Source organism: Amborella trichopoda, chromosome 6, assembly GCF_054954075.1.
Source record: "Amborella trichopoda isolate Santa Cruz 75 chromosome 6, AtrichopodaSantaCruz75HAP2 v2.0, whole genome shotgun sequence".
In the NCBI taxonomy this organism is placed as follows: Eukaryota; Viridiplantae; Streptophyta; class Magnoliopsida; order Amborellales; family Amborellaceae; genus Amborella; species Amborella trichopoda.
The window spans coordinates 11,154,418-11,297,853 of record NC_142341.1 but is presented as its reverse complement, the minus strand read 5'-3'; the positions used below and the strand labels follow the sequence as shown (position 1 = coordinate 11,297,853).

Here is a 143,436-nt window from a genome sequence, read left to right as displayed (position 1 = left end):
CGCCCTTTGGAGAAGAACCAACTGTTGTGGTTAATCATCCAACGGTTTCCTGTGCTATTAGCAAGATCCAACGGTCAGTTGGAATGGAAAGTGGGGCTTCAGTCTCTTCGCCTGCAGGGACGAGTACGGAGAGCCATCATAATGAGGAGATGGCTTGGAAGATAGACTTGAATCCAAATCCCATCGGACGACATGAGACTGCTTATATCCTGCAAAGATTGCCATCTGTTGAGGATCTGAGGGCAGTGGGATTGCCTGATGAAAATGTGCCCAGTCTCAGAAAGCTACCTTCTATTCCTTCCTCTCTAGATTTAAGCAAGAACCTGCAACTCGTTCCTTATCTTCATCCCTCATCATCTTTCCTCTTCCCTGCCCTTTGGCCCTTATTGCTTCTGTAGGCTCTTTTTTCTCACACTTTTCTTTATTAGAAGAAGCATATCCTTTACCTCGGCTATTTTTATAGCCTCCTGGGTTCCTATTATGGATATTATCCAAGAGAGAGACATCATCTTCTCTGGCCCTACCAATGCCCCAGATAATGCTCTAGCCATGACCTTATCAAACTGGGAATAGGGCAGGGCGTGGGGGAGATTGACCTTTAAGGAACCTTCTATGAGGCCCACCCATAAACACATGAAGAAAGGCTTGATCATGGATACGATCCCTGATGTTCTTAGGGTTCCCTCTCTCCTGGTCAAGGAGTCTTCTGACTCTTCTGAAGAGGATTTGCCTGTGGATGCTAGCAACTGGTCCATTAAGGTGTACAAGAGAGGTATTGCTAGGCATGATGTAGCTAAGCTTTTGGAGGGGATAAAGGTCACGTTCAAAGGAGAGCTATGGCTTGTGGAGGAGATCATTGCACCAGAGGACATTCCTGCCCCGTGCCCTAGACGGTGGAGGAGTCGTCTTCAAAAAGAAGTTGCGGAATTGCCTGCTGATCTGAGATTCAACCCTCTCACTTCTGGTGCCACCGGTGCCACAAGGAGGGGGAAGGGTTTCCGTCCTCATTGATCATCATATCCTAGAACGTGTGTGGGCTTGAAAGTGCTACAAGAAGGAGGGCACTACGTCGACTTGTTTGTAGATGTAGTTGTAGATTTAGGCCTAACATTTTGGTTTTGCAAGAAACCAATCTCACTTCCTTTAACTTGTCTCTTCTTAGATCTTTCTAGGGCTCTGGCCTCTTATACGGCTTCTGCTTCTTGTGGCCTTTCTGGAGGCCATTTGACTATCTAGGACCCCTCTGTTTTAACAGGGCTTGTGCTTCATTTATCTTTTTGTCATATTACGATATCTTTGTTTTTATTTTGATGGTTTTGGATGGTGCTTGTCTAATGTTTATGGGCCAAATGTAATTGGGGAAAAGGAGTTTTTAAACTCATTATCGAGTATTATCACTTCGTGTAGGACCCCCCTAGTGTGGAGCCAGTGATTTCAACGTGGTTAGAGGTCCACCTAAAGTTTCTACTCGTTCTGTTATCAACCCTTAAATGCTCATGTATGATGTGTCATGACTTCTCATGGTCTCTTTGACTATGAGATAGTGAGCACCAAGTTTACTTTGTCTAATAATTCTACCTCTAATCCAAAGTTATCCAAGTTAGACCGGTTCCTGGTCTCGGAAGGTTGGGACAACCATTTCCCCAAATCCTTGAGGTTGATTCCCACCTTGCTTCGGATCACGTCCCTATCCTCTTGGAGACTCTGGTGTAGTATTTGGACCGTCCCTGTTTTGTTTTGAATTAATGTGGTTGGCGGATAACTCCTCGAAGTGGTGAAGAACACTTAGGAGTCTATCCGGGTCTCAGGGTGGCCTGGATTTGTGCTCTCTATCAAGCTGAAGGGTCTTAAACTTAAGCTTAAGGAGTGGGGGAAAATTGACTTCGATAATATTGCTGATAAGATCGACATACTTGAAAAGGAAGAAAGACAAAAAAAGTAAGAGAGAAAGAAAAAAGCTGATTTGGATAACCTTCTCAGTATGGAAGAGATCTTCTAGTTACAAAGATCTAGATCCAAATGGGTCAAACAAGGCGATATGAATACGAAGTACTTTCATGCCATTGCTAATTCCAGACATTGAACCAACCGCATCGATGGTTTGTCGATTCCGGCCACTATCATGGAAAACCCGAATGAAGTGGAGAATGTTATAGTTAGCCACTTTCGCTTAGCCGTCTCATCGGAGCATCAACTGCCTTTCGATATTCAAGATGTGCGTTTTCAAACCCTCTCCTTTAATTCTGCTGAAAACCTTTAACGCTGCTTTACTTTCGAAGAAGTAAAGAAAATTGTTTTTGATCTCCCGAAGGATAAAGCATTGGACCTTGATGGGTTCCCTTTGGCTTTTTTCAAGAATTTTGGGACATAGTAAAAATGGTCATTATGGCTTGGCTACAACAGTTCTACTGGGATGGCTTTGTCGACATTGTATAAAATCCTTCCTAACGTGTTAGAAAACAGATTGTGTTTGGTTCTAAATGAGGTTGTGGAAAGGTCCACAAACTGCCTTTATAAAAGACAAGTTTATCATGGACGGTATTCTGCTGGCCCAAGAAACCATCCAGTTCTACTCAGTCCATGCGCATGAAAGGCTTGCTCCTAAAACTTGATTTTGAAAAAGCCATGGGATTTTCTTGATAGAATCATGGAATTGATGGGCTTTGGGACTGTTTGGCACAAATGGATTTTTGGGTGCCTCTCAAATGCCCACATATATATCCTCGTCGATGGGAAAGTCAATTGTTATTTTCAAGCAATTAGAGGCTTACATCAAGGTGACCTTCTCTCCCCCTTTCTCTTCGCCCTTGTGACTGAAGGCTTTAGCAAAATGCTACAAAGCATAGTTGACTGCAGAATTATCCAGGGCTTACCTGCCTTGCCTGATGGAATTATTCTCAGCCATCTGCAGTATGCTGACAATACTTTGATGCTGCTCAAAGGTCTTAATGGCAACAATCATAACATTTGGTTGTTTTTAAAGCTTTACGAACTTATTTTCGGAGCTAGAATTAGTACGGACAAAGTAAAAAATCATTGGCATTAACTGCCAATCTTCTGAGTTATCTGCGTGGGCCTCGTGCCTGAGATGTGATGTTGAATCTTTCCCTACCAAATACCTGGGCATGCCTCTCATCAGTGGCACTTCCCCCAGATCTCTTTGGGACCCCCTCATTTAGAGAGCTCAAGTCAAGCTTGACAAGTGGAAAGCGAGATTCTTGTCATTTGCGTGCAGGTCAGTTCTCATCAAAGCTACTCCTTTTAACCAACATATTTATTATTTTTCTCTTCTTCAAGCTCCTTCCTCGACGATCCACAAGGTCGAATCTTTAATGAGGAATTTTCTTTGAAGTGGCTCACAACATAAAAAGAAATTCTACCTTGTCAAATGGACTTCTGTCTGCCTCCCTAAGAAAGATGGAGGTTTAGGTATTCGAAGATTGAGGGCAGTCAACGAGTCGTTGTTGACTAAGTGGTGGTTGAGGCTTTCGACCAATAGCGATCAGCTGCGGGCCAGAGTTATCTTTGACAAGTGTGGCATGGATCTCAATGGCTTCATTACTAAATAATGTACCAAACTGTCTCTTCTCTCTCCTATTTGGAAGGGGATTCAAGGAGCTAGGATGCTATTCCTTGTTTACTCAAGGTTTCTTTTGTGTGATGATTACCAAACTCGTTTTTGGCATGTCAATGGTTGGGTGACTATACCCTTAAGCTGTTGTACCTTGAAATGTATAGAAGATCCACTCAAAAGCAAGAAATTGTTGCCAATATGGTATCATTTTCAAGTGATCAACTGATCTGGAATGTTAACCTTAATATTAGAAGAGTTCACCTGATTGACACAGAACAATCACTAGGCTTTATGCCTTTTGCTTTCACCCTAGGAAGCCAGATAGGATTATTTGGAGTTTGGATGCTCGTGGAGTTTTCTCCATGCGGTAATTCTACCAAAAAGTCAGCAGGGACTGATATATTGAAGAGTGGCCTTCAATGGCCAAACTTTGGAATCGTGAAGTGCCACATAGAGTTAAGACATTTCTCTGGCTTCTAGGCTTGGGGAGATTCCTCAAGATAGACCGATGTCGAAGAAGGGGTATGATTCTCACCAGCATATGTCTTCTTTGCAAAAGTGAGGAAGGATCCACTGATCATCTCTTCATCCACTGTCCCTTCGTTGTAGCCTTGTGGGACTAGTTGGTGGTCACTGCTAACTTGATTACCCCCAGGCAAAATAATATTCATTCTTTACTACAATAGATATGGGCTCCTCCTTTCTCGTCCATGGGTACCAAATTATGCAGGATCTCTGTTGTAGCCTTGCTATGGAACCTATGGAGGGAACTGAACTTGAGAACCTTTAAGAGCCGAAGCCGTGATCCACCAACTTTCCTCTTGGAGGTTCATGGTCCATTATGGCTTGGGCTTATAGCTTCCTTCCCCTTAAATCTATATCTAATGAGTTCTTTTTTACGCACTTCAAAAATATGATGCTATTCAAACCTAGGCATTTATCCTTGTGATTTATATGGAAGCCACCCCCGGAAGGATGGGTCAAACTTAATTTTGACGACAGTGTGAAGGGACAGGTTGTTGGCTATGGGGGTATACTTCGAGATCACCGTGAGGCCACGATCTGGACCGTTTCGAGAAGACTTCATCCTTGTGAAGTAAATGAGGTGGAATTATGGGCCTTGAAGATGGGAGTTTTAAAATTAGATACTCCTTCCCTTGAGTTCTCATAGAAGGCGACTTTGCTAACGTGATTAGCTGGTGTCTGCTCCCAGATTCTACCCCATGGTGCCTCAGTAGTGTTATGGAAGAAATCTTGATCCACTTGAGGGATTTTGATGTTTCTTTCGAGCATGTCGTTCGAGGTTTCAATTTGGACGCCGACTTACTAGCTAACATAGCCACATCCTAAGTTTGTGCTCTGGTGTCTCTCTTGCCCCTCTCTCCCTCCCCACGGCCCCTTCAGGGGTTTTTTCATTTTTCTGTTTTACTTTTATTCATTATCTTAATGAAGCTCACACTTTCTCAAAAAAATATAATTTGATCTTAATTTTTAGAGAATATATAATCTTAATCATGGAGATCATGAATATGAAAAAATAAAATAAAAACTACAAATAATAATTATATTAAGATAACATTTGGACAATTAGTTACAATTTTTTTTAGATGAACGACCTATTTGCATCCATCTTTAAGATGGATGCTATATACCTCTTGGCCACATCTTGTAGAAATACGGTCCAATCCGCATGAAACAATTTTCCCATGATATTTATATGTGGGTGCAGTTTGAATAGAGCCGAGGCTCTCAACAATCAAAGTACAACGGTCATTTAAATAGTATTGAGAAATGTGTTTCAATACTTAAAATCTTTGTGACTGCCTTAAAATATATTTTCATCCTTAATTATAAAATTTAAAGCTTAAAAAATGGTCTAGATAGAGCAGATCTATGAAAACTTGGAAATCTTGAAAATTGAAGTCAAAAACTGCGTTACAAGATGCACTATACTTAAAATATTTGTACTAGCCTTAAAATATATTTTCATATTTAATTATAAATTTAAAGCTTAAAAAATAGTGTAGATAAAGCAGATCTATGAAAACTTGAAAATCTTCAAAATTGACAATCCAAAAATGCGTTACAAGAAGCACTATTTCCAAAACTTGAAATCCATTACTTTATTGTGTCCATGCATCTTGATATCGAGATGATCAATTTGAGGATATTTGGGCATCAAAACAACCTCGTTTAGTGAAATTTTTGAGGTTGGCTCTAATTTGATTGTTTAGAGCTTCGACTATATATAAACTTTTTTCTTTATATATTTGCCTAGTATTTTTTTATCTTTATGATTGTTGAATTGTTGCAGTTCTCTAAAGATCCCAATCTATGTGAATCTTAACTTTTTTGTTTTTTAAATTTTTTTATTTTAGAATTTAGACTCTAGAAACAACATATCCAACTAGATCACCCATGCTTTATGCTACGGAATGTTTAATAAATGATAGAATTTGGAATGTTCTAAGAGGATAAGGAGAAGACCCAAAAGTACATGGATAGAATTAGTGAGAAGAAGCGTGGTGACTTATATTCTTAGTTAGAGTATGACCCTTGATAAAGCAGAATGGTGGGGTATGATTCCTATGGCTGACCCAAAATAGTTGGGATAAGACTCGAATAATGATGATGAATATTTTAGATCCTAAAAATCATTAATCCAAATCGAGAATTGCAGATTTTAATTGGTATAGTGGAGGGCTAATCAAGCATTGGATCTTTAAGCCCTGATCAATTCTATGATATAATTAACAATACATGCTCTAGTGGGAGGTAAGCTGAAGGATTTTTTTCCATCTTTAATTTAGGGATCCTCTTCATAATAATTTAACAAGTACTTTTTTTTTTTTTGGCTGAATAAGAATTGGATGAGCATTTAAAAAGAAAAAAAAAAAATTAGACTATATATTCCTATGATCCGGCTATAAAAAATAGGATAGTCTCTAATCAACCTTAAGATGTTTCTTTGAGGAATATATAATCTTAAGATTTTATTATTGAAGGAATATATGTAATGCATGTTGATATTTTATTTTATTATTGGGTTGGTCTCTAGTTTGACTATTTGAAGCAATCATTTAAAAAACGCTGGGTCGGCCTGGAATCGTCCGGTCTAATCTAGGAATCGGTCACCCTATGCCAATTATGTCAAGAAATCGTTCAAGATAACCGACGATTTGCTACAGTACAATGGCGTTCTGCTATGGTAAAAACGTCGTTTTGTTAGTAAAAATGCTAATTCATCAATCTGGACTAGTTTTTCCGGGTTTACTGTTTTTGCAAATGTTTTTATACCGGTTCACTATTTTTTTTGTTAAGTAAAACGTCAATCCAGACTGCCGATTCACCAATCCATATCGGTTTTTGTGATGCTCGATCCTAGTGACCAATCCGTTTTTTATTTCACATATTTGAACAGGCAGCCTCCTAAAAAATAATCAGCCTTAAAAACACCAGTGAGTACTGTTTTAACATTGGATGGGGAATATGAATCCTTGGGAGCATATAATCCAATGGTATAATAGAAAGTTGGAGTTCTGGATGTTTCATTTTGCAAGCTGGCCTTGCTTTGCTTAGGATTTTTCTACTTCATGATTTATTCCCCTCGAGAAATGGCTATCTGCTCCCCATCTTGAAGGTTTATATCTTGGAGGAATCAACTTTTTGGCATTGCATTCAATGTGAATATGATACTCTCACCTTTCCGCTCTCTAACGTATCGAATTCACTTGGAACCTTCTTTGATGATAAGCATGATATTAAGGGCGGATTTATATATATAAGAACCGGCAAAGATTTATTAACCACTGTCAACCGCCCCACCACATCGAATGTTATCGAATAATCAAAGAACAAACACGGTTGCTCTCTCTCTCTCTCTCTCTCTATCTCTTGGGTATCTCTTCAGTTCATGCTTCGGGGAGGGGAAACCAGCTCTAGAAACTTGTAACTGAAAAAATGGTCGAGGTCCGGTAGAACTCTGAACAGCTAGAAATAAATGGTCTAGATAATTTGTTATAATATACACCATTTTTAAGTATTGAAATCCTAGTTTCTTCTCATAATCATAATGATTAAGGCCGAGATGATTGATTTGAAGATTTTCTGATGCCATATTTATAATTTTCAATTGGTATTGACTAGGACATTACTTTTTGGTGTTATTTCAACATTTTCTCTAAAGGAGATGGCTTTTTATGAGTCCATGTAGAAATGAGTCACCTCTTAAAAATCTATTTTTGAAATGGATTTTTTAACCTAATTTTTAAGGATATGCAATCTCTAACATTAGAGATCATGAATATGAAAAATAAAAATAATAATTATATTAAAAAAATATTTAGACTGTTAGTTTCAAATGTTTTTAGATGGACCACCTATTTGCATCCATTTTTAAGATGGATGATTTATACCTTGCGACCGCATATTGTAGAAATGTGGCCCAGCCCCGCATGAAACAATTTTCCTATTTATTAGTTGGATATGAGTACATGATTAAGTAGGCATTGGTAAATATTACATGTTATTTTTCCACACTTTCACAACGAAATGTCGCATAATTTTTGTCCTAACTTTTTTTTGCCATTAAACTCGTCGACGCCTCGGTTGGTTGTCATCTAAAGGACCATTCAATAAGCAATAAAATAGGGTACGGTTTGTATAGAGCCTAGGCTCTAAACAGTCAAATTAGAGCCTACCTTCAAATAGTGTTGAGAAATATAGTTTCAATATCGGAAATCTTTTTGATAGCCTTAAAGTATATTTTCATCTTTATTTATAAAGTTTATAGCTTCAAAAATAATCTAGATCGAGAGATCTATGAAAACTTGAAAATCTTGAAATTTGACGGTCCAAAAGTGCGTTACGAAATACACTATTTCCAAAACTTGAAATCCATTATTTTATCATGTCCATACATCTTGATATCGAGATGATGAATTTGAGGATATTTGGGCATCAAAACAATATCTTCTAGTGAAATTTTTGAGGTAGGCTCGACTTTAATTGTTTAGAGGCTCGGCTCTCTATAAACTTTTCCCAATAAAATAACTCTAATTTTAAAAACAACATTGAATGAAAAATTTCAGCCCTTTTCTAATTATTTAGAAATAGGCCCTACTTTTGGGAAGAAACAATAAATGAAAAACTTTAGCTTTCAATGAAATGACAACCGACTAACAATAAAACTAATATTGGAAGAATGCAAAAATAAACTCTGGCCTTTTACCAAAATAAAACCGTAATTAATTATTTTAATTGAAAGATATGGGAGTGCCACCAAGCATGGGATTCATTTCTAAATAAAAACTAAGGATTTATTTGGATAGATTTCAAGGGATTTGATAAGGTACGCATGCTACATGGCCTGCAAATTACCATTTACTCATTGTATTAACCTCATTGCTAAATAATCCAAACCGTAAGGTTCGCAACGGGCTTGGGCGGGTCAGCCTTGACGTGGCCCGACCCTTGTCCCTATAGATGGAGGCTACTCTGGTAATTTTGATGAGAGGGCAAAATGGTATAATGATCATTACGAAATTAGTTTAGGGTAGTCACGATAACAGCCCAAAGAAGCAGGTCTCTTGGTGTGGGGTACCTGCAATTTAACACACGCCCTTGGTTAATGGGAAACCCAAAGTCTTTTCTTTTTTTCTTTTTTTTAATAAGTAATGGGAACCCCAAATTACCAAATTGTAACCCCAATTGCCAACATGATGTAATTTCTATAAGGTCTAGATTATATATATAAAAAAAAGAAAGTAAACCTTACTTAAAACCTTATCGGAGAAACCCTTCAGATATTGAAAAATATCTAGTATTGATCTTGTCGATATGTGAATACTCGAAAATTGAGGGCATAGATAATGTGTCTTGAAATCTTTTTTTATTTTCGCAACTATAGTCGAGATGATCAAATTTGAAACTGAAATTGAAATAATCTATAAGGTTTAGATAAAGTTTACTTTTTTCCGGATAAAGCCTATAACTTTTAAAATTTCTTTCCATCCTAAAGAAATTAACAAAAACACCGAAATCTAAAAAAGAAAAAAAAATTCAAATATATTTTTGGAAAGGAAAAAACAAAAAGAAAACAAAGTTAACCACAAAACGCAAATGCCGAACCCGAAGGCCATCATCGTTGACGGCATGCGGTTAGGTTAGGTTCGAAGACGGTGGCCGAGAATGGCTGTTTCCCGCTAACGATAACAGCAACTGAATTTAGTTTCTTAAACCAGAAATTTAACCACTTTCTAGATAGGAGAGAGAAACAACTGTAGAGAGAGAAAGAACAATTTTTTAAAATAGAAAGGTGTGAGAGAAAGAGACGTTAGAGAAATAGAAGGTTGGAGAGTCAGCCAAAGGGGGAACAAAAGAGAGCGAGTCAGGGGTAGAGAGAGAAACAGTACAGAGTTAGAGAGAGAAAGAGGAGAGATGTAAAGAGACAGACGTGCAGACAGGGAGAAGGATTTCTAGTATTAAACGCAACCGTGAGGGGGTGGAACGGATCTGGTCAATGCCGTTTGACCGGAGAGTTAGCGCTAAAATTAACCGATGAGAGATAGAGAAAGAGTAAAGAGGGTAAAGTTTTATCGGGGTTTGAAGAGAGAGAAAGAGAGGTTTAATTATTTTGCCTTTGCCTGCGGGCCTACTGTCAAGGACCTGCATCAATAAGCGAAGGGAGTCGTTATTTATTCGGCTTGAACGATGCATTGTATGTTGGGTGGTGGCGTTGTGCCCTACAACTCCTAATCTCCCTTTCTCTCTCTAAAGTATTGTACTGTTGTTTCTCTCTCTATCTTTCTCTTATATTTCACTGTGTAGCTATCTTTTACATCTTTCAGGACGAACCACTATCTTCTCTCTCTAAAACCTCTCTCAATCGTATTACAGGACAAACCACTATCTTCTCTCTCTAAAACCTCTCTTTCACTACTTGTTCTCTTTATCTATATCTGTTTTCCTGTTTCTCTCTCTCTCTTATCCTGGGTTGGGTTTACAGGGATCTCTTTCTCTCTCTACTAAACCTCTCTCTATACCTCTATTTCTCTCTAAGTGGGTTTTGCTAACAGAGCATCCGCTTCTCTCTATTTGCCTTCTCTCTCTATTCTGTTCTCTTAATACTTCTCTACCTCTTTCTGACTGGTTGGAGAAACATGAGAACCAGGAGAGGATTGTGTTACCCTCGAGTTCATGTAAAAGCAGAGACGCAAAAAGCGGAGAAGAGGGGAAGGCCGGCAAGTGCAAGTGTTGAGAAAAATTGCGGGAAAAAGGTCAAGATATCGACCGACTCAGGTGTAAAAGTGGATTTTTTCAAAAGGTTTCCTGATGATTTAGTGATCTGTATCCTTAGAAAGAAATCGGAGAAGAGGAGAAGGGCGGAAAGTGATGAAGATAGTGGCCGGAAAAAGGCCAGGGTTTTACCGGAATCCGGTGGAAAAGTCGATTTTTTTGATGTGTTACCTGATGATCTCTTAATTTCCATTCTCTGCAAGCTTAGTTCTCAGGCTCGTTCCCCTGCTGATTTCATGGGCGTCTTGTTAACGTATGTCTGCTTCTCCTTTTGGATCTAGATTAAGAGATCTGTATTCGTATTTTGTTTCTCTCTCATCATCTGCATTCCCATATTTTGATGATTCTATTGCGTTTTCGAAGGCCTTGGGCATATGGGTTTTGTTTCTTTTTTTTTAGTAGTTTTCTGGTTTTTAATGTTTCACTTTCATGTGAAAATCTCTTTTATTGGTTTTTTTTTTTTTGGGTCTATTAGGTCTCCATTATTTTACCTCAAAGCATGTTTGATTGAATTTCATCAAGTGATATTTAAACAACTCATAATTTCTGGTTTATTTTGTTCTTTAGGCTTGGTTCTTCCTATAAAAGATGAACTAAAGTGCTCATAATCGTTTGGTGGGTTTTTGCTTGCAGTTGCAGAAGACTAAATAGCTTGGCGATGCATTCTCTGGTGTTGTCAAAAGCGGCTCCTGGAGCCTTCTCTGTGAAATCTTCGAAGTGGTGTGAATCCGCCAATCGTTTCATGAAACGGTGTGCAGACTCCGGCAACGTCGAGGCTTGCTTCACTCTTGGCATGGTATGCAACCCCAATTTACTTAGAGAGAAAGAGGAAATTTACACAGGAAAGGGGATGAAGAGAAGGGAAGTTCAAAACATGGAGTTAGAGAGAGAAAGTGTGTGGGGGAGAGTGCAATTTATTTTTAATTTTTAGGCATATATTTGGTTTAGAGTCCCAAGGAAAGTTAGAGAGAGATAAGGGAGAGTTAGAGAGAGGGAGCACAATTTAAGGCATTTCCCTATTTTTTACGCGGGTTTTTAGAGAGAGAAAATTGGGATAACTGAGTTGTAGAGAGAGAGAATTTGGTGATAGCTTTGGACTTTCATTTTTTTCGACACTTTTTGCTATTTTTGCAGATTTGTAAAATTTGATCGTTAAAGATGGGGGAGAGCATTTGATTTAGGTTTAGGCATGTGGGCAAAATTGTTTAAAAATTTAGTGAGAGAGAGAGAGAGAGAGAATCGGTGTTTACGAATCTTTTTATTATTTTTATGATTTACAAATTTATATTAAGGAGGTCGAGAACGCATTCATTAGAGAGACAGCATCTAGTTGGGTTTTGGCATGTCTGCCAAATTTTCAGGAAAATGGGAATCCGAGAGAGAGAGAGCGCCATTCCAGGAGAGAGGGAGATCTAGAGAGAGAAGAGTCTCGTGGGTTATGGTATTTTGGCTTTTTTTTTTTTATATATATATATATAGGGAGATGTGAATTTTTTGGAATTTTGGCTTATTTTTTTCGTGGTTATGCTAGAGGGTAGAGAGAGAAAGCAGACCACACTCTAACCAGCACTCGTTTTTCCACAGATTCGCTTCTACTGCCTCCAAAACCGCGGCAGCGGCGCCTCCCTCATGGCGAAAGCGGCCATGGTGTCCCACGCCCCTGCGCTCTACTCCCTGGCCGTCATCCAATTCAATGGGAGCGGGGGCTCCAAGTCTGACAAGGACCTCCGTGCTGGGGTTGCACTGTGTGCTCGTGCGGCCTCCCTCGGCCATGTTGACGCCCTCCGTGAGCTGGGCCACTGCCTGCAGGATGGCTATGGTGTCCCCAAAAACATCCCGGAGGGACGACGGTTCCTTGTCCAAGCCAATGCTAGAGAATTAGCGTCTGTGTTGTCCATGGACCCTCACTCGGTGGATCCACGCATCCGTGGGAGGGCTCATCCGTGGCTGGCGCAACTGTTGGAGCACAGAGTGGCGGGTTGCCCATTGTTGAGCGATTTCGGGTGCAATGTGCCTTTGCCGGAGGCGAGCTTGGCGTCAAAGTTTCTGGGGGAGTGGTTCAGGGAGAGGGGGCTGGAGGGGGGTTTGAGAATGTGCTCGCACGCCAGTTGCGGTAGGGCGGAGACTAGGCGCCATGAGTTTAGGAGGTGCTCTGTGTGCGGGGCGGTGAATTATTGCTCCAGGGCGTGCCAGGCATTGGATTGGAAAGTGAGGCACAAACGGGAGTGCAAGCCGGTGGAGGCGAGGTGGTTGGATGAGCTCGCCGAGGAGGAGGAGGAGGAGGAAGAGGCGGAGGCGGAGGAGGAGGAGCAAGGGGATGAGTCATTGGAAGAGTAGGATTCATGGGCTTCTTGGACTGTACAGTTCCTCTCTCCTCCCTCTTTGTCTCTCTGCTTCCTACTCCAGTCACTTTCCCTCTCCTTATTCTCTCTCTTCTTTCTCTCTCCTACCTCCACTCTCTTTCTCTCTCCTATGCTATGCTTTGCTTTGATTTTGTTTAAATGTAGGAATTTTGATGTTTGAGGGGCTTCTCAGGAATGAGAAGCGAGGAGGGATGTTTTTGAGGAAATTAAAAGAGTTATCGAATTTTTTTCGCTTATTGTCAATATGTGTGTTATTTCTGTGTGAGTTGTGACTGACGTTCCACTTTGCTTGTTCGCGCTTCCAAACGCCTCTTTCTCTCTCTCTGTCGTGTTTGTCTCCCATGACTTGTTATGATTTTGGGTCTTTTCCTGCGTTTATTTGGAATTTCCTTACCCCCATTAGTGTTCTCTCTCTCTCTCTCTCTCTCTAGAAATGTTGAAGAAGCCCGTTGTTTCTCCCAAATTGGATGCTGGCCTTTGAAAATAGGGTGGCGTTTGTATAGAGCCTAGGCGGTAAACAATTAGAGTCTACCTTCGAATAGTGTCGAGAATTATGGTTAAATCTTTGTTATAGCCTTAGAATATATTTTTATTTTTAAAGCTTCAAAAATAATGTAGATGGGCATATCCATGAGAATTTGGAAATTTTGAAAATTAAAGGTCCAAAAAAGTATTGCAAAATACATTTTTTTCAAAAGTTGAAATCTATCTTTTTTTATGCCATGCATCTTGATGTTGAAATGATCAATTTGAGGATATTTGGAAATCAAAACAATATCTTCTAGTGAAATTTTTGAGATACGTTTTAATTTGATTGTTTAGAGCCTCGGTTCTATATAAACTTTTTCTTTAAACATTTTTCAATTTTTGTGAAGGTGATAAAAAACATAAAAGAAAAATTACAAATAAATTTTTAATCTTTTGAATTTTTATTTTTTTAAATTTTTTTTTAAAATGCAAATTTGAGTAACTCGAGTAATTCTGGGTTGGTTCGCGTGAACACTAGTCGAGGCCTCTCCCATGTCGGGTCCGCATGGGCCACTCTCTCTATATCTCTTTCAGTCCTAGGACTTTCAATACCAGATCCCTCGTCTTCCCTGCATTTTGGTTAGCTGGATTTTTCTTTTCTTTTCTTTGTGTATTGTTTGATGTAGCTTTGCGTTGGGGTTAAGTTCATTGGAAGGAAAGATTCTATTAGATGCCGGACCTTGTATTGATTATTGACTCATTATGTTCAGAGGGGGGTTAGGGTTTTGCAGAGAGAGAGAGAGAGGAATCCGAGGTTTTACTTGACCCATTCCTTGGTCAAAAAGGTAAGTCATGTGAGTATGGTGAATAGGACCTGTCCTCCAACGAAGAGAGAGAAAGAGAGGAGAGAGAGAGAGAGAGGGGAATGCCCTACCCACCTGTCTCAACAAAGAAGCAATAATGAGTCCATAACTCACAAAGCCGAAGCGGACGGCTGAGATGCGTTCCTTCAACTTAGCTGAAAACCTGACCGTCTGTTCGATTGGCTAAACCCTCATCCTTTGTATTTATAAAGCATGAGCTTTGGGGATGCATATTTGCTTGCTTGCGTTTCCTTTCATAAACATGGAGTGGTATTTTGGTCATTCCGTACATAAGATATTATTTTATGGAAGTATGGCATGCATCAATGTGGTGTGTTTGCTACACTAAACGAGGAGCGTATGCTCTCCATCCATTCTCAAAACCGACGGTGGCTATGGACCAATACATGATGTGGGTGATGGGGATATTCTTTAACAAGCCACGGTGAATATTAACCATACGTTCTTAATGATGGGCTATAGAGATTAATCTTTTTTTTTACTAAAGTGAACAACTATTTTTTTTTTTACATTGGGAATTTAATGGCGGACAAGCTTTTTATTTTTTCCCTACAACATAAAACTTATATATTTCTCTTTATCCAACCCTCCATTTTCAATGGAGGGTTAAGATTGCCCCAATCATAATGTCACGTCTCTACACTATTTTATTTTTAATTTTTTTTCTATAAACTATTTTCATGTCAAATTTTGTACGTCCAATCCTCTATTAAACTCACACTAGTGAAAATATAAAAATATTTTCAAAAAAATAAAATGACCAAAATACCTCTAAAAGTTTCAATGGGTATTTTGATCATTATATTTTATCGAAAACTTATTTTTAATATTTTTATAGGTACGCCCCAATGAGAGGAAGACACGTACCAAATTTCATATTCATACAATTTGTATATAAAAAAAAACTAAAAATAAATTACTTTGAGATGTCGGATCTAAGATCAAACAGCGAGTGACTCTCTCGAACATAATTGGACGGCTGGATGGTAAGGGAAGCATAGATCTTCTATGTTGTAGGTAAAGTATAGAAAGGGAAGCATAGATCTTCTATGTTGTAGATAAAGTATAGAAACATTTCCCTTTAATGGGCAGATGAACTTTGTCAATCAATCCAGAGAGAGAATCACTTATCTAGATTGAGAATTGGTGGGAACCAACCCAGTTCTTAGTTCCGTGGTGGTTCCCACAAAATTGTCATGCTCATTTAGGGAACTGGTCAATTCTATAAGGGAGTTGGGCGATCTTGATTGTCCAGTTCACACAATTTATAATTTTATTATTTTTCTTATTTTAAAATTTTCGTTTATTTTCATTAATTGATTCTAGATCACTGATCTGTAACTATTTCCAAAATGGATCAATGATTTGGAACCATTTCTCAAAGGGAAAAGTTTACACATAGTCGATGATCTAAACAATCAAATTAGAGTCTACCTCGAAATTTTCACTAGAAGAAGTTATTTTGATGCCCAAATATCTTCAAATTGATCATCTCAACATCAAGATGCAAGGACATGAAAAAAAAATAGACTTCAAGTTTTGAAAATAGTGCATCTTGTAACACATTTTTGGACCATCAATTGTCAAGATTTTCAAGTTTTCATAGATCTGCTCGACCTATACTATTTTTTAAGCTTTAAATTTTATTATTAAATATAAAAATACATTTTAAGGCTATCACAAAGATTTCCAGCATTGAAACCACATTTCTCGACACTATTTGTAGGTACATTTTACTTGGATTGTTTAGAGCCTCCGCTCTGTACAAACCGCACCCTTATTTTTATCAACGACTATTTTTCAGAACCTATGCCAAAGCCTTCAGTCTTTACTAACTCAAAAAACTTGACAAATTTCAACTCAAGTAATTTGTTTTTCAATACGTCACGTAGCATATAACGTATTAGCATTTTTCTTGTATAAAAAACAATGAGTAGGTTGATCTGTAGCGTACATCAACCATTTCAAGTCTTAACTAATGCAATTAATAAACCATAGTTATCTTAAGAAAGACAAATATACTAATTAATTATCTCTGTCTAATAGTAATTTGATGTATTAGTGGACGCATGTGCTTGCAACATGTCGCTACCTAAAAGAAGGTGGGAGAGCGTCCTTTGATGTTGGACCGGTGGCACGCAACGATGAAAGACAAAAGGGATATGTCCAAAAGATATGAGTGAGAGACGGAGAGTAAAATGTCCAAAAGATATGAGTGAGACACAGTGCGGCGTGTCGTGGGAAACAAAGCCACAATGGTAGTATCGGTCGGGTCCGGCTGGACGTAGACCCGAATGTATTCGGATTCAAGTTTTGGACTTGGACCTGATCTGATTTGTTGGGTTTAAAAATTAGACTCATACCCGTACCTATCGAGTTGACACTAGACCTAGTCCGCCCTTCATGCCATAGTTTGTTGCCCAAGCCTTACTTTTCTAAGATCGAGCAAACCTGCCTTGCCCATTGCCTACTTCGAAAGACACCAAAACCAAGCATACTGAAGATTGCAAGAGCACGCATGCGTGTAGAGGGAGAATGGGTAATTTAGTGAAAAAAGACAGGCACTATCCGTTTTTCAATTAGATTGGGAGTTAGCTTTTTTAAAGTGTTAGTGGGTTGGTGTTAGTGATAGGATTGGAAACTACAATGTGATGACTAGGGTGTGCCGGGTACTACCACCGTAACCCTAGCCCCTTTTCTTGTGGATTAAGATATGTACTTTTTTTCTATTATTATTTAATGAAAAATGGGTAGAAGCCATCTCCCCCCATTAACTTACCCCCCACCCCAAAAAAATAAAAAAAGAGATAGGAAGTTTTTTTTTTTTTTAATGTCTATGAGAGAGATTAATAGAACCTCCCTACGCATAAAATTGGGTCACTCATGCTAGAGAAAGCATAATACAACTAAGTCTTGATTTATGAAAATGAAAAAAAAGAAAACAAAGACATTCTGTAAGATAACTACCAGGAGAGGCATGAATATCTTAGAGAGTTACCCAAGTTATTTAAGAGATGCCCAAGGAAATTTGGACTAGGGGATTTCAGAGGATGGGAGTTCAATTGAATATTCCGCGGAAAGTTGATGTTTTTCTCAAGTATATAGGTCTTTGCCCTATTATCCAAAGTATGTAAGATTACTAGTATATCTTTCCGTATTGCAATACTGTGGGAAATATGGAAAGAGACGAATAGAAGAGTCTTTGATAGGAAAGAAGATCATTTAAGGAAAGTAAATATGACCTACTCATGGGGCATTGATACAGAAAATGAGGCAGAGTTGCGAGCAGTAGTGTGTGGTTCAAAAATTGAAAAAAAAAGAATTTCTAGTGTGATCGAAACTGATAGGGACTCTCTGAATGTGATTGGTGTAACGCAGGACAACAGTTGCCATGGAATTTAAAACCTTTATGGTTTCAAGAGAGATTTTTGTGAGACTTACTATCTCTTTCAGACGTGTACAGCTCAATGGCGAGGCAGCTATGAAAGCGAAGCAAGGGGCGGAGCTACAGGAGATGGTGTTACATCTCAGTTAGTTTTGTTGCTGTTTTTTGTTCCTTTGGTTTTCCTTATGCACTGCTTTAGTTGAAGGAAAAATTTTATATGGGGGCAGCCGGCACGGTAACTCCCGATCACCACTATCCAACTTGTTGGAGGTTGTTGTTGGACGGTGGGATGGGGAGTTACCGTGCAGACTGCCCGCATGCTAACTGCTTCTTTTGTTGAATTATGAATTACAAATTTGACACTTCTAAAAAAAATAAATAAAATAATAACAATAATAATAATAACAATAATATTTACGATGATGTTAGAGAGAATACAACTAGAAGTCTAAAACCTTGCTATTAGTATGCTACATATAAAACACGGCCACTCATGCTTTAATCCTGCCGATTTGCATGGGATTTTGAGGTCTTAAGTCTAACGTCTATGGAAAGTGTTTGGAGTTGAAAACGTTGGGTTAATGGTAGAAGTCTAGAATGTATTTCTTTTATGGTGGTCAAAATCTCAATTTTAGTGGATGAATTGGGGACATGAGTTTTCCTTAGCACCTCATTCTGGGGCCAAGAAAATTTTGGAAAAATTAGATGCCCACAAATTAGACTTTCTAAGCATCTCCCATATCCTAATATTTTTGACACCGCATTATTAACCCAAGTCTGTTAATTTTTACATCTAACCCCCCACCCCCAAATAAAAAAGTTGGCTTTCTTTTGTACCAAAATATCCGCATTTTAACCTATGATTCCCACCTCTCTAAGCTGGTCCATTATCAAATGCGTTGGACGGGCACAACTTGAACATAAAAGCCAATATGGCACAAAAATGTAAAGGACTTGCACAATTTCAATATATGTCGGTCTGACATATTTTACTTCAAACCGGTAGAATTTGAAAATCAAAAGCCAATTTACCACATTTCGTGTTGGACCAGCACATTTCTTAGAAGTCGGTCTGACACATTTTTTTTTTTTTGTTGAACCAACACATGTTCAGTGTCAAATTTCAGAAGTGATTTTGGTCCAAAAAATTTAATTTTTTTTTGGTTCGAGGGGATGGCCGTAAAAAAAATAAATTGTGTATAGTTATGCAGCAAAAGTACTTAAGGCAAGGGAGAGGAGCACACCCACTTCTCTTATAAAGTGGTCACTCCACAAACCTGTAATGAGAGAGATCAGATCCCCCACTTGTGTACTAACCAAAAAAGCACCACTTGTCCAAAATGAGTGGTCTAAAATTCTGAAATAATGAAGAAGTTTTCCTTTTTCAAAAAAACTTTTTGCCTCTTGGAGATTCCAGCACTGGCCTAAGCGGTGACTCAAAGAAATGACATCATTACATACTCTCTCTCTCTCTCTCTCTCTCTCTGGAACTTGAAAGGATAAGATGAGGCTAAAAAGGGGTGTCCGTGCTTTCTTGGTTTTAAAAAAAGTGAAAAATAAAGGGACTTTTTTCTCCTCCTAACTCAATTGCAAGTGTGGAACTTAATTAACATTTAGACCTACCTTTAAAAATTATCAGCCCAAAAAGAGGAAAATGTCACTAAAATGTTCAAATGTTCAGTTGCTTTGGTGGTTTATTTATCTTTGTCCAGCAGCTGAAATCCTCAGGGCCAACAGTTAAAAGAATGAAAAGCTATTTTATTTAAGCATTAACATATTGCTTCTCGTTTCTAGAGCATCATCTCTAGAACATTGATTGGTTTAAGATGAATTTTTGCATCAGGCTGTTAGGATTTGGAAGAGGAACCGATTGAAGTTTATCTCAGGGTGGTACACACAAGCCATGGGGTGCTTTTTAAAATTTTTATTGAGACACATTATTTGTTTGATTTTTCATTAGAAGTTCAGAATTTGTCTTAAACTAACAATTGAGAGAACCTAATTATAGCAAGATTTGATGGGCCACAAGAAAATGAACACCAAGAAAGACTTAGGTCCATAAACAACACAAAAGGTCGATTGGAGCATGTATTTTGAGTCTCTTGACATTGGCTAATTATCAAGGATTGTATACAAAGAGACTATCTTCTGCACATGGAGGTCATAATCATTCCTACTTATTATATGTCAAATTGGATGGCTTGGGGTGAATCATGAAGTCTGAGAACTTTTCTTTTTTTTAAGTCTATTGAATGCCACTCTTACAACCACTCATTTTGAAATTTAAAAGACAATAATGATTGTAACATCCATATACAAAAGATAAAAGAAAAAGTTTATATAAGTCTACAACCTTATAATGTAGAGCTACTTATGCACATCAAAAATCCATCCCTTTGATTGATCATCTCGACATCAAGAAGTATGACCATTAAAATAAAAAGATTTTAAGTCTCAGAAATAGTGCATTTTACAACATATTATCTACGCCGTCCATTTTCAAGATTTTCATATATTTATAGATCTACTTGATTTTAACCATTTTTTAAATTTAAAATTTTATAATTAGATATAAAAATAGATTTTGAGATAATCCTAAGAATATTTTATATCAAAATTATATACCATGATAAAATTTGAAGGCGCACCTTACCTCTACAGCTAAGGATGCATCTGAATGCCAACTGCACCCAAAGATAAATGGTCTCTTTGTAGACAATCCCTTATGTTAAATACTAGGGCAGCAGTTGAGGTCCTATTCTCTTTACAATCAAGATAATAGGGCTGGGGTGCATGAATACACATGAGCTTATTAACAGTGATTGAAAACCCAAAATTACAAACTGATTTAAATACACTTGATTCTAAATTTCGACAAATAGTATAATGTTATTTTTCAAATGGTAGTAGACCATGTGGCAATTGGGTTTATCATTAGTTTCTATCAGGGGGTATTTGATATTTCCATTTGAATTGTAGCTTCTTATCATGTGGGTGGAGCAATTTCATGGGTCAAAATGCCTATACCAGCACCAAACACAAGTTTTGAGATAAAAAGGGTTGTAAACCATAAAATCTGTGCAATATAAGAAGTGTACCTTCCTATAGGAGGTGGTAGAATCATCGGATTCGACATGGGAAGGGTGACTGTGGTCGGATCTGTGCGTAAACTATGATAAATGTGAGCTTAACAATAAAAGGGAAGAGGGTGATGTAACTCAAAATTCATTAGTTGCTTGTAAGAGTGATCGCTGGCTGCTTAGCAGTTGAGGCTTTAAGTGCCCCCTTGGAAGGGCCAGAGCTCATTGTTTTAGTCACATAAGCTTGCACTATCTCTATGGCCATGAATACGGCAAGAGCTGGAGTGGAGGTTGTGCTCTCTACAGTGGTCTCAGGCGCAGGGTTTGCATGAACAATGAGTTAGTGTCAAGAAAAGGTGGAAGGGACTGAGGATTAATGAACTACTATATCCTCACAATTAGCAGGTAACATTGTTGTCATAACCTCATGAATAATAGATTCGCCTGACCTTTCTTCATAAGTGGGTACTGTGCTACGAGAAGGGGTTGAAGTGCCGGTGTCATCGGCCATATCATTATCATCTCTTCTCTTGTCATGTTCGTATCAACTGCAGGAGTTGGTAGTTCATCGCTTGCTGAAATACCAGGCTCCTCACTCTGTTGAACTTGAAATGGCGATGGTGGTATTTCTTTCTCCAGGACACTAATATCTCGGAGAGTGTCGATACTATCGATGGGTCTCAAATTCTGAATGATCTGATTCTTTTCCCAGGACTACAGGAAGCATCAAAGCTACCGATAGTATTGACACTCATCATAATTATCAAGGCTCTGTTAACCTGAGGGTAAAAATTTGCCAACGGTATGGGAATATAAGGTTAAGAAGTTAGTTGATAGGATTGGAAAGTTCAAAGGCATGTCAAATAACCCCAAGTGACATACAACTATTTTTGAAACATGTACAGCAAAATGTCTGGTTTACGATTCTCCAAGTGACATATAAGTATTTTTAAAACATATACAGCAAAATGTCTTGTTTAGGATTCAAGGAAGCTTACCAAGCCAAGTAACTCAAGACATAGCCCTTTCATCCTTTTGGGCTCGCTCTTTTAAACGACCTAATGATACATGGGGATTTTCTTGTAGATAATTATGTACCATTATTGATGAAAAAGGAGTCCGGGAAATTAGATCTGGCATTCTTTCGATCTTAAACAAGCAAAAATAAATAAATAAAATAAATAAACGTCTCGTATGCGATTTGCATCACCATTTGCATCTATCCTCCTCCAACCAAGACCTGTAGAGTAGGTGTTGCTTTAACACCTTCCTCCCCATTTCTGCAAAACTCATATGCTGACATGTTCCCTTTGAAGCTCGCCTGCATAAAGAGGTCCCCCCTTCATCTTATCAATGGGCCTGTAGGGAACAAATGTTGTGGCATCTTGAGTAAGCCCGAATTGCATTCAAACGTGTTCAAGGTGATAAGCTTGCTAAGAATATTCAAATATAAGATCGATTTGGGCACACCAATTCACACATGTGGTCTTCACTAGATCATCATCTTCCTCATCGGCATAAGGATACCAAATAAACTGAAAACAGAAAAAAAAATATATCCAAGTCAAAGAAACTAAGCGCATCATTCAAGATGAATGAATTAATAAATAAATAGAGAAACACAAGTCACACTACATTTACAGATAGGATGCAATTTGAAATCGCGCCTTGCTACACCCTGTGGCCTGTCATTAAGGCGCTATGTCAATCTGCGCCCTTCTGTCTTGTGCATGGGGTGCTGTTTCAAGTTGCGCCCTAATGTGACTTGCTCTCTGCAATCAAGGTGCTACTTGCTTTTAACCTGCGATTGAGTTGCTACTCAAAGTTGCACCCTGTGAGATGTGACTGAGGTGCTACTAAAAGTTGCGCCCTCTCTAAGATTGAGTTACTATTCTTAGTCGCACCCTCCGAGAATCGATTGCATCCATTTTCATGTGCTTCCATCATGTAACTGACCCTGAACCTTATGATGTTTATCCAACCAAAATGAGGATCTCCAGAGTTCTGGTCCAAGGCGTATTTGTCTCGATGCTGGTCTACCACTTTCGTATTTTCGGAAGTTTTTTGACATATATGATACCGAATACCTGTAGAGGTTGGCAGCCTAGTGTATTTACAATTTGTGGGTCGTCTTTGACCCGACACTAACATCCACCCTACTTTTCAAGACTTTTGGGGGTATGATGGGCCTGGATACCCTTCCTCCGATTTTAAATGGGCCATTCAGTATGGATATACTTTTATATGATCCAGTGACATTGTGATGTAAAAATACTTGTTAACACATAAAATATAAAGCTTTTGAAAAGGTTCAAGAAAACAACCTTGATAAGAAAATCGTAATTCTAATAAGTGTTAGAGGTTAAGAATATTTTTATAAAGTGGAAAACATTTCTGTAGGGCAAATTATTTTGAGGCAAATGTTCATTTTCTGTAGTGTAAGAGCCGAGTTTTAATTACTCGGCTAAGGCTCAACACTAGGGCACTGCCCGAGCTGAGTAACTCGAGTGGACTCATCTGAGTAGTGTATCAGCCCCAAAAAGGACTAAAACTAACAAAATAAAAAATTTGTTCAAAGCAAAAAAATGGTAAAAAGAAACAAAACGGTGTACAACATTAGAGCTCCAAATAAGCTAGAAAAACTTTATCAAAGATGGAGTTTGGAAAGACTTACTTTATAACTGGAAATAGTTCAGAAAGACTCAAAAAAAGGCAAAAATGAAAACATAGCACATGATAAGAAAGACACACGAATCATCATAAAAGCATCAAAGTTATATAATATTTATACATTGATTTAATGAAACAATATATTTTTTATATTTTTTTTTATAAAATTTCATATCATTAAGTTTGTAGCTAAGAACAAAGCTTAGAAAATAGCGAGTCCACATCAACTAGGCCGAGTTTTAGAACTTCGATTTGAGCTCTAGGTGAGCTAGCGCAGTAGGAATCATGGGATTAAACTCAGCTAATCGCTTTTGCCCCACCTACTCTGATACACCTATTGCAGTTGTCATTAATTGATGCAATTCGTCCATATAATTTGGGAAAGGAATCACTACGTTGATTCAGTGGAATAGGGACTTTCAGTTGGTTTTGGGGTATTGTGAGATCAGTGAGTATAGGTGGCCCAATGAGTTAACAATCAGGAGAGGTTATCAGGGCGTCGGAGTTGAAACAAAAGACTCGGGCCAGGATCTGCTGTACTTCCTATTGGACTTTAATGGCATTTTTCTTGCTCCTTCTCCCTTCTCTTCCCTATTGCTCCGGCCAGTCCTCCCCTTACTGGTGCCACATCTAAACTCTCTTGAATGTATTCATTTTGAATTCTATCCTTTATTGTCTTGCCACTCATCTATCTCAACATCTTCATCTCAATCTTATCCTATGGAGCATTCTACTTCATAAAGCAAAACTTATATTGTAGTTGTCCCGTAGAACTTGCCCTCCAGTTTCATCGGTATACAGTGATCATATCTTCATTTCACCCACCTAGCTTTACTTCCATGTGCGACATCCATTATTAGAAAAACAAGGCGATCTCACTGATAACTACCCGGTTAGATCGGAACCGGTCCGGTTTCGGTGATCAACCGACATTTAAAAATACTCCAAAAATATTTATAGATTCCCAAAAATAAGGAATTTGGTTTGTAATGTTCTTTACATTATGGAAAAGATTAAAAAAAATTTTCATCATTAATACTCACTTTAATTAAAAAATCGATTATTTAAAATCTATTTTTTTCATTAAATTTTAAACTTAATTTAAATGTGTTTTTTTTTAATCATTATTTATATGCTTTTCATATTTTAGTAGATTTCTTTTTGTATTTTTTATTTTATTTTTTAACACTGTTTTGACTGCTAAAGACTTGCTCAGTTAGAATAGTTGAATCGGCCGATTTACCAATTAGGCCAATTAAACTGCTTCTAGGGTCAAGTCCGGTTAACCATTCAAGTTCGATTTTACGAATACTGGCGACATCTTTCTCAATCTCTCAATTTTCCTATATTGACCCAAGATATCGAAAATGAGCTTTTTTAAAAAAAAAATTTTGGCCATCAAATTTAACTACATTTTCATTTTTATTATTACTAAATTTGTATTTCATATACTTTATCTTGATTATTACTTAATTTATATTCCATATTATATGTCTGACATAATATATAATATAATATATATATATATATATATATATTTGTAAAATACAACTATAGCCGTAGCCAGCCAAAACGCGGATCGCACGTGCCGCGATGCTGAGGTAAGTATCTGGAGCGTTTCCGAGCACTCGCAGAGCAATTTACAGAGGGATTGAATTTGTGTCATTGAGATTCTCTCGCTCTTGGGCTAGCTGAAAGCCGTTTTCCCCAACGAAGTGTAGAGATAGAAAGATAGAGCGAGGGAGAGGGGAGAGCAAAGCACAGAAATGGAGGAGGAATTGAAAGCCCTGTTGCAAGAGATCAAAGCCCTGGACCACCTGTCACAAGGTCCCAAGTGTCAGGATGCCATAGCCAATGTATTCCACTCTCTCTTTCTTACTTCTTATTCTTTAGAAATTTAGGTTTCGTATGCCTTGCTTTCATATCTCTGATCTTCATGTATCTTGTATTTCTTTTGTATTTCCTTTCTTTTCTTGTGAATATGCAGATCGTATGGCTCTTTGGGTTATTGACTTGAAATTGAGTAAATTAGTCGATATTTTTCTTTAAATGTTGAGTTTTTGTGATTTTAGGTCAAAGTTTAGAGCTTCATATGAGATCTTTTGCTTATGTTGAACTTAGGGGTTTTAGGTCAAAGTAGAGAACTGTCTATCGGTGCATGTGTTTGTTTATTTTCATGTCTGAGAAATTGTAAATTTTCATTTTCTTTTTTTTTATATTCAGGAGCAATTGTTCAGATGTAACAATGCTGTTGGTCTTCTTTTGGATATTGCAAATATGCTGTATGTTTAGAGAGAGTGAGAGAGAGAGGTTATGAATAGAAATACCAATTCCCATTTTAGAACCATGCCTACATCATCAATTACTTTTGAAAGCAACCAAGGATACATTAATGCTAAACTATGAGTAACTCTTGGGGAAATTGTGTATGACATATGCATCACAAAATCCGAATTAAAGGGAAATTAGGAGCTTTGTGGATAGGTTGATCATGATATGTATTATTTTAAGTAAAAGTATTGATTGATCAATCGTCATATAACATAAGCCATGTTGCAATAACATTTATATTCAGTAACTTATTGATACTTTGGGACATGATAATTTACAACTGATTCTGATCAGTAGCTTGGGGTGAAAGCTTTCACACTGTTATCAAAATTAGAACTGCTTTAAGCTCCATAAGCCTTGGAGTTTACTACTCCTTATATTTTAAGCAATTTGAATTGAGTCATCAGAAAAGTGGATAGATTTCTGATTTCATGTGTAATCCATTTCGCGATGATTTCACTCTAGACATGAACCTGGCCTCTTAAATTATTTTGTATTTTTTGACAAAACTTTGGATTGTGGATTGTTAGGTTTTTGAATTTGAGTCATTCTTTAGGTATCGCCTTTCACTGACCAATGGCTTTAGCTTTACCAACTTTTTTTTCTCCTCTTTGATGATTTGTGCAGCTTCAAAAGCGTGCAGAGTCTGTCGCTAGTTATATAAACTGTGCAAAGATGGGACGTTCAAATATCAAGGTTTTTATACCAGGACACTGAAATCTTCTAGTTCATGTCTAGTGTGCTTCTATTTTTCAGTTGTTTTGTGCTTCTCGCTGACACATGGACATGCACTCATAGTTTTGTTTTTTCTTTAGTTTCATATATGCGCTAACATATGCACTTATAGTTTTCTTTTTTTTTGGTTAATTTCATATGTGCATCAATTAAAAAGAGCAGGATATGAGTTCTGAGGTGGTAGATACCAACCCTTACAGCAGACTGATGGCGCTTCAAAGGATGGGTATTGTGGACAATTATCAACGCATAAGAGATTATTCAATTGCTATTGTTGTGTGTATTTATCTCTCTCTTATCTTTATTGATGCTCTCTTTTTTGACAATTGCAATTAACATCTTTAGTTATGTTATCTGAATTTTCTCTTTTATGGCAAGCTCTTTTGCTCCAATAAGATTGACCAGAATAAGATTCTTTGAAATGAAACTCATCATACGCAAATTCTTGTTGTCCACAGATTTTTTATTTTTATTTTTTTTAAGCATGGATCTTGCACTTTTGAAGGATTGGAATTGACTGTTGACATAGTTATTTGTCTGCATGGGCATGTGATTTTTTGAAGTATTGAATGCATTTTCCATTATTAACATGTAGAATAACTTCCGATAATGGTTTTTTTTAGCAATAATTTTTGTCTTCAGGAAACAATCTTTCTTGTGAGGATAAATACATTTTATGACATTTCATCTATCTTTTTAATAAACAAAAAAGATACGTAATTGAACTTTTCTAATTTAATGAATTAATCAAATAGTTCTTGATAAGTCATAACATGCCATATATTCTTAACTTGGTTGTGTCGGTAATGCTACAGGGAATTGGCGGCGTTGGTAGCGTTGCAGCAGAAATGCTGACAAGATGTGGCATAGGTCGATTGTTGTTGTATGACTATGACACTGTGGAGTTAGCTAATATGAACCGGCTGTTCTTTCGCCCAGAACAGGCACGCTACCTAGTTATTATCCATGGGATTGATTTTGGAATATTGATAATAATGCAAAATAATTTGCATGCTTGAGAACCTGTTAATTTTGACAGGATAATGCAACTGGTGATCTTTTGAGTTATGAAAAAAAAAGGAAAATGTGAAATTCACTGCTTTCTTTTCTTCTTGTTTTACCCCTTTTACTTTTTTCTTTTGTACTCCTTGACCACAAACTAAATTGGTGTCTTAAAGATTTCAAAACCTATATTGAGGAGTAACTTTCTTTCTTTCTTTTGTCTTAGTCAAGTAGATGGATACATTACTTCCCTGAACAAGTGAGATGGTTACAGTGCCATACTAGACGGTTTTATATGTATTTTCAATTCACTTGCATGTGTATTTATGTAATGCACTTATATGAGAAATACTTTATTTGTTAATAGAACGATAAATAAATGAGGATCCATAGTGACAAAGAATTCTATGGAGAAGCTCATGGATTAAGAAGAATTTTCATACTGTTAGTGAATGGGACGTGGCTGCTACCTGGTTACATCTAAATTAGTCAACCCTAGGTACTCTAGATAGGGAATGAGAGGATACCCAAAACAACGGAATGGCATGCATTTGTATCCGGGATACTAGGAAATATCAGTAATCATCATCATTTTAGCCTTTTCCCAATTAATTGGGGTCGGCTACATGAATCCTGGTTCTCCATTCCACTATATTAAAGGCCATATCCTCAGTGAGACCATAAGCACCCATATATTTTCGGACTACTTCCAACCACCTTTTTTGGGCCTACCCCTTGCGCTTTTCAGTCCTTCCACTTGAACTAACTCACACCTCCCAACAAGTATTGTACTTGGTCGGCACCACATATGGCCAGCCCACCTAAGTCTACTCTCTATCATTTTATCGCCTGTTGGTGCCATGTCTAAATTCTCCCGAATGGATTTTTTGTTAATTCTATCCCTTCTTATCTTGCTACTCATCCATCTCAACATCCTCATCTCTGCTACACTCATTCTATGGGTAATGTTGGTTTTTGTCCGCCCAATATTCGACCCCATAGAGCATAGTTGGTCTCACCGCTGTCCTATAGAACTTGCCTTTCAGCCTCATTGGCATCCGGCGATCACATAAAATTTAGTTGCACATCTCCACTTTGCCCGCCCGACTCTAATTCTGTGTGCGACATCGTCCTCGATTTCTCCATTTTCATAGATTATCGACCCAAGATATCGAAAGTGCGGTCTTTTTTGTACATACTATGAGCATTAAATCTAACATAATTATATAACTTTAACTGCAAATCACTATATTTTCCTTATCTATTGTGCACCATTTCTTTGTTTGAGCTTAGCTATTTGCAACTTCTTAGCAAGGCTATAATTTAACTTATTGGGCAGTGGTGATGACCTTAGTTATAAGTAATATTTATTCTATTGTCGTGATGGTTGTCTAACAGAGGAATGGAGTTTAGGCATCGAGGTTGTCGATTTTCTGAACACCTATAAGCCCTGTGGCAGTTTTTGAGCTATGGGATAGATTGTTTGTGGAGGAAAGTATTATTGGAGAAACACATGGCTCAATGCATGCGTCAGATGGGAGACGGAAAGGAAAGGACGGGATAGTAATACGTTAGGGAGCTTGGGGAGTAATTTGTAGGAATATTAGATCAGAGGAATGTCTGTTCTATCTGTGGATGTCTTTTTTTTTTTTGTCGATATATGGTTTGGGGGATCCATGAAATGGACTTTCCTACGGAATGTACAGTTTTTACTTTTTATATTTTTAGATTGTTGAGTATTACAATGTTGTTCATAATACCTTGTGGATGTGAGCTGTATGCCTCCCCTTAGAAGAGATCTAGTTGTGAGTGAATTTGAGGGACTGCATGATGTCCTTGTTGAGATATGTTCATACGATCTTTGTGTTACCTATCTTCTGCTATATATTATACTTGTTGTTGCCACTCAAAAAAAACAAGAAAAAAGAAAGAAAGAAAGAATATGCTTGTTGTTGCCACTTTAAATTAAAAAAAAAAAAAAAAAAAATGAAGAAGAAAAAAACTAAATGACAGTCATATGCTTTCCATTTTCTTGTACTTCATCTGTCCATTTGATTCTCATATCATGTGACATTCTCATCCATTTAAAGTTTTTATTTTCTTGCTTCTTTTTGGTCCTTCAAATGTTCTATGTGGGAGCCCAATTGAAAAAGGCATCTGCCTGTATCAAGGAAACTGAATTATTTTCATTCACTTCACAATTTCAGGTTGGCCTTACAAAAACAGATGCTGCTGTTCAGACTCTTTGGGATATTAACCCTGATGTTGTGCTTGAGGTAAACACCTAGGGCCTGTTTAGATCACAGTTAATTTTATCATGAATAATTTTTTTATTTAAAACTTATATATTCTTCATAACATTACTTTGTTACTTCTTTACTGGGTACTCTATATTCTGTATGAATATTATTTATTACTTGTTTGGTACCCTGATCCAAAACTTCACAAATCAAAAATCAGCCTCACCCTAAGCTTCAAAAGTCCATTATCTCCATTCCAAATCCTACTCACTCTAGTTCTCTTTCTCACTTTAAAACGACATTATCTTCATTTTCTCTCTTGCCCCTTTTCCTCCTTTCTCTCTCTAAAACGCCAGTAAAGTACCACAAATTTCTCCCACAAACTTCTCGCCCCTCTCTCTCTCTCTCTCTCTCTCTCTCTCTCTCTCGCTTTCTCGAGACTTAAAACTTTTTCCTTTGGGGCATGGTGAAAATGTTTGCTTTGAAGAAATAAGAATTGCAGAGAGGGAAACAAAACTTTTTGAAGGTCAGCATAAAAATTTAATAGATCATGAAAAGTAGAAGTTATAAGAAATTAAAAACCCTATTGTAAACTAATTTCATGAAAGGCCCTACTCTATTGGAATCCTGTTCCATACTGAGCCCCTATTCCATTCTTTTAAATAAGCGATGCTCACTTTCCTGCGCTCTTCGTGAACACTAAAAAACAAATCTGAACTGAATCCAAAGCTTAAGCTTTTTGGAGCTGGCTTCCCATTTTCTCTATCTTAAATGCACAATGCAAGATTGCCTCCTCTTTCTCTCTAACAGCTACTCCTTTTCCTCACCCATATACCTTGTTATCTCTCATCCTTGTCCCTGAAAAACAATTTAGCTCGGGTCTTAACTCTCTTCTCCTGAGCTTTCCTTCTCATGCCATGTATGTATCTTGTTGATTACTCATTACAGTCATTCTTGACCTCAATGGTCCCATTTCTGGCGTCAATTGTTTCTACACTAATATAATTTATAGAAGAAAATGGAGGATTCCTATTGTGAGGTTTTCCTTGCATTTGAGGTATGGACACTGGTTTTTGGGGAGAGTTGGTTTGGGGATTTAATGGTGATATTTTGAGGTTCAGGAAAGCGTTTTTAAGACAGCTTGATAAATTATAAGGTGCCAAATGAACCTCCATTTGCAGAGGGTCTTTAGATGGACCAGAATTAGGGCTTTGAAGGGGAGTTGGCCAGCCCTTGATCTGGAGCTTCAGAGGTCTCCATTAGTGGGAAAAATGAACCTGGATTTGCCGAGGTTCCTCCTGTGGACAGGAATTAGGGCTTTGAAGGGGAGCTAAGGACGCTTCTACATAATGAATTAGGGTTTTGTGAAGTTTGAAACTGTGAATAATGGATCTTGATGCTGCAGACCCCTCTCTTTCCAGCTTGTAGATTTTTCTTCATGGATTTTGATGCCCAAGACCGGAAACCCAATTCATAAATAACCATTATCAAGGCCTCTGTAAGGGTCATTCTGTAATTGCAAAGATCATTTGTAGCCGTAATCTTTGGATTTTGGGAAATTGTAGGGTTGATTTATCTCCCATCTCTAAAATTTTGCAGCTCTTCATTTGGAGCAACACCTAATTCTATGGCGAAGTTTACTCGATGGATGCCTAAATTCCAGTTTGAGTCCATTAGTTCTGTAACTGCTTTTTGTCTGGAGAGGTTTTCCAGGGAGTTCTGGTGTTTTCTGGGGAGATTATGGCTCATGGTTGGGGGGATGGAAGGGAGCTCCTTTCCTTGCTCCCCACACAAAAGGATGATGATAAGATATATTACACTCTTTTCTAAAGCAATTAAGTTATATGAAAACAAGCCATGAGCTTCATCATCATCATATGCCTTATCCCAACTATTTGAGGTTGGCTGCACGAATTAATTAATTTCTTGTCAATTTATTCTGAAATCTGGTAACTATTGAACCTTTCAATTTTCTTTCTCTTGTAAAGTTTCTCATCCTTCTAATGCATCAAAAACCTATTTTTGCAATATTTATGTTACTTTAGTTTGAAGAATGCCTTGATATTTTCTTTATTATTACTGATAATAGTAGACAGATAAGCTTTTGCTGTGGGTCAAAGTTCAAATCCTTGAGGAGCTCTTGTTATATACAAGTGTTAGACGACGTTAAACTGAGCTCCCAAATAGCAACTCTTACTTTTACTTGTCATTGCTAAAGTTTCCCAATACAGTATTTATAGCAGAGGTATATGTTAACATACTTTTATGTTCTATAGATGTTGTAAAGCTCATTGTTCTCAACTTATTGCATGTGTTCTACTTTCCCTCACGCAATTCATTTTGGAAGGTGATTGGATGTTGCATGAAACATTTTCTGATGTGCACCCTTGGTTTCATTCAATCAAGTGCCTCATGGAATACTTCATCATCATCATCATCATTAGAGCCGTTTCCCAACTATTTGGGATTGGCTACATGAATCTTGGTCTGTCATTCTACTCTATAAAGGATCGTACCTTTAGTGAGGTCATAAGTCCCCATATCTTTTCTCACTGCTTTCAATTATGTCCTTCCAGGCCTACCCCTTACCCCTTTTGAGCCTTCTACTTGAACCAACTCGCACCTCGTAACAAGTGTTGTGTTGTGTCTACATTACACATGGCGCTCTAACTAAGTCTACTTTCTCTCATCTTATCACTTATTGGAACCACACCTAAGTTCTCCCGAATTTATTCATTTTAAATTTTATCCTTTCTTGTCTTGCCACTCGTCCATCTCAACATCCTCATCTCAGCTACGCATCCTATGGGCCTCATAGAATGCTTAACTTGTGTAAAATCTTTGATGTAGACTTCATTTAAACCATGCTTTATGAATAAAACTTTGGAATTGTACATTCTAGTAATCTTGTTAACTTGGAAATTGTTGCAAATAAAAATCTCTTTGTTAAGTTTATTCTCGATATAGTTCGATCCTCATCAACAGCAGGCAGTGGATCTTGCAGCTCCTTAACGTGATTAAAGTAAGGTTAAATATGCATACTTTTTTGTGTGAAAGAACTGAGTTTATTTTCCAACAAAGATAACGTACTTTCTACCATCTGATTAAAGAGACTAGGACAATCTTTAACGTGTCAAATCATAACTTGGTTACCGTCATATTTGACAAATAAGGTGCCTTCTTCTCTTTTCTGTCCAAAACTTGAAGTCGAAATTTGTGCATTCATTGCACCACTTTCTGGAAATCCAATAACACGTATGTGCTTCCATTTACTACCCCCCTGTAAGTCATGTGTTTTGAAATAGGCTTGCCTAGACTAGTACTCGTGGTTATTGATTTTCAACTAAACAATTACCATACTTTCATCTGGGTTTTGTAGGTAGAAACGAATGGCAATCAAAGCAAATAGGATGTGGAATCAAATTGACTTTTGACATTGTTGTTGTAACCTTAATTGCTTTGCTCATATCAAACCTACTTCCTCATTTAATGGTCTTTTTCTAATAATGTTAGGTTCCCTAGCCATATAATCATTCAATGGGGATTCTGATTCTTCATGTTGTTGGCATGTATAGGCAATTCATAAGTAGTTCGATATATTATATTATTTTTTATAGAAGTTTAATTTGTTCCTCATCAATATCTATTCTTTGTGGTTCATAGACAAATGAGCTTTGCGGATAACATAGTAAAGGGATTGTCTTAATCTATATCCTAAGGAGCTATGTTCATAATGCCCCAACTTGTTCGAATTATGGTTAACACTTTTGCAGATTCAACTTCTTGTTTTTTGAGAAGAGTTTTCTTTATGCACATTTAGCTCAAGTTCAATAAATGAAGCAAGGAATTTAATACTCTTGATTGGAAATTCTTGAATTCATTAGCCATCCTTATTGTTGCTCTTTTAAGTAGTTTCTTTGTCTCATTTACATGCTGTGAGAGGTTCTTATTCTTTATTGACTCAGAAAATTAAGAAGGAATTGATCCACACTCCCCCCCCCCCACACACACACACACACCCGTACCTGCCATGACATTGTGCCTTTTTTGATAAATTCATCCATCCTTACAGTTGCTTTTCTTGTATGCATAGAGCTATACATTGAATATCACAACTGTGAAAGGTTTTGAGACCTTCATGGAGAGCTTAACGAAGAAAGATTTTGGATTAAGCGATAATGGTAGTGGAGTTGACTTAGTGTTGAGCTGTGTGGATAATTATGAAGCTCGCATGGTCGTAAATCAGGTAACTTTTACTGTTCTATGAGAATATAAACTATTGAATTCCTTATCTTTTTCCATGAAAATTTTATGAAAATAAAATATTTAGTAGCGGCTACTAAACATGACCCATCAAGGCCCTCACAAGCATTTAATGCTGAGATTTAGAGGAATTTAATCTTATAATTGACTTTATTATGCCAATGCAGGCTTGCAACGAGCTCAATCAGATATGGATGGAGTCCGGTAAGAGACCCATGTCGCTTAATTATTTCAGTTTGTCATAAGATACATGTTATTCTTTATGTGTCAAGGTTGCTTGTCTCCATTTATGACTGTGAAAATTGGTTTTAAGCTTTTGTACCTTGTATCTGTATAAATTCAAATAATTACAGGAGTGAGTCACAGGTATGGAGGCACAAAGCCGCCATTTGTATTCATTATTTCCTATCTATTTCACTGAGTTCATTCCTAAGCAATATGCGTGAAATCCATAAATACCTTTGGTGTTGAGAGTTCCCATTCCTCCACCGTGTTACATCTAAAGAGTTTCCCCTCAAGAATCCCGAGCCCTTCAAAACTTGCTGAGGAAATCTGATCCACAAATAATTTGTGTGCTTCAACCCTTGGGAAATCTGGAATTCCCAGTGGACTCATGTAACACTCTTAAGAGTGTCGAATAGTAGTAGAGCACCATGTCTCAATTCTTGAACCTTAGGTTGTTCAAATCCTGTGATTATTACCATAATAATAATAATAAAAGAATCTATGACATAATTAGTGTATATTCCATGTTAATGATGCTAGGACCGCTGCACTTCACTTATTCTTTATCTTTTTATTCAATGGTTTGGAAAAATGATCTTTCAAACTGTATGTTTTTTGGCAGGTGTGTCTGAAGATGCTGTTTCAGGTCATATTCAATTATTGATTCCTGGTGAAACAGCTTGTTTTGCATGTGCTCCTCCTTTGGTAGGTCCATGATATCGTCTCACGAAAGCTGCCAGAGTCACAATTTCTTCTTTTTCCAGCCATTTAATTTCATATGCTTGGCTTGACATTGGTCTAACCATAACCATGTGGACATAGGGCTTTCTACACTGCTTAGTGTTTGATATCATTAAATTCCATTTCCTCTCTTTTACGCATCTTTACTTAGAATACCAAGTGCATGGATCTGGTCTTCTATGCGAAATGTGTTCTTAGTGAGCAAAAATGGTATCAGTGTGACTTACCCACTGGTTCCAATACAGTTATATGGAACGGAACTACATTTTTCGTATGGAAAGTTTAAAATCAAAGCACAAAACTTCAACATCTATGCCCTATGGCTTTTCCTAGTTACGCACTTCCCTATAGGATAGAAGAATGTAATCAATAGGTGGCTAGCCCAGCAGCTTCACTCTGCTGCGAGCCACCCACAAGGTTCATTCCCCTTTGTTATCTACTGTGTCAAGCTTAATTGTGTGCTAGTTTGATTGTTCTGTTTGCAGTCAATGCTCTGAGGGAACACTAGGAGACAAGCAATGAACCATAATATTTTTCAAAAACTGAGAAACTCGTTAGTCTTCCTAAATAGCATCCCTTGTATGGTGGTCTCTGTAGTTAAAGTCCTAGCTCCTAACTCCTAAACACAGTAAATTCACTGCACTGCAAGTTATGCAAGCAAATAGCACATATCCTGTTGTCGGGAAAACACCATCCCATGTCTATAACCAGCATATATCTGAATAATTCAGTAGAAATAACTATTGTATGGTGTTTACTGTGCTTTCTATATTTGAGGATATTAAAATATGTTATCTGCATTCAAGTATGGTAAATTTTCTTAGTTTCTGTTTCTTATCTTTAGAAAGGTGTCAAGGGCTGGATCGAATAGCCTACATGTTAGGAATTCACTCATTTTGGTTGAGACGGAGGAATTTTGTGCAGCTCACCATTTTTAAAATCTAGTATCTTTCTTTTCAATATTCAATATCTGCTGCTGGCTTAATGGAGATGTTTTGACAACAATGTTCAGGCTCATCACCTTGAGAAGTTCACTTTGAACAATTGGTTATTATTACTAGAGTGGAACAAATTTATGTGGATAAAATAAAATGACATTGTATGGAGCCAATCAAATGTGTGTTTTGGAAGTTAGTTAAGTAACTTCATAGGGCTTTCTCCTGTGATGTAATCTCTTGCCTCCTAATAATGCACAGCACTTGATCCAACTTCTTTTGATGGGGATCAGTCAATCATCCAGCCATTCTTCCAAGGGCTTTCCTATGCTTGCCCTTTTTAGCAATGGATACACATCTTAAAACTATTTTCCTTTTCTTTAACCACTGGTGTGATATATACATTCATGAATTGCATTTATCTCTTACTGTTCAGACAGCATCGACGATGCTGATAAAGCAATAAAAAAAATGCTGCACCATGTCCCAAGTTCAAATCCTACTTCTGAACTAACCCACAAAAAGATACACTGATGTGAACTGTAGAATTGACTTGTAGATTATGTGAGAGAACAATACTAGTATCTTATCAGTTTGGAACGATACTGTGGAAAATTTGATAACTCTTTCTATCCAGGTTGTTGCTTCAGGAGTGGATGAACGTACGCTGAAACGTGAAGGCGTTTGTGCTGCATCTTTACCAACCACCATGGTGAGGACTATATCTCATTTGTCACGATTCATTATTCTGCATAAATATCTTTGATGCCTCATTTTCACCATTTCATCCAAATGGGCCGTTAGTTTAGTTCCACATCAGCCTGATAAAATGTAATTTAGTTCGTGCATTATAAAATCCAATGTGGAAGAACTCTTCCTCAGGAAGATATTAATCAAGTTCATGCATTATACATTGCTTAGATGCGGGCTGTTAGATTTATAGACGTTAGTATTTTGCAGGTTTTCCACAAATAGCCATTACTTTCTGTGTATTTCTAAATCTCTCGTATATGACTGTGTTTCTATTGTAATATTTGACTTGCATAGCTCCTGATGAATGGTTTTTACTGCTTCAATTATTTTATGCATCAAATATCTTTTCAGACTGGTGTTTTGCCTCTCTTGTAGGGTATCGTGGCAGGACTTTTAGTTCAAAATGCGCTCAAATTCCTTCTTAATTTTGGACAAGCATCCAAGTACTTGGTAAATTGTTTGTCCTCCCATTTCTTTTTACCACCTTTTCAAATGTTTTCTGTTGCTATTGCAATAAAACTTCCAATATATTTATTTATTTTTTGAAGGGATGTGGAAGAGATGAAGCTTTCCAGTTCGATTGGCTGATAGTATCATTCGTTCATTCTTTATCTTCACTAGTTCCGTAGGAAAAATTATTTATAGCTTGTCTAGCCTGCATCAGATGTCCTTGACTGGCATCAGCCGTAAGGTTAAAGATCAAGTTATTAGAACTGACCTTATCTCTGGCATCAACTAGCTGGGTGAGCACATTGCTTTTTTGGAGGCTGAGCAGTACAAAGGGCCCCTCCTCTTGGTGCAGTCCGAGAACAAGCATTATTGCCTTTTGTAGTGTGTAGCCAGGAAACTTTGACTTGTTCATTCCATTCTTTTGTTGGATAGCTCTGACTACAGCTTTGGCTGCTATCCTTATAGTCAATACTTAGCTACCAGTCTGACAGCTAAGCTTTTGTCGTAATGCATGATAGTAAATTGTATTCAACTGAGCTTTTGTAAATGATTAGAATTTAGAATATTTTACTAATTGTTTCGTAGTATGCAACGTTACAAGGATACAGAGATGAAAATACATTTCTGACTCTGATTTAAAGAATCTTCATAGCAAAATTTTGGCAAGATCAGTAGAACACATCCCATACACACACGTGTGTGTGTGATTTTTTAATAATAAAGTGTAACATTGAAAAATTATGGCTGCCATTCAAAGGTACATGTGTAAATCATAAGGCACATGCGCCCCGCCCATGCATGTGTTACAAAATGGACATGTGTGTCTTGTTCATTGAATCCGTGGACTCATGTACCCACATACCAAGCACATGTCTGAAAATCCAAAAGAAGAATTTTCAAGACGTGCATGTCGATACAGATTTGCTGGTCTATATGTGCATCTTACGTATCGACATGTAGCAGATTCTCCTCAGTGCAAGCAATTGTTGCCGTTACTTAGGCAGGTTCATAAATTTTCCTCGATTATGTACCTGTTGTGTGGACTATAATGGTATTTCAACTACCAAAGCTTATCAGCTAAATTGTGATCCATGCCACTTGCTTTTCACTCTTTCTATTATTCACACTGAATCATGACCATGTTTGGAAATTTCGTCTAGCTCAAAAGTTTCTTTATTATGTTTCTTCTTGTGAACTGTAATAACATTTCAACTGGTAATATCTTATCAGCTATTTGCTGATCTATGCCACTTTTTGTATTCTTTATAGAACTGAATAATAACTTTGAATTATTCATAAAGATTGTGAAACATGTTATTCTCCTTAGTGACAGAAAAGAGAAAACATTTGTTATCCTGCTTTAGGGGCTGAACTTAACTTTTTTATTTTGGAGATATAGAACAACATATAAGTTATCATGCTTGCATGTCCTTCATTTGAGTCTCCAACAATTATTCCAATAATTACATATCCGATTTGACCCATGGACGAATATGCAAGCATACATTTCATGCTTGTTTGAGTAATAGCAACAGCTAGGATTTCTAGAAGAAGATGCCATTCGTTCGATGAGAAATAGAAAGGAATATCGAAAATTCGAGTGCCTAACGCTGAAGCAGCTACTTTCGAAGTAACAGAAAGAATAGCAACGACTGGAGTGGGAGAATAGCAACGACTGGAGTGGGAGAGTCAGAGTCGAAAAGAGAATTCCTCACTTCTTTCTCTCATTCAAAACCGTGCATGAAACTTTCATCTTTCATGGCTCCTAAGTGATAAAAGAAAGAAGATGAGAAACATGTTATTCTCCTCAATGAGCAGAAAAGAGAAAACCTTTGTTATCCTGCTTTAGGGGCTGAACTTAACTTTTTTATTTTATTTTTCCAAGTAACTTTTATGTTCAGTTCAGTTAATGAACGAGTCTGTGATAGAATACCTGATTGACAGGGATATAATGCTCTTAAGGACTACTTCCCAACCATGGATTTGCGCCCAAACCCACAATGCTCTAACTCAGTCTGCCTAGAGCGCCAGGTACATGCATCAGTTCTATTGATTTTCTTACCAAGATGTTAAATATTCTGCTTTGTACAGGTGTGCTTTAAATCTGATATATGATTTTGGAGCTGATTACCATTCTGCAGAAAGAGTATATCAAAATGAAACCAGTTAGAGATGTTGCAGCTAAAGCAAAGATGGAAGCTGAAGCTTCAAATAGTGAAGAAGCTTCACTTCATGCCGATAACGAATGGAGCATCAGGTATTTCAGTTTGGATAAGGTTCAAATGTTATATTATCTTGCAAAAAGGAGGTTTCCATCGTGGCGACTCCAAAATAAGGCACAGGGCTGATATGTCCATACATGTTTTTAGAACAAAAATATAAAAAAATAAAGGACGAAAAGCAAATGTTGAGAGGGAAAATATGAAGATTTGCAGCATTGCTAAAACTAAATGATTGTCTGATGTCCTTCTTCTTTTTTTGGTTTGTGTTGCAAAATGCCAAGAATCTTCTCATCTTGGTTTAAGATGAGTTCGATAAGAATCATGACATAGTTCTACCAAGATCACCGAGAAAACGTTGGTAACTTTTCCTGATGTAAGCAAAGGGATTTGAAATGGATTTAGCATATTACCTTACATCAACTAAAAATGTTAGAAAGGATGAGCCTTGTGGTGTGATGCCTAGATTGGACAGATTTTGACTTTGTCGCAATCATGCTGGCATTCTCTTGGTATAAACTTTGTGTTCTGGTCAATTGGGCAACTTTGGATAATAATGAACCTTGACCCTATGATGGGTTTGTCATCATGGATTTAAATAAGATAAACATGGTGCTGTGTTCTCTTCCAGCTGTTGGCAGAGGATGTCCCATAAAGGTTTAGGTGTTTATATTTTAGAACTAACTTTGTGGTGTTTTGTTTACAGTGTCATTGATGATTGCAATTTGGACAACACAATTACTGGAAGAGATTCAGGTCACCTTTCTTTCTTCTTTGATCACTTAGTTTTGATTATTAAGCTCTGTTTTATTGTCTCATAATGCTAAAGCATACCATAGGGGTCAATTGCTTCATATAGTAGGCTTAAACAGACTGTTAGCATGATTTCCTACTCTGGTTCCATATGTACATAGACATGCCTGAATGCATCTACATCTTTATATAATTTTATTTCCTAATCTTATTGCATATGTTGAAGCATCTTATTTTTATAGATTTGGTAGTTTCTCTGTTTAACCGTGACATCACAACACTGAGACTGCATCATCTGAATTCACTGCTTCTATGATTTTGGGCAAAATCTCTGAATCGAGTGACCAGCTTATATCCTAGAAAAATTGGTTACAGCCGCATATTGCGGCCAAACAGTAAAGCAAATCAACAACCCTTATTTTGAGGAATTGAATGGCAATTTGAACATTAGCCATCAAAGGCAGTTCATGAACATATTCCTTTAGCACATATTGCACTACCGTTTTCGTATAAATCTACACAAAGCTGTATGTAAGAGTAGCATTCTACTTAGTATCTAGAAGGGTGCCTTGTTGTCATATAAATCTACACAGCTGTATGTAAGAGTAGCATTCTACTTAATATCTAGAATGGTGCCTTGCTGTCATTATGGATGCTTCCTAAAAGAATCTGCATATATTTACTTGGAGTCCACTTTTGTCGATAGTACACAGGAACATTAGGGCCGTGTTTGGATGGTACTTGTTATCACCGATAATTCATTGTTTCAACCCTTGAGAACGAGTTATCTATTGTTTTGTTTTGTCCATCATAAAGTTATTTGAGATAAACTTATACATAGTCTTCTACATAAGTTTACCTATTTGAAAAGCTGTTTTTACTCTATTCAAATTTGCCGAACATCACATGTTTTTGGCTAGAAATAGCTAAAAATAGCTGGAAGTTATTGAAAAATTAAATATTTTAAATAAGGTTATACATAACACACGATATGTACTATCAGCTAACAAAATAACTTTATCCAAAGTTTATTAATTTTTTATAAGATAATATATTCCAGACATAGTTAAGGGAACCTTGTGGGTAAAGTGATGATCCCGCTCCGGAACCTCAATCCCATGGTTCTTGCAAGGGATCTTGTAGGGCCCCCGTTTGTTAAATTTTGGGATCTCGCTCCCAAAGAAAGGGTACCATGTTCCATCCATCAGTGGAATCCAATTTCATTTCGAAATAGATCCCCGCTCTCATCAACTATGGTCCAATGTTTTGGTATATTAAAATCTTTTGTTCCATGTTTGTGGGTTCTACTTTCATTGACGGATGATACTAGGTTAGAGATTGCCATTGTCCGAAGTTCCCATAATTTAGGAATCTCAAGTTCTATGATGTTAAAATCCAGCCCCTTTTTCGCATAGCACGAAGTTCGATTATTTTAGATTCTTAATTTAAACTAGGCATAGTCTAGAGTGACCCATTGTTTTATTAAATCCTATTGTGTAAGTCACCCCTCTTAGTTGTGAGAATATATAATTCATTTAAAATCTTATATTTATGATGTCCTATTGTTTTAGAGTCTTAAATCTGATTACAATTGTGAGATGAGAATATATGCTTTCATTTCAAGCTTACTTTTACATCAGTCAGAGAGAGAGAGTAGTAGTTCATGTTGTCCTCGTGCCCCTTCGAAGAGCCAGCCTTTGAGAGACAATGGAAGCAAAGGAGGCTACATTCGAAGAAGATGACTCTTGAGTGGTAGGATTATGGGTTGCCAACGACTCAGAGGGAAGTGCATACCAAACTTGTGTCATGGCTTGAAGATGTAGTGGTCCATGAAAAACTGACTCATAGAGCTACATAATTAATCTGTTGTTATTCACACAAAAATAAATAAATCCATTGTTAAGGACCAGGGGCACTTGATAAGGGATCCCTGGTAAATGGCACTTGCGGACCTTGGGACAATCAGTTGAGGACCTTGATTCCTATACTTTAAGATTCTCGATTTTAGAACAGGAGGAACCCTGTTATACGACATACTTAAAACTCGATTCCTTAACCAAGAGAACTCATACTGGCTCTATTTACAACGTCATTTTTTTGTATAGCAGAGCTTAGATTCCTGTGAGTCAAAACATTGAACCCATTGACATTGGATCCCTCTCCTTGTCTTGTTCATTGTACAGACAACGATCATAAGCCCTGGGAGCTTCCACTATAAGGCGGTTTGGCGAATCTCGAACCAATCCTGCTCCCACCTCCAACAACTATGATTCCAGATGAAATTAATTGTTATTCAAACAGGCACTACATATGTTCAAACATCTCCAAAGGGTCTTTTGTCCTTGTCCTCCTTGGAGCTTACACCTTAATCTAGATTTTCCTGGAGTGGTTACTCGGAATCTCTATAGAATGGCCTGCTTTTTGTGTATTCATGGCCTCATTGTTGTTTGTTTGGAAAGAGACAATATCTTGTTACCAAATCAAATGTGAAATAGAATATGTTGACCCGATTGCAGCAGATTATTTTGGTTTTTGAAAAGCAAATAGAGCTATTTTAGCATATAACTAATATTCCAGCTAAACCAGGAAAATCATCAACAGTTGGCGTTCAATTGTCATGTGATATAAAAAATCAGTCACTACAGCTTGCTGTAAATTTCATTAACACTTTAAACATCTTTAGGATCAAAATCTCGTGATGCATAAAAGAAGCAAGACCCAAAATCGATTTGATTGTTGTGAACATCATCCAAGAGTTCTAATCAACCTAAAGAAAATTTCCAGCAAGAATATTTAAATCAAAACTCCATGTAAATCGTTTCAAATGACTATGAATGATGTCAGGTGGGGTTCTTCTTGTGCATGCAACTTTTCCACAACTTTAAGTAGTATTTTGATTACAAAAGATGAGCAAAACCATAGAACATACTCACCATATTTGTAGAGTCTTGGAGGCCCTGTTATGTTGTTTTCCTAGAGCGAACTTATTGAGAAAGAGCTTGCCATCAGTAGAGTGCATGAGAGAGAAGAGAAGGTTGTGAAAACTGAAAACCAAAGTAGGAAATAATCTAGAGAGGTGAATCAAGGAACACAATGCTGTTATTTATCCCGTGACACTGTGGGGCTTTCATAGAGCTAAGGTATAAGTCCCTGTACCCAACACCTTGGGAAAAATAAAAGAGAGAGGTTTTAGAGAGAAAGAGATCTTGTGCAATGTGCCCTAACCACTCAAAAACCTTTCCAATCAATATGTATAACCACTTAGATAAGAGAAAGATGACACTTGCAGAGAAGAAAACAAACGAAAAAGAAAAACTCTTCTTATTTTACTTGTTTCCCTTTTAAAATATTTTCCAAGGGAAATGAAAAAAATAAAATCCCTCTTATTTTTCAAATATTTCAGAATCCATTTTATTTTCTTCAATCGAATATAGGTTGTGTCCATTATGGTGATGGTTTTTGGCTTCGACTGCCACCAAGAGTGGGATCTCCATCTTCTCTTGCTTTTCTCTATGGATATAGAGCTGACAATATTTAGAATGCTCATTGAGATTGATTTCCATGTCATTATTGAGAATTTTGGAAGACTGATCACTCTGCTACATATTTCTACACATGAACAATTCGCAGATGTGTTCACCAAATTGTTTTTTTTTTTTGGGGGGCAAACACTAAACTGATTATTCTGGTTTGGTATCTATTTTTTAGTCGATAAAGAAAATTTTTCCTTTTGAATTATCAAGAATTTAATGAGAAAAGAAAAACTTTCTTTTATCTTAGAACAACGAAGTATTTCTCAGTCTGCCACATGTACAGAAGTGAAAACATACCTACTTTGGAAGCGGGTATCTTCCTTGAACATTTCCACTGCTTGCATTAGCAGATAGATGGGAAATTCGCTTGATACCCATATCCCTCTGCAAGGGCCTTTCCTATGATCAACTTGGAATTAGCTTCTATTTCTAATCCGCGTTGTTCTTTACTGCAGAAAGTCTTCCAGAAGGTCTTGCACGGGAACTTCCAGATGCTGATGATTTACAAAGGCCACAAACAACTGAAGACACGGTAGCTTTCACAGGTGATCTCGAGGATCTTCAAAAGCAACTTGATGCTCTAAATGCAGCTTGACTCCAATACTGACCATTGCGATTTTGTTTGCTTTCCCACAATTTTGAAACTCAAATGAGATAATAGTGCTCAGAACAATATTCCTGAAAGAGAATACAAGAAAAACAAATATCATAATTATAATGGGGTTCACGATTAGTGTTGGGGACTTGAGGGCCATGATGAAATGTAAGGTTCATATCCTTGCTATCATTACTAAATGGAAGCATCTACAAAACTCTAATAGGTGCGTTCTACAGTACTTCACCATTATATTTCATCACCGTTCAAAGTTCATTTCACGGTATTGAATTTTTATAATTATTGTATTGTCAAAATAAAATATTAAAAAAATAATAGACAAAATAAAATGACAATTACATTTGAAACTTTAGAGGGGTATTTTGTATAATTTTTTCATTCAAATTATTTGTTTTATATTTTATTCATGTGCATCTCATTAAGGCACACACACCTACAAAATTTCAGATCATTATAATTTATAAAAATAAAAAAAAAAATTAAAATTCAAACACTATCAGCTATCTGTGACCTTGTGATAAACTTTGAACGATGATAAAGCTGTAAGTGAAGTAATGTAAAACTTCACATATAGGCATTTTGTAATGTTTTCCTTACTAAATGGATAGAAGCCATACCTATAGTAGCATTGGTAGTGAAAAGTAGCTCGCATGATCCCTATAGATTGAGCTTGATTTGGACCAATGTTTTAAAACTCTGTTGGGGGTGGATTGTTTACCTACAAATTCGTGTCGGATTCGTGGATTAGCGAATCGAAATGGGTATGGATAAGTTCGAATTAGTGATCTAAATTTATTTTTTTAATATGGATATAAAAATATTAAAATTTAAAAATTAAATAAAAATTAAAAATAAAGGTTTACATGAATTTAAAAAATAAATAAATGAGAACGTGGAGCATTTCAAGGGGGAATTTAGTTAAAACCCGTACCATCTTAGGATTGGTTCGGTCCGGACCAAGTATATCTGGATCAGCGATCTAGAACGAAAGTCACCGGGTTTTAAAATACTGATTTGGACATGGCGATAGCTATATTACCTCGGTAGTACTTAGAAAAAATTTCATCATCGGACAAACATATGTAACGTTATCTTTCTTTTTGCCCATTGCACAGCAGCAACCTCCTTTCTTTTTTCTTTCGTCTTTTTCCTCTCACTGTTTTTTTTAAAATTTTTTGCCATTTGCAAATTACTGCAGTTGGCAACATTTTTGTCGATAAGTGGGGTTTGAGTCCTGGAGTTGCACCTGGGAATAGTGGCATTGCAATTACACCTGAGCAATTAGGGCTACCAACAGGCCAGCCCAAAAAAAGCCTGAAACCTTTTCAGCTCAGAATGGCCAATCCCGCATTCGGCCAAAAAATATGTTTTCCAGCTGTACATGGGGCCAGCGCAGCCCAAATGTAACCTTTTTTGTTTTTTGTTTTTGGAGATCTCTCACTTCACAATTCTTTTATGGAAAAAGTTTCTACAAGGATGCAACACAATGTTGAAAAACCATTGATCATGTCACTATTGAGATGCATGACCATGAAAAATAAAAAGAATTTAAGTCTTAGAAATACTGTATTTTACAATATATTATCTACACCGTCCATTTTCAAGACTTTCATATGTTTATAAATCTATTTGATTTTAACCATTTTTTAAATTTAAAATTTTATAATTAGATATAAAAATAGATTTTGAGATAATCCTAAGAACATTTTATATCAAAATTATGTACCATGATAAAATTTGAAGGTGCACCTTAGAGCTACGAATGCATCTGTATGACAACTGCATCCTTCTTTTATATATATCCTTTTGTAAACCCCAAAATGATTAGTCTCCAAGGTCCCAAAAAAAAAAAAATTTCTTAGTCGAAAAAACAACTCCTAATGACATTCATCCATCTCAATACATAATAAATAAATAACATTCAAGTGAAAAAAAAATTCTCAATTTCACAAACCCACTTTCTCCTATATTTAGAAAGTGGGTTTATGAAATTTTACATCACGATTTCACAAAGTTTCTCAAGTATTTTGGTCAATTTATTTTTTTTATATTATTTTTTTATATTTTTATTAGATTCACCTATTTTAAAAGAATAGACACCTAACATTTCAAGTGATTTGGATTTGTAGAAAAAAACAATAAAAATTCAAATACAAAATGATGTCGTAACTATCAGATCAACCTAAATTCAATTTAAACCTTTGGTTGATATTGTTAAGTAAGCAGTCTGGTTGATTCTATCATTATATATATATATGGTGCGGTTTCTATAAGGATGTAACTTTAAACAATCCAATTAAGGTGCACCTTAAAAATTTATCATAACATGTAATTTGTTATAAAAAATTCTTAGTATTATCTTAAAATCTATTTTCATACCCTAATTAGAAAATTTTAAATTTCAAAAATAGTTAAAATCAAGTAGATCTATAAATATATGAAAATCTTGAAAATGGACGGTCTAGATAATGTGTTGCAAGATGTACTTTTTTTGGGACTCAAAAACTTTTTTTTTTCATATTCATACATCACAATGTCGAGATGATCGATTAGAAGGTTTTTTCAACATTAAAACAATATTTTTGATAGATTTTTCAGGTGCATCTATAATTCTACATTCAAGGTCTTTTATATATATATATATATATATAGAAAGTGATTATAGGGGCCGGTTCGCACATAAAAAAATTGGTGAGCCAAACGGCTCAGATGAGTAGTCGCAATTGATGCAGGGTTCTCTCTCTCTCATCTCAACTAGGCAACCTCTCTCTCTCATCTCAACGAGACAACCTCTCCCTCTCTTATCTCACCTTCTCTCCTTCACGCTCTGCTCTATATAAACCAAACCTGAGGCAACCCTCTCTCTCTACAGAGCAAGGGAGATTAGAACCCCTCTCTCTATTGAGAACGCTCTGTCTCTTCCTCAAAGCACAACGAGGCAACGTCACTCTCTCAAAAATCAGTGAAGCTTAAGAGGATAGATAACAAAGAACAATCAAACATGCACCATCCTTCTTGGGATTTCAACATTACAAAAGAAACAGTCCAGTGGGTCATGACTCACAGTTCATGCAGGGGATCATTAGTGGGTCACCAAAGTCTAGCCAATAGGTAAGGGGTCATAGTCTCAGTATAAGGATTTCAGGTCCACCCCTTGGAGGTGAAACCAAAATCATTCTGATCTGATGCAATCCATTGCTGCACATGGGTATCTCTCGCACATGCACAAGCTTCACCTTGAAAGATGGTTTGCTTTCTCGAAAACGACTATCAATGTGCATGACGTGGCCTCCATTATACACAAGGGTCACACAGTCCATCGGCTCACTCTTCTGAGCATACTCTGACCTCATTAAGGGATAATCCATCTAACCATCATCAGCTTGTTTCTCTATACCTAAGTAACATGGGTTTTTCCCAACTAGACTAACCTAGCACGTTAAATGCAATCCAATATTAGCAAACATCATTTGCTTAGTATGGTCCACACGAGACCACACTCCTACTGAGTTCATGTTCCACTATATACAAGCACTCATAAGGCCTTTACTGGCCACACACATCTAATATTTCTCACTTGGCCTTTAAAGGCCTTACATTCTCTCTTCCTTAATTTCTCTCATCCTTATCTCTCTCTCATGTCTCAAAAAATCATTAGGTGCATGCCCTTTTACAATAGAGTCCACTATCATTACATCTGTAGGTATATAGCTAATCTCGATCTCTCCCAATTGCATTCTCTCTCTCAAGCATTTTTCACTTATTCTCTCTCAATACATTAATCATGGTTTTTGACATCAATCTTTTTACAAAGGATTTATGGAAAGCAACGCATCTTTCCTTTTATTGCTCGGATCTCATCCCGAACATGGTCGTAGTCCATCCTTTATGTCACATTGCGAATCATGGACATATTGTCGCAGAATATTATCTACCATCATCGCATGGGGTCGTATCTTCATGGGCTCAAAGGAGTTCTTTAATCAAGCTACTCCCTTCTATAGCCATACAACCAACGAGACAAATCCGGGTTCCATGGGTGAATAACATTATAGGTTGCTATTTCAACTAGCCTATCAAACACTAGCAGGTGTTCCCATTGTAATCTTTAGTTTGTCTAGATCTTTCATAATAGAGTATCTGAATATCCAAGCAACTAAAAAGAATTGTTGGACTGTAGCAGCCCCCACTCAATTATTGCACATCTAATGTATATATTATTAGCATTCTTACACATATATCTTGCGGTAGTATAGCAAGTATTATGCAATAAGTAATTCAATGCCCGTTGGTTTCATAATATGTAAAACTTTCCCTAACAACAAAGGTTCAACCACATTAGTTTTCTTGGTAGTAAATCCATACAAACCAAGTTATCTAATCAATCACAACACGTGTTAAGGAAGCCTAGCAAGATGGCATTCCTACAACATTCTCTATGGTTCAAGCTCTTAGGTAATCGATGATTCTAAATAACTAAAAATAAGGACCAAGGCAAATGGGTATTTAAAAACCATTGCATGAATAAATGACAGTTTTCTCCCAAGTTTATAAATACCTTTAAGATACAATGTTTCTCTCTTTAATCAAAATGCTATTGACATGGTATATATATACATTCACAAGCAACAGTTAGGTAATAGTATGGTTGTGGTGCTTACATATTTAAATGAGTCGAACTCATCTCTCGTGTTTCATATTTAAGATCATAGTCATTGATCAAACCACATCTCGATGTGTATTACTAAGTAGTTCATATTCAAACACAATGAGGCATAAAACCACATGGTGTTCATAAACCAACTTTTTTAAATTTGTTAGCACATATCACCTAATGTCCATACGCTCTATATACATTAATAAAATAAATAGCCAAAATATAACCAAAAAATTATATGAAACATAAAATAAGAGGTTACTAAATCATCTTTCCCGATATAACTTTATTATGTAAGGTGGGATAGATTTCATCCCTCAAAATTATGTAGTGTGGTACCTAGGCTTTCTTGATTCTTTACTCTTTCTTGTAGACTAGTTTTTGAGATATTGGAAGAGCACGCAATTGATGGAGAATTTATTGGTTATCAGTTTTACCCGTTACGAAGTGTCCATCTCTTCGGCATTTAGATTCTCCTTTTCTCACGCCGTGAAGAAATATTCTTCCTCATCCCATTATTTCAAATATTATAAATTTGATTTTCTCACTGATGTTTAGCGTTTCTATACTACCACCAAGTCTCTCTATATATCCATTGATTTTGAAAAAACTAAGATGCTTTTATAGGTATTGTGTTTCTTCTTCTTTCTGTTATTCTCATATTGAACACTCTTTACATAGAGTGTCATATCTCGCCAACTCTGTATTACATCTCTTTAAAGTTTTACTATTATAAACCAACTCATGACACACAATAAAACTTTTAAATAAGCCTTAAAAAGGTCTCCATTATAAGGAATCTAAAGATGTGCATTAATATGTCATATCTTTTAATTTATTGCATAATAGAACATGAGCATCCCATAATAAAAATATAATAACTCTCAATTCATAAAGAGTTTATTTCTGAATCCTTTGAAGTATTGAAACAGGCTCAAAATACAAAATAGTGCTCAGTTCAATCCCTAAATCACACCATTTAGTGGGGCTACGATTTAGTGACATTCATATCACAATACAACTTTCTCAATAGAAAATCAAGTTGTGCACCTCTCAATAAAAAATTTGTTTCTCTCAATCATCAAATAATTTCATCCTGAAATCTTTTGCGTTGAAAACTAGACATAAAAACATAGTGTGAATCCTAAATAATAGTTTTCTTCAGATAAATAAATATGTGACTTTCACATCACAAAATAAATCATACTGCGGAATTTCTAAGATGAACACTATCTAGTAAAATTGTCTTTTCTCTCTACCCTCATAGAGTTTCCCTTTCAAACCAATTTTATTTGAAAGTAGATACAGAATGGTAATGCATGTTTCCACAAGCCTCATATCATTCTATTAAGTATGCTTACTCTGTTAAGTATGCTTGATAAATATAGTTATTCATATCTTAATGAAGAACTCACCAAATTGTAAAAAATTCCAGATGACCTCTCTTTAATCCAAAATTTTTATTCCTATTTTTCCATAGATATTTCTATTTAAAATAAATTTTATTAGAAATTAGATTCAAAATGAAAGTCTAAAAACTTAGTGTGGGATATAAAATATTATGTTAAAAATAGAAATAAAATCATGACTTCCAAATCTTTGAAACAGTTTTCGTTGCAAAAAATAACACTTGCGCACCTTTCAATAAAATGATGATATCTTTCAAACCACAAGGAGTTTCTTCATGAAACTATTTTTATTTAAAAGTAGACTTAATTTTATGAGTTACAGTCAAATTTTGCCTAAAAATAAAATCATATGCTTGGTGAAAAAATTTATGGAACTCAATGGCCAGTTCTTGGATTTTGTTAGGTCATAATTGATGAGTCTATATCTCTCAATTCCTCTAGGATTTTCTATTGAAATTTTGCAGGTAGATACTATTATAAAAAGGGAAAGGTTTCTATACTTTTCCTACAACATAGAAGTTCTATCCTCCCCCTATCATCCAGCCATCCAATTTTGATCAAGATAGCCACTCACTGTTTGATCTTAGATCTGATGTTTCAAAGTATTTTATTTTTAATTTTTTTTTATACAAATTGTATGAATATGAAATTTGGTACGTCCTATCTTTTCATTGGGGCGCACCTATAAAAAGTATCAAAAATAATTTTTCGATAAAATATAATGACCAAAATACCCTTTGAAATTTTCAGGGGTATTTTGGTCATTTTATTTTATTGAAAATATTGTTTTTATATTTTATCTAGTGTAAGTTTAATAGAAGAATGGACATACAAAATTTGGTGTCAAAATAGTTTATAGAAAAAATTAAAAATAAAATAGTGTAAAGACATGACATTGCGCTTGGGGCAATGTTAGCCCTTTATTCAGAATGGACGGTTGAATAAGGGGAAGTATATAAGTTTTATGTTGTAGGAGAAGCATAGAAAGCTTGCCTTTATAAAAAACATATAATATCATTGAAGTATGCAATAGAAAAATACATCATATTTTTTTCATATCACTGTTCCAAAATAGCACAAAATACCCATTCTGCAAAGTGCTTTTTTGATATTTGAATATACCAATAATTCTTAATCGAATGTGTATTACTTGACTACCAAAGTCATTAACTTTCTTATATCTCAATCTCAAGCTAGATCTAGATTCAATAAAGAGAAATTACTATTAATGGCAACAAGTATCAATAGCTCTGATACCAATGAAAGAAGAACTCGTGTGATCTAGCTAGAGTATATAATACTTTTTTTTCTTTCTTTTTAAATTCTTTTTCTTTTCTTCACGGCCTAGATCACTCGAAAGTAAGTCTTTTTACATTATAATAACTGCAAATAAAATAAAAATAATAATACAATAGGATCTCAAGGACTTGAAGCCATTTAAAAACTTTTCTTTCAATAACAAATAAAAAACAATACCTATGCGTAGGAATGAAAAAAGCAATAAACAAATAAACAAGAAACAAACGATGGTGACGGAAATTACCTCAACTAGGCTTCTTATACCCCACACTAAGTCACCACTTTTCGATAGTGCGGGATATAATGATCAACCTTCAATCTCAATTGAGAAAGAAAGTTTTGAACAAATCACACCAATGGAATATGAACTCCTTTGATCACAAATTCAATAGCTAGGTGAACCCCCTTGATAAACTAGTTTGAGATAAAAGCTTTTCTTTCTACCACACCCTATAGATTTAGCCCCATTGTGAGATGAGAGATGATGGGAGACAAGAGAGCAACCATGAGAGAGATAGAGTGGGGCGTGCCCCCCTTAAGGTTTTTTTTATAGGAGGGAGAGTTTCCAGGATGAGAGAGAAGTTTCATTCTCTATTTTTATAAATTCAATTTTGATAAATAAAATATCCAGATATTCAAAAAAATTCAAATAACAATTATAAAAATAATATATTATTAAAATAAACAAAATTAAATACTTTAATGGGAAAATGATCCATATAGTCTAGGAATAAATATCCACGGGGGTACTATATGTCCAACTGCAAACTAACTACACATACTTTCTCAAACCGACCAAGGGTTGCCCATGACCCACAGTCAATGCAGGGGATCATTAGTGGGTCACCAAAGTCTAGTCAATAGACAAAGGATCGCAATCCCAGTATATGAATTTTAGGTCTCATTTGAAGATGAAATCAAGATCATCCTTACCTGATGCAATCCATTACTCGATGGTGCACATGGGCTATCTCTTGCATATGTACACGTTTCATCCTGAAAGGTGATTCGCTTTCCTGAAAATGGCTATCAATATGCATATTGTGTGATGGTATAAAAGGCCTCCATCACACACAATGATCGTATAGTCTCGTGGCTCATTCTTCTGAGCATACTCCGAGCTCATCAAGGGATAACACATCTAACATTCATCGGTTTGTTTCTCTATGTCTAGCTAACATAACTAGACTGACCTAACACGTTAAATACAGTTCAGTATCAGCAAACATCGTTTGCTTAGTATGATCCACACAGGATCACACTCCTAATGAGTTTATGTTCTACTATATAAATCTTTTACAAGCACTCATAATGCCTTTAATGACCGCATACCCCCAACAAAATTGTATGGAGAGGTGAGAACCAGAAAATCAACACACAGTTTCACTTCTTCTTCATCGCCATAATGCAATATGAGAACTAGAAAATCATATCAAATAGGGGATTTGCCCAAAGCTATTGGGATTAAACCCTGATATGGATTTTCTCTTACATGTAAAATGAAACCCTAAGCGAGTTTTGTAGCGAACTAGTTAATGGGGTTTCCTTCTTTCTATTTTTGAGGGGAGAAGGGTAGCAACACTGCAAACCGGATAGTTGTCTATTTCAGGTATGATTAAAGAAACCCTAATTTAGGGATCAAGCAGCATGGATTAATAGCCAAAACCCTAAAATGGTAGTAGAGATAAACTCAATATTTGAGGATACAAATTTTTTTCTTTTCGGTAGGAAATGTATTTTTTTTAGAAAAATAATACTACAATTTTCATTGACCAAACACAAAGGTTAAAATTTTTATTTTCGAACTTTATCACACATGCTGTCAAATTTCACCTCCGATGGTTATAAACAATTGTGACCATATTGTACAATTGGTAAATGGTCTCATATATGCTCTCGTTAAAAATAAAAAATGGTATTCAATTTGTTAAAATCCTTTTAAAAATAGAAAAAGATATTTAATTTAAAAAAAATTTGTAATTTAGATGTAAGGAATGGAAAAGTTATTCTCACTCATTTTTATTAAAAAACTGAATATAACTCGTCTTAAATGTTTTCATCAAAATATAGTGTTTTCCCATTATTTTTTCTAAAAAAGTTGCATTAAACGTTTGACTAAAAAAGGCCAAATTTTGGAGCGCGAGAATGGGACCACCAAAGTGAATATAACTCGTTTTAAACGTTGAACATTATACTTGGCCGAACTAGCAGAGTCTCGTACAGTTGAGAGAACAAACTGCGTTTTGAAAGAGAGCTTGTGTGTGGGTGGCAGGAGTATACCATACATTCTTATTCCGTTTTCTCTGTTTTGTTGAAGCTTGAGTCGGTGACCTAGAGAGAGAGAGAGAGAGAGAGAGAGAGAGGGAGAGATGACATTAATGGAGATTAGGGCGAGGGCTCCAGGTAAGATCATCCTTTGTGGAGAGCATGCAGTTGTCCATGGTTGTGCTGCAGTGGCGGCTTCCATTGATCTATGTACACAAGTTCTCCTTCAAAGCTCCCAAGGTACTAACTTCTTGGAAACCGAGAGAGAGAGAGAGAGAGAGAGAGAGAGAGAGAGAGAGAGAGAGAGAGAGAGAGAGAGAGAGAGAGAGAGATTGTGTATGTTTTGTTGGCGACTGTGCTCTGTTTTCATCATATGATTATTGGGCTTTTCTTTTTTCAGATGGTGATGTGGGTTTACTTCAACTTGAGCTCAAAGATCTGAACCTGCAGTTTTCATGGTCGATATCTAGAATTCAAGACTTTCTCCCATCGGAGACTCTTCCTCTTTCTTCGAGTGTTGAGTGTTGCTCCTCCGACATGATGGAAAGACTCATCGCTCTTGTTGCAGAGCACAACATCCCTGAAGCCAATATTGGGCTCGCTGTTGGTGTCTCCGCCTTTCTCTGGTTATACATTTCCATTGCTGGGTTAGTGACTCTACTTCTCTCTCTACATTTCCAACCACTAATGGGCAAGTAACATCTTTCCTGATCAAATCGACACACCCTATTTACTCTCTGGCCTCCCCCCCCCCCCCCCCCCCCCCCCCTCTCTCCTCGGACATCTCCAAGCCTTGAAGCTCTCTCCGTACATCTGCAAACCCCCCCTCTCTCTCTCTCTCACACACGCATACAAATGTGTTTCTTTCTTAATTGGGTGGTTTCAATGTTCAGGTTTAAGACCGCAAAAGCAATTGTTACTTCAAACCTTCCTATGGGCTCAGGTTTGGGATCATCCGCTTCATTTTGTGTTGCACTATCTGCATCACTGCTTGCATTGTCAGGGACCATAAGTTCGGCTTCAGATCAGGATGGTAATTTGGTGCTTGGGGAGAGAGAAAGAGAGTTGGTTAATAGATGGGCCTTTGAAGGAGAACGAATCATACATGGAAGGCCCTCTGGAATTGATAATTCTGTAAGCACATTTGGTATGTGAAGTTTAATTAAGCTTTCATTCTACACCCAATGAATCTATTCTTGCTCTATAAGTTATCGAGATTTAACTTTGTAAGATCGATTTTGAAGATGGAAGAACTGTGGGAGTCGGGCTTGGGCGTGGGGTTGATTGGTTAGTGGGTGACAATTGCAATACTACAGCCTAAGTTTGATTCCTACCGCTGAACTACCCAAGAACCAAAAAGAATGGAAGAAAGTTTTTATTTTTTATCAACCACCCATTTACCAAAACGGAGATTATGACTATCCCAATGATTTTAATTTTTACCATGACCTGTTAATGTGTATAGCATTGAGGTCCTCCGATACAGATTTCTAACTGTAGTCTAAACTCCGTATTTAGGCCACTGTATTTGGCTGAGTTAAAATGCAATGGATTTGATTCTAGTTTTTCGAAACCGCTTCAGATTTTTGCATTGTTATTAGTTCTGTAAACAATCAGATTGTGACTTACTTTTCTTATGTGATAGACATCCTCTTCAATGCCATCAAGTTGTAGAGCAATTCAGGTAAATATTACCATTATATATTTTCATTACAGGTAACATGATCATGTTCAAATCCGGTGAACTAACTCGAATAAAAGCCGGCTTACCCCTCAAAATGCTCATAACAAACACAAAGGTTGGGAGGAACACAAAAGCATTAGTCGCTGGGGTTGCTGAGAGAGCAGGTAGACACCCTGAAGCCATGTCTTCAGTGTTCAAAGCAATTGATGCAATAAGCATGGAACTCTCTACCATAATCCAGAGTGGAGCATCAGATGATCTCTCCATTATTGAGAAAGAGGAGAAGTTACAAGAATTGATGGAGATGAATATGGGTTTGCTTCAATCCATGGGTGTGAGCCATGCATCCATAGAGATGGTTCTCCAAACCACCTTGAAATATAAACTAACTTCCAAGTTGACTGGGGCAGGCGGTGGAGGCTGTGTTCTAACTCTTCTACCCTCATGTATTCATGTTCTTCTCCTCTTTACTTTTGTTGTTGCTTCATGCTTAGTGGTTGTTGCCATGTTTTATGTTACATCTGCTATTGCCTTTGTTACATATTTATGCTTCCGTTGTTACATATTTATGCTTAGAAAACTACGATGTCTGCTTCAATCCCCAAAATTACCAAATAAAATCAATGCGAAGCCTACACGCTCCGAGTAATTATTCTATTGTGTATATATGAGAATGGGTTATTGGTAATGTTCTTTCTTTGTAGATGGGAATTGGGTCTCATTAGATAAAGGCTGTGCCAGTAGAAGTTTATTTTGATGCTTCCAAACTTAATGCTGCTCTGAATTCCTGATTGAAGTGCTGATTGTTGGATACTAGTGATAAGAGATAAATCATATTGTGATTAGCTTTCTTGTTCTCTATTTCTAGGGTTTACAATATTGTTAAGTGATTCATAACTCGATGACTCTGGCTTCGACTTAATCAAGTCACTTGCTAGGTCCTGGTTCAAAACCCAGAGATTTGCCAAGAGTATGACCGAGTCTTGAATCTACTCTATACATAGACTCGTCGAATACGACTCTTGCGAGTCCAATCCTAAGTCTTTGTTTTCAAACACCTATATTGGGATTGTGGCAGCACAGTCCCAATACAACACCGGTTAGGAGGTGCAATTTGGTTCAAGTAGAAAGCTCTAAAAAGGCAAGCCCAAAAGGACATGGATGGAGGTAGTGAGAAAAGGTATGGGGACTTATCGAGGGTATGGCCCTTGCTAGAGCAGAATGGTAGAATAGTATTTGTGTAGCCAACCCAAATAGTTGGGATAAGGCTTTGATGATTATTATTATTATTATTATTATTATTATTATTATATTGTGATTGTCTATTTGTTCTTATTTGGTCTGCCATGGCCTTTGCTCCAGTGTTTTGACTCCTGGTTAATAAGTGGGAGGCTCAATGTTTCGAGTGTGGCCTCCATCTGCTTGCCCAAAGCCAAAAAAGGAAAGAGGTCCTTGTTGGTCATAATGGAAGTACAAGAAAGTATTGCATGTGTGCATATTCTTGTGATTTTCTGTATCTTCAGTCTTTGTAAATTCCACATCTGGAGCGTAGTGGAGCGACTCTCCCCCATCGCTGTCGCTGATTTAGTGATTGCGTGTACCCACATTAGCACTCTTCTTGAATCTCTGGGATCATTTTGACTGCACTTTGTACATAACTGTTTTACATCCTATGCTTCCCATACTTATCTGGAAATGACCAAAGCATCCAATTCACATCAAACCACTTGTGTTCTTTATACTCTTTAGGAATATTCAAAAGGAAAAGCTCCTTAGTATTTCTTGGAGATAGTCTAACACTTGAATGTTTTGTTTTGTGAATGGGATGCCTCTCATTTAAACCATTCAACAAATTTGTTTATTGTTTTCCTTTGATGTATTTTTCTCATGCTAGTGTTTGAACTTAACTATTAATTTTTCTTTTTGCTTCAGGTTCTCTTTCTTTGTATGGATGTATGTATGTTTATGCATCCATATGTCTTTGGTGGCTCTTGCAAGGTAGCTATAAGCCTTGTTTGGACTTTATATATTCCCTCTCCCAAATCAAATCTGAACTTTTTGAATCATCATTGCAAGGACAATGAGGGTTTGGAAGTTCAGATTCCATTTTTTAAAAAATCAGACTTGTGAATACAGTGGGAAATTTGTTGTTTCATGCGAGAAGCATGCAGTCCAGTTCATGGCGCTAAGATCGAACCAAAGTTCTTTGTTCTCAAAATAAGGTCCAACCAAAGTGCTTATTCACAGGTGTTGAGATTGGCATCGCATGGATTTGGTGGTGCCCTATTTGTAATAGGGATCTTTTATTTCTATATATCCATTGATGAAAGTTAAATGCAGCTGGAAGTGCAGAAACTATGATTTAGTGTGCAGTTTTATGAGGTTGTGAAATGAAATGAGTTCTTGACTATCAAGTTGACTATCTTGGGTCAATAATCCTGGAATTGAGGAAGATGTCGCACAAAATTAAAGTTGGGTGGACTAAGTGGAGATATGTAAACGGAATTTTATGTGATCTCCGCATACCAATGAAGCTTAAGAGCAAGTTCTATAGGACAGTTGTGAGATCATCTTTGCTTTAAGGGTTGGAATACTGGGCGGTCAAGAAACAACATACCCATAGAATGAGAGTAGTTGAGATGAAGATGTTGAGATGGATGAGCAGCAAGACAAGAAGGGATAGAATTCGAAATGAATGCATTCAGAGAATTTAGGTGTGGCACCAAGAAGGTGATAAGATGAGAGAAAATAGACTTAGATGGGTTGGCCATATGTGACACAGACGCAGTACAACAACCATCAGGAGGTGCGAGTTAGTTCAAGTTGAAGGCTAAAACAAGGCAAGAGGTAGACCCAAAAGAATATGGTTGGAAGTAGTGGGAAAAGATACGGGGACTTATAGTCTCATTGAAGGTGTGACCCTTAATAAAGCTGAATGGTGGATCAATATTTGTGCTGTCGACTCTAATTAGTTGGGCAAAGGCTCTGACGATGATGATGATATGCTATCTTTACACTGCACTTCCCCAAATCAAGTTCTTGTTCCAAGTGGTTAGGTTCGTCCTGGAGAAGTTTTAGTGCTCAATAATCAAACTTCTCTATGAATATAAGCAAAATTTACTATTGTTCAAGAAAAATGATTTATGCAAATGACTGTAACCCCATAAAAGAATTCCCATCCAAGAAAATCGTGAGCTATTTTGGGTCACAATTTCTGGACTTTCTAATGTGCTCTTCCTTTGTGAAGATTCCTTTTTGAGAAGTGCTTTTTCATTGCTAAGAAGGGCCTCATTTGCTCATGATCCTTAATGTTGAATGCCTTCTTTTGGTGTTCTTTCAATTCTTGAAAGTGTCTGCATTGTTTTTTGGATAATGTCATCCACACAGGGCAAGAGTATTCAATTATCCTTGTAATTATTCCCTCTTTTCTTATCATCATAAACTTTGAGTAGTCAACGTTGCTCTTCTGGAAACCAATCTCTTTTCATTATACAACTGGAAAATTTTAACCATTGTGGAGATTGTTTTCACTTATAAATAGTCTTCTTCAATTTGCTGACTTTCCCTTTCTCTGCATACTGTGTAAAACTGTTGGGGTTATGTGGCCATTTAAAGGTCTAATGAGAGCATGTACTGAGATTATTACAGGGGAATATTGGCTCCAGTGGGGAGTGTGGTCCACATTGGACTGTGAGACATTACTAATGCCGAGACTCGTCTGAGCTTTGACTGGCTATGGCCCAAGGTGATGTCTAAAGCATGTAGCCTTGGGCATATTGAGCACAAGCAATAAGGGTTTCGACGTGGGTTTATCCCTTATTGAGGTCAGAATTGTGCCCAGGGCCGTTGGCCAAGGGATTGGATGCGAGGCCTATGTGTGATGGTTGGCCGGAGAGGACAAGGGTCAAAATCCTCATCTTTACCATCACACAACATGCACACTAGATAGCCATTCGGGAAGCGGACCTTTGGATAAGGGTGTGTATTGTGTTCATGTGTTGAAGAGATGACTCTCTGTAACTAGACTGTGTTGGAAGGACCCATGGAGCATAGTGTTGGACTGGGGCCTGGACTTGTTGTCAAGGAAGGATCTGTAATTCATGGACTTGGATCATGTCTCTGTTATTTACTGGCTGACTTCGATAGTCCAATTGTGAACCCGTAAGAAGGGCTGTGGATCATGTACACAATTGGGCTAGTTTGAGAAGGTGCAGTGAGATACGGTTTCTAGAAGGGATGAAATCCTTAGTATATTTGTTATATTCTTAACTCTTTGGATCCAATTCCCGTCAAATCTTCTTAAAAATATAGAATTATATCTTAGTTATATTTTAGATGATTAAAATAAAATTTTAGACCTCTTTGGGCATTTTATTTTATTGAAAAATAATTTTTAAATAGAAAAAATCAATTTTTTAGATTTATTTTAATCAGAGAGGAAAATAGAATATTTCATGGCTTTGTAAAATTTATATTAATATCTTAAAATATTGTTTATAGTGTTGGGGGCCCATTGCGGTTCATATTGGGCCCACCACATGTGGGGGTGTGGGGTCCACAAGGGTTCCCATGAGTGGGGCATCCCACTTCCTCCTCTTTCCTATTTTCTATGGGTTGTGTAGTAAGCCATCAATTTATTTAAAATTTAAGGAAAGTGTTGTGTAGAGATTTTGATTGATTTCAATAAGAAAGTGTAGAGATTAATTGAAATAGATTTGCAAAAAGAGATTATTTTCGCTATACTATTTTTTATTGGAATGGATTTCAAATAAGAAAGTGTAGAGATTAATTGAAATTGATTTGCAAAAAAATATTATTTTTCTCTACACTATTTTTTATGGGAATAAATTTATAGAAACTGAGGGATAATGGTTCCACCTCATTCCTTTTAATTATGATGGATGATCTAAAAAATAAATGGATTAGATTTTTTCACCCCACAAGTCTCCATGATTAAAGATCAAGATTGAGTCTCATAATGATGGCAAAATCCTAACCTTAAAAACCCTATTCTCTTTGTTATATATACTCTCTATAGGGGTCTTATACTATATACCTTGACTTAGCCTCTCTCTTTCTCTTTGAACCCTAGGGCTGGAACACCCCTATCTAATCTCTCTATTTCTCTCTCTCTAACTTAGGGTTTAGGAAGTTGAGAAACCCTTGGGGTTGGCATGCCCTAGCCAAAAGGGGTGGCACACCCTAGCTCATATGTGTTGAGTTGTGCTCATGTTTTGAGCCTTGTCTAGCCCTATCATATGTCATGCTCTCTAGTATTTTTTGTTTAGGCTTCCCAATTTATGAGACAAGTTTGGAGCTAGATTCCATACGCCATTGGCAGAGGAGACCTGGTGTGGGGTGTGTGAAGTCCTTGGGGGTAACCTAAGGCAAGGTATACGGCATTGCTTTATTTCATGTCTTCTTGATTTTTATTCTAAGTATTATGTAATTTTTATATTCATGTTTTGAATGAGATTTGGTTTTGATGGAAAGCAAGTGAGAGTCCTCGGCATTCTTTGTGTTTTTTATTGGTTCATATATTGTATTAGGGCACTTGTAAGTGACCTGGGTGGTAAAATAATGAAAAAGGAAGAAAATATTTTATTTGTATTTACTTGCCTAGGTCACAGAGTCCTACTTTCAAAAACTAGGTTGAGGTATACAGTATTGAAACTTCAGTGACATTGCCGCTAGATGGTCTAAGAAGACCATTGAGGGCCCTAGGCACTGACTTTGGGCAAACAGGCTCCCAGCGAAGCCAGCCCAAAAAGGCACCCGGCTTTTAGGCCTAGGCAACTGCCGATGCCTGCCTTTTGGCCTGGGCAGGTGCGTCGATGTTACTTGATCGAGGGTGCAAAAATCCTATGCAGGGGCATGTTGAGTCATTTTTGTGACCTTTAAAAGGAGAAAACGGTTTTGAGGGGTAATCTACTCCCCAAAATCCTCTTTGCTTGGTTTTTAGAGAGATGAGGGTGGCAAAAGAGGTGCTTCAGCAACCAGCGCTTGCTGATTCGAGCCAATTTGATTGGGTGTCTGAAGGTTAGTATATTTCAAATTTTGGTTTAAGGGTTCGTGATATTATTGAAGATTTGGTTATGCTTTATTTTGTCAATATTAGTTTTTGTTTTCATAATTGTTTTCAATTTTAGTTTAGGATTTTGGGCTATTTATTCAAGGGTAAGTTTGGGTTTGAGTTTATTGACATTTTATTAAGATTGGATACAACCTTTATGAAGTGTCAATAAAATCAAGCATCTTAGGATTGATTTATGCTTTATTAGTCCTAAGATTGCCATAAGATTGAAAAGGGGGCAATAAAGTTATATATATATTTTTTAGAAGATTCACTATAATTGCATTACTGAATAATAGATTGTACAATAAATATGGTGACCCAAAAGGGTCAGTCTATAAGGAGCCCAAAAGGGTCCAAAAGAGTTTACAATGCGAGAAGCAACTCAGTGAGCGGGAAAGAAGAAGGGTGTCCACAAAAACCTAGTTCCCCTATGGGAATTCAAATAGGCCCCCTCCTTAGCCAATCAATCAGCGTTTGAGTTGGCTTCTCTAAAAGCGTGGCACCAAGAAATTCTGTGACCACTACTACATTTTTTTGATCTTGTATGAATTTTGGGAAAAAATCAATCTTCTGAAGTTGTAGTAATTCAATTCCAAATTTTGAACTCATTTATTCCAGAGTTTGAAATAGTACAACACAATAACATACTCACAAAACGAAGGTCTATGAGGCTCCAAAACCCCCTCCTCTCCGTTTGGGCTGCTTAGGAAACTAGGAACCCATCTAGGTGGCTGAATCCGAATTTCTGAACATGGAGACATATAAACTCCCTCTTACTGGTCTCCATGTGGAAAGGTGCTCTTTTACTTTTCTTTTTTTTTAAGAGACACTTTTGCTTTTAAACCGAGGTCAGTTCTTAATTGCTGCATTAGAAAGGGTCAGCCTAAAGCATCAAATTGTAGAAAGCCAAAGAAGAGAGTGGAAAGGGAGTGCACATGAACAGTTGGCCTGTGTGTATCGCCTCCTTTTTTGTTTTTTCTCCCTCTGCTCTTCCTCTCCATGGCTGATTATGAAAACCATCTTTGCCCTAGATCCTCTAAATGGGCTCTGATCTCCGTTTTTTTCTGGTCCAATTGGCTGGGCATGATAAGCTTGTGCAGCTTTGAGTGGTGGTTAAATGGAGTAGAGAGCTACAATTCAGAGTTCTAGGTCCAGTTTTGGTGCTCAGCAAAGGTCAGTCATGGCTGATTCTTCATGGACTCAACAGTTCTCCAGGCCTAGGGCATGGAATCTTTTTAAGATGCAATGTGTCCATTGAGTTTGAGATTCAGTGAAGCCTATGGAATTGGGGACCTATCCATAGGGGCCTGGCGAGGTTGATTGTGGTCATTACATTCCCATTGGTCTCTGCAGGTTTGGATTGACTTGTCAATTCATCACCCACCCAAACAAAAGCTGGCACTTGCTGCCGCCGGAATTTAAGGTGGGCACACTGAGAGGGTTTCACAACCTGAATGCCAGGATAATATGGAGCCAAGAACATGCAAATTTGGAGCTACTTGCAAGTTTCATCATCCCAGAGATAAGGCTCACACTGCAGGAGGAGTACTTTTGAATATTTCAGGGGTATCTTATACTCTTGAATGCGAAGGAATGTGCCCAGAGAACTGGATATTGCAAATTTGGGAGCACTTTGAAATTTACCATCCACCCAACTAGTACAATGATCTTATCCTGTGGATCTCCTATTTAACCCCCAGAACATTCTCTAGCAACTCCTGGTCAACCCCTTTTCCCAGGAGGATTTCCAAATTGGCGGTCCCCATAAATTGGCGGTACCAAACAAGGGTTGCAAGATCTCTCAGGGCTTTCCATTTTGATCCAGCTGTCCCCATGGGAGAGAGAATATTTTCCTGAAGGACGTGACCAACCTGAATGCCAGTTCTATATGAAGACTGCAGATTGTTTGGATTCATGTGCAAGTTCCAACTTCCAAGGGCAATGTTGATTCCTGTTCCAATTTGTATGTGAGCCCCATTGGCCTTCCTCTACATCCAGGAGAGCCTTTATGCTTATTTATTCTCATTATGGCATCTGGAAAATTTAATTTCTGCCCAGCTTGCAAACCATCTCATGGGACCCTTTACTATTTGCATACAATCTCTCGACACCTTCTGCTGATGCTCCAGTTCCTTGTTTGTTGGGATCTTCATCCAATGCTCCTGCTTGATCTCACTCTCCTGATGTTCTTTCGGAACCTGGTGGTGGAAAGTCAGGTGATGAAGGCATAGAGACCGAGGGTTCGCCGACAGATTTGGTCATGTTTCCACCCTCCCTTGAAAGGTATTTTTGGATGATGATCCCAAGGGCACAACAGTCAGCTGGAGTTTCTAAAATTGGAAATCTATGGGCTTCAATGGTCAGGATGACCTTTCTTGACTGTCACTAGGAGGCTCCTGACCCCAATCTCAATGCAAAAGTTAACATTCTCAAAAAATAGGAGGCTCCTGAAAATTTCACAAAATAAGTCCCATGAAGCTGTTCTTCCATCAATCCAGGAGCACATACCCTACCTCTTCTGTGGACCCTCATCTCTTCCGTGAGCGCAGGCTTTCTAGGTACTACTTTTTTCTTCCCAACATTTGAAGTGGTTGCTTGTGATCCCAGTACCCTATTTAAGGTCTTTCTCTATTTCCTGTTTGAAAACAATGCTGTTGCGAAAGTGGACCTCCTTGTCCGCTTTTCACTGAACCAAAGTGAGTTTTGTTTGTCATCTGCAACTCACCTGAGTCTCTCTTCAACCCATAATGGTGGAGTTTTATTCTCTGCAGTGCCAACTATTTGCATAATACATAATTTTTCAACAGATCACCATGACATTGTAGAAAGCCCCAGACCTTGTCGGTTTGTTTGTAAATAAGGAAACACAGGCTCCAGCTTGTGTCCTCGAGAGCATTGGGGTCATAGGTTCCAGCTTGTGTCCTTGAGAGCATTGGGATCATAGGCTTCAGTTTGTGTCCTTGAGAGCATTGGGGTCATAGGCTCCAGCTTTTGCCTTGAGAGAATTGGGAATGCATCTGTGGAGGCTACAGTGTGATGATTGTATGCATATAGCCTCTAGTTGAGGTGTCATGATCTTGCTCTGGTTGACACAATTTATGACACATAAGATTGGTTGCAAGATCATTGGAAACACCGAGTGCAGCTGAATCACAATTCATTTTGATGTCAAGTGTGAGAGGTATGAGGAGATTATCATAAAACCAGTTGTTTCTTGTTTTGTATCAGATAAATAAGACGAGTTGTGCCTTTGCAAAACCTATTGGAAACATGGATGCTTTGTTCATTCATAATCAAGCCAGCCACACATGTATGCTAATTTTCTCATCAAGTCAGTTATGAAACTCTCAGACTGCCTCTGCCATGGCCAATTTTTGGCATTTCAAACTGCTCATTGCTTTTTCTTAATTTGATCTTATAAATGCTTTGTTTCTCTTAAAAATACATAAATAAAATAAAAAATAAAATTCTTTACCTCTAGGTAGTGAATCTATGTCCCTTTTCCCATTTTTCTCTTAAGCCTTCTTTTCTCCTGCATAATTTCTCCACTCAAGATATCACATTGCTTCTTCATGGAAGACCATCTGATATCAGAAAGAATAGCAAACGAATGTTCTAAACTAGGATGTCGGGGCATGATAAACAAAACAGGGTATAAGTTGCCCTTTTGACTGCTACATAGCAGAAAAAATGATTTATTTATTGGTTTATTGGCAGAGAGAAATTTATTTATTGGTTTATGCCTCTAATTAAATAGTGATCTTTATTGGTATTGAACATAGACAAGTGAGTTCATATGTTCCATATAATTAGCAAAGCATCCCTGAGTTCGTTGTCTATGATTATCTTTTTGCCTTTTTTTTATCTTGATGTACACACATTTTCATCTCATCCACAAGATAAATATTCATTGTCAAGGTAATTTTTAAGACTATGATGATTACAGTTAATTGCGCTTTATTAAGAAGTTTTGTAGAAATTCCAAACATTGCATCAGTTTTAGATGATTATTAATGTGCCTCAAATTAAGTAGCCAACTTTGTTCCAGATTGGAAGGGATACATAATTGTTTTTTATTTATTTCTTTATAGCAAAGTTCTAGGTCATAGACATAGATATTATTTGAGTTCTGGATACAATTAACGGCTTTCAAGTTAATTACAACGAAGTTTATTTGTATAAAAAAAAAAAAAAAAGATTTCTCATTGACCCTACAATGTAGTAAAATCATATAAGTAATCTTTGCCTATTTCACTAATCTTGCCTATTGCACTTGCACTTTTGCTTTACCAGTGTTTTTACAAATTCTAACCACTCTATAGACCCTCTCTCCTTGGTTGCTATGTTCCTTCTGGTGCGTCATTTTGTTGGAAAAATATATTATAATCTAACAGACCATGGAAATCATAGTCCATCAAGATCATACTTCCAAATGATGGATGATGGAGGGATGGTGGGGCCTACTATTAGGTCGTTTCCTGTTCTGGTGTGTCCCACTCTCCGCCTTCCTTTATTTTATTTTACAATAATGACCCCAATGGACTATGATTTCCTGTAGTCTATTGGAGCATAGCATACTTGGCCTTAAATATCTGAATTTCAATTCTTTTACTGATTCTTTTAGTGCTTCCGTGCCTTATGAAATCCTTTACACCATGACTCAGTGCTACCCAGCAATGTTGTGGAGAAAGTCATAGCTGTGCTCGAGTCCCATGGGTTCCAGTGTTTTATAGCAGCAATTGGTGGTGGAGGTGTTGAAGTTTGTGTCAACCATCGCTTGTGACTTGTTGGTAGCAAGCAAGAATATTTATTGAGAGAATCAATGTAAGCTTTTTCCCCCATGACCCTTGATGACTTATGTTGAATGAATGCTTCTTTTGCTCATACATCCTTTTTTTATCCTGACTAACTTATTGCATTTTATAAGTTTTATTTTCCATATAATTGTCTAACTATTAAGAGTTAATAATCTGAATCCTTTTTTTATTGGTAAAAACTGTCCTAAATAAAAAATCAGCAGCATAATATACAAGACGGGTTCCAATATCCTGGTTGCTTGAAACCCAATAGTTGTCGCTTGAACATAGTTATCAAGACTGGACTTGACCTTCCAGTCCAACATCTTGGACCGTCTAACTGGTGCCTTGGCTAGTCTAGTTCAAAGTTAGAACTGGTTTGCTTGAAAACTAGCCAAAATCAATATTTGAAGGTATTGATTGGTCCAACGTAACCATTTTGACTATCATTATTAGAATTGGACTAGCTATCGAACTGGAAAGGGATTTGATCCAATCACCTGTCGAACTGTTTTGACCAGATTTAAAAATATAGATGAGAAGAATAAGAATAATAGTTTCAATTACGAAATAGAGTAGAAAATTTTTTCTCAACTTTGTTTGGCTGATGAAAACCTAATGGTTTTATTGGCCAAAATTGGTTGAACACTGATTTTTACTAGTTTTCAACCAAACTAGGTTTTTGACTTTAGATCAAACTGGCAAGGCATGCGAACAATCCGGTTGGACTAGGTGGTTTAGTCCGGTATTGATAACTAGGGCTTTGGTTGGTTAGACTGGCCAAACGAAGCTAGACATTCGTTTATTGTAATATTTCTTTTTTAAATTATTATTCTTATTTTTATTTTTTTTAGAATCCGGTCTAGGTGCAGATTGGATTGGTTTTAACTGGATCAAACCCCTCAATAGTTCAATGGCTAGTCAGATCAACCATTGGCCTGACATGTATTTTGTTGCACGTTTATTACCTATAAACTATTAGCGACCAATTTCCTCCCCATACATATCATTGGCACTAATCCATACAAATCCAAAATTTCTTCTTGTGTTCATGCGAATATGTCCTTAATCTCATCCATACGGTTCTTGTCAATCCAAAGGGGATGCTTGTAAAAATGTAAAGCACCAGCTTGGACCTCTACCCAACTCAAGTTCAAAGAGAGAACAAAAGAAGACAATCTCTCTATCACCTGAGATCACTTTTGTATCAGTAGTTATACTGTACACCTTTGGGCTATGGTATATGTTGCAACCCAAGAACAACCATCGGCTATTCTTCTTGATGAAAGGTGAAAGGGCAACCAGCTGAATTTCCATTGGGGGCTATGTTTGGTCTCCTTCATATGTCATCAAGGAAGTGTACTTGATCACCATTGTCCATATTGAGGATGGAATGGTAGTTATCTCCATGGTGTGTCATTACCATACTGGCCTATGATATGCTTACCCTTTTTTTTTTGTTGAAAAATCATGTAAGAACATGTATCAAAACGTGTTACATGAACCAAGAGAATGGTTCCTTCATATGTCGTCAAGGAAGTGTACTTGATCACCACCGTCCATATTGAGGATGGGATGGTAATTGTCTCCATGGTGTGTCATTACCATACTGGCTTATGATTTGCTTTTTTTTATTTTGTTGAAAACTAATGTAAGAATATATATATCAAAATGTGTTGCATGAACCAAGAGAATGATTTCTTCCAAATATTGCTACAACCCACCCAAGCCATATATCTTGGGGCAACTCAGAGAAGATTGCTACAACCCACCCAAGCCATATATCTTGGGGCAACTGAGAGAGAGAGAGAGAGAGAGAGAGAGAGAGAGAGAGAGAGAGAGAGAGAACCAGATGTCCTTGGGGTTATGACAGAGGGGCGTAGGGCTATGAGCATAAGAGACTAGTGGATAAAGATGTTTTTCTTTTTTGGGGGAGGGGAGGGGAGGGGAGGGTAGGGTGGAGGGGAGGAGGGAGAGAGGGAGAATATACAGAATCAGCACACCACTAGGGCATTCTACAAGATTCAATTACTTCACAAACAATTGCATGTATATAAGGGGAAATCATGTTCAAAGTTATATGGAATGCCACTAATCGCTCCAAAACTGGTACAAGTGCTCTCAAACTATCCTTTGGGAGGCAACGGGCAATGGCTTCACGAGCATTATCACTTTCATTTGAGAGGAAGGCAAGACGCAAAGCTGCATATGCTTCCACAATCATCTTTTCTCCTTCATGCTCCCCTTGCAATATAGCAGCTTCATCAACCCAAGGCGATATATCATTCCATCATTGACCGTCTCGCCAGCTCCTTGGTTGGCCCAAATGATGGAGCATAGGAGAGGAATAGCAGCCTGACGACTCCCCCCTTGCCCTCTTCGAATCTTCCACCATCTGGTAGTAGAACACTAGCAGCTGCAAGCTGTGTTCTGTTTCCAGTGTCCTCAACTAAGTTTATCAGCACCCCAAAAATGGCAACTAGTAACTCCATTTCATGATCACTAAGATAATCATAGTCATTCTGATCCAAATCACAGGTTTCTATTTTCAAGGACGGTGTAATATCTTCATTATCATGAGATAGAGATAAGGTCAAGTGAACTATTGGGAAGTGACCAACTATTATTGTCAAGTCCTCCACAAGCTGCAATTTCTTTACAGCCCACCGAATTGTCATTTGTAAGATTCATCAACACTTCTATAGCCGCACGAAGGCAATAATCCAGAATGTCCTCTTCTGCAATCATAGAGGAACATGAGTCCACAGAAACATGACAGGCCTTGCCATTCACTGCTTTTCCATTAATTCTGGTCGCAAGCTTGAGTTCATGTTCATCATCCAAATCTGTGTCGGCATTGACTGTATTCTGACTATGAGATGTATGTTTATATATCGATGAGAGCTGCTCCCACTTTGAAGTTTCCATGTCATACTTATCAAATGCAAATGGATCTTGGCTGTCCACAGACTTGCATTCAACATCTTCAGACAAGCACCTCTTACCCAGGACAGCTGACTTTTCCTTTTGACCTACCATTTATAGAAGATATTCTCCCATTTAGACCTTTAGCTTTCTCCTTGGAATGAGCAGGCTCCTTTACTGAAACATATTAGCCCCACATGAACTAGCAGTCATAGAATCTGTAACAGAATACTCTGACTGTAACTCAAACTCTGATAGTCTCGACAAACTTTGTGGCTCATACCATTTTTAATTAAAATGGATGCTTTCTCCTTTTGGGATAACTCCTTGTAGACATCCCATTTTAAAACTGAGAAATTCTGTGGTATTCTTGAACCCTTAGGACCACACTATTTCGTAGAACCCCTGAACCATAGACTACCATAGTCTATAGGTCCCTATCCCATAGTGTAGGACCCTGCATAACCTTATTTTTGATAGAAAATCAACCAAAAATAGTAAAACACTTCTTTTCGATCCAAATTTTGGCAGGAGATAAATCAAGACCCCATAGATCACCTCGGAATTAGAAATTTCTGATTTCGAATAGATTTTGTGTGGGTGGCCCAACCCAGATTGGCCCCTTTGACCCGAAAACCGACCATTTGACCTTTTGGACCCTTCCCAACCAACACTGGCCAGATTCAATGAATTTGGGCTAGGCGGCACCATTGGTATTTTGACCCCAAAACAAAAATTTGAAGTTGTCAAATCTTTTGAAATTGGTAGTTACCTGTTTCAGTGGATTTTCAGCCTTTAAAAACGCATTTCAAGATCATTTTAGGGTTAGACCATCTTAAGCTAAGTACCCAAAGAAAAACCCTAAAACTTTGAGAAGAACAGTGATAGTAGAAACTCTAGATATAGGCAAAACCTTTGGCAAACCTTAGCCATTAAACCTGCAACCTTGAGATTAAGAAAAACCTTTTTACCAAGCCAAGGCTTGGTTAGTATTGAAGAGAGACACGGAGGATCCACGATGGAAATTACAACCGCGGTCTTGATATAGACGTGGCCTCGAAGCCTCGAGTTTACTGGGCCAACTGGCCTGGCCAGGTATTCTTTTATCTTCTTTTCTTTTACTTTCAGTTATATTTGTTAGATCTATGATTTCATTCGCATTTCAGTTAGCATTTCTTGTTTTTGGAGCAAAGCTGGTTCTATCACCGATCTAAGAGCAAATATGTTTGTCATTGAACAGATCTAACCATAGATTAGAATTTGATTGACCCCACTCTTTATTACTCTTAAATAACAAGTTTGCGATTCAAATGTGAGTGATCTTCATTCGGAGATCGTCTCAATCTACATCGTGAACAATTTTTGTGCCCACCGTGGGTCAAATTCAAGCCCAATTGGGAGGGACCATCCAAATGAAGATCGCTCAGATCTGAACCACAAACTCGTTATTTAAGGGTAATAAAGAGTGAGGTCAATCGAATCCTAATCTAAGGTCAAATATGTTCTAAGACGAACAGATCTGCTCTAAGATCAGTGGCAGAGCAAGCTTTGATCCAAAAGCACAAAATACTAAGCGAAATACGAATGAAATTCTAGATCTAACAAAAATTACTAGAAGTAAAGGAAAAGAGGATAAAACAATACCTGACCGGGCTAGTTGGCTCGGTAAACCCGAGGCTTTGAATCCTCGCCCATATCAGGACTGCAACTGTAATTTTCGTAGTGGATCATCTGTGTCTCTCTTCAATGCTAACCCAGCCTTGGCTTGGTTGAATGGTTTTTCTTAATCTCAAGGTTGCAGGTCTACTGGCTAAGGTTTGCTAGAGGTTTTGCTTGGATTTAGGGTTTCTACTCTCACTGTTCTTCTCTCAGGTCTCAAAGTCTCTGGGTTTTTTTCTGGGTACTCAGCTTAAGATGGTCTAACACTAGAATGATCCTGAAATGTGTTTTTAAAGGCTGAAAATTCACTGAAATAGATTTGATAGCTTCAAATTTCTGTTTTGGGGTCAAAATATTTGGCAGTGGTGCCACCCAACCCGGATTCATCGAATGGGAAGGGGCCAGTTTGGGTTGGGCGGGGTGCCACCTACACAAAATTTGTCTGGAATAAGAAATTTCTGATTTTGGGGTGATCCATGGGGTCTTGGTTTATCTCATGCCAAAATTTGGGTCGAAACAAAGTGTTTTACTATTTTGGTTGATTTTGACCAAAAATAGGGGTTCTGCAGGATCCTAGACTATGGGACAGGGACCTATGGACTATGGTCGTATGTGGTTCTGGGGTTCTATGGAATAGTGTGGTCCTAAGGATTCAAAATTGCCTGTTTTAAAATGGGGTGTTTACACTCTTCAAGAGAACCAGTTGGCTCTAAATCTGACTTACCTTTCAACTCTTAGAAGCCATCAAATGATATGATTTTCCTCTACTCGAGGAACTGGGAGAATCGTGTTTCTCAAGCAAAATAACTCCTGAAATTATTTTGATGGCACTCACGATGGGTCCAACAAAAGGTAGTGGTGATCCCAGACATTCCAACTTCCATTCATCTCCAGAAAATGATTTTGGTTCTCTTTACTAAGAAACATGGCATTGTTGGAGGACAATCTGTCCATGAGCCCCACCTTCTTGAGCAGGCAGCAGTGGACTTCTTTTCTTTTCTCTTTTCCAAACCTCTGGGCCCTAGGCCCATCATGGAAGACTTATCCTTCTCCAGCCTACCCCCTTGTGCTGTTGGAGAGCTAGAAAAACCCTTCTCTGAGGTTGAAATAACTCCAGCCATCAGTGACCGTAGCTCTGACTGGGCCCCTGGCCCAGACGGATTCCCCATTGCCCTTTTCAAATCCTTATGGACCACAATAAGGCATGATATCATGGCCTTTTTTGAGGACTTCTACTCTCGAGGAACCATCCACTAAGGGATGAATGCAACTTTCATGGCTTTGATCCCTAAGGTCGAGGGAGCAAAAGAATTAAAAGATTTCAAACCCATAAGTCTAATCAACAACTCCTACAAGATCCTGGCCAAAGTCCTCGCCTTAGATCTGTCCTCCATTGGGTTCTGTCTCCGACCCAAGAGGCTTTTGTCAAAGATCGGCAGATCTTGCACGGGGCTGTAATAACCCATGAGTGCATCCATTCTCAACACATCTCCAAAATTCTTGCTCATGAGCAAAATTGATTGGGAGAAGGTGTATGATCACGTAGACTGGGAAATCCTTGATGAGACCCTCAATAGAATGGAATTTGGTGCGACTTGGAGGAAATGGATTCAAGGTAGTATTGCAAACCCATCCTTCTTGGTGCTCATAAATGGAACTCCTAAAGGCTTCTTTCGGGCCTCCCGAGGCCTTAGGCCAGGCGACCACCTATTGGCCTTTTTGTTTACCATAATAGTGGAGGTTTTCAGCGTTAGCATGTCGAGAGTGTACTTCTTGGGCCGCCTCTCGGGCTTTCAAATTGGTAGATCTGGCCAAATAATTTCTCACCTTCAATATTCCGACAACACCCTCCTCTTCTGCAGTGCCTACCACCAACAAGCGGCACTTTTGCTCTTAGTCCTTCGGTGCTTCGAGTTTGCCACCGGTTTCAAAGTTAATATGGCTAAGACTAAAATGATGGGTTTTTACCTAGACACTCCCTTGGTCCAAGTTTTGCCAATCGTGGGGTTGTGCAATTGACGACATCCTCTCATCTTACTTGGACCTTCCCCTTTTGTCTTACCCTTCCAAAGCTAGACCAGTGGAGCCCCATCATTGACAGGTTCGATAGCAGGCTTGCTGGATGGCAAGGACGATTCCTCTCTCCGGCTGGCAGATTAACCCTCATAAAAGCCACACTTGCTAGCATCCCTCTTTTACTTATGTCGCTTTATGCCTGCATCTGTCCAAGCGAGATTGGAGAGACTCATGAGAAACTTCTTATGGTCAGGTGAGGGAGCCCATAAAGTTCACCTAGTCTCTTGGGAAAAGGTTTGCACTCCTAAGACCCAAGGGGGTCTCTGTATCCGAAATCTTAAATCCACAAACCTTGCTCTGCTTGGCAAATGGTGGTGGCACGTTGCCACCCAACCATCTCACCTCTGGAGAGAAGTGGTCTTCGACAAATATGGTCAAGGTGATCATGTGTGGATCCCATCCTGCAGTACCAGCAGCCAGCGAGATCCATTCTCCGATGCGGCAATCTCTTTTTAGAGAGGCTGTGATTTCGTCCAAGACTGGATAATTGTGTGACTCTTCTGGTTAGACGTTTGGATAGAACACCCCCTGAGAGACCAGTTCCCGTCCCTCTTCAGAATCGCAGCCGAGCCTCATGCCACAGTAATCCACAGCTTCACTATTACTGGGTCCTCAAGAACTTGGAACCCAAATTTCAAGAGATTCCTCACTGATGACAAGATCATTGCTTTCTCAGCCCTATTCGCTAGCCTTGCACAAACTTTTATCCCCCTAATAGTGGAAGATAATATCATTTGGACCCCTAATGCCTTTGGGATTTTTACTGTGGGGTCTTTTTACCATTCTGTCCACTCCTCAATCTACCCCCCCTACTGTTACACCCTTCCATCGCTGCCAAAGCATGGTTCTCATCAAATTGGGTCAATTTACATAAAAGAGTTATTACTTTGGAAGAACACATAATTTTGTGAGAAATATGAGTCCAATGACATGGATGATTACGAAGAAGCGAGAAACATTAGCCGACAAACACGCTGACTGATGCACGCTCGAGAATGAAGATTGTTTGGGAAATGAACAAAAGGTCTTAATGGGCATGAAAATGACAGATGGAGCAGATAAGCAGGAAGAAGTGCAGGTTTCACTTGGTCCGTTCAAGAGTGAGAGATGTGAAGGCCTACGTCTTCTAAATTCTCACTCGTGTAAAATATATGCTGAAAATATGTTACCGTGTTTTGAAACCTGATTGGTGGTTTGGATATCTGCGTTGGATCGTTGGATCGGCGATCTAGAGTGGGTTTGGATATGTGTGAATCGATGATCAAAAAATATATTAAAAATAAATAAAACAAAAACAAAAATATTGATTTATGGGGGATTAAAGGGGATCCAAGGAGACATTCGATAGCATTAAAATATATATATTAAAGAGGGGGTTTCAAGGGAGAACTAGTTTGTTCCCTACTAATTTCCATCCAAATCAACGATTCAGATTGAAAATCATGGAATTTAAAACCACTGATGGATTGTAAAAAACATGTCATGTGTGAAGAGTTTTAGGTTTATCTGAAGATATTCCTTGTGTCCATTGATTGATATGAATATACAGACTTGTCTTTTATAGACAAGTTAAAGATGACACCAATAGAAATTAAATCATAGACATCTAAACTATACACATACCATAAAATATATGACACAATATCCTACCCTTCTTTTATTTACTGATTACAATACACTTCTTCTATATTAACGGGATATACAAGATATACTTTCCTTTCACACTCTCTTGCAAACTTAAAATGTTATGAAAGAGAGCAGCTGGAGTTTGAACATCAAGTTGTGGAAACAAGCAGTTGGATCTTCAGGTGCATATCCAGATTGCTTGATCAACAAGCACATAAAGCAGTGGCGAATCAACAAGCTTCAAGACCATATGGCTTCATGAACTCTTGGAAAATATCAAACAGATCAGAGAGTCGAAATACAACTCGATGTAGAGACATATCATATAGTCGAAACACAACTCGGTAGAGAGACCGATCAGCGAGTCGAAACACGACTCGGCAGAGAGGACAAATCAGAGAGTCAAAATAGAACTCAGCAGAGAGTCGAAACACGACTCGGCAGAGAGGACAAATCAGAGAGTCAAAATAGAACTCAGCAGAGAGTCGAAACACGACTCGACAGAAGTTGCATCCACTGGGTGAGCAACAGATTCGTCTGAGTAATGGACACAACTATGATGATTTGAGCTTTGATACCATGTAGAGTTTTAGGTTTCTCTTAAGAGACTCAGTATCCATTAATGGTATAAATGTACATACTTGTCTTTTATAGACAAATTACAGATGACACCAATAGAAACTAAATCATAGACACTTAAACTATACACAAACTTACCATAAAATATGACAATTTCCTACCCTTCCCATTACTGATTACAATATTCTCTTTCTATATTAACCGGATATACAATATATACGCTTTCCTCTCACGTCATGGAATGTGAAAAAATAAGTGATCATTTAGCTCTATAAAAAAACTGAGTCATTGGGTACTAATACCATCATTAAAATGATGGATGGGCAGCAGTATACAGAAGCATCGACTCCCTTCACCCTTCTCAGAGTTAGTGTAATGCGATTGTGTGATTGTGGTCGGGATTAGGATTGGGATTAGGGGTGTTGAGGAGTGGGGTGGTCGGGATTTCGGTTCGACGAACTGTAGAATCACCCCGATTTTCCAGGTTTTTAATTTTTTATAGAATTTATGTCATCTGTACGCCAATCTGATTCAATGCCCGTCAAGCAAAACCGTTATCGTACTAAGTGCCCGATTCCGATTCTTTAATCACAAGGTGCCAATCACTTAAATTCGGAAGTTGGGCGGATATCTAACAAATACAGGTCCTACTCACTTGTCACTCGATTAAAATGGACAGCATGGTCATCTATAATCCACTGGATAACATAGTATACCCCATATACTGAAGAAGATTACAGGATTTGTCCCTAATTTACATCAAAATATTCTTGTGGAAGGATTGTACAATTACCGATTATGAGCAACCATCGCGAGTACCAGTCGTGTGTGTTTTCGTATTGACAAACAAAATTGGGAAAAAGAAAAAGCGTTGCTCCTCAGTCATTTTGGCTTTGAAGAAAATATTATTATTATTTTTTTTTTATTTTTACCTTTTTTTTTGAAATGGTGACTAAAGGAAAATATTGTTATCAAATAATGTATTTCAAAACATTATGGGATACTAAGATAAAAAGATATCCAACATTGACTTATAGGGCATGTTTGATACCATGAAGTTCAAACACAAGAAGCATAAGTTTTAATTTACTGTAGTATATCTTGTTGGATAACATGAAAGTACTATAGGAAACTGGAAATAATAAATCTTATGTTCATAAATTCGCAGCTTCTACCCCGTGTGGCCCTATGGAAGTTCGATTAGGCTTTTAGAAAGTTCGCCTTTTGCTTCTTTTTCATTTTGTATGTCCTTTCTCTCTCTAAATTTCTCTTAACTATTTTTCTCTCTAACCATGTTTTTCCACTCTAAAAGACTTTCTCTAACCATGCTTCCTCTCTCTAGTTTTTCTTACTCCTTTCTCTCTCTAGCTCTTTTATCTAATAACTCTTATTCCTTTCTCTCTAGCTCTTCTACCTAATAGTGTCCTTTCTCTAAGTTCATTCTCTCTCTAGATCCAGTTCGAAAAATCGGCCACCTTATTGCTTAGGCAGCCGCCTAGGCAAAAAAAAATTAAAAAACAATTTTTCGCCTAGGCACAGTCTGGGCAGGTATTATGCGCCCTGCTTCTGGGCGCCCACCTAGGCACTATTGTCTAGGTGCCCGCCTAGGCACCGCCTCGTGACAACTTGTAGGAGGCAAAAAAAAACCCTCAATGAGGGTAAAAAATTTAATTTTTTCTCCTCAAAACCCTCAATAGAAAATTTATGGCCTATAAGGTGAGAAAAACCCCCAAAAACCACTCTTTTATGATTTATCAAAAATGGATAAATTTTTATTTTTCCGCTTTTTTCCCAAAACGAGACAATAATAGTTCATGGGTGGATTTGGAACTTTTAGTAATTGATTTTGAGAACTTTTTGTGACACAATAGATGAGGTTTGCACAGACATCAATTTGATTTTGATATTTTTAAAATATTATCATATTTGAAAAAGGGTTTTGATTTTATTTTGCTACAACAAATAATGTTATGAATCATGTATTTTTTTTTTTACTTTTTTTTCTTTGAACATTGCTCTAGGTGTACCCTTTGATCGTGTCATTTTTTTTCTCTCTTAATCCTCTATCCAATTAAATGCCCCTTTTCTCTCTTAACTCTTTTTCTCTCTAAATGTGCTATTTATGTAACTCCTTTTCTCTCTCTCTAAATGTGCTATTTATGTAACGCCTTTTTTCTCTCTCTAAATGTGCTATTTATGTAACGCCTTTTTTCTCTCTCTAAATGTGCTATTTATGTAACTCCTTTCTCTTCCTAGCCATGTCCTTTCTCTTGCTAAGTCCTCTCTCCCCTCTTGGGAAACAATGAAGCTCAATCTCTATGAAGCTTTGCTGAACACTACAAAGTATGTCTCTATAGTCGAGAGAAGTGTTATGAAAAACACCAATATGGATTGGAACTACCGTTTATGGATCCGCTGGATAGGTTTTAAAAAGAGCCCAGTCCGATTCCTGCAATATGAACCGATCGATTTAGCCCCATATTTTATTTTTTATTACTCTTTACTTTATCATCAAATTTTTATTTTTTCAATTTATTTTTAATATCTTAGAGGTGGCTCCACAGCCCCCATCCCTACATGAATGGCCCTTTACCTGTCTATGTGGATGACTCTTTACCTACAAGATGGAATGGGTTAAAATCCCATGCCATGTTTTATTATTCTTTGGTTCACAGTTCAAATGGAAAAGTGGTAAGATAAGAAAGGATAGAATCCAAAATGAATCCATTCGAGAAAGTTTAGATGTGGCACCAATAGATAATAAGATAATAGAGAGTAGATTTAAGTAGACTGGTCATGTGTGGTGTTAACCCAATACAACACCTGATAAGAAGTACAAGTTAGTTCGAATAGAAGGATTGAAATTGACAAGGAACAAACCGAACAAGACATGGTTGGAAATAGTACGAAAAGACATGGAGACTTATGATCTCTTTGAAAATATAACTTCAAATAATACAGAATGACAAATCAAAATTTATGTAACCAGTCCCAATTAATTGAAAAAAGACTATGATGATGATAGTTCGCAGCTCTTTACCCACCTCCTTAATGTGGGAAAAATGTTATAATTTTAAAACACAATAAGCTTGAATATTATAAGTCTCTTAAGTTCTTTGTGTATCATGTAAGCGAAATAAAATTTTGAATAAAAACTAGTTTCTTGTTTAAAACTTTAAATAGAACAAAATAACAATTAATTTTATTGTTTTAGGTTGGACATTCACTCCACCCTTCAATAAAACGTAATTTACTTCATTGTCAAAACATATAGAGTAAAACCTACTTTCACTTGTGTAAAAACATCCTTTTCTTTTTACTTTGTTTTTTTTCTTCTTTTTCTTTTCTTTTCCTTTTAATATTTATTTAGCCTCCATAAAGATTATGCACAAAATAAAACCTATTTTTACTTGTGTGTTTTCTTCTTGTTTTTTTTATTTTTTATTTTTTTTTTCTTTTCAATATAGATTGTGCGCTTAATATTTTTCCTTGTTTTTTTTTTTACTTGCTTTTTTATTTTGTTGTGCTAAAATCTATATATTTTTGGTAAAATAATAAAAAACGATGATATAATACTCTATTTTTTTAAGGGATTATATACAAAATAATCCAATGTGATATTTGATAGCTTGAGTACATTACAAAGTTCAAAAAAATTTCTTTTGAAGTTAGCAGCTACCTAATTTCACATCAATGGTCAAGATTAATTGAAACTATCTTATATCAAAGATAAATGGTTTCATTGGATACTATTCTTTTTTAAAACATAAAAAACTAAAACTCTTAAGAAATTTAAACAATTTGAATAATGTTCAAGGCTGGATTGATCTAAATCAGCCGATCCAGACTGCCAATCCATCGATCTGCCAATCCGGTTTCCGAACGACCAATCTGCTCCCCCATCCAGGTTTTCTACACTGGTTGAGAACTTCCGCAAGCTATAAAACTAAGTATTTTTAGAGGAAAAAGTTTATATAAGGTTGCCACTTAAACATGTAAAATTAAATATGCACCTCAAAAATCCATCGGAAAAGGTTGTTTTAATGTTTAAAACCATCTAATTGATCATCTCGACATCAAAATGTATGAATATGGAAAAAAAAAGATTGAGTCCTAAAAATAGTGTATCTTGCAACATATTATCTAAGCCGTTTATTTCAAGATTTTCATATGTTTATAGATCTACTTGATTTAAACCTTTGTTGGACTTTAAAATTTTATAGGGAAAATTACAAAAAACCCCCCAAAATGAAATTTTTACATACTTTACCCCCACCCAACTTTTTCTAGCAAATACCCCCATACAAAAGTTCATTTTTTTGGATAAAAATACCCTTCCCTCACATAACAAATTATTTTCATTGGAGAGGGCGGTTTGGCAATTATTTTTGCTGGAATGGCCGATCTAGCATTTCATAGTGGCGGTCCGATGATTATTTTTTGCTGGAATGGGCAGTTTGACGTTTTAAATTTGCAGTCCAACTTGAATGAGCAATTCGACATTTTGAAACAGCCGGCGTTTTGAAATGAGCAATCGAGCATTATACAAGTGTGGTCCGATGTTTCTTTTATTGGGATCCGAAAATGATTTATTACATGAGGGAAGGGTATTTTTATCCAAAAAACATTTTGTATAGGGGTATTAGCGGGAAAACATGATTTTTTGTGGAAAGTTGCTAAGAAAAGTTGAGTGGGTAAAGTGCGTGAAAAGTCAATTTTAAGGGGGTTTTGCAATTTTTCCAATTTTATAATGGAAAAAGATTATATAAGGTTGCAACCTTAAAATGTAGAATTATAGATGCACCTCAAAAATCCATCGGAAAAGGTTATTTAATATAGGAAAACCCTCTAACTGATCATCTCGACAATAAGATGTGCGCTTGTGAAAAAAGAAAAGATTTTGAGTCCCAAAAATAGTGCATATTGCAACACATTATCTGAACCGTCCATTTTCAAGATTTGAATATGTTTATAGATCTATTTGAGTTTGACCATTTTTGGAGTTTAAAATTTTATAATTATATATGAAAAAAGAATTTTAGATAATCATAAGAATTTTTTAGAGAAAAATTATATGTTATGATAAAAATTGGAAGTGCGCCTTAATGGGATTGTTTAAGGTTGCAACCTTATAGAAACCACCTTTTTTATAATTAGATATGAAAATAGATTTTCAAATAAGGAAAAAGTTTATATAAGGTTGCAACCTTAACATGTAGAATTACAGATGCACCTTAAAAACCTATAAGAGAATGTTGTTTTAATGTTGAAAAACTCTCTAATTGAAAAAAAAAAAAAAAGAAAAAAGATTGTGAGTCTCAGAAATAATGCATCTTGTAACACATTATCTAGACCGTTCATTTTCAAGATTTTTATATATTTATAGATCTACTTGATTTTGACCATTTTTTAAGTTTAAAATTTTATAATTAGATAATAAAATAGATTTTGAGATAATCCTAAGAATTTTTTTACACCAAAATTACATATTACGATAAAATTTGGATTGTTTAAAGATGCAACCTTATAGAGACCGCACCCTTTCAGACAATCCTAATAGTTTTGTACACCAAAATGATAAAATTTGGAGGTACATCTTGGATTGTTTAAGGTTGCAACCTTTTAGAACTTTCGGATATGAATAATTCAAGTTTCCGACACCCTAGAACTTCCACGTTTCAGTAAAGCCCCCGACACTAACTTAAAATTAACGAGCGAGACTTTCCAAAGGCCGTGTCCACTCTTCTTTAACATAGATGGTGAACATTTTAGATCCTGTTTAATTGAAGTGGCGGAGACCAATCGAGTGGACCAACGGAATTTTCCAAAATCAGAGGACTAGTTACGATAATACAGCACCAAAATTAGGGCCATCTTGATATTTTCCATAATTTGAACAAATACGCTTGAAGCCCTAAACATTTGAGAAAATACCTATAACAAGGAAGAATCCAAAAGATCCACATTTGCCCCAACAAGAACCACCAGCTCCTCATTGTACACTTCAGCATGGATCTAGAGGCTGGGGGGCTCATATTAGATTCCGTGTGCCGCGTGTCAACACCTGATCCAATCAGAAACACATCTCCTATCTCCATTGGATAAGCCCCTTCCATGCTTACAAATCCAATACCCTCTCCCACTGTCAAAAACTGAGAAAGGAAAAACCAGGAGAGAAAAAAGAGAGGAAAAGGTAGTTGCAGAAATGGCCTCTGTTTGTGCATCTTCTTCGACAATCGCTGCTGCGACCATCTCCGCTTCCAGGTAAAAAGACTTCTCTCTCTCACTTTAGATTGTTGGTCTCACTCTATTATACTTTGATCACAGAATTTCATAAAAATTTATTACTCTAGAAGTCTAAAACCTTTGAACTAGTTGTGATACTTTTGACTTCTCACTGAGCATTGCTTCTTGCTTCGAGAGTTTCTTAAAATTTTCTCAATCTAGAACTATTTAATGATCACAGAATTCTCAATCTAAAACTATTCCATAAAATTCTCACTTTTGGATTGTTGGCTCTCAATTGAGTATATATTTGATCACAGAATTCCATAGAAATTTGTTAATCTAGAAGTCTATGGCCTTTCAGTAGTCATGACAACTTTGACTACTCATTCAAAATCCTCTTTTGCTTCAGAGAATTTGATTTTATTTTTTCTCGATTCAAAACTCTTTCAACAGCTTGAGTTCATTCTAGAATACTTTTCTTGTCAAAAACTGTCTGCATTTTCTTGCCCCAAAACCATCAACCACAGTACAATCATAACTCATGGGAACTCACCCCAAGCTTCCCCCTTGAAAAGGAACATCTGAATCTTCTTACTTTAAAAATCTTTGACCATCATAATACATTATCTACTTCCATGTGAATAGAAATTGCATGAAACATCCTCACTTTTGAATCCCTCAATCATGATACTAACCTACACCTACTTGGGTCTCACATCGTACGAAATCTCACCCTATAAGGATCATCTAAAAGTGGGAGACTTTTTCTCTTAGTAGTTTTCACTTGCAAACATTTAAAAAAAGAAAAAGGTTCTCATGTACAAGAAAGTCTCTAAATTTTATTATATTGTCATATGGTTCAGCTCTCAGAAGAATGTTAAAGCTTCCTTCTTGGGAGGAAGGTCACTTAGACAGGGCAAGGTATGGGTTCCTGTCTCCAGGAGATCCCTGACAGTGTCTGCAGCTGTTGCCTCTGAAAGGCCTCTCTGGTTTCCTGGCAGCACCCCTCCTGAATGGCTTGATGGAAGGTGAATTGGTTTTTGAGAGAGAGAGAGAGGGAGAGTTTGCACATAGAGAAAAGGGTTTCTATTCTTTTCATCTGCTATGAGTGATTTCTCGCATTGATGTATTCGATTATTTGAATACAGCCTTCCTGGAGACTTCGGGTTCGATCCTCTTGGGCTTGGTATGTGTTGTATCCATAATGTTATTTATATTTTCTGAAATTTTCTTGATTTTATTAAATATACCTACTCTTATGGACTTCCACCAAATAATTGTGATCACGACTTCATGATAATAGAAAGAGAATCCTCGTTCTTCTAGATGACACTCACTAGGTTCATATTATTTTCTCGCCATGTCTTTTGTACTCCTCATAAGGACTCTGGAACACTAGTTTCTTCATTTAATCACTACAATTTGCTAGTACTAGTACAGTATTACTAATATTAACATTACCATACTACAGAAACATAGTTTACTTTCCTCATCAGATTCAAAGATTAAGTGCAATTCTTGCTTCTGACCACTGCCACTGCTACTGCTCATGTTGCTACCCCTGTTGCTATTACTGCAAGTACCATTATTACCATATATACAAAACTACCATATATACAAAACTGATAGATTTCTTCTTAACAAAACATTGAAGACCAATCCCTAAATTTTCTCTCAAGCTCGCTGGTGGACTTGCAGGTTCTGACCCTGAAAGCCTAAGATGGAACCAACAAGCAGAGCTGGTCCACTGCCGGTGGGCTATGCTTGGTGCTGCAGGCATCTTCATCCCTGAATTCCTTACAAAATTGGGCATTCTCAACACCCCCTCATGGTATACAGCTGGTGAGCAAGAGTACTTCACCGATACCACCACCCTCTTTGTAGTTGAGCTCATATTCATCGGTTGGGCTGAGGGTAGAAGGTGGGCCGATATCATAAAGCCAGGGTGTGTCAATACTGACCCAATCTTCCCTAACAACAAGCTTACGGGCACCGATGTGGGTTACCCAGGTGGCCTATGGTTTGACCCACTTGGTTGGGGATCTGGGTCACCTGAGCAGCTTAAGGAGCTAAGGACTAAGGAGATCAAGAATGGGAGATTGGCTATGTTGGCAGTCATGGGTGCATGGTTCCAAGCCGTCTATACAGGCACTGGACCCATCGATAACCTTTTTGCCCACCTTGCTGACCCTGGCCATGCCACCATCTTCAGTGTGAGTACTCTGTTTGATCATTCTACCTTATGGTTTTCATTTTTGGACCCTTTGACCTGATGTAATTGGGTGTCACACCATTGACTACAAGCCAAGGGACAAATCTCTTTGTGCTTGTCTAGCAAATTTCTTCATAAAAACTTACAAATTTATTATGAACCTATTTGTTTTCACGTGTATGTATGCATCTATGCGTGCATTAGTGCAATTGTGTGATGTGAGACTCATGGATGATTACATGCATGCACATATATGTGTTAGATTATATGAACATGCATGTATCAATAGGTAAGCATGGTTACATTCATATAAGTATCAATGATTGCCTATGCATGAACTTGTATGCACGTGTAAGATCATGTATATATAAATTATGACGGTGTGCATGCATATTACTACCTTTATTGTGACTATTATCTAGTATGCAATAGAAGTTGCAGAGGCATACATGGAGAGGTGTTTATAATTGTGTGCTTTCATGCCCCAGTTGTTTCTTAGGTTATATGCATGTATATATTTGTATGCATGAAAGTCGTGTACATGCATACACGATTGAGTAAATACTAGGCAACCATGATTATCCTATGTATAAATAATGCATATGTCTGGGTGTGTAAACATAAGATATAAGTGCACACATGTTTAAGCATTATGCACCAGTATGCATCTTATTTGCTTCTAGGGCTTTCCCACTATCATATGATATGTAATTACAATGTCCCACACCTAATTATCGAAACTGTGCATTGAATTCACTGCTCAATCTTTAGATATACATGTCTGTAGTTTGTTAGTATCAACATGTGGTTTGGGGATGTCCATGTGCACTAGTGTAGAGGTGTTTGTTTCTCTCTCTCTGGAAGTTCACGTCCATGTGTAGCATGGAAGTACCTCTCTCTCTCTCTCTCTCTCATATGTGCGCGGATGTAGGCATATCATTCTATATGTTTATCTAACAAGGCTTTAACTCCACCAATTTTTCTGTTGTTCAGGCCTTCACCCCTAAGTGAGGAAAGGTACATCGGCTTTGGAGGTATTGCTGGATCAGAAATCAGACATGGCTGTAATATTTTGACTGGATCAGGAGTTGTATTTCTAAGGAGGAGGACTTGTAATGTAATCCTGGATTGGAGTGTATGTATTTATATAATTTGTTTAAGTTCACTGTATCTGTCATAGCAGTTCTGCTCTTAGCATAGTGGTTTGGGCCTCAAACTTCTCGAGGTACATTTGGTAACTAGAAGCAAGGGATTTCCTGAAATCTGGAAGCTAGAACTGTGGATATCTGGAAGTTTTCGAATACCTTCTTGATAATGTCTACAAGTTCTCAACTACAGAACAAGCTCCATGGAAATCTAAGAACGCTTCACGGAGACTAGGCTTCACACACACACACACACCAAACAGGGCACAGTTAGACAGAGAGGACTTGAGGACTTTGAGAGAGAGAGAGAGAGAGAAATGATATAGTAAGAGCAAGGGCACATCTAGAGAGACAGGTTTTATAGAGATAAGGGACACTGTTAGAGAGAGAGGAGAGCTTAGAGAAAAAAGACATGATTAGGAAGAGGAAAAAGAGTAAGAGAGAAATAGCACAGTTGGAGAGACAATGGAGTTAGAAAGAAAAGACACAATTAGAAGACTTAGAGAGAGTGAGAAGATAGTTAAAAAGAGGAATTAATGAAAGAAAGGGCATGATTAGAGAGAAAGGACATGATCAAAGAGAGGATTTAGAGAGAGAAAGGGTGTAATTAAAGAGAGGATTTAGAGAGAGAAAGGGTGTAATTAAAGAGAGGATTTAGAGAGAGAAAGGGCGTAATTAAAGAGAGGATTTAGAGAGAGAAAGGGCATGATTAGAGAGACAATTTAGAGAGTTTTAGAGAGAGAGAGAGAGAAAGAGAAAGAAAGAAGGGGGACATGGCAAACAATACAAAAGACGAGGATTAAAAAGATGAGGTGAACTTCCTAAAATGAGGAATGCAAACTTGGGACTCTAATTCCATGTTCACTAATGCAGAAGTTAAAACAGCAAAAATGGTGAACAGAAATTCCACCCCAAGGACATTTTTTCCCCTAAATATACTAATATTTTAATAGAAAATGCAATTGCTCTCTAATGAAGACAACTTTGGTTAGAACATCTCTCACCATGTGCCTAAGGAAATATAAAACAAAGACAGGGTTCGTATTCAGCCATATAAGGATGTGACATTCCTTCTGACGAGTGAACACCATTAATCAATATGGGTAGATACACAGAATGGGAGCAGAGCTATACAACAAGACCTTAATGCTTGCCTCCCCAAGAAAGTACATATGATACACAACTTACTCAAAATAGCACCGTGACCACAGGATTTAATCCAGATTCCATGCAAGAGTAAAAGAGTTAAAAAAAGACCAGTCGTACTAGTATTTCATCCGAAAATAGACAATAGGAATCTGAAGTTATTCAAACTGTATTACTATTTGTTGCATCTCTGGTTGATGCTTCCTCACCTGCATAATTCTCTAGTCTGAGTAATTGTCTAAGAACTTATACTATCTATTGTAAATTTAAGAAGGAAGCACAGTTTACCTTGATTCCTGCCATTGATAACATTCTATGTGAAGCAATATATGCAGCATCCGAGTTATCCAATTTCTTTTCAATGAAGTAGATGACTTCAGAGACACCTGACTGCAATAAGCAGTTTCCTTTACAATCATGAAGCATGGTTCAGGTCTTTTCCATGTACACAAATAACTAGAAAAGCAGATGTAATGTGAATGTGTTCTCAGGAAAGTGTGTCAGAACATATATAGGGTTGAGAGGTGAAAGGAACTGCAAATTATAAATGATTAATGAAAAGCTACACCGAATTGGCTCATGCTTAATATGTTAAAAACAGAATATGTAACATGCTTCGATAAACTAAAGAAAACAAAGAGATACTAGAAATGAATGACAAGAAGTAGAGAACCAGAACTAATTTGAGTTTATACCATCGAAGTCATGTCAGATAGTAAATATATAGTCCCACAAACCTGAATTATAACCTTGGCACATTCATTGCAAGGGAACATTGTAACATATAGCCTCTGCACAAGCAACAGTTTAATTATAAAAAAAAAAATTACATTACCTGTTCTCGTAGCAAACATAAAAAGTAGATCTAAAGAAAGGATAATACTAATTAATTGGCAATTGAAAGCAAGAAGTGCAATTGTAGTTACCAGTCATCTAACAGATACAGTACCACTTCCCCCTCCCCCCCGAATGACTACATACACTTTCTAAGTTTAATGGGCCATGATTTTTATCTAATCAATCTGTAGTAGAAGATTTGGAAATATAATGATCTAAAATATGAGAAAGAAAGAACAAAGAATCCATGACTAAAACCGAGAAGGCACTACTGGAGCAGGGAATACTGCCATCCCAGTGAGCATCAAATTTACAGAACGTGGCACCTTGTTCCTTAACTTACTGAATAGAAGCCCTTTCAATCCTAGGGAGGTTTGCAACAAGAAATGGGTGCTCTTTATCATTCTTGGAACAATGGAACCCATCATTTATCAGGATTAAAACCATCAGGAAGCCCCTTCAAAGGGGCGCTGATATCCTGGGCCATCACGAAGGTTTGCGAGAAATTTTGGAGATTGAGGACTGATAGAAAGCCAATAATGGAGAAAACTCCCAGCACGCAAGACCATATTTGGAGAAGATAAAGTGGAGATACCCCTAAAACATTATGTGTGGTGATTGAGGACTGCTGCTTGGGTCTTTACAACCAGATTTTCCAAGGAAAGTGAAGGAGTTCTAGGCCAAAATATAAAAGAGGAATGAAGGGGTGGCAGAAAAGAGACCAATTCATGAGAGAGCTGGGTAAAAGGGACGATTGAAGCATCCATGGGGTCTTGAGGTGGAAGATGGAGAGATTACAGGTGTAGTTAAATTCATGAGCAATAAAATGCCCTACATTAGTAACCCAGTCAATTCTGAGAAAATTACACCATAGTCATTCCTCCTAGAAAATTTAGAACAATTCATTATCTCATACATATGGGAATTCCAGTGTTGCAAGCACAAAAATGCATGGGAGCGGGCAGGCAGATCCACCACCACTTAATTAAGAGGGATGTTGTAATCACTTGAAGGGGTGTGATGAGGATCTCAGTAAGATGAAGGGAAAGGATATGAACACTGGCAGAAGTGTTTGTACAATATATTATGCATGTGCATTGTTTTACCAGTATTTTTCTTAAATACGGAAAATAAGTATTTCTCTTTGTGCAATATATAAATATACATTGTTTTACTTGTGTTTTTCACTTTTTCTATTATTACACATTAAAATAATATGATATTTAGTGTTTAAGGTTTAGGGTTTAGAGTTTAAGGTTTACACTGTGAATTGCCGTTCATTTTAATAATTAAATATTACAATATTTCCATAATTGATACTTATACTTCTTTAATTTATTATTTCTTTTTTTCCAACACTTACGATATTTCATTATTTTCCTCATTTACTTAGTTTATATGGCATTTGTCCCGCTATTTTCAATTTTCCGGACCCCCTGCATAATCTATAGTAATTCCAATGACTTTTAGGTACACTTTTCCTTATTTTCATGAATCAATTTGATGTCCTTGGAGCATCATAGTGGGGCTCAATACTGCAACCTAGTAGTGTCCACCATGAAAAGTATTGGATCTTACCTGTCCAGCGGCAGAGGCATGGTTGGTATTCAATATGGCATTAACTTCAGCATGGCATACATAACTGCAAGAAGGGGAAAACACCCAAGCTACAAATCCGTCAATGTTTTCTATAAAATGTAGTATGCAATAAAATAAAATGAAACCTCAAAGTCTTAGGAAACATGCCTAAAAAGAAACATCACTTCAAGCTTCACATTTTCACAATACAGCAATAGGCCTTGATTTCAATTCTTTAGCTATGGGTAGAAATGAACTCTTAGATGGAGCATCTTTAACCCATTTGCCAGTACAAATGAACCATCAGACATGGACAATAGCTGTTTTCATAGTTAAAATTCTATTTCTCAAGCCAAGGGATAATTGTGGTCCTGAAAATTAACATTTAAATTAAAGTGAAAGCAGTAGGTGGCATAACCACATGTTAAGACCTGGTTTACAAATAGAGATAGGAGCATATGAGACAAAATCAAACGCAAATTGCAGCACAAAAAACACTTCATTCCAAAGAGAAAAAATTAACAAATGGAACGAAATCTAAAGAGAGCACAAAAAAAGGCCATGCAAGTATGGGAATTTAGAAAGGTATATCCTTGGACAAGTAGAGGTGGACGTTCCAAAAAATGCGATGCTTATATTGATTGAGATGTTTAAACAAATATTAGACACCAAACAATGACCAGAGCACATCACACTCGGAGCCAAATTCGACTGTGCATTTCATATCATAGAAACACAGGTTTTTATATCATATACTGGGAATGGAACAATTCCAGATGTTTAATCCTATGTTACAATCTACACCAGTCTACACTTAGACCGAATACCCTTGATTCAAGTCTTGAAACATATACATTTGTTTCTAAGAAAGAAAATATACTGACATATGAAAAAAAGGAATAATACTAATGAGCATATCGGCCCGTATACATGAGTTTAAATGCAGGGATACTATTCCTTGAGTCTGCTCCTTCTTCAGAACGGGCTTCAAGTGGATCACAAGCAAAGTAAGATAAACTTCTCTCTCTCTATCTCAGATATGTTTCAGAAGACAATCCTGAAGTGGACTTTCTTCACACACCGTGTACACAATCACTCTCTATCTCTCTCTAAACACAATGATTCAATCTAACAGAGTCTAACCTCTAAAAATTAAGACTGAAGCAAACCCCAAAAATAAGCGAACCCCTTTCTGATCGATAGACGGGCTTATATAAACTTCATCAGTGGATAACCACCAAACTTCAATTGATAATCACAAAAATCTTCAATGTCTAACCATCTGTTAATCCACATCGCTGGTATTAATCTGCATCTTCACGCGTTGATCTTCATGATGGTAATTACGTTGTTTATCTTGATAACTATATGAATTAAAATCAATCTGTATTTCCGCACAAGTGTCTTCTAATGATAATCACATGCTTCAGTTAATGCTCATCTTCAAAATATTCAAATTCAAACACGCATTCAGTGACATTATGCTCTCATGCACAGGGCACTTCCTCGTGATATCTAGGATAGGAAGCTACCTATTAATAATACATAAATCAGATGGAATGCTTATTAGGGCTGGAGAGTATTGATGGAGATCTATTTTTATTTGAAACAGAAAGAGCTCCACAAGAGATCTCCGGGGCTAGGAAAATGTTGGTTGATAATCCCAATAATGGGAATGGGCAGAGATAATTCTCTCGTAGGGGCGGGTTGGCCAAACTCAAAGAAGCCGAATGGGATTGACCTTCAAAATCAAGAATCAGTTATCTCTTTATCGCCCGTTAGTCAATCTTCTGCAACATAGCTCTGGGATGCCTTCGTAATTCCTCAACCGCTTCCTGATGGTAGATCCATTGAACACGAAATTTAGAGAGATGAAAGAGGACTTAGTGACAAACCTAATGGTCCAAGTTTCGCCTTAAATGGATCACAGATGAGAGATATCGTCCGTCCAAGTTACTATGTTTCTACTAGATATTACATCAGCAAAACCAGTGTATTACGGGTGCAACCGCTTCTATCACATGTATCAAACAATGCCACATCTTTTAAGGGTGATAGGGCATCGAGTCAATAATCTAATGGTGCTGGTCCCATGAGAAAAGCCTTCATATCAAGAGAAAAATCTCAATTTTGGTAACTAGGTGTTAACCTAGTTGTAACATACGGAGTATAAAGCTTTTAAGGTTTTAACTGCCGAGGCATACGGATGATGGGTTAAACCACCTCCAAATGATATGAAACTTCAAAGTGAGGGATATCATGCCTCAAATATGATTTCCTATGAGTCTCAGCTCAATCCCAAGAAAACGTTTTGGGGCATCAGTCAAGGCATATCTTGACCATAGTTAGCAGTTTAGTGACTAATCGCCGAATTTTTCAAAAAAAGGGCGAATTTTTGAAAAATGTTCTAAACGCTGTATTTTTTTAAAGTTCGTAAAAAAAACGCGTTTTTTTTCATAATACCGTTAAAAGCGCGTCTTTATGAGGAACCGAAAAAAAGGGACCACAAAAAAGGTTTTTTTTTTTTTACTTGTAATTTTTTTAGAAACAGAAACAATTGTTTTCCTAATCTATGTAACCTGTAAAAGAACATATTATTTTCACAAAAAAAAATCCGAAAACAGAAATCCCCAATAGATTACGTATTGTTAGGATTTAGGGTTTATGCTATGTTCTTCTTCTTCTTGACAGCCACATTTTCAGATTGAAGGTATGATTTTTTTTTTTTTTTCTTTTTAACTTCAACAAGATGCATATATTAGTAGTTATTGTGCAAAGAAAACACTGTTTATATACAAATCATTGTGTAAAGAAAATTATTGTGTAAAAAAGATAATATAGATGCAGAGTAAAGAATCTTTGTGCAGCATGATTTTCTTTAAAGATGCAGAATAAACAAAATTATTGTGTAAAGAACCTTTCTTTTGCCCTGTAGAAACCCCTGTAATTTTTTTTCTCTCTCTACCTCTTCTTTTATGGGGAATTTCAGAGGTACAATTTGTGCCCTTTCTTCTGCCCTGCAAAAACCCCTGTGACTTTTCTCCTCTCTCTACCTCTTCTTTTATGAGGAATTTCAGAGGTGCAATTTGTGCCCTTTCTTCTGCCCTGCAAAAGCCCTTGTGATTTTTCTTCTCTCTTTACCTCTTCTTTTATGGGGAATTTCAGAGGTGCAATCTGTGCCCTTTCTTCTGCCGTGCAAAAACCCTTGTGGTTTTTCTTCTCTCTCAACTTCTTCTTCCATGGGAAATTTCAAAGGTGCGATTAGTGCCCTTTTTCAATACTACTAGCTGAGGTACTGGCTTGCAAAGTTGTCTCTATCCAGCTGGGACTGGACTCTTTCCCTTGCCTGTGGGATTGCTGCCTGCCCTGCTTCACTCTTGCTTTGAATGAACTGCTCTCTCCATTCACTTCAAAGATGAAGGAGTCATTCTGCCTACGAAAAACCCCTGCGATTTTTCTTTTCTCTGCCTCTTCTTTTATGGGGGATGTTTTAGAGAAAGGAAAGGATGTGTGAGGAGAGAAAAAGAAATGTATGGTGGAGATGCTATCATGATAGTGAAAATGAAAGTAGGGTGAGATAGCGTGAGATGGAAATGTATTGTAGGGTGAGTACAAAGGGATTTTGGGTGAGTACAAAGGGATTTTAGCTTTGACATAATTTTTATTTTTTAGAATTTCAAAATTTCTAACATTTTGACTTATCCGATTTTTTTGACTCCAATTTTTTGAGCCTAGTCGGATATATTGGCGATAGCTTTACATGAAGTGTTTTTGCCAATCCGTATTTTTCATCCGACTTTTTAAAATAAAAACGATTTTTTCCCGATTTTAAGGTAAGCCGATTTATTAAAAGTCCCCGACTTGCTAACTATGATCTTAACTAACGGTGGATACGGATACCGGATTAAACCAATTCCAACGTTTGTCCAATTTGTATAATTCTTGGACACAGCAGCATATTGAGGCCTCATGATATTTTTAAAGATTTTACATCATTATGACATCACATGGCAAGGTATCCTTATTCCCTGTTGATTAAGCCTTATCTCCTTAACTGACGATGAATTAAAAGAGGCATGTCACATCTCATCCAAAACTCCTCCAATATCCAGTGGAGAAGCATATTGATGTCTTAGGAATATATGTGTCTCAGAGTTTCGTCTCAAATTGAAACGTCCTCATAATCTCTTATTATAGACCGTAAGTCATGATGTACAAGCATAACTGACGATTGAATCAGGAAAATATATTATCAAACAGCATGAGGTTCCTCCACATATCACATGGATAGGCATATAGGGGGCCTTAGGAATATATGGATCCTAGAACCTGCTCATAATGAGATGGTTTTAATATCTTTTTTTATCAACCATAAGTCAAAAGATGAACATGCTTGACTAACGGGTCATTGGCATCATATCATTATCGGTCGTAAGTCAAAACATATAGGGGCTGACTGACGAGTCAGGACACTAAAGGCATATTGGAGCCTTCATATGATGAATCCTAGATATATGATATCTTTCATATCATATCTTTACATCAAGGGCATATCTCAGGAGGCTTTATCAAGAACCATGCTCATATCTTATCGACCGTCTATTAAGACAATTATCAAGCATGCGTCAAAAACTCCGCATTATATTGACATCTTCAATTTATCAGTCATTCGTCAAAACACCTTTGCTCTCATATTAACATCTTCAGCTTATCAGGCATCTGTTAGAATGTACTTATTCTCATATGGTGACTAAGGAGCATATTGAACATCCAAGGTATATCTTCAAGGGCTAAGCTTATCCAACTTACACGTATCTTTTATCCATTGCTCGTTAAGACTTTATCCAGCATTCATTAGAACCCTTGTCTTATAATTCCCTCAATATATCGAGCGTTTGTCAAAATGTATCTAGTCCTGTATATGAATAAAAATATACCCAATAAGAGAATGTACAAATAAAGCTAAAATTATTTTCTATATTTTTTACTAAGTTAATAAAAATAAGCTAAAAGAATTTTTGCTAAGCTAAGTTTCTACGTTTATGCTTGGGTATATGGAGCATAATCTTGCTGGACTTGCAGCTAATCCTGGTCTGAAGTTCACTGAGCCACAGATTAAATGTTAGATGGAGCAATTGCTATGTGGGCTCGAACATTGCCCATAGCCGTGGTGTTCTTCACTGGAAAATCAAGGATCGAATCTTCTGACTGAAGCCAGTAGAAGGTGTTCAATTGGCAACCACCTTCCATACTGATCAGAAACAACCACTAACAAATCAGGTAGTAACAGTGTGGCCATCTGAGCTTTTAGTTGGTGTTACAGAGTATGGGGTTGACTGTGAACCTATTGAGCAATAGCTGCATCCATGCCGAATTGCTAGCAAGCAAGCCCATCATGCCAGGCCAATAGAGCTAAACTTCACAAAAATTTCATTGCCAAAGTCTATGTTGTAAATACAAAATGTTAACCAGCAAAACAATAGCAAACCATAAGATCCTGCACAATTTCTCCAAAAGCAAACACAAATAAGGCTTAGAAACAGTGCCAAAATACAAGCCCAAGAGTATCATCACCAAGAGCCAAATAAGGCTAGTTTCTCCATGGAAGTCTCCAACTTGAAAAGAAAACAAGCTTGAAGCCCCTTCACATTTTCCTGAGCTATAGAATACAACCAGAACATCTAATTGCATGGTCCAATGGGTTAAGAGGGAAAAAACTCATTGATATCAAATAGTAATAGTTAATGCAAATAAATTTAAGCAGAATGTGTCATAAATACATCAATTGAAATTTAAAATGTTAAATGGGATAATATCAAATAGTAATAGTTAATGCAAATAAATTTCAGCAGAATGTGTCATAAATACATCAATTGCAATTTAAAATGTTAAATGGCAAGTATATTGCCTGCTTGTAATCCTGAGAAGAAACTCGCTGCAAAGGAAGGCCCTCATTCCATTACTTGGATGAACCCAATTTGATTCCCTTTTTTTCTCCAAGTGCCCATTAAGATGTTAAGACTGGGAGAATAAATTTTTCTCATTGAGTAAAATAATGGAGCCTTCTAGCTTATATTCAAGAAATGCCAGATAAAAGGACACTATTCAGCCCAAGGTTACTATCAACTACAAAGAATTAAGAATACAAGAGAAAGAAAAAGCAAGACTTTCTATACAACTATAATATTTTACCATGGCGTACATAATCTAGCACACCCATAGTCTATCAAATGTTAATAAGAATTATGGCCATTACTGATCAAGTCAGCAATCTACGACTCTGCTATGGGAACATGACAAAAGAGTAATGGGTCTGCTGATGAGCTTCTCCTAAATAAAAAAGCTATCAACCCATTCAAAAAATACTACCAAAAGAGAAATATGGAAAATGAAGCAGTATGAAGCTTAACTTACGGATATTTCGTTTGTAGAGGATCCCCAGTTAAAGATTTCTGAAATAGAATTAGAAAAAACAATGATGCATTAGTCTAGACAGAGAAGTAATAAACATGTAAGCCCTGCAATTGGAATTACCTTGGCCCATGGAAGCTTGTCATCTGAACAGCCCCTTGGGAATCCATTATACCCTATACCTGCCATGAGAAAAACATAAATCAGATCATGACAAATACCAAATATGCCTATCAAATTAGAGATTCCCGGATCTCAAAATGGCCTTATCAACATTCATCTAAATTGGAAGTGGATCTCCCAAGAATGATGTGAAGCCGCTCATGGAGTTGTGGCACCTAAATATGCGAGCTATGTAAATCAACATCTCATGACAAAACTACATTTTGTGTTCTCTCAACTTATAGAATTGTTTAATGATAATAAGAATTCAATATTGCCTGCAATCCTATTTTCCATGAATGGATTGAAAAGCAATGAGATTGACTGGCATATTGTAAGAAAATAGGTCGTTAAAAGGATAAGTCAAACAACTTACATAAGAGTGAAATATCTGCAAACAGATTTGCATAACACCAGTCACACTTTTATTACAGTATAACACTCTTATTATATACAAATCATGTATATAATAAGATAGTGAACAAGGAGATAGTATACAATGTGAGTCCCCACAACTTATGAGGTTTAGAGTTAATGCTAGGCAAAGTTCATAAAAGGGAGAATGGGGTAGAGTTCTTAACTTGGTTAAAATTAAGGTTGTAGATTATGTAAATTTAAGGTTACAAGACATTTAAAATGCATGTTTCATATATCTACATATTTTAACTATATTTTTCAAAAAGCACATCTACAGTGACAAATCAGTGACCCACTTTTTTACACGCAAGGATTGGAAGCATAGCTGTCTTGCTTCCAGTAATGATAAAATCACTGGGAGAGAAAGTGCCACATGGTACAAGTTTCATGCAATAATTGATAAGTAATCAATCGATATCCTACCATACCCAGATAATCAACTAACTTTCCAATTAAACAACTACCACCAAGATCAACACCTTCCAACAGATTTCACTCCAAATCGCCATTCTAGAAGAGCATATGCATTAACAGTAAATTGAATAAAAAATGTAAAGACATGGTGCAAAGCTATTGCATCCACCAATATAATGATATCCATGTTACCGAGTATTATTCCGCTTTGGCTAACCAAACAAGCTCCAACCTGCACACATGGCTATTACAGAAATCAAAATTCCCGTGATTAGCATTAAAAGCTTATAACACAGAATGTATAAAACAAATAAACATTACAGGATTATTAAGAGAAGTTCAATGGAAGCAGACCATATTTTTCCATACTCTCGCAATCGTTTATCAAATAAGTTAGGCACATACTTCAAGGGACCAAAAACAAAAAATGATGAGAAACAAAACTATTTGAAAAGGTTTATGAGTATGCAACTATGAAATCATATAAAAAACCGACTAATAAAGATGATTCAAGAAACGCTTTTAAAATAATAGGACTATGTAAAATGCAAAACTCCCTATATTAAACTCTATTTTACAGTGCAATGAAAGAATTCATAGGAACTAGGTAAACTGCATACTCAGGATATCTGGAATCATTAAATCTTAGAAGCTGTTGATATGAAGAGTAAATCATTCTTAATATCAGTTTGGTGAATAGGCCAACCATGTGGGTGGCAACAAGAAAACCATACATATTGTCATGTCGAATGGCTGCAATATTCTTTGGGCTTTATGAGGTATCCATTAGAAATGCTGAATGTCTCAATATAAGCACCCCATTGTATCTAAGAATAAAAGCTTTGCAGGAAGGCTAATTATTACAGCCATCATAATGAATAAGAAATAGATAAAGAAGGGCTTGCTTTAATAACAAATTCTATACAAGTATATCGGATGTTCCAATAACTTACTTTGACAAATGAATATCTGTGCTTGTAAGCACCAATTTAACCACATCAAGATGCTGCTAAATATACAAGAGGATATAAGATGAATTCTTCCAAATGGATTACTCTACTCTATTTGTAAATCGCTGAACTGACCTTCACAATTTAATTGTGTGAATTACAGTTATGATAGGTTCATATTTTCTGCATTGCATACTTTTAAGCAGTTGATTCATATAACTGAAAAAGCAAGTTGTAGAAGTAATAATCCAGGTTGATCACAATGATAGAAAAATTACGACAAAGGAATGAAGGCCACACTGCCACAGTGCAGTTGAATTCTCAGTTATGTTCTCATTTTAGTAAGATTTCGAGTTCCCAATTCTGTTGCATGCCATAAGGTACATAATCACAATTACTAGGTTGAGAGATCGAACTCCACCCTTGTCCAGAAAAAAAGAAATTCCTATTTGTGGTGTCCTTTACATTACATTCATACCTGAAGGCTTTTCTTTTCTTTTTTTTCTTTTTTTTTTTTTTAGAATGTTGACCTTATTTCATACCTGAAGTTAAGAACATAATTTAAAAAGAAAGCCGAATCAAACTGCAGATATGTCCACCAAGGCAAAAACTTGGGATAAATATCATTAATCCTTGCCAAGCTTTGAATGCATATACATTAACAACATGAATCCTCACCAATCTTGAATGCATAGGAGTTAGAAGCATCAGGATGTGAACATTGATATTCTAAACATTCTTGAGATTGACTTTGATGAAAGGGTTGTTTGAGTGTGATAACCAATATGAAAGTTTGTGAAACAACTGATAGGCATATGGAGTTCCGGTGTTATAAAAATCACCCAAGCCTGCTCGGAACTGGTGGGGTACCGATCCAGGTCCTAGACGTCCCGTTTTGCCCCTCCACAGATCTGTCTAGGTTTAAAGACTTATATGAATAGTTATAATTAAATAAGCCCCACTTCCATTTCACTAATTTGGGGAACTAAAATATCAAAAGGTAAACTCGCCTGCCTATTTGGATCCTTTGAACGCTTGGCCGACAAAAAGGCAATAGCCATGAAATAATCATCCCATGACAAATACCTGGAAAATGAGAGAGAGATGAGAGAGAGAGAGAGAGTAAATCAAGATACATGGGAATCATGAATACGTTGAAAGCTTCTCTATTAGACAACTAAACCAAATAAAGCTATCAATTCACTATGTGAATTTGTTAAGAAAATCAAATGTGTTCCCTATTCAACCAAACCATCAGTTCACAATACAAATTGAACAAGAAAGATTATCCAAACAACATTAACGCAACCAAATGCAGCGGTAGTGTCTAAATCATAGTTTTTTGGAATCAGGAATGTAATCCAGATTGGAAGCAGGAGATCGCGAAAGTCCATAAAACCCTTAGGGAAAGGACCTTCATCCACTGAATGCATCTTCTGGGATCTCAATCCTACCTTTGGGAATTGCGTAAGAAAGTAAAACTGAATTATTTAATTTCACAATTTCCAATGAGAACTAGAATTAAACATCGCAAGCTTATGAAATAGAACAATTTTAAGACTATACGTTTACTAATTAATTTTGATAATATTAAAGAGCCCAATCTTGAAAGTTCAAAGGGTTGGCAATGCCCCTAACCATTTAGGTTCTGAAAGTGGAGATCAGAGATCCAAAAAAAACTAAAATCAAGATCAATCTCCCCGTGTGCCAGAACAAAACTCTGGACTGAGCGAGGCCGATAACAATGGCCTAAATTTTCCCAATTGTATTAAAATAGACTTTGCAATATAAAGGACAGCATAGAGAGAGAGAACTTCTAGCTGTAAACATATCCATCTAGCAAAATAGGGATGTTTAGGGAAGAAGGGAAATGGGAGAACATTTTGATACAATGTGAGAGACTAACCCTTTGCGCTTGGACGGATCGAAGGGGCTCTGCTTAGGACCATCTTTAACGTCATTAAAGGAGGAAGTTGAGAGCTTTCTTGACTTGGAAAAGAAGTGAAAGGCGAACGCAGAGGCAATGCCGCCGGCTATCGCAGCTACTGAGACGAGAGTGACCTCTCTGGACTTCATTTTTGCTATTATCTAATAAAGCAAAAAAAGCCTAGAGCTTTGGCCCTCTCCTCCATTTGTTATGAGCTTTCAGAAAGAGGATGAAAAAGCGGGAAAATCCACTTTTAAAAAGCCGAGTACAGATGATGCCGTCCGGCTCCACCCTAATCGCAGGTGCGTTTTAAATTTCAGTGGGTTTCGGAAAATTTCGGCTGTAATGACGAAACGAAGTGAAATTAAAAAACTACTGCGGCCTGGTTATATTGAGAAGATCATGATTAATGAAGTTTGTGAAATTTACGCAAGTCCTAACTTCATTTTGGAAATTTAAAAGGAAAATGGTTTAACAGGGCTGCAGCATTATCAAAATAAGTAAATCTCCACTTCATAATTCATCCAAAATTGCAAGTCAAAGCATTGGAAAACCTTTACATGGATCATCTCGACATGAAATTATGAAAACCTTTACATCGATGATCTCCACATGAAATTATGGTTATGAAAAAAAAATTAAGATTTCAAACTCGAAAAATAATGTATAGTATAATATATTATCTAGACCGTCTATTTTGCTTTAAAAATAAGTGTTTACAGATTCGTATGGTCTATATTATTTTTTTAGTTTCAAATTTTATTGTCGGTGTTAGAAATTGATTTTAGAGCCCTTGTAGAGATTTTCGCTGCAAAAAGTACTTTTTAGACAAGGATTTGAGGTGAGGCTTTATTCTTAAAAATTTCACACATTCATCCTATTTTTGTCTCTCCGCTTCATCTCTTCTACCTCCCATCCCTTTTCTGTTGTTTTCTCTCGCCGCTTTTCACCTTTTATCAATATCTTTTCCTTAGCTTCCGGCCGCTTTCCCTTCTTTCGACTCTCTTATACCATTAGTAGGTTAACATCTAAGACAGGATTTCCCCTCTTTTTGAGGTTTAACATCATATCAGGTATTTTCTCAGGTATTGGGTGCTTGCCTTGATGGCTTTGAATAGAGTGAATTTAACTAATTAGGTTGACGCCTAAGGTGGAGCTTGACCGGCCTAGTGGACCCTGTGGTTTTGTATGTTCCTTGTTGATGGCTTGAAATTTCTGCGAGTGGTCAGATACATTCTTTGGGGGATCGTTAGAGGTGGATTCTTCATCTCCCCCTTGTTCTGATCCCTCTTCTCCTCACTCACTTTTGTTCATTTGCTTGATAGTCTCCCATTTTCTCTCTCTCTCTCTCTCACTTCTCCTTTGACCTACCATGCTATTTTTGTTATTCTTTTGGGCGCCGTTTCGGCGTTGGTTGTGTGCCGACGCAACCCTGGTATGCGAGGTCTAGACAAACAAGAATGTGTAGGGGAGTTGAGGTTCTGTGGTGGATGTCTTTAGAAGTGCTTTTTATGGTCTAGTAATAGTTGTCTGAAGCTGTAGGTGAGGTAGGAGCCTTCCAAAGTGAGGGTTCTGTTGTATTTGGAAGTTTTAGTAGGTCATCCCCGGTAGAAGCGATTGTACTCTTCTTTTCTTTATTTACTATTATACTTATGGAGTTTTGCTTCTTTTTATAATAAAATTTCTAGTTAACATTAAAACAAAAATCCATCTCCATTAATCATTTTGAACCCAACGGAATATGGTTTTCCATCATTCATTAGATCATGGCATGCTTTTCCTTCATAAAAATATGCTGGAAATTTTTTAAAATTTTGTTTGTTAGAGATATTTCAAAACAATTTGAAAAGAGATTTTGTTTTCAGGCACATCAATTCATTATCTCAAAATAATATTTACCCCCAACTGATACTATTCACTGTACATAAGTTCTCAAGATAAATTTGTCCTGATATTTGAAAACAGAAGATCACACGCTTAATCTCCTTTGATCAATGCATGGGAGAGGCAGAAAATGTATGATAGCTTGTAAACAGAAATGTTTTGGGAGTCGAAAGAACTCCTAGTGTCCATTCAATGCCCTGTGAACGTTTTCATTTTGAAGCATTTTGAACCATCACGTCTCTTCGTTGTTTTAACAGCCATTAACCATTTATCAGTTACAATGGTCCAAAATAAAGAGCCGTGCACCAATCCAATGTTTTCATTTTCATATTTAAACATCACTTTTATATTTCCAATCCAATGATGTCATATTCACTTCGGAGTCCTCTTCAATTTGTTAAGAAAAAGGAAACAATTCGATAATTCGGTTCTTCGGCCTATTCGGGGGAAGATTTCAAACTTTTTCTTTAATTTAATATAAATAAATTAGATATTTATATATAAAATATATATAAAAAATTTTTTTAAAAAAATACTTTTACATAGCTATTTCTTTGTTAGCAAAAACAGACCCGAATCTAACTGAAACAACCTGACGCGGCTTGAACCTACCCGAAGCGGCAGCATCAGGCTTCGCTTCGCTTTAGTTTATGCCTCAAATCCAAAAGCTTCAGCCGAAACGAATGGAATTTAATAACACTGCTCCTATCTCCAATGAAGACTAGAAACCCACTACTTCTCTCTTATGTTAAGTACTTTCTTTGTTTTATTTTTTTGGGGGTTACTCAATGGGGGAGAAGACCGCCTACCCGGATTTTCATTAATCAAAAAGGAAGTACAGCTCTATAATAGCGCAGTTGTGCCGATTACACTTCTCAAAGACGGGTTTTCTAACATCATCTTGAAATAACACTTACTACTTTTCTTTTTTCAAAGCAAATATACTACATTTTCAAGATTTACGTAATGCAAAAAATATATCTGAATCAACATGCCTTACTTCCATCAAGTTATTCAATAACAAATGCTTTGTTTGCATAAATAAAACAAGAAACCAAAATAGATAAAACCAGACTTATAATACAAGAAACTTAGTATGATGCTTATGCTTGAATATTGGGGTGTATCTAAGGAAATAAATTGACCCTGTCCCCATCATCGGCTTCTTCTCCTCGCAATCTCTTGGATTTGCTCAATTGTCAATACAGCAGCTGAATCATCAAAATTTGCATTGACCATTTGGCTCTGAAGCTGTATTTTAAAACAAAACAAAGGCCCTAAATTTGTGTTTCATTGTAGGGAAATAACACAATTTGGGTTGGTAGGTTTACCTCCTCTAGCATTGAAGACTGGTCATCCCAAGGAAACTTGCGCATCTTCTTTAACATCTCAAATTGCTGAAATGACATAATTTTGAACACGACTTTCTAACTTAGTGTGTATCACTAGAATTCTGAACTCATAGGAAAAGACCAGAGAATCAACCTGTTCTTGAAGCTTTTGTTGAGATTGTATTTTCTCAGCAAACTTATCAGGTTCAAGCTTAGCTTCATCACAGGCCATCTCTTCCCTGTAAATTGATGAAGAAAAAAGCTTGAACCATTCGAAAGCTCGAGCACTTTCAGTCACCTACATTCGCAATCTCGTAATCCCATATGGTTCAGTGGGCCATGGTTCACAATACTCCAAGGCAATATCCATTATCCATTGCTTTCTAACAAAGGAGTTGACAGGATCATGGGAACAGAGGGGAGATCCTTGGAGCATTATGAAACATACTCTTAAGGTATTTTCTCTTCTCATATGCCCAATGCCAAAAGCATGCATTACAAGAAAAAAGAGGAGATAAAGAAGTCTATTTGAACAAAACTCTCAAGAGCAACTCTGCACTGGAGGAGCATCTAAAGATATAAATAGTATCGAACTCGCACAATTTGAACATCAAACATATAACAGGTGTAAGGTGGAAAAAATACTTAGAATAAATTCATTATTTCATCAATAATATCCAAACTTTAGTAGATTTTTCTATCTTTGAGAAGGTTATATGCTGGAGATTTTTCTTGAATCCTCCCTATTTATAAACGTTCCTTTTTTTTCTTGTGATGCATCTTTAAATGAATATTGAGCTTCGTCCTACAGATTCATGTCCTTGATTAAGGAAACCAATTACCCCTTTCATAATATTAAATATATATGGAGATCAAAATCACTCAATCATAAGATCAAGAGCATATATTTGGGCATATTTAACAATATAAACCATATATGGTACCACAAAGGAATATGAGGAAACGATCACATATCTAGGCTTCACTTAGAACTTATCAACTATCAAACTATCACTCATCCATTAAGAGAAGATGAAACAAAGATCATACTATCCTTATACACCAGCTTATTTATAGACTAAAATTACTCTTTCCAGGTAGGAGAAAATAGGATACTCCTTTTTCAATTTGGGTGTTCAATGATAGGCCATATATTTAGGCATTAAACCAACAACCAACAGATAATGTCACACACATATCTACAGTTTGCTAATTATTTGGGATCACAAAGGAACAGGACACATGGACCTTTCAAACAACAAAAACAGCAATTCGTACAATTTCCAATAACTTCATGAGTAAAGATTCTCCAATAAGAGATGCCCATCTAAATTAACTTTGCTTCAAGGAGACAAACCTACTTTACAGCAAACCGATAAAACTGGATCATCAAATCACGGTCATTCTGGTAAGTCGCATTTACTTTTCCCAAGCAAGCGATGCCAAACCTAGGATCTGGAATTGAAGGAAATGAAAATAAATGAAAGACAGCTTATGAGTCAAAATCATCTGCAATTTGATCTGCAATTTGATACAGAAGGACACATATGCAGAGATTCATGCATCTTACGCACACCATATATTTTATAGAAAAACTAGTCTAATGTTATTTTCTTTGGCTAGGCTAGTCTCATATTAGCCACACTATCCACTAAAGATTTCATCAGAGCATTCAGCATAGAAATATTTATAAGTTAAATAGCATAACAGAGCAGATTCATGTATGTCACTTGAGAAGAAGAAAACTGGATCTGTATGCTGAGTACGCACTCTGAAAGGGGGTTTTTCAAAATTTCAGCCATTACATAAAAAAAAAGGTATGAATGTATAAGAATCTTTATCATAGAAAGCGTAGATATGTTGGATTCTCCCCTTAAAAGAATTTAGTGGAACAAAAGAAGCAAGAATACATAGAGCTATCAATTATTTTGAATGCAACATATATGTCAGAAAGAGAGAAAAAAACCAATAACTCGGCTGAGTTTCATCGAGTCATAGTCATGCGGTGTATTTTATAAAAACTCATCCGAGTATTCAGGCTCGGGCCCCAATCACTTGGACAAGGTAGGGTGCCTAGTCCAGAAGAAAAAAACCAATAACTCGGGTGAGTTTCATCGAGTCATAGTCATGCGGTGTATTTTATAAAAACTCATCCGAGTATGTGGCTGACTCAGGCTCAGGGCCCTAGTGAGACCAAGCCCAACTCCTTGCTTTCAAACACCGGTACATCCAATGAACCATATTGTGACATTATTGGATAAGCTCAATGTAGTGTGGAATCAGATTGACTTCCAATAATTATGATACATCAATAAGCTTGGAAAAGGCATATGTAGAGGATTGAATGGATATGACTCCAGTGGTCATAATAAAGAATGAAGGAGAGCATAAGACTCGGGATATTCAATAGAGCATACTCCATTCAGGAAATTTGAAGCTCAGCCGAGTTGAATGATAAAAGTTTCATTCAAAACTTTCAGTTTCATAGGAACATACCAACTCCCATTTAAGTTAACAGTTTTAGAAAAAAAACATACCAACTCCAATTTCCGAAAGAATTTCCTCTTGAATTGCTGTGGTTACCATGACAGCTTCCTGCCAAACAGTTTCAATATCAATATACCTGGAAAGGGGTTCAAAGTTTGTGGCCATCAAATTTATTGAGAGAAGAATGCCTAAAGTTAATGGAAAGCATTTTGGGGTTTAGCCCCTTGATTAATGGCTAGGAAGGAGGTAAGGAGTGATTTACATAAGGGAAAGTATTCAATGCGCACAATGAATTCATCGTAAGAAAAAAAACATCACCCCAGCCATCTGCCGTTGCCGTCTGATGGGTTGGGTTGATGTGTTCTTTTCCCACAATTAATTCAATACGCACAGTGCATGCAACCCTTATATAAACAATAAAGAAACTTCCCAAGGAAACAAACGAATAATATTCGAACAAAGGTAGATGGAAGAAGGTAAGTGAGAGAACCAGAAAGGGACAAAGAGAAATCCCTAACAAAGATTTTCAACCTGAATTCTCGAAGCAATCTAGTCATTTCAAACTAAGTAGTTGGAACTTTGAAGCACAAAACTCATTAGTTCTTCTAGTTGTTTGACAGTAAACATCTCTTAAGAGATTTCGCAAGGATCATTATTTGTTTAGCCTACTGTCTTGCTCTTGTAAAATGTATAACATGTTTTGCATGTTTGACTTGTTGATTTGTGTATAATTGCTTCAGCAAAGGTGTAAAATGGTTACTGGTCTATTATGAATATGTATGATTGCTTCATCATTTCTTACAAATATATGAATGTTAAAGATTGCGCTACAAAATAATAACTGCCTCTCCATATAACCAAAAATTAAGGAGCATTGCTTTTGTAATGGATTATGGGATCAACACCCTTCTTCCCAAATGGTTTATCTGATGGAATTGTAGCATGGCAATTATCAAATGGGATTTGTAGTGTGAAGACTCCTTTCCAAACTTATTTTGATATGAAGACTTACCACAGAACTCTCGTTCCCCAAATGGAATGCCTACTCATTCAAGGACAAGATCAATTTTCTCATTAAGCACTTGGACTTCCTATATTAAAACTCCCAAGCATGATCCATTTGCTTGTAAGGTTATATCACCACTAGGACTTATAATATTAAGGCACAACTCAAAACTACCAAACATGATACCCCCCCCCCCCCCCCCCCTAATGCCCCTCCTCTAAATGCTCAAATATTTAAAATTTTCCTCTTTTTGTATCTATTTGCTCACCTTTCAACATACCAATAGTACATATATATTTAATCATCATCTCAATTCTATATATTACCACCAAATAGTGAATTCACAAAAATGCATTGAGCTTCTCCCCATACTTAATGACGCAAGCATGTGATGGTCTAATTTGGTTTTCTTTTTAGGGATTTTAATTAAGGGAATTAAGGGTCATATTTTGGGGATTTCTAAGACTTATTATTAACAGTCTTCTGCCTTAAGTTATTAGGTTTTAGTTATTATTGTTCTTTTTATTTTAGTTGTTATTTCTTATTTTATTACGGGTAGAGTCAACCATTTATTCTTAAGTTAAAAATGGTGGTTAAGATTAAAAAGAATGGACGGCTAGAATTTCATTGGAGCTTTCTAGGGTTTTTGAGTTACGTAAATTCTAGTATGTAAAGGGAAGGAGCTCCCTCTTGGAGAAGGTGGTTATCTTGTGAAGAAAGAATTTGTTTTGGGATCTTGCAAAGAGATCTTTGGGGTGGATTCCCTTACATACCCTAAGATAGGAAGCCTAAGAAGTAGTAGTTGTTGATGTGATGAAGCAATTACCAAGAAAGAAGGAAGAAGAGATTGAGGAATTTTGAAGACTAAAAACTTTCAAACTCGAAAGGGGTCACATTGCCAATATTTAGTCAAATGGAAGGGGAGACCGTATTCTGATAGCAAGTGGATTCTCGAGCAAGAGTTCATGAGGTTGAATCAAGATTTAGACCGCCTTTATGTTGAAGCCAACTCACCGGAGTCGAGTTCCTTTCAACCGCAGGGGAATGATGCAGCCATACCCTAGCCAGTAGTTTGTAGTTGGGCAAAGGAGTGTTGAAGGACCCTAGGGGGAAAAGGGGCAATAATGTAATCAGGGGAATTTTTTTTTTAGGAGGTTCGAAGTAGTTCAAGTGGTAGGCTCAAAAAGGGTAAAAGGTAGGGCCAAATGGACATTGTTGGAAGTGGTGAAAAAAGATATGGGGACTTATGGCCTCACTGAGGGTATGGCCTCACTGAAGGTATGGGCCTCACTTGGAGAGGAAGCTTGATATCAAGAATATCGTTTTTTGATTCCACGTTCTCTCTCTTTTTCTAATAATTGAAGGGTTAGATCATTGAACTCTTCACTAACCAGGGCTGCTGGAGGTTGATTCAGAACGAGATGAAAGTCACCTCCTTCACCATTGCCTTGATCTCCAACACCGGTTTCCAGATTCCATTCACGCCGAAGCTGAGCGACCTCCTGCATGAGCTCATTTGTTCTCTACTCTCACCTAAGGGCATGAGTTTTTCTACTTTCTCCACTAGGGCTTGAACTACTTGAGTTAATAAATTTAATCCTTCGAGGGGTGCCTCTTTTGAGGCCATCGTAACCCGCTCTGATACAAATTGATGCGAATTAGGGTTGATTCTTCACAAATCAGCACTTTAATTTGCAAAAACTATAATAGATGAGAATCGTTAAAGGGAAGAGAGCAAAGAATGAAGGAAAATTTGCAAAACCAAGAGGAACCCACCTCCCAAAGTTTATTCACCAAAAGTTATCCACAGAAAAAATAACAATTGAACTCCTTAAACCCTTCAATAACAAATACTTAAATAACTCATAACCCTAAAAGCTGCTACGAAATCCTGACCATCCATCCTATTTAATCATAGCCACTCATTATAAACTTAAAAATAAACGACTAAACTTGCTCCCTAATGAAATAAAAAAATAACAATTAAAATAAAAATAAAACTCAAATAATTCCCTAAGTACATTATTGCCCCTTTTCCCCCTAGGTCCTACAACCCTTCTTTGACCAGCCAAAAGACTATTTTGGTCGAGGCATGGCTGCATGCACGGAAGATGAAGGGAAGTTGTGAAAGAAATAATTAAAATAAAAATAATAACAAGGATGATTGAATATATCCTCTCTCAGGGTCTGTGAGGGACCCCAAAGATCTCTTTGATCCCAAAACAAATTCTTTCTTCACAAAATAACCATATGCTTCAGAGGGAGCTCCTTCCCTTTAAATACAAGAATTTAAGTAACTCAAAAACCCTATAAAGCTCCTACAAAATCCCAATCGTTTATTTTATTTAATCCTAATCATCCATTATTAGCTTAAAAAAATAAGCGATTAACTTTACCGTTAACAAAATAAAAAATAACAACTAAAATAAAAATAATAATAATTACCAAACCCTAAAAACCTAAAGTAGAAGACTAGTAGAAATAAACCCTAAAAATCCCCAAAATGTAACCCTTAATTAAAATGCATAAAAAAACCACAAATTAGACCATCTTGTGCCTGTGTCACTTAGTGTATTCAGAATTTGAGATAATTAGAGCACTACAAATATATTAACTGATACAGGTCTCCATGCAAAAAGAAACCATATAATAACTTGAATATCACTTCATTCATGAGAAAGAGATGTCACAAATATTAAAAAATCTAAATGATTTAAATAAAGAAAAAGTTTATATAGAGCCCACCTCAAAAATTTACTAGAAGATGTTGTTTTGATACCCAAATATCCTCAAATTGATCATCCCGACATTAAGATGCATGGTGAGAAAAATATATATTTCAGGTTTTGGAAATAGTGCATCTTGTAACGCATTTTTAGACCATCAATTTTCAAGATTTTCAAGTTTTCATAGATCTACTCAATCTACACTATTTTTGAAGCTTTAAATTTTATAATTAAAGAGTGAAAATATATTTTAAGGCTATCTCAAAGATTTTCAGTATTGAAACCACATTTCTCGATACTATTTGAAGGTGCGCTTTACTTTGATTGTTTAGAGCCTCAGCTCTGTGGGCCCTCGCTTGCAGAACCGGGAATCCCAAAGACCGGGATCCCACCCAAAATCATGTACATGACTGGCTAAATGCTAAGTAGATGAATACAATTATAAATCGAGTGTAAGAAATAAAGCAAACATAAAAATCACACCACCACAACACACGATTTACGTGGTTTACCCCATAGGGCTACATCCACAGCCTCGAAAAGTCGAAATCCACTATCACAATGAAGAGTACAATTTTGGGTTACAAAAGATAATACCTCTCTCTAAACATCAGTAAAAGACTATCACCAATTTTCCCTTCTAAACCCGCTCTCTCAATCGAGCAACACTGTCGATCTCTATCTTCTTTCCCACCGCAAAACTGCTACCAAAAAGATATCCTCGAGAGCAACCGAGATATTTTCTCTCTCTAGAAGTAGAAGTTTTACCAACCCAAAACCCATGGGAATACTACTTCTCTCTCGGAGAACATGTCTCTCTCTTTTGGAGATTTATCTCCATCTTGGAGATCCATTCGAGAGATCATGTCTCTCTCTTGGAGACTTATCTCCATCTTGGAGATCCATTCCCATAACCCCAAAGGGGTGACCCTCAAAAAGGATGAGTATTATGTTTTCCTTGATACCCTATGAAGATCCATTTCCATAACCCCAAAGGGGTGACCCTCAAAAGGATGAATATTATGCTCTCATTGATCCCCTCTTATAGAGATTATTTGAGTTTCGTTCTTGCTTCCCAAGAAACCCCTTCTCTTTTTCCCATAATACCCTTCATCTTTTAGAAGAAAGTATGGGTATGGTAATTTGGTTATCACCAAACCCAACAGGCTCTATACCAACCGCACCCTTTAAATAATTACATCATTTGGATGGAACTGCAAACAATCATATTAAACGAGGACTTCACAAACATAAGCATTGAAATCTAAAATATCAAATTCACAATTAGTTCAAATGAAAATATAAGTAACGAAAGCATATATTGCAATTTCACAAATAGTTCATATCGAAAATACCACATCAATTTTCTCCATTCATATATTGTTTCTTTTCTCTTTTCTTACTTTGTCATAGTCATGTATATTTTTTTCTTAGCTACGGTTTGTATAGAGCTGAGGCTCTAAACAATCAAATTGGAGCCCCCCTTCAAATAGTGTCGGGAACTGTGATTTCAATACTGAAAGTATTTGTGATAGCTTTAAAATCTATTTTCATATTTAATTATAAATTTTAAAGCTTCAAAAAATAGTGTAGATATCTTGAAAATTGACATCCAAAAATGTGATACAAGATGCACTATTTCCAAAACTTGAAATCCATTTTTTTCTTATGTCCGTTCATCTTGATGCCGAGTGATTTGATGATATTTGTGCATCAAAACAACCTCTTCTAGGGAAATTTTTGAGGTAGGCTCCAGTTTGATTGTTTAGAGCCTCGGCTCTATATAAACTTTTCCTATTTGTGTTAGATTTCAAATGATTTTAGTGGAATTGAGCTAAAGGTCTTATCTTTTCTTCAATCAGTTATACTAAAAGCTGTGTAAATTAGGCAATAATTTTTTTGACACATTTTACCCATGTTTCCATAAAGAAATCTTCATCCATTCATTCCACTGGAGAGAAGGAATACAAACAAGAGGAATCAAAGAAATTTCACGTATATGAGAGCGACAGAGAGAGATTTGCAAAGCATAGCAAGCCTGAAATACTTGCAATTTTATATCAAATAGAGAGGGAAGAAAAAGGAGACTCACCTCTTTATCGTTTACAGCATCTTTAATTCGTTTCTTCACTTCTGAAGAATAAACAAAAAGAGAGAGGGAGTAAATGCAAGCTACCAAATAAGAAATTCAGTATTACATGAGAGCAAAATATGAAGCTGCCAAGGTTGTAATAGAGAGAGATATTAAAACTGCTAAAAAAAATTTAGGTATTTCAATTAGAGAAATGGATCTGAATAACGAATTGCACCAGGAGTGGAGGTAACGTAGGAGAAACGATTGAAGAGTTGAAGAAGCTGATCTCTACTGAGCATTCCGGAGCTTTGAAGGCCACTATGTTTATTATTATTACCGGCCTTGCCCCAAGAACTCTCTGAAACCAATTGTGGAGAAGCCATGGCCTCTGCTTTTTCACTGATATTTGGCCTTTCGCATCTCAGCAGAAACCTAAATTGAACCATAGAGGGCTGCGACAGAGAGTAGAGAAGTAGAGATATTTCGACGTGCAAATCCTGTTTTATTTTCAATATTTAAAAATGCCGGATTACTTTGTGCAAGTGCTTGGCGGTAATACGACTACTTATTTTTTTGTCAAAAGGGGTTTTTGGGTGAGGTTTATGAAAATGAGATTTTTTTTAGATCGAAAAAAATTAAGGTACATTAACGACAATTTCGAAAGATATATGATGAAACCATATACCTTTTGTACTTATCATAATTAATTTTTACCTGTGAAATTGGGTGACTATATTTATTTTATTGATCAAGCTCAAAGTTTAAAAAAATAAATTTCAAATTTTGTGATATACCCAAGCCATCAGATTTCACATCGAATGATTATAAATAATTGTGTCATCCCTATACTAAAAATAAATTATCTCATTGTATACAATCCCTATAGAAAAAAATTACATAAGGTGGATACCTTATAATAGAATTAAGGTGCACCTGTAAAATTCATCAAAAAAAAAATATTGTTTTGACATTGGAAAAATATCTAATTGATCATCTCGATATCCAAATATATAGATATGAAGAAGAAAAGACATTTCAGCCCTAAAAATATTACATTTTACAATATATTATTTATATTTTCATGTATTTATTAATGTGCTTGATCTGAACTATTTTTGGAGTTTAAAATTTATAATATAGATAAAATTAGATTCTTGCACCATCTTAAGAATTTTCGACACAAAAATTGTATCTCATAACGAAGTTTGAAGGTGCATCTGAATTTGATTATTTAATGTTGCAATCTTATACAAACTATACCCATTTGATGTTTTACTATCACATCCCAATTTTTAAAAATATAGCATATTTTTATTTTGGGATTGTATACTATAAGGCCATTTATGTTTTTGTAGAAAGATATCACAATCATTCTTAGCTATTGGATGTGAAATCCAAGTAATTAAAATATGCCATAATATTCAAGAAATTTTGTTATGGACATTGTGCCTAGTTAATGACACATCTTGAACCACTCGATTTTACATCTAATGGTTAACAATGGTTGTGACCTCTTTCTAATAAAAGTAAATAATCTTATTGTATATTTTTATTTTTATTTTATTTCAGTTCCTGTCATCAAATTAAGCTCAAAATTAGTATCTCCACACGTTTGATCATTATATGCTTAAAAACGCTTAAAACATAATTTAAAATAAAGAAAATTATTAAAGAACTCTATACAATGAGATCATTTACCTTTGGTATTGGAAAATCATAATTACCTACAACCATCCGATGTAAAGTCACAATTAGCTTGGGTGTGTCACAAAGTTCGAGAAAATTTCTTTTGAACTTTGAAAAACCACCCAACTTCACATCCAATGATCAAGATTAATTGTGACCACTTTGTTTCAAAAGTAAATGGTATCATTAAATGGGCTCTCGGTCTATCGGATGATAATGATTTGAGTTAAAAAAATGACATCTATGTAATGAAGGAAAATTTCAAGTATTTTTGTAATAACAAAAAATAGTATTTATGTAATTTTCTCTTTTATCTTTTGTACATAGAGCTTGCAATCATTTTTGTTCTTTAAATTTCAAAATAGGTGGTTGTCAGAGTAGCATTGAATAAATACAAAGTTTCAAAAATAAAAAATTTTGAACTTCGTAAGTTATCTCAAGCCTTCCAATTTCAGATTTAATGAATGAGAATAATTATGACCTCAACGTACAAAAAATAAATAGTCTCTTCGTAAACTATCCCTTATTCTAGATGTCTAAAAGTTTGATTTTAGTACTCACTTTTAGGTTGGTAATGGCAAAACAAATTATGGAGATTGCCAAAAAGATGTGAGCCAAAGGCAATTTTGGCTTGAATGTTGAGTAAATTGCCCAGTCTTTTCAAGAAGGAAAAAATTTCATAGGTGGCCTAAGCATGACCATCGTTGTTTCAAAAACCAAATTGATTAGGAGTACTGGTCTTCTAAAACTCTGATAAATTGGAGTGATTCGGTCTTAAAATTACTTAATAATAATTTTAATTATGATAATAAAAACTGAAAACAATTAATAATCTTAACCACAAGAACAATTTTAATTCCTAGCACTGGTAAATTGATAACGTGACAACTGCAAAGGTAAGTAAATGGATTTCAAGTATTTAAAATTAGTACATCTTATAACACATTATTTAAAGGAAAAAGTTTGTATAAGGTTGAAACTTCAAAATGTAGAATTGATGTGCACCTCTAAATCATTCGAAAAAGATTACTTCAATGTTGTAAAAATATCTAATTGATCATCTCAACATCAAAATGTATTGATACGGAGACAAGAAGATATTTCAATTCCTAAAAAAGTACATCTTGCAACACATGATCTGGACCATCCATTTTCAAACTTTTTATGCACTTATAGATCTGCTTGATTTGAACCATTTTTAGAGTTTAAAATTTTATAATTAGAGATATAGATTGTAGTACCATCCCAAGAATTGCTTACGACAAAATTGCATCTCATGAGAGAGTTTGGAGGTGCACGTTAATTTAATTTTTTAAGGTTGCAACATTATGCAAATCACACCTGCTTATTTTCAAGTATTTATGAACCTTTACATTTCTAGTTTTAAATTTTATAATTAGAATAAAAATTAAATTTTCAAGCCACAATAGGGCTCTGAATATCAAAAGCACATTCCCCGTCAAAGTTTTGAAATTTAACTTTGCTTTTTAACCTAAAGCCTGAACATAGGATCAAGATTTAGTTGAAATGCTCGAGTTTCACACTAGAATTTTTTAGAGAACACGATTGTTTACTGTTGTTCTATTTTATCACTAGTTATGGGTTTTGTGAAATATTGTTTTAGCCATATTGACCATTTTTTCCTGTTATGTACTAAGGTTTTATCGTTTTGGTATCTTAATCAATTTTCTGGGTATTGAGCAGTTCTTCTACTGGCCTGATGATGATGAGTGCTCTTAGATAGTGGAGACTGAAGGCACTTTTTGTTGAGCCTATTTGTCCAATGGGCTCCAAAAATTTGTCACGGTGAAGAGAGGGTATAGGGTTTACAAGCGCTTGAGATTCAATTGATATCCTTTCATTTCTTTGATTTTTTATCAACATGGTTTGGGTGAATTTTTTTGTGCAACTTATTATGTTCAATATTTTCTTCTTTGAAAATATGTTTGTGCAAACCTGATCATTTAGAATGAAGAATAGTTAAGTTCCATGGAACTGACAATATCATTTATGCATGTTAGTAACTACAATTATCGGAATTCATTATATATAAATTAAGTCTTTGGGCCCTTGGTTGCACTTAATTAAAATCTTATACATGTTAATTTTACTTTGGGTCATGCACCTATTATCTTCGTAAGTATTGTATTGCCACGGTTGTTTTATTGACTGGTTAACCTTTATCTGGTTAACCTTCTTCAAAAAAAATAAAACTTTACATTGGCTGATCTACTTTTGTAGTCATACAATAGATACAATGGCAGATTCAAACCCAGAGGCTATCTGGGAGGGCCAGAGGACGACTCTGTCATGTATGACCAAGAGAATCGCATATACAGTTACATAATAGTTTCTTTTAATTTTTTAGATAATCGAATACATACTAGTTGTTCATTGATATTAAATTATATTGTTCTCACTTGCTTTTTCTTTTGAATTTCAAGAGAGAAAGAGTCATATGTCTTGATTAGATGACATTCTCCAGTCTTAAATGGGTTCATAATGCATGGAAAAAGGCATTAGTGAAGAGAACTACATTGGGCTCATTGATGGATATCCATGGGGGGAAAATTGCTCACTGCTTGGCGATGGCTATCATAGAAAAGTGGCACAAAGAATTAAATACCACCACAAAACCTTCCTGTAGGTGAGATGGTGCTGCCATGCCATTATATGACATGTGGGGGATATTGCAAATAACTGTGAGAAGCAAGCCTATCATAAGTCTTAAGCCTCAGGACTATAGGGCCTTCATCATTGAATATCTGGGAGATGCCTCTGAGACCATCAAATTGGCATTCTGAGGTTTATTTAGTTGAGGACAGGTTTGGGCAAGTCCCTGTACACTGCAACCCTGAAGATCTAGTGTATCACACCTATGCCTACTTCACCTTATTGGTACAACTATATTTGCCAACTCTTCAAAGGGATCAGTTCCAGTGGCATACCTATAGTTGGTTACGGTCTTTGATGAGGCGAGGACATATGCATGGGGTGTTGTGGCCCATGCGTATCCATGTCGGTCACTGTCGTTAATGAGAAAACGGCAAATTTCAGTGGCTCAGAAACCTTGCTTATGGTAATTATTATGCTTATAGTATTACTTAATTCAAACATTTGAAGTGTCTTAAATAACCTGTATTACCTTTTGGTGCCATGTTGGGGGTATGAGTACTTCATAACCCTAAGCCTCAAGCCTTCTAAAATTCACTTGAGTTTGCCAAATGCCCATAGGTGGGAGAAACCTAAGGAGTTTGAGAAGCCCCACAACTTGCTAAAAATATTATCACCAAGAACTTGATAACCTCACACTCAACTTGGTAAACGGTGTGCAAGTAAATCTAAATTTTAATTACATACCATATATACACAAGTTAAGTTGTTGTCTGTCATTTCTTCTGACATCAAGTGGGTTGGGTGCCATACAATGATAAGGATCATCATGAGTGCTATGCCACACTTGACTTTGTTTCTCTGAAGACCACATTATGCCGGACAGACTGATTTTCTTCAATATAGCAGAGTTCTACATGCCGAAGCGCATGCTCCAACAGTTTGTCCTGGTGCAAGGGATTTCTGAGGACACCCCACAGTGGAATAGAAAGGACAGGTTTGGGAGGCTACCAGTCTGTTGGTGGATGGGTTGAGAACAGAGATTGAGGCATGGAAACAACAACAAAAGGGGTTAGTTGAAAACTTGATGGTGGATGTGAATGCTGGTGTGCCTTCAAGGGAATACATATCATGTTGTATGCCGAGGAGTAGGCTGCACATTTATAACATTATACCTCCATACTCATGTAGATTTAAGCCAAGAGGTTATGACCGCCACATAATGATAGTAAGTTATTTAAGTAATCCACTAGTTTGTCATTTTAATTTCTGACGCATGATTCTGTAAGTCTTTCATAAATTACAATTCATCACTTATGCCTTTTTTTCTGGGCATTACAGTGGTGAGATATAAGTTCCAGCAGAGTTTTGCTAGGACTAGTGCTCCAGTCTCCAAGATTGATAGAGATGACCGAACACATGCACTCAAGGCTTATGATCTGCTATCAAGGTACATTCCTCCTAATATAGGTAAGGAATGCGATATGGAGGACAAAAGCAAGGAAGAGGGTGGGGAGGACAATGTCGAGGAGGGCGGTGATGGAGGTGGAGAGGACGGACTTTTGTGTGTACATAATGTGCCATATGTGGTTTAATTTTTGTGTATGCATTGGGACTTTGCCTTTTCGTAATGATATTCAGTGAGTAATACCTCTTTCTTTTCCCTGTTCTTTGCTGAAGAGGATGCTTTATGTGAAATTCAGGATCAAACTAAAGTTCTGACTCCAATATTTGCTTGCTCTGAGAATGTGTAGCTTGTTATCCTGATATATCAAATGGTTTCTCCTCATTACTCCAAACTTTCAATCAGGAATGATCTTAATAAAGCAAAACTGGGCACAACATGAATGACATTCTTTAACTTGCATGCTTTGAGAAGAGTGGCAGCAGTTTCAGCTAGGGCAATGGGGCCAAGTTGAAACTGGTTCAACCGAGGCCTAATTTTATCCTCTATGGGTCAAATTGGGCTTATGGCTTGACTACTATGAAGTAGAAGGATAGTTTGACCTTTGAAGTGTCTAATTAGATTAGTTCGACCTTTGAAGGTCGAATTGATTGGTGATCTAAGAAAGCACAAACTGAGTTGGACAATCACTAAGGAGTTTGACCCTTTAAGGCTCCAATTCACTTGACAATTTTAATAAACGGAAAATATCTACATATCCCCTCATTTTTAAGGCTTTTTATCTCAATAGACCTAAGGTTTCAAAACATATCTTGAGTCATAAAAATTTTAAGTTTTATATCTTTTAACCCTTTAAGCTAACTTTATCCCCTTTAAACCTATTTTTTGCCTCAAACAAATGTAAGAAAGATATATCCTTTACAAATATCATATTTTCTCTCTCTTCATATGATTTTCTCCTAAATCTCTCTCTACCTATGTTCCCACTCTCTCCCTTGTGTCTCTCTCTCTCTCCACTGTTAAAGAGACTAAGAGTGAATATTAGAGAGAGAGAATTTTGGGGGAATATATCACCTAAAGAAAAAAAGAATTTAAAATGAGCATGTCTTTTTCATATTTGTTAGGGCTAAAAAGTAATTAAAAGTGGTTAAAATTAGTCACGAGATTAAAAGATATATTTTGAATTTTTAGATCTATTGAGATATGAAAACCAAAAATAGGGGGTACAATGATATTTTCCCTTTAATAAAAGCCCTAAGAGAGTTTGACCCTTTAAGAATTAGACTAACTTATAAGAACCCGTGTTATTCGACTCTTGAAGGGTCAAACTACTTAATGGTCTTTCTTAATTGCACAAAAAAAAAAAGTGCAGCAAAAATAAAGCATTTTTGAGCCATTGTCAGCTCAATAGTTAAACCAAGGGTAATCTTGTAAAGAAAAAAGGGTAAAAAAAGAGGGATGGAGTTTCTATAGGGCCTAAAAACAAAAGAAAACCTCACTCAAATAACCATTTGGAAAGCAGTTTGGGCATCCAAAATATCCATGATGGCTTTAGAATTCTGTTAAGATGGTTGAAATGTGTTATTTTAAAATCATATTAATTTTTATTTTATTTTGAGTAATTTAGTGAGATTGTAATTGTAATTTTGTGCAATTTTATTTTTGACTAATTTATCTTGATTTTTCTTCTTCTATCTCTTTGGTAATGAGTCTTAGGCTAATATGATATTGTTAAACTAATTGAAAACTGGATTGTTCTAATATTGTGGTATTTGTCTTTCTCCACAATATCAAAGTCACAAGGGTGGTGGTAATATTGTCTTAACTCCCTGAAGAAGATTGATTGCCATTTTGAAGATAGATTCACGTGGAAAATCAAATTGTTTTGGTGTAAAGTTAGAAACTCAATATACAGTGGATCTTTCTATCTCTCCATTCTTCTTAAAGATCAAGAATTTTTGTTTAGAGATCTCTCATTGATCCGAAAGAATTTATTTCGGATGCATGAATAAATTCTTTCGGATGCATGAATAAAATCTTTCGGATGCATGAATAAAATAACGCATCATTCGTGAGTTAAAGAAACAGTATCTATGTTACTTCTATTCAAGAGTGGGATACACAACCATCTTTGGTGGAGTTTGAAAATCCCCACAGTAGCTTATAAAATGGTAAGATTTTTTATTTGGGGAAGTGATAGAGATATTTGTATTGCACTTAAGAGTTAATCATTGGTTTCTTTTCTAGAAAATTACTCTAAGGGGAGCGTTAAGATGGTTGAAGTGTATTTTCTAGAAATCATATTAATTTTTATTTTATTTTATTTTAGGTGATATGATGAAGTTGTATTTGTAATTTTGTATAATAATAAGTTATAAAACTACTAGATCATTAGTAGCTATTGTTGCAAATAAATAATTATAGTTGTAAATATAGTTGTAAGAATCTCTATTTAGAGAGGTGTATTGTAGAAAAACTGGATTTCATTATCATGGCATGTCTCTCTACAATTTTCAATACCAACTATAAAATTTGAAGCTAAACAAAGTTACAAATCTTAAAGATCCATGAACACTAATTTTTAAGATAAAATGAAAAATCTAGATAATATAGTATTTTATATACTATTTTTAGGACTTGAAATCCTAATCTTTTTTCACAAATCTAATGATCAAGGATTAGATGATTGATTTGAAGGTTTTCCAACAAATTACAACTTTAAGTAAGTTTTGAAATGAGGCTTTCCCTATCAAAACATTTTCCAAAATAGAGACCTCTTTATAAAATTAAAGAATTTTGGGACTATTTTTTAAGAACATTTTTCAATATCAGAAAATGGAGCCATAAGAAAATTTCCCTAAATCCATTTGCAGAGGCAACCTTTCCAAAAACTATCCAACTACGAAAGCGATAGCAATTCAAACATGCATCAAAGTCACCCACCTCCCTTGTTTTCCAAAATTTTAAAAGGCTTCACCTCTCTCTCTCTCTCTCTCTCTCTCTCTCTCTCTCTCTCTGGTTTCAACCGAAAATGCACAAATGCCTCTTTTATAGAAAGAGAGTACCCAGACATGGAGAAGAAACAAAGTACAAAGAGAGAGAAGAAATAAATCCTTTTACTGATCCATTCATCAAGAACCATATTACACCAAATACGCCCATTCTGAGAGAGATAAAGATAGAGAGGAAGAAAGAGAACCCTGAAATCTAGCGAGAGAGAGAGAGAGAGAGAGAAAAAAAAAACACCCTGAAATCTCTATGTTACAAGGAATAACTTCAGAAGTCCTCATCCAACCTAAACACATGATTCTTCCCATCTCCATTAATACTGTTCATCACTGAAGCCTTTTGGTATTCTCCAACCCTCTTCTCAAAGAAATTAGTCTTCCCCTGCAGTGAAATGAGTTCCATCCAATCAAATGGGTTTTGAACCCCATAGATTTTATCACACCCCAAAGCATTCAACAGCCTATCAGCCACAAATTCGATGTACTGGCTCATCAGATTGCCGTTCATTCCCACTAGAGCACAGGGTAAGGCATCACAAACAAATTCTCTCTCTATCTCTACAGATTCCCTTACTATATTTTGAACGCTTTGTTGAGGGAGCTTGTGGTTTAGAAGATCATAGAGAAGGCAAGCAAAATCACAGTGTAAACCTTCATCTCTTGAAATGAGTTCATTAGAGAAGGTTAAACCAGGCATTAAACCCCTTTTTTTTAGCCAAAATATGGAACAAAAACTACCAGAAAAGAAGATACCTTCAACACAGGCAAAAGCAATCAACCTCTCTGCAAAAGATTCAGAGGAATTGATCCATTTTAGCGCCCAGTCTGCTTTTTTGGCAACACAGGGAACCGTTTCAACAGCCCTGAACAATCGACTCTTCTCACTGGAATCCTTGATGTAAGATTCAAGCAAGAGGCTGTACATCTCAGAGTGGATGTTTTCAATGGCGATCTGGAAGCCATAGAAAGCCCTAGCCTCTGCAACTTGAACCTCCTTCATGAATCGACCCGCAAGGTTTTCAAGGACTATACCATCCGAAGCTGCAAAGAAAGCAAGGACATGGGTTATGAAGTGTTTTTCCCCAGAAGTGAGAGAATCCCAGTGCTGAAGGTCTTGAGAGAGATCGACCTCTTCAGCAGTCCAGAAAGAGGCCTCTGCTTTCTTATACATCTCCCAAATTTGGGGATATTTTATGGGAAACATGCAAAATCGATCAGGGTTCGAAGCAAGAAGGGGTTCTTCTGGCAGAGCAGACATGGGTTCTTCTGGTAGAGCAGGCATGGTGCTCTCGTGAAAAAAGTTAACAGAGGTCGAGAGAGAGAGAGAGAGAGAGAGAGAGAGAGAGAGAGAGAGAGAGAGAGAGGGGGGACTTGGTATTATTTGAGGAAGGGGAGGGTGGGTTTTATAGTTTTTGGGGGGGGGGGGGGGGGGGAAAGGGTTTGAAGTTTGAAAGTTTTTTTGAAAATTTGAAAATTTGGAGGGAGAGAGAGGTTTTGGAATGCGAGGGAAAGAAACGCTTGCGAGGGACGCTTGGGGATGGAAATTATTTATTTACGGTGGACCGTCGCGTCTTCCGTTGTAGGAGACTTTCTGCAATTACCAAAATACCCCGTTCAAAATTCGAAGTTTCAAACTACATATGATGCCCGCCAAAAAATAAAGCAAGCCAGTTTCAAATTTTAATGATCCTTTGATAGGGAATTTATTTGGCAATTGACATGATTGATGATAAAGTGAAGCATTTTTTTTTTCTCTTTTTTTTGTGATCAAATTGGAACTCTCTTTCTTTTCTTTTTTTTTTTCTCTCTTGCATTTGTTGTACTGGCTTTTTCTTTATCCTTCCAAAAAAAACAAAAAAATAGTGTAAGCAAAAATTGAATTTTCCATATAATTGGTTTAGTGGAAACCAATCTAATTGTCAGTTGGATCAGTGGGATAAATTATTCACCCACAAATTTGTGTTGGATTGTTAGATTGGCATCTAGATCAGGTTTGCATTCGTCTAAAACAGCAATCCAATAAATATTTAAACTAAATAAAATATAATAGTAATAAAAGCAGGGGTTTTGAGGGTGGGATTAAATAGGACATAGAACAACATTAGAAAACTAAAAAAATAAAAAATAATTATTTATATATATATATCTATATAAAGAGTTTTAAGGGGAACCAAGGCGGCCACCAATACTATGCTATAACTGATTCGGTCATGATCGAGTCCCATTCAAATTAACAATCCGGATTGAAAATAGTTTAAAAAGCAGTGGTTCTTACTAGCTTGTTTTTATTAACTTGTTAATAATATTAGGAGAACTAAACGTTCAAAAACATTGGTAGAACCTTTTTCCATCCATTGAAATCTTATTATAAGACATGGGGCCTTCCGGGCCTTAGTCACAAAAACAAGGGCAGTATTTGGAAGAGGGATTGGTGAGTTCAAACTTGAAATTATTTTATTCATAAAATTTGAATTTTTGAAGAGGTGTGCAATTACTGAATATGACACTCAATAAATATGAGATGTTTGGTCACATTTATATAACAATGAATCTTGCGAGGGAAGCCAACAAGTGGGTTGTGAAAGTTTGGGAAGTTTCGTAATCAAGATTTAGAGAGAGAGGGGAGGAAGAGAGAGAAAGAGAATGAGAGAGAGAGGGGAGGAAGAGAGAGAAAGAGGAAGAGCAAGAGAGAGAAAGAGGAAGAGAGAGAGTGAGAGAGAGAGGAGGAAGAGAATGATAATATCACTCGAATTCAATGCCGTTTGACGATGTGATGGACGGTGATGGAGGTAGAGTTGCACCTACCAATTGAGTTCCCCCTTGTGGCGGAGCAACTTTCTCTTAATTATGTGATTTAAATGGGCGGTGATGGGTCTAATGCATTTTCATTTCTAGGTTCATATAAGGTGCCTTCCTTATACTGTAGAAATAAGGCGCACATCTAAGTTTTACGTAGAGTTAAGATGTTGGGAAATTTATGTTAGTTGGAAAATCTAATTTTTAACTAGGTTTGCTCAATGTATACCGTTTTCAATATTTTAAATTTTGTAACTAGGGAATGAAATTTAAAATATTTAAAATGATACAAACCAACATATTTATAAAAATTAAAAAAACCTTGAAAATAAGTAGTCGAGATAACGTATTACAAAATAAATTATTGTTAGGTTAAATTTTTTTTTTCTTTCATTAATATACGTTTTGGGTCGAGATGATTGGATGGTTTTCCAATCAGACCACACTCTTTTAGCGGATTTATGAGATGGACCCTACTTCAATAGCATAAAATTGGCACCTTATATAAACTTTTCAAATCAATAGGATCATCCGCTCTCTCTTGGCGTATACTATGATTGTTGGACAACATAAAAATATGTGTGATAGAGTAATCACGGCGAATCATTCGACTTGTTGGACGGTAATGGACACAGGGAATCTGCAATTAAATCGATATCATCCTTTAGCAGGTCCCAATCATTTCATGGCCATGCGACTCAAGGATTGTACGGTGATATAATTGGTCACGGTTACGTGGATAAAGTTTTCAAATCGAAAAAATTACTAAAAATCTCCGAAAGTGAACTTTTTACACTTTTTACCCCATCTTAACATTCTTTTTACTCTTATTTTTAAAAAATCAATTTTATTTATTAAAACAATAATTTTAAAAAAATAAAAGGAGTTAAAGATAATTTTACCCTCGTTTTGACGTTAACCTATTTATTCTGTTTTTTTCACGAATCCTGGTTTTTACCCATTCCTATAGTTTCTTCACGCTGACGGTTTCTTCGTCAGGGCTCACAGCCTCTTCCTCAACTTTCTCCTTCACCACCACAGTTTATTCCTCACATCTTCTTCCTATCGGATTTCCCTCTCCATTAACTTCTCACAGTTTTCTCTCTCCACGAATTTCTTTCTTTCTCCATTGGCTTTCTCACACTAATCGAATGTCTCTGTAGGCAAAATAAATAACATATACAGAAATTCCAACTGAATTGGAATTTAAAAGTATTGTAGAGAGAGGAGAGGAGAGAGAGTGTCTCTATGTGTATTAAAGAGATAGAGGGAGATTTTTCACAGTATAGAAGTATTCTAGAGAGAGAAAGAGAGAGAGACATTTTGCATATAGAGGTACTCTAGAGAGAGAGAAAGATGGAGATTTCGCATAATAAAATTATTTTAGAGAGAGAGATTTCACATGGTACAAATGTTTTCTAGAGAGAGAAAAAAAGTTGTTTGGTGAAAGAAAACCAGTATTTATAGCAAACAAAGAATGAAGGAACAAACCAAGAACTTGGAGCATTTTTGGGGGATCCTGCATTTTTGAACGCACTTCGGATATCACAGTCCGGCATTTATGAAATGCGCTATGGCAAAACTAAAACTCACTCTAGCATTTTCTGAAAGCACTCCGGATATTCGTTCATTGTAAAAACTTAGTCTGGCACTTGTAAAAAGGACTCCGGCAATATTTAAAATCACTCCGGCTTTTTTTGAATCCACTCTGGAGATTGATTCATTGTTAATAGGTAGTTCGGAATCTAAAAAACGCGCACTGGCAAAACTAAGAAGCACTTCGGCGTTTTCTGAATGCAATCCGGAGAATGTTCGCTGTTAAATAAGCACTCCGACATCTGCAAAATATACTCCGACAATATTAGAAAGCACTCTAGAGATTAGTTCACTGTAAAAAGCAGTCCGACATCTGTAAAAAGCACTCCGGCAAAACTAAAAGGCACTCCGGCTTTTCTTGAATTCACTCCGGAGATTGATTCACTGTTAATAGCTAGTCCAGAATCTAAAAACGTGCACCAGCAAAACTAATAAGCACTACGGTGATATGTTTCCTGGATACACATGCACTTCAGTCCAGCGTTTTAGATATTCGATCCGGCATATTGTTTTCTCGTAAGCACTCCAGCAAATAATAACTGCGGTCCGGTGTTAATGGAAATTGGAGTCTGTCCACAGGATTTTATCGCACATTCAAGGTACGAGAAGGGGTATTTTTGGTATAAAAAAAAAGACATTTTTCAGTTGGGGGGTTTTAGTAAGAAAAGTTGGTGTTTTTTAAAAATGAGTAAAGAAATATTAAGGTGGGATAGAAGGTCTAAAAAGTTCATTTTGAGGGATTTTTAGTAATATTCCTTTTTCAAAACGATGATTTCCTAGGGGGAAATGTTTCTACGTGACGCCAACATCATTTATGTGACCTCACTTATAAGTCGTTTGATTTAGATCCAACGGCTACGATTGTTCATATGCCAAATACTAGTTTGTTTTTCATTTTTTTCTACAAAATATTTTTTGATGAAAATTTGGGCATCCCATCATAAAATTAGGAGGCGCATCAAAAAAATAAAAAAAATATTTTCTATAAAAATAAATGACTAAAATGCCCTACAACTTTCAGGAGTATTCTGGTATTTTTTTTATCATTGAAAATACTTTTTTATTATTTTTATTATGTTCGCTCCTGTCAGATCTATGCATGTCCCAAATTTTGCTTCAAAATTATTTGTAAAATAAAAAATAAAAAATATGAACCATTTGATCAAGATCTCACAATTAAGAGCAAGCTTCATTGTGACTGAAGCCATAGTCATCTACTCATATATGACGACTGAGACTAGGGCTTGTATGTACAATATATGTGGGTGGGGTCACATAGAAAGCCTTCCCTTTCTTAGGTAAATCGCTTCTAATTTACACAAATAGTAACATTTGAAGTCCTCAAAATTAGCCGCAGTTGATCGGCGGTATGCAAAAATGAGCGTCTTTCTAAATTAAATCGATATCATATGTGAAGCTTGCGGGTCTCAATCTTTTAAGGAAAATTTATCTAAAGGGGTGTGGTTTGCGTAAGGTTGCAATCCTAAACAATCAAATTAAGGTATATCCCTAAACTTTGTCATGAGATGCAATGTTGGTGTCGAAAATTTTAGGATGGTGTGAGAAACTATTTATTATCTCTATTTATAAAAGTTTAAATTCCAAGAAATAGTTCAAATCAAGCAAATCTATAAACGCATTCAGATAATGCATTGCAAGATGCACTATTTTTTAGACTCGAAATATCTTTTTTTCTCCACATCTTTTAGACATCAAGATGATCAATTAAATATTTTCCAAACATCGAAACAAACTTTTTCGAAGGATTTCAGAGGTGCACCTTAATTCTACTTTAATGTGTCAACCTTATATAAACTTTTTCCTTATCTAAATACCTATGAGAGATTAACTTGTTAATAATCTATGCAAACTTATCTTACGAGGAAACTCTACGCGTTTCTTGGCTATTCTATCGCTCTCTCTAGCAAGTTTTCTTTATCAGAAATATTTTTTCTAAAAGAAAGGTAAAAGATATGCTATCCGTCTCTATCTATATATAATATGTTTTTCAAGTTATAATATATTTTTTTAATTATAGAATATGAGTAGTTTGGGTTCACTCACTCTCTATATATCTCTATTTTTACTCCTTATTTTATTGAATTATTTTTATTATTTATTTTAATTGCTTATAACTCTTTTTTTTTATCTTACTCTTTCTTCTAGTTTTCTCTTGCTATTTTCCAAATAGATTATGTCTTTTTTTTTTATCTCTTTATTGGAAATTAATATTTTATTTTTATTTTATAAGTTACTTTTACCATTGATCATGAATGCTGAAGAAAAAGGATCATTTCTTCTTTTTTATTCTTATGTTAAATGATACATCGATTTGTTTTCATCACAATTTTACCGTTTATATATATTTTACTTGTAATTTTTATATTTTAAAGTATTTATGACTATTTGACCATTACATTATTTATGTAATTATAACATTATATTTTTAGCAAAAAATATGTGATTAAGTATATATATGATTTAAATCTTTTTTTTGGGACATACTTGAGTAAATTTTTTTAATTATGAATTTTGATCCCATCTCCTCTATCTAGCTTTCTCTCACTATTTTCTCATTTGCACTATATATCTCTTGATTCCTCCATTCATAATAGCATTTAAAATTTTTTGATCTCCCTCTAATCATATTTGATCACAAATAATATATCTAAATTATTTATTTTTTAAGAAATAATGATTATTTAATAAAATTATTTAATTGTGAGAATAAATTCAATTATCTCTAAGACCATGTTTTATTTAAAATATTTTTCAATAATAAATATGTATTAATGATTAAAATATTAAATATTACGATGCATATTGTTGGTCATTATTACGGGAGAATCACAATCGGTGAATTTCACTAGGTACCTCACAATTGATGAAGTAGAGCAAAAGCTTTCTTTTCACTACCATCAAATAATCACCAAACCAACCTCCAAATGTTTTGTTTGGGTTTATGTAGCCTTTAAAGGCTTAGGAGTGCTTGTAAAATGAAATGATATAGTGGAACATGTATTCAGTGGAAGTGTGGTCCCTCGTGGACCATACTAAACAAATGATGTTTGTAGATACTGGACTGTGCTTGACGATCTAGGTCAGTCGGTTGGGAAAACCCCATGTTACCTGGGCATAAAGAATAAATCGAGAAGGGTTCTAATGTGTTAGCCCTTTATGAGGTTAAAGAATATGCTCGGATGAGTGAGCAAAGGGACTGTGTGACCCTTGTGTGTGATGGTGGCCTACAGAGAAGGGGGCCAAAGCCTCATCCATGTGCTATCACACGGCATGCATATCGATAGCTCGTTTGGAAAAGCCAAAAATTCACCTTTTAAGATGAAACGTATGCATGTGTGAGAGATACCCCTATACACTATAGGAGTTGTGATCGCATCAGGTCTAGGTGATATTGACTCGTCTCTAGGGGAGGACCTGAAATCCAAAGACTGGCATTGCGACCCCTTAGCTCATCGGTCGGACTTTAGTGACCCTCTAATGAGCCTCTGCTTGGACTGTGGGTCATGAAAAACATTGGATCGGTCTGATAAAACAAGTGTGGTTTGAAGTCCACAGTTGAAGGTGATGTGCCCCATGATTGTTTCCTAAACCACACAGATCCTTTTCCCATCAATTTAATTTAATTGTGTTTGTTTTATGATGAAAATTATTTTAAGATTATTATTTAAATTTTTATGAATCTCTAAATATTTTATTTATAATTTTTGGATTTATAAAATTAAAGATATTAATTTTACAATGGTTTAAATATTCAAATAATATTCTAAAATTATTTTATTAATTTAAAATATATAAAAATATCATGGGAGCCCATTGTGCACATGAATCCACCATATTTCTAGAAGGTGGGGCCCATGAGTGCCTCCCTTGGGTGGCACGCCCCACCCTTATTCTTTGTCCTATTTTTTGGCGATATGGCATGTGGCCATATGGTTGGAAGATGTTGATTAAATATTGATTTGATATATCTTTGAAAGATTTTGTAGAAAGATTGAGTAAACTTGTGTTATTTTATGGTATGCACGATATTTTGATTAGATTTAATTCTATTAATGGGAAAATAGTTTAGAAAATGGGGATAATGGTTCATGCACATTCCATAATGTTGATGGCCAATCTATGGAATGGATGATTCAAATCTCTCACTCCACAAGTCACCCAAGATCAATGGTTCATATTCAATCTTACAAGAAGAGGCAAGCCAAGGAAAACCCTAATAAACTTTAATCTTATTCAAAGCTTATAAAAACGAATTGTCTCGACTCAAAAATCTCTATACTTCATCTTTTGTACCTAATTCTCATTTTTCTTTCTCATATCCCACAAAGAGATACGCCCAACTTAGAATTTCTCTCTCTCTCTCTCTTAAAAAAAGTTTCTCTCTCTGATAAAAGTCAAAGGGGGCACGCACCATTCTCTCATCTTTGATCTCTCTCTCCCACATTGTGAAAGAACCTAAGGGTTTAAGTTATGAAGTGTTTCTCTCTCTTATCTCTAAATTATGGATTTATGGCTAGGGGTTTTTGAGTTTAGCAAAAAGATAATCTATCTCTCTCAAACTAGGTTACTAAGAGAATTCACTTAAGGTTTGAGTTTGCGATCAAAAGAGTTCATGTTCTATTGGTGTGGCTTGGCCTAAACTTGCTTTCTCGATTGAGATTGAAGGTTGATCATTGATCCCATGCCATCGGATGGTGGTGACTCGGTGTAGGGTGTAATAAGCCCGGTTGAAGTAATCTCCGATACTCTTCCTTTTGTTTCTTGCAATCTTATCTTTTATTCTCAAACATAGTGCATAGTTGTTTCAATGGAATCAAGTTGTTAAAATCTTGGTTTTATTGTCATGTTGATTTTATTTTAAAATTTATCTTATTGTAATAAAGACCACCTATAAGTTATCTTTCATCAAAAGAGGTGAAGAAAAAAAAAAAAAACGTATTCCCGAGTAAAAGATCATATAGGTCTCTTTTTCAAAAACTCCCAAATATTTACTCCACTAAATGCTCTCCCTCACGATCTCTCTTTTTTCTACAAGAAAAGGTTTTAAAATATCATTTTAGAGATTCCTACTGTGGCAAAATTCTCTTAAACAAAAAGAAAAATATTGTGGGGATGATATGTTACCACTTACCTAACTATCTCTACCTTAATAAAAGTAACATCACTGTCTTGCCAATCATATTCAATCATTCTTTTGCTTTAACAACTTGACAACCTAGCCCATGCCACAAGCCTTATGCCAAATAATCTCCATCAACATGCCTAGCTTATCTTCCCTCTTGCTACCCTTCTGATGCAAACTCCACATTCTTTAAACTCCACTTAGGAGTCGTTGTTTTTGCACACTTGCAAGTACAATCAGTGCCTCATCTCATGCCATTGAGATCCTTTGTATAAGACATCCCTATGAAGCCTGGCGCATGATCGAAATCTTGGTAACATTTGCTTATTACTTATTAAATTTTAATTATCCACTCATTTTGTTCATGTTGGGTAAGTGTGGTTATTAAAGGCTTTATGAGTGCTTGTAAATGGAATATGATTTAAGTGAAAGTATGGTCCCTTGTGAACCACACTAAGCAAATGATGTTTACTGATACTGATTTATGTTCAATGTGCTAGGCTAGTATAGCTGTGAAAAACTCATGATTACCTGAGCATAGAAAACTAAGCCGATGAGAGTTATGATGAGCCATCCCTTGATGACGTCGGAGTATGTCCGGATGAGTGAGCCGATGGATTGTGTGACCCTTGTGTGTGATAGAGACATCTATAGATGGGGTCAAAGCCTCATCCATATACCATCACACGACATGCACATTGATAAGTATTTACGGGAAATTAAACCACCTTTCAGGGGGAAGGGTATGCATATGTGAGAGATACTCCTATGCACCATTGAGCCTTAAACTGAAACTGCGACCCCTTGCCCATTAAATGAGTTTGTAGTTAAAAAATCGGGTGTGAGAAAAACAATTTCTAAGAGATACTAATCAACTTATTTTGGTGGAATACCCTTAAAACTTGAACATGGCTTACCGTAGGAGGTATGTTTTCGCATCTTCTTTGTGATCCAAAATGAGGAGATCGTCGACCTCCATGAGAATATGTCTACCAAAGAGCAATTTCCAGATATCCAAAAAGGCGCGACCTTAACATTTTCCCCGACTCTGATATCGTAGGAATCAAGACCCCTTTTGTTGCACTAAGCCCCTCTTTCAACAAATTCAATACCTCAGATCAACTGGCCTATAATGGGCAAATTAATCTAAAAAAACCCAAGTACCCAACAATTACACTTGGTGCAATAAATCTGGGATAAAAAAAAAGAGACTAAAAAAAGCAAAACAGGAAAATAAAAGCCACAAAGCACTATAAATCACAATCAAAGTACCACCATTGCACAATACATATGTTGTCCAATTGGCCTATATCTGTAGGCAACCGACAAGTGTATGATTTTGTTATTATAAAAAGAATTATAAAATCAAGTAAATATATGAGTTACCTCACAATTCATAAAACACTATTGGCGTCCCTTTTCATTATCATAAAATAATCATTGAACCGATCTTTATTAGTGGGATGGTGTTAGTAGTGGGAATGAAAACCATAATGTGGAGACTAAAGTGTGAGGGTGCTACCACCATAACTGGAACCCCATTCCCAACTCTATACCACCATTACCATTATGCGTACGCCAGCATGGAACAACAATAGCTAGAGTTTTACCATAACCCCTAATTTCAACTTTGTCGGACTCTCTATTTCGTTTTGCAAAATTATGTTTTAAATTAACAATTAAAAAATTCACAATACAAAAATATTACCCTACAACATGAAAATAGCATAAGGGTAATTTATATATATATATATATATATATATATATATATATATATATATATATATATATATATATATATATATATATATATATATATTTGTTTTTGATAAAAGGTCACATGTTTTATATATTAAAAAAACAGTCAAACAAATACAATATCCCCTATCAAAACAAACTATGCAAAACACAACAAAAACAACAGCAAAAAAAACAAAAGCAGCATCACCTAATCAAACTATTCAACAACCAAATTGTTTACGACAGCCCCCATCTTTGCAAGTCCATCTGCTTCAAAAGGGGGATTTACTATGTTTAGATTGTCATTGCTTCCAAACAAAAAAGAACTTATAGTTTGTGCCTTAGACATGAACAAAGGCACATAGACCATCTTACTCAATTATCCAACAGCCATAGCAATGTAACAAATGGAGAAAGCACCTAAGCAGTGTTTTAAAACTGGGATCAATGGGACATATTGTTTACCCACAAATATCTGGCAAGTCACTAGATTAGCAATCTAGATTGGATTTGAATCGGTATGACTTTGTAATTTAAAATTAAATAAAATAAAATAAAAATAAAAATTGGAGTTTATCAGTGGGGATTAAAACGAACTTACAAAAACATTACATGAGCGTAAAAAAAATTTATAAGAAAGAGAGATTTTGGGGGGGGGAACCAGTTCGGTTCCCAGTTTCCCACTGATTCTCATCCGAATCGATAATCCTAATGGGCTTTTTGAGGAACTAAGTCGGGACCATATTACAACCCGTTCCGTCTGATTGATTCTCATCTGAATCGACGATCCTTAAAAAAATCTCCTAGTTTTAAAACTCTCCATCGAAGTGTAATCACAACAAATGAAATAATCACAACAAATGCATTTCGTTTTGCATTTGACATACAAGTTGTCCACGCTTCTCAGCCGTTTCTACCCAATAATATGGCTCGAATACGATTCCATCTTATTATTATTATTAATTTTGTTTTGTTTTGTTTTTGTTTTTGTTTTTTTCAATTGCGTAAACATTTAGCCCTTCTAACCCCTGTTTGCAACTTCGGAAAGCCATCTTAAAAGTCTACATAATGACGTATGCACCCTCAAGTCCACGTTTCGGAAAATCTTACTTGGAACTTAGAAGACAATCCCAACGCTAAATGGCAAAAACGTGACAATATTTTTAACACCAAGGAACATCGGATGATCTTCATTACAATTGTTTTATCCATAGAGTCTTTTTTGTTTCCAAATGAATTTGAGTTCTATAGAGGGCCAAGCCGGGCGGCCCTATCCTCTGGCCATGATTGCCCAGTCCTGGCCACCTTTGGTCGGCTAGGCCCTAGTTTTTTCTAGTGCCAACCTTATTGGATCGGGCTGTATAGTGCGGTCCGTTGCCACCCATACTTTCTAGCTATTACATAAGATTTCGGCTTTTATCATTAAAAAGCTCTAAACAAAGTAGAGCCCACCTTCAAATAGTATCGAGAAATGTGGTTTCGATATTGAAAAAAATCTTTGTGATAGTTTTAAAATATATTTTTATTTTTAATTATAATATTTAAAGCTTAAAAAATGGTGTAGATTGAACAAATAAATGAAAATTTGAAAATATTAAAAATTGGTGGTCCAAAAATGCATTATGAGATGCAATATTTCCAAAACTTGAAATTCATTTTTTCCCCATATCTATGCATCTTGATGTCGAGATGATCAATTTGAAGATATTTAGAAATCAAACAACTTCTTCTAGTGAAATTTTTGAGGTGGGTTCTAATTTGATTGTTTAGAACCTCAGCTTTGTATAATTTTTTTTTAAAAAAAATTATTTTCCATTACATTCTGGCTTGATGATCAAAATTTTCCCTTTATTTTTAGGGAAAACTTGATCATCAAGTTTTCTCTTTATTTTTCAGACAGGTGACCGTCTCTTATTTTCTCTCTTTATCTCTCTTCACCCATCCTCAATACACCATTTCTCTTTCTCTCTTTATCCTCCCTCACTTTCTCTCTCTTTTTCCCTCTACCCTCCCTCATTCTTTCTCTCTACCACTCACATGCCCATCATGCGGTTTGGCATATTTTTGTATTGGGAATTTTTTTTTGCGATCCGGCACCCATAATGTGGTTCGGTATATTTTTTTCTTGGACCACAAAAAAAATCTCAATTAGTATATTTTTGTGCCGGACCGCAAAAAAAATCTTGATTCAACGCACCTTGTGCTGGAATACATTATTGGAATGTGAATAGCAAAGAGAAAAAAAATGAGGGAATGAGAACAGGGAGGGTAGAGAGCGAAACAATGAGGAAAGGTAGAAAGAAAGAGTGGGGGAGGGTAGAGAGATAAAATGACGAGGGAGGGTAGAGAGAAAGAGTAAAGGACGGTAGATATAAAGAGAGATAAACGGGTTTAGAGAGAAAGGACATGTTAGAGAGTTTTTTTTTTGGTAACTAGAGAGAGTTTGAGAGAAAAATATAAAAAAATATGTTGAAAAAGGGAAGAGAGAGATTTTGGTATCAAAATATTTCGATTATTTGACTAGAGGTAAATATATGGAAAAATAATATTGAGATTTAAGGTACAATAATAATAATAATAAAGTAAAAGTAGGATGTATAGAAAATTGAAGTTGAGGGTTTGTATAAAAAAAATAAATAAAAATGTCATTTTAATAAAAAACAAGAGCAAAGTTGGTAATATTAAGATTTATGGAGTTCCGCTTATGCGTGACCATGAAATTTCCTTCCCAAGAAGACCGATTCCTTTGGTCTGGTTAGGTGCCAAAAAAGACCCCCAAAGACGACTGAATACCGACCACGAATAAGCCCAAATCAAAAGAAAGCCCCAGAAGAACCCATCAACGACAAAACTTTTGAATTACAGAAGAACAAAACCCTAGAAAATTACACGTTCTAACAAAAAACCAATCTACTGAGAAAAACCCCAAAACGCTAGATCAACACGCCTTTTAAGCGTCGTGTCCACTTTCTCCACCACTCCACTCCACTCCATTCCATATCCCACTCTCTCTCTCTCTCGCTCGAATTCCATCTCTTGAGGCCCGGTTTTCTATCTCTAAGATTTCCTCTTCCTATCGAGCCAGGTGGGTTCAAGTCGGCTCCGTGATGGTCCCGATCGTCGCGTCGCAGTTAGCGACAGGGCTTGGTGTTTTAGCCGGAGCCATTTTCGTGAAATCGATGCTTGATCAGAAACCAATGGCGGGTGGTTGGCCTCGTTGCCCTAGCTGTAATGGCACTGGTAGGGTTGCGTGCATGTGTTCTCGATGGTCAGATGGCGATGTAGGCTGCCGGACCTGTGCGGGTTCAGGGCGCATGGCCTGTAGCAGCTGTGGAGGCACCGGCAATGGCCGCCCCATCCCTGCTCCTCTATCTGTTAGGGTTAATCGTCCGCCATGAAAGGGGTGTGTCTCTCTCTATTATATGTTTCTCTCCCTATATTTCTCTTTCAAGCTCTTGAATTTATATTTGTTTCTATGTAATATACGAGGGAGGTGAAATTGAAGTGGGATTAGGTTTATCAAAGTCAGTATCTTGCTGTGAACATGAAATTGGTTATTGAATGAGAGGGTGATATGAATTTCTTAAATTTTATGGATTCTGATGGGAAAATGGTTTGATAGGGCTGCAGCCCTATTACAATAAGTAAAGCTTCACCTAATCATCGAAAATTGCAACTCAAGCATTGCAAAACTTTCGCAATCGATCATCTTGGCTTCAATGGCTGTGAAAAAAATAAAAGAAAAATAGATTTCAACCTCTAAAGACAGTGTATATTATAAAAAATTATCTAGACGATCTATTTGGCCCTAAAAATAACGAATCTGTATCATTTTTTAAGTTTTAAATTTATTGTTTGAAATTGATTTTAGAGCTACGATGGAGTTTCCTGTTGCTGAAAGTGCTTTCTGGATGAGGATTTGAGGTGAGGCTTTTTTTTGTTTTCATAAAGCCTAGGCCTTATAAAAAGTTCATTCGCAGTCACTGAATTTATACCTTTTATTCCTCGAATGTGGATTTGAGGTGAAGCTTTATTTTGTTTAGTGAACCTTGACCATTGCTCCCAAGTGGTTCCATGCCCTCCCACTGCACCAATACTTCGGTAATTACTTTGATTTGGTGCTTGCGCATTATCCGATCAAGTATAGCTAAGGGCTCCAAAATATGTGTTCCATCTGTTGATTGTTGGGGGAAGTTCAGTTTGGATAGTTACATTCACCCCAACCACCTTTCTAAGGCATGATATGTGGAACATTGAGTGAAATTTTTATAATTCTGGCAGCTCTAACTTATAGGCGACCTTGCCAAACACGTTCAATGACTTTGTGAGGCCCATAAAATTTCGGGGCAAGCTTCTTTAGCCCACGAATTGCCACTAATAATGGGCGATATGGTTACAACCTTAAGAAAACCATATACCCTATTTGAAATTCCCTTTGCACTCTTTTTTTATCAGCTAGTTGCTTCAGACGATTATGTGCTAAGTGCAAGTTTTCTTTTAAAACTTGTAAGATGTTGTCACGAGTTTGCAATTCTGAGTCAACTGCCTAGACATTGGTGGTACTCGAAACATAGGATGTAACTGTGGGTGGTGGTTGCCGCATATACGGCCTCATAGGGAGGCAAGTAGTATTGTACCACCATTCAGCCAATGGAAGCCAGTGGACCTACAATTTAGGTTGGTATGAAGTGAAGCACCTCAAATAAGTCTCCAAACATTTGTTGACCATCTCAGTTTGGCCATCTGATTGAGGATGATAAGCCGAACTCATGTTAAACTGTGTTCCTGTAACCTAAATAACTTACGCCGAAAATTGCTCATGAAAATAGGGTCACGATCACTGACAATTGGCTTAAGCATCCCATGTAGCTTGAATACATAGTCAAGGAAAACTTGAGCTATTGAGGCAGCTGTATAGGGCTGTGCGAGGGCATAGAAGTGGGCAAATTTGCTAAAGCGGTCCACTACAACGAAGATAATTGCCTTCCCATGGGAATTTGGGAGACCTTCAATAAAGTCCATTGATATAAATTTGTGTGGGAATGGGAAGGGATCTGGGCAATTGCATGGCCCCCTCCCCCCCTTTTGCCTCTAACACACATCACATTCAACCACATATTTCTTTATGTCTCTCTTGATCCCTTTCTAATAAAAGGACCTTAGGATTTTCTTGTACGTTTTGAGGAATCCTGAATGACCTGCGGTGGAAGACTCTTGTAGATACCAACACTATTCTGCCCTTGTAGCACGACAATATGGTTTATAACCTGAAGTAGGTACCAACACTATTCTGCCCTTGTAGCGCAGCAACCCTTCCCTCCAATTATAATTAGGCCTTGCCATGGGGTCTCTTTGGAGATCATGTATGAGGTCTCTTTGGAGATCATGTATGAGGTCTCTTATAGTTTCATCAGCTGCCCATTCTTGCCTTATGTCCTCTATCCGTCCATTGAGTTCGAGGCATCGATATAGCAAGGAGTGTAGCCGCCTCTTCATGCTGCCGTGAAAGGGCATCAACCACCACATTCTTTTTCCCTTTCCGATACACTATCTCATAGTCGTAGCTTATAAGTTCTATAACCCACTTTTGTTGATCTGGAGTAGAGATCCTTTGTTCCAAGAAATATTTAAGGCTTTGATGATTTGTATGAATAGTAAATCGACGCTCAATCAGGTAAGGCCACCATTTGGTAACTGCATGAATAATAGGTACATCTCCTTTTCATATATGGAAAGTGCTTCTTACCAGAGAGAGCCTTACTAATGAAAGCCAATGGTTGCCCTTCTTATAAGAGTGCGACGCCTATTCCTATCCCGGAGGCATCCATTTCTAGGATGAATGGTTTTGAAATGTCCGGCAAGGCTAATACTGGTGTTGTGCTCATCGCCCTCTTCAAAAAATCAAAGGTCAACTTGGCTTTAGAGTCCCATACATAGGCATTCTTTTTTAGTAGACTAGTGAGAGGGGTGCTAATTTTACCAGTCTTTAACAAATTTCCTATAATATCCGGTGAGTCCCAAAAAACCACGTAAACTCCTCCATTGCTTTTGATATGACCCAAATACTTGACCTCTTGCCGCCCAAATGAGCACTTGGGAGGGTTGGAGGTACAGTTTATTCCATCTAAGTATCTTTAGAGTGCAGGCCAAGCGGTCCAAGTGGTCTTCCCAAGTGGTTCTATAGTTGAGGATATCATAACAAGATACCAAAATAAATGTTCGTCGGTTAGGGTCTGAAGGTTGATGGCGCATTGGTGAGCCTGAAGTGCATAACTAAGAACTCGTAATGGCCCTCATGAGTACGAAATGTAGTTTTGGAATATCATCCTCCTTCACTTGGATTTGATGATATCTAGATCGTTGATCAAGTGTGAAGTATTGGGCACCATGGAGCTCATCAAGTAATTTATGCATGACTGTAATTGCGTTTCATGCTCTATAGTCAACACACATTCTCCAAGAGCCACCCTTTTTTTTTGACCAAGAGCTCTAGTGAGGAATAAGGCTAACACTCGGGCCGCTAATGCCTGCTTCCTTCATTTCTTAGACAATATTTTCAATCTCCGCGTTTTGCACGAATGAATATCGATATGGCCGAATATTAGGCGATTGGCTTCTCGGAATCAAGGGAGCTGAATGGTCATGAGAATGTTGGGGAGGTAATTCCATTGGGTCCTCAAACAGGTCCATATATTGCTCAAGCAACGAAGCGACCATAGGTTCCTCTACCTTTTCCTCCTTCACAGACAAGGAGAAGAGTCGGGCCACCATTCCGAAAGACCGCTTGTGAACTAGTCTCTCCATGCAATAATAGTTGATTATCGTCAATCCATTGCCTTGTACCCCTTGCAAAGTGTATTGCTTCTCCTCAACAGTAATCTGCATCCACAGCTCACTTGCCCAAAAAAAAAAAAAAAAACACTGCATCCACAGCTCAAAAAAGTCCTACAAAATGGGTTCCAGTGTCCATAGCCACTGAGCTTCTAAAACAATGTCACAGCCCCCTAAGGGTAAAGAGTACATATCAAGCTTACAGTGGTAGTTTGCCATAGTTAAGGGTACATTCTTAGTCTTACCCTTTACAGGCCAACTTCTCACCATTAGCTATCATGACTTCAAAATTTTCACGAGGATAAACATAAAGATCAACTTGCTTTGTGATAAAGTTGCGGGTACCACTTGAATCAATGAGTTTGGTGTCTGACTGTTTCTTTATGTACCCCTGAACTCGCATGGTTTGGGGCGAATTGATCCCAGCTAGAGCGTGCATCACAATTTCAGGGTTGTCTTCCTCGTGCCCAGGTGGGTCACCTCCCTCTTCTTCGACCTTGTTTTCATCAATGGTATCTCCGTCCAACAAATAGAGCTTTTGATTTTTGCGTCGTTGAGGGCTATATTTTTCATTACAATTGTAACATAAACCTCTTTCTCGCCTTTGATTAGTGGAGCAGTATTCGACTACAGGGACTCCACTTATCTTAGGAGGAATTCCCTTACTTTGACGACGTTGGGCCATTATTTTATCCTCTTGAAGTCGGGCTAAGCCAATGGCCTCCATCATTGTTTTAGGCTTAAACTGTCTAATTTCTCCCTTAAGCCCACACCAACAAAGCAACTTGTAAAAAATGCATCACTAAGTAAGGCCAATGATACGATTTGCTAACCTCTCAAACTAAGTTCGATGCTCACGAATTGGCTAGGGTCGAAACTGGTACAAAGAGCAGTGAAAAAGTCTCAGCATGGTTGTTATGAGAGTGCGGATTTCTTCCAATGCATGTGATTGCTTCATATAACCTTCTCTACTTTGTTTTATCTCTTGCTCTCACCTTTTTACTTCTTGCAATCTACTTCCCTCGCCCATAGTTGAGCAAATTGGCCAAGGACTGGCTTTGACACCAAATGCAAGAAGTCCCAAAAATAAGAGGGCAAAAACAACTATAAGAGCTTAATTTTATTGAAAACAGTAAGGAAAAAGCTTATAGTCCACTTTGAAGAGGCAATACTCCTAAATAAGAATCCCAAGCTCAAGCTTTTTCCATTCTCAATTATATAGACCTCCATAGTTATCTTACATTTACTCCCAAATTAATAACCATTAACTCAAAAACTCCCACCCACTTATTGAATTTCAACTTCTAGTTAACATTCAAATGAAATTTTCCTGCCATTTATTGAATTTTAACCCTTGGTCAAGGAAATCTCCTAATAACTCCTAATTTATTAAAAACTTCTAAGTTATTGCAAAAGATGCATTACAAAAGAGTTACTTATTTTAAAAGGAAAAAGTTTATATAAGGGTGAGGCTCTGGACAATCAAATTAAGGATAATTCATTAGAAAAGGTTGTTTTGATACTGGAAAACCGTTAATTCAATCATCTCAATCTGAAGATGTATGGAAAATGGATTCTAAGTGTTGGACATATTGCATTTTGCAATGTATTATTAGACCGTCAATTTTTAAGATTTTCAAGTGTTTATAGATTTTCTCGATGTACACTAATATTGAATGAATTAGAGATGAAAATAAGTTTTCAGGCCATGATTAATATTTCTGATATGAAAACAACATATTTCGGCACTAGTTGAAGGAGCACCTTATTTTGATTATTGAGGGCCTTAGCCCTCTATACAAACCACACCCAGGAAATAGTTTATATAAGGGTGATGCCGTAAACCAAAAAAAAGAAAAAAAAAAAAAAAAAAAAAAGAGCCAAAAAAAAAGAAAGTCATTGCGGATTTGGGCCCCTACCTTTGGTGAGAATAGAGTCAAAGACTTCATCATAGGGCTCGTTGCTATTACCGTAACGGCCCTGTCCATCAATCAAATTAAAATCTCTTATATTTTATACTCTGGTTCTTTTGTTTAAGTGTTTTTATATTCTCGTTCGAATTACAGGTTCGAATACTCTGGTTCTTTTGTTCAAGTGTTTTTATATTCTCGTGGAATTACAAGGTTCGAGCTAAGGTCTTTTTAGTTTTTCTATATCGAGATATCGGTTTACACCTTTTAAGATCAGAAACGACTTATTTGCAAAGAAAGAAATTTTAAATTCTAAAAATACTAATTCATCAAAAAAAAGAAAAAAAAGACAATAGACTGTTCAAAAGTTCAAGTTCCGAATTGCTCACTCTAAAAACATATTGTTGTTGTTTGAAAACCAGTTCCAACTTGAATAAATTGGTTTATAAAAAAGTACTGGTTTCTCGTAGTTAAAAAGAAAAAAAAAAGAAAGAACCCTCCCAATGTTGGAGTTTCAAATGAGATATTTGGGGAAGAATTATGAAAAAGGTATGAGCTTAAATAATATATAATATAAAATATATTTTTTTAATAGCTTTAGTGAGAGAATTTTTTAAATGGGGAGGTTTGTGTAAGGTGTCCACCTTATACCATACCATACAAGTACGTTGCACATGTAAATTTTGCTGGAATATCTAATGATGCCTAAAAATCCATGTTAAACCCTAAATATGAAATTTCAAATCCCAAAAACAGTCCGGATGGAACAAATCTATAAGCATCTGAAAATATTGAAAATAGGCAATTTAGATGGCTTGTTACAAGCACTAATTTTAAGACTTGAAATTCTTTTGTGTTTTATATCCATGCATCTTGATGTTGAGATGATCAAACTTCATAGCACAATTTTTGACGTGTACCTTACTTAGGTTGCAACTTTATATAATTTTTTTCTTTCTTAAATAGATGATGTGGCTTGCATAAAGCTGCATCCTACTTATTAAAGTAGGCTGCAACAATCTGTACAGTCCGTTATTTTGGAGGGTGCAAATTATGCACCAGATTCAACAAGGAAGCCGGCCTCGCGGTCACCTGATTTCTCTCATATTTTTTTTCCCGAACCACTTTTACTTGAGCATTCTCATTAGATAAACTTAATCTCGCTAGTAAAAGATAAAATTCTTAATTCAAAGCTTAATCACCGGCTGTCTCCCCCTCTCTATCCCCTATCCATGGCCATAAGCTTTCGATCACTAGATCATATAAATCCAAAAGAGGAGGTTTTCATCAAACCCCAAATGTTATTAACACCTTTCATAGATTACCCCCAAAAGCTTCAACTCATGGCTTAGCTTGCTCCAAGCTGCAAATTCCTCCTGATTTTGGACAGCTAATACCCTCACTTTAGCCCATGTGGTGAGGCCCAACATCTTTGCTTTAATGACCATGTCTTTGAAACTTGCTTTAGGAGTGGTATGGATAGCCTCCATTTGAGACCTGGATAGGTAGTGGAAGCCAATGCTTTTGCTAAGGACTACCTATCTATTTCTTTAGGGAGTTTTATAGGGTGCTATTGCATTGCTTTGTCCGGCTTGAACTTCCTCTTATAAAATAAATATATATATATTTTTAAAAATATATAAAAATAAAACTCTTTTATAACGGTTGGAAATGATCTTGTTTAATCTGAACGGTTGGAAAGATGCTTTTGCACCTTTTGGCCATCAACACCAAGTGATAACTTAGAGTAGGCAATCAATGGTTTGAAATATTTGGAAGCAAAATGGTAGGTACTTTACCTCAGCTTGCTGGTGGATTTGCTCAAAGAGCGTAGCTTTCAACAAGCAAACTATACCCTCTTGAGCAAGTGCTTTAAGAAAAGTTCTTGGATTGGATGGTCCTGCAATACCATTCATTCCTTCATAGGGGTAGTCTTCCTTTGCATTCATTGATTCTTTCCTCCATCTTTGGTACCACAAGTATACTTTACTTTTAGTTTTTACCGATTAGTCTTTAACTTTGACCGGTCCCTCTTCCATCTTGATCTTCCATGTGATCTCCTTTAATGATAAAGTTACCCTTGAGAGTTCTCAAGAAGAAGAAGCAATGTTTCAGGGCCAATCAATAGGTTTTGAGCTTGTGAATGAGTTTTCGAGAAAGGATATAGGAATAGTGAGGTGATAGTAGATTTTATTTAGGGATTGTATACAATGAGATCATTTGCCTTTGATGCAACAAGGTCACAATTATTTATAAACATTTGATGTGAAAATTTGATAGCTTGGATATGTCATGAAATTCAAAATTTTTTTTTTTTAACTTTGAATTTGATCAATACAATAAATGCAACCACTAAATTTAACACCCAATGGTCAAGGTTAATTATGACCACCTTATATCAAAGATAAATGGTCTCAGTGTATGCTTTTCTTTCTATTTATTTGAGTGTTAAGTTGCGACTTTGGAAAGAATGAAACTCTAGCCTAGGTCATTCCTTGAGAAGAAATTTTTTGGTGCTAGAAAATAAATCTCGCTAAAATTGATGAGTTTGAAGAGAAGTGGCCAGGATAAATGCCCCCCAGAGAGGAAAATGACATTTTTCTCATCTCTACAAACTCTCTCCAAAATATTAGCGAGACGGTTTGTATTCTTCTAGTCTCTTTGACAACCAACACAGAGAGAGACTCATCAACGCATTTCAAGATACCCACACATCTAAACTCAAGCTGTCAGGTCCGGGCTAATCCCAACTAGAAGGGTTCCTAGTTGGACCCTAAACTGACTCAGACCCGCTTCGCCTCAAGGTCATCGGACCCAACCAGAGTGGATGTCTAGGTCTAAATAAAGTAAAAATATTTAGGTCAGGACAAGGTCTAGATGCACTATGACCTCACCTAGTCCAAGTTGGATCCAAGTCATTTGAATCCGGATCCAACCCACTGGTTCCAATATTTGATTCTAGACCCAACCCATGTTAGGTCGATTAGACACAACTGCCTCGCTAAATATCTCGCCAAATGCATGGTTGAATAGGCTTGGAGACATGGCCAAAACAAGAAGAACCTCACCTCTACACTCAACGTAAATGAGACTTTATTAAGACCCACTTTCTCCACCTTTACACCTCCACTCAGAACAACATGCCAATAAAATTAAATCTCAGTGTGACAAACTCCCCTTCCTCTTAAATTAATAGCAAAGCCCATGAAATCCGTTTCCTCAAAAAGCACAATAAGTATGCAATCTACCATCGGAGTAAACCGATAGACCAAACTAGAATGACTAAAAAGGGATTTGAGAGAAAAAAAACTCATATTTTATAGGAAAAAGTTTATATAAGATTATAAAATGTAGAATTACAGATGCACCTCAAAAATCCATTTGAAAGACTGTTTTAATGTTGAAAAATTCTCTAATAGTACATCTTGCAACACATTATCTAGACTGTACATTTCAAGATTTCCATATGTTTATAGTATCTACTGGATTTTAACTATTTTGAAGTTTAAAATTTTATAATTAAAGATAAAAATAGATTTTAAGATAATCTTAAGAATTTATTATATGAAAATTACATGTTATGATAAAATTTGGAGGAGCTCCTTAATTGGATTGTTTAAAGTTGCAACCTTATAGAAACCACACCCTATTTTATATAGCGTTGTCATAAATGTTTAATGTAAAAAATAGAGCTAGAAATTGATTCATTGACCTTCTCTTTCTGTGGTGTTACCATTTTGAGCGATGCAAGGTTGAAATTGAGTAGGCAAGTATCATTTAATTTCATGTTACCAATATATCATTTTATTATTAGAGGGAAAACAAATGAAGCTCAACCACAAGCTAATGATCTGTGGACCATCTTCATATTCTGCTCACCATAAACTTTACTAACTAAAATAAAATACATGGTTATTGAGCGAAGTAAAAGATCTTACAAAAATATAAGGACTAAAATCTAAAAATTATAATTAGTGAGCATGACTAAATCCTATTGATTTTTGCATATTATAAGGAAAGGGGACAAAAAGTATTCTCTAATCAAATATTTACTCCATAAAACATTTAAATTTACTCTACAAAGTGAGAGTTTTTAGAGATTTAAAGAGTAAAAATAGTAAAACCAAAGATTTTACAGAGATTTATAGCATAAAATCTAGTATTCTAGTCTACAAAAGCGAGTAAAATCATCAAATTTAAGAAAA

At 36.5% G+C, this 143,436-nt stretch overlaps 8 protein-coding genes and 3 long non-coding RNA genes across 45 annotated transcripts; 6 read left to right on the top strand and 5 right to left on the bottom strand.

Moving 5' to 3' along the window:
- The first annotated feature begins 10,087 nt into the window (after window positions 1-10,087).
- Window positions 10,088-13,476, top strand: LOC18438099 (F-box protein At1g67340). 3 transcript variants are annotated; one of them, XM_020669709.2, is made up of 4 exons: window positions 10,088-10,292; window positions 10,731-11,123; window positions 11,504-11,666; window positions 12,455-13,476. In XM_020669709.2, the coding sequence occupies exons 2-4, from the start codon at window positions 10,735-10,737 to the stop codon at window positions 13,205-13,207; spliced, it is 1,305 nt and encodes a 434-aa protein (XP_020525368.1). In that variant the 5' UTR covers window positions 10,088-10,292; window positions 10,731-10,734; the 3' UTR covers window positions 13,208-13,476. The 3 variants fall into 3 exon arrangements, with proteins under 3 accessions (XP_020525368.1, XP_020525367.1, XP_088724706.1); XM_020669708.2 differs by lacking the exon at window positions 10,088-10,292 and adding an exon at window positions 10,300-10,350; XM_088868580.1 differs by lacking the exon at window positions 10,088-10,292 and having other exon boundaries at window positions 10,300-11,123.
- Window positions 13,477-22,011: 8,535 nt separating this feature from the next.
- Window positions 22,012-23,049, bottom strand: LOC148781565 (uncharacterized). Its single transcript, XR_016057768.1, has 2 exons — window positions 22,686-23,049; window positions 22,012-22,585 (listed from the first exon to the last, which is right to left on the bottom strand). It is a non-coding gene; the product is annotated as an uncharacterized LOC148781565 (long non-coding RNA).
- A 2,301-nt stretch (window positions 23,050-25,350) lies between these two features.
- LOC18438098 (NAD(P)-binding Rossmann-fold superfamily protein) lies at window positions 25,351-44,715 on the top strand. 7 transcript variants are annotated; one of them, XR_016056770.1, is made up of 14 exons: window positions 25,351-25,576; window positions 26,679-26,747; window positions 26,949-27,062; window positions 27,602-27,730; window positions 29,996-30,064; window positions 34,122-34,274; window positions 34,459-34,495; window positions 35,139-35,221; window positions 36,830-36,904; window positions 37,321-37,395; window positions 37,494-39,426; window positions 39,537-39,652; window positions 40,321-40,370; window positions 44,356-44,715. XR_016056770.1 is itself a non-coding variant. In XM_088868578.1 (14 exons), exons 4-14 carry the CDS (start codon window positions 27,635-27,637, stop codon window positions 44,493-44,495), a joined length of 981 nt encoding a protein of 326 aa, XP_088724704.1. In that variant the 5' UTR covers window positions 25,351-25,576; window positions 26,679-26,747; window positions 26,949-27,012; window positions 27,602-27,634; the 3' UTR covers window positions 44,496-44,715. The 7 variants fall into 7 exon arrangements, 6 of the variants coding, with proteins under 6 accessions (XP_088724704.1, XP_006848352.3, XP_088724703.1 ...); XM_088868578.1 differs by having other exon boundaries at window positions 26,949-27,012; window positions 39,340-39,426; XM_006848289.4 differs by having other exon boundaries at window positions 39,340-39,426.
- A 9,372-nt stretch (window positions 44,716-54,087) lies between these two features.
- Window positions 54,088-68,291, top strand: MK (mevalonate kinase). Of its 14 annotated transcripts, XR_016056756.1 has the most exons (7): window positions 54,088-54,386; window positions 54,547-54,793; window positions 55,040-55,293; window positions 55,863-56,276; window positions 66,301-66,392; window positions 66,571-66,730; window positions 67,803-68,291. XR_016056756.1 is itself a non-coding variant. In XM_011626587.3 (6 exons), the coding sequence occupies exons 1-5, from the start codon at window positions 54,251-54,253 to the stop codon at window positions 66,687-66,689; spliced, it is 1,170 nt and encodes a 389-aa protein (XP_011624889.1). In that variant the 5' UTR covers window positions 54,088-54,250; the 3' UTR covers window positions 66,690-66,730; window positions 67,803-68,291. The 14 variants fall into 14 exon arrangements, 4 of the variants coding, with proteins under 4 accessions (XP_011624889.1, XP_020525443.1, XP_020525446.1 ...); XR_016056763.1 differs by lacking the exon at window positions 66,301-66,392 and having other exon boundaries at window positions 55,040-55,280; XR_016056757.1 differs by lacking the exon at window positions 66,301-66,392 and having other exon boundaries at window positions 55,040-55,280; window positions 55,792-56,276.
- A 328-nt stretch (window positions 68,292-68,619) lies between these two features.
- LOC148781564 (uncharacterized) lies at window positions 68,620-74,075 on the bottom strand. Of its 3 annotated transcripts, none has more exons than XR_016056767.1 (2): window positions 71,272-74,075; window positions 68,620-69,804 (listed from the first exon to the last, which is right to left on the bottom strand). It is a non-coding gene; the product is annotated as an uncharacterized LOC148781564 (long non-coding RNA). The 3 variants fall into 3 exon arrangements; XR_016056766.1 differs by having other exon boundaries at window positions 72,011-73,968; XR_016056768.1 differs by having other exon boundaries at window positions 68,690-69,845; window positions 72,011-73,965.
- A 4,142-nt stretch (window positions 74,076-78,217) lies between these two features.
- Window positions 78,218-99,214, bottom strand: LOC18438093 (Cytidine/deoxycytidylate deaminase family protein). 8 transcript variants are annotated; one of them, XM_088868575.1, is made up of 10 exons: window positions 98,974-99,214; window positions 98,078-98,153; window positions 97,746-97,978; window positions 96,310-96,361; window positions 95,248-95,306; window positions 95,128-95,165; window positions 88,714-88,777; window positions 87,036-87,089; window positions 86,587-86,705; window positions 78,218-78,390 (listed from the first exon to the last, which is right to left on the bottom strand). In XM_088868575.1, the coding sequence occupies exons 3-10, from the start codon at window positions 97,773-97,775 to the stop codon at window positions 78,306-78,308; spliced, it is 501 nt and encodes a 166-aa protein (XP_088724701.1). In that variant the 5' UTR covers window positions 97,776-97,978; window positions 98,078-98,153; window positions 98,974-99,214; the 3' UTR covers window positions 78,218-78,305. The 8 variants fall into 8 exon arrangements, with proteins under 8 accessions (XP_088724701.1, XP_088724697.1, XP_088724698.1 ...); XM_088868571.1 differs by lacking the exon at window positions 97,746-97,978 and having other exon boundaries at window positions 78,227-78,390; XM_088868572.1 differs by lacking the exon at window positions 97,746-97,978 and having other exon boundaries at window positions 78,231-78,390; window positions 96,310-96,349.
- On the top strand, window positions 81,722-85,172 carry LHCA2 (photosystem I light harvesting complex protein). The gene is made up of 5 exons (XM_006848285.4): window positions 81,722-81,831; window positions 82,659-82,823; window positions 82,944-82,981; window positions 83,494-84,008; window positions 85,001-85,172. Exons 1-5 carry the CDS (start codon window positions 81,773-81,775, stop codon window positions 85,016-85,018), a joined length of 795 nt encoding a protein of 264 aa, XP_006848348.1. The 5' UTR covers window positions 81,722-81,772; the 3' UTR covers window positions 85,019-85,172.
- A 2,642-nt stretch (window positions 99,215-101,856) lies between the features above and the next one.
- Window positions 101,857-110,992, bottom strand: LOC18438092 (plant/protein). 4 transcript variants are annotated; one of them, XM_006848283.4, is made up of 7 exons: window positions 110,738-110,992; window positions 110,521-110,561; window positions 104,747-104,804; window positions 103,571-103,664; window positions 102,364-102,448; window positions 102,210-102,275; window positions 101,857-102,129 (listed from the first exon to the last, which is right to left on the bottom strand). In XM_006848283.4, exons 1-7 carry the CDS (start codon window positions 110,946-110,948, stop codon window positions 102,034-102,036), a joined length of 651 nt encoding a protein of 216 aa, XP_006848346.1. In that variant the 5' UTR covers window positions 110,949-110,992; the 3' UTR covers window positions 101,857-102,033. The 4 variants fall into 4 exon arrangements, 2 of the variants coding, with proteins under 2 accessions (XP_006848346.1, XP_011624886.1); XM_011626584.3 differs by having other exon boundaries at window positions 101,857-102,089; XR_016056753.1 differs by lacking the exon at window positions 102,364-102,448.
- A 2,703-nt stretch (window positions 110,993-113,695) lies between these two features.
- LOC148781563 (uncharacterized) lies at window positions 113,696-116,454 on the top strand. The gene is made up of 2 exons (XR_016056752.1): window positions 113,696-116,029; window positions 116,143-116,454. It is a non-coding gene; the product is annotated as an uncharacterized LOC148781563 (long non-coding RNA).
- Window positions 116,455-119,304: 2,850 nt separating this feature from the next.
- On the bottom strand, window positions 119,305-120,595 carry TSO2 (Ferritin/ribonucleotide reductase-like family protein). Of its 2 annotated transcripts, XM_088868570.1 has the most exons (2): window positions 119,968-120,595; window positions 119,305-119,596 (listed from the first exon to the last, which is right to left on the bottom strand). In XM_088868570.1, the coding sequence occupies exons 1-2, from the start codon at window positions 120,494-120,496 to the stop codon at window positions 119,586-119,588; spliced, it is 540 nt and encodes a 179-aa protein (XP_088724696.1). In that variant the 5' UTR covers window positions 120,497-120,595; the 3' UTR covers window positions 119,305-119,585. The 2 variants fall into 2 exon arrangements, with proteins under 2 accessions (XP_088724696.1, XP_006848344.1); XM_006848281.4 differs by having other exon boundaries at window positions 119,305-120,593.
- Window positions 120,596-133,446: 12,851 nt separating this feature from the next.
- On the top strand, window positions 133,447-134,078 carry LOC18438089 (chaperone protein dnaJ-like protein). The gene has a single exon (XM_011626583.3). The coding sequence runs from the start codon at window positions 133,598-133,600 to the stop codon at window positions 133,886-133,888; it is 291 nt and encodes a 96-aa protein (XP_011624885.1). The 5' UTR covers window positions 133,447-133,597; the 3' UTR covers window positions 133,889-134,078.
- The last annotated feature ends 9,358 nt before the right edge of the window (window positions 134,079-143,436 follow it).

Bases quoted from the DNA above. Each gene is read 5' to 3' on its own strand.
- MK (XM_020669783.2), top strand. From the start codon at position 54,251: ATGACATTAATGGAGATTAGGGCGAGGGCTCCAGGTAAGATCATCCTT. The intron at 54,794-55,039 runs GTTAGTGACTCT...TTCAATGTTCAG, and splicing joins TTATACATTTCCATTGCTGG to GTTTAAGACCGCAAAAGCAA. The intron at 55,294-55,862 runs GTATGTGAAGTT...TTTTCATTACAG, and splicing joins TAATTCTGTAAGCACATTTG to GTAACATGATCATGTTCAAA.
- TSO2 (XM_006848281.4), bottom strand. From the start codon at position 120,496: ATGCCTGCTCTACCAGAAGAACCCATGTCTGCTCTGCCAGAAGAACCC.
- LOC18438089 (XM_011626583.3), top strand. From the start codon at position 133,598: ATGGTCCCGATCGTCGCGTCGCAGTTAGCGACAGGGCTTGGTGTTTTA.
- LHCA2 (XM_006848285.4), top strand. From the start codon at position 81,773: ATGGCCTCTGTTTGTGCATCTTCTTCGACAATCGCTGCTGCGACCATC. The intron at 81,832-82,658 runs GTAAAAAGACTT...CATATGGTTCAG, and splicing joins GCGACCATCTCCGCTTCCAG to CTCTCAGAAGAATGTTAAAG. The intron at 82,982-83,493 runs GTATGTGTTGTA...GTGGACTTGCAG, and splicing joins GTTCGATCCTCTTGGGCTTG to GTTCTGACCCTGAAAGCCTA.
- LOC18438092 (XM_006848283.4), bottom strand. From the start codon at position 110,948: ATGGTTCAATTTAGGTTTCTGCTGAGATGCGAAAGGCCAAATATCAGT. The intron at 110,562-110,737 runs GTGCAATTCGTT...TTTATTCTTCAG, and splicing joins CTACGTTACCTCCACTCCTG to AAGTGAAGAAACGAATTAAA. The intron at 102,130-102,209 runs GTAAACCTACCA...TTTAAAATACAG, and splicing joins AGTCTTCAATGCTAGAGGAG to CTTCAGAGCCAAATGGTCAA.
- LOC18438093 (XM_088868571.1), bottom strand. From the start codon at position 99,143: ATGAAGTCCAGAGAGGTCACTCTCGTCTCAGTAGCTGCGATAGCCGGC. The intron at 98,154-98,973 runs GTTAGTCTCTCA...CTCATTTTCCAG, and splicing joins GATCCGTCCAAGCGCAAAGG to GTATTTGTCATGGGATGATT. The intron at 96,362-98,077 runs GCGAGTTTACCT...TTTCTGTAATAG, and splicing joins CAAAGGATCCAAATAGGCAG to CCATGTGTGCAGGTTGGAGC.
- LOC18438099 (XM_020669709.2), top strand. From the start codon at position 10,735: ATGAGAACCAGGAGAGGATTGTGTTACCCTCGAGTTCATGTAAAAGCA. The intron at 11,124-11,503 runs GTATGTCTGCTT...TTTTGCTTGCAG, and splicing joins TTCATGGGCGTCTTGTTAAC to TTGCAGAAGACTAAATAGCT. The intron at 11,667-12,454 runs GTATGCAACCCC...GTTTTTCCACAG, and splicing joins CTTGCTTCACTCTTGGCATG to ATTCGCTTCTACTGCCTCCA.
- LOC18438098 (XM_006848289.4), top strand. From the start codon at position 25,487: ATGGAGGAGGAATTGAAAGCCCTGTTGCAAGAGATCAAAGCCCTGGAC. The intron at 27,731-29,995 runs GCACGCTACCTA...TCACAATTTCAG, and splicing joins TGTTCTTTCGCCCAGAACAG to GTTGGCCTTACAAAAACAGA. The intron at 35,222-36,829 runs GTAGGTCCATGA...CTTTCTATCCAG, and splicing joins TTGCATGTGCTCCTCCTTTG to GTTGTTGCTTCAGGAGTGGA.